The 140,232-nt window shown below is 51.4% G+C and overlaps 3 protein-coding genes across 6 annotated transcripts; 2 read left to right on the forward strand and 1 right to left on the reverse strand.

Annotated features, from left to right (window-relative positions):
- Positions 1-5,999: 5,999 nt before the first annotated feature.
- MFGE8 (milk fat globule EGF and factor V/VIII domain containing) lies at positions 6,000-17,319 on the forward strand. 2 transcript variants are annotated; one of them, XM_063346720.1, is made up of 10 exons: positions 6,000-6,156; positions 9,973-10,098; positions 10,370-10,495; positions 11,018-11,131; positions 11,582-11,763; positions 12,180-12,335; positions 13,037-13,181; positions 14,060-14,262; positions 15,612-15,767; positions 15,891-17,319. In XM_063346720.1, exons 1-10 carry the CDS (start codon positions 6,084-6,086, stop codon positions 16,032-16,034), a joined length of 1,425 nt encoding a protein of 474 aa, XP_063202790.1. In that variant the 5' UTR covers positions 6,000-6,083; the 3' UTR covers positions 16,035-17,319. The 2 variants fall into 2 exon arrangements, with proteins under 2 accessions (XP_063202790.1, XP_063202791.1); XM_063346721.1 differs by having other exon boundaries at positions 14,078-14,262.
- Positions 17,320-20,885: 3,566 nt separating this feature from the next.
- HAPLN3 (hyaluronan and proteoglycan link protein 3) lies at positions 20,886-25,232 on the forward strand. 3 transcript variants are annotated; one of them, XM_063346343.1, is made up of 5 exons: positions 20,886-20,960; positions 22,529-22,682; positions 22,956-23,327; positions 24,395-24,697; positions 24,888-25,232. In XM_063346343.1, the coding sequence occupies exons 2-5, from the start codon at positions 22,556-22,558 to the stop codon at positions 25,166-25,168; spliced, it is 1,083 nt and encodes a 360-aa protein (XP_063202413.1). In that variant the 5' UTR covers positions 20,886-20,960; positions 22,529-22,555; the 3' UTR covers positions 25,169-25,232. The 3 variants fall into 3 exon arrangements, with proteins under 3 accessions (XP_063202413.1, XP_063202414.1, XP_063202412.1); XM_063346344.1 differs by having other exon boundaries at positions 20,894-20,960; positions 22,526-22,682; XM_063346342.1 differs by lacking the exon at positions 20,886-20,960 and having other exon boundaries at positions 22,274-22,682.
- Positions 25,233-26,925: 1,693 nt separating this feature from the next.
- ACAN (aggrecan) lies at positions 26,926-77,754 on the reverse strand. Its single transcript, XM_063346118.1, has 21 exons — positions 77,682-77,754; positions 54,656-54,732; positions 53,745-54,116; positions 52,272-52,446; positions 51,592-51,719; positions 50,698-50,991; positions 48,408-48,920; positions 47,724-47,898; positions 47,199-47,326; positions 46,784-47,077; positions 46,440-46,634; positions 43,840-45,771; positions 43,338-43,779; positions 43,098-43,277; positions 42,301-43,037; positions 33,215-33,328; positions 30,337-30,495; positions 29,768-29,850; positions 29,276-29,420; positions 28,611-28,793; positions 26,926-27,137 (listed from the first exon to the last, which is right to left on the reverse strand). The coding sequence occupies exons 2-21, from the start codon at positions 54,723-54,725 to the stop codon at positions 27,049-27,051; spliced, it is 6,408 nt and encodes a 2,135-aa protein (XP_063202188.1). The 5' UTR covers positions 54,726-54,732; positions 77,682-77,754; the 3' UTR covers positions 26,926-27,048.
- Positions 77,755-140,232: the final 62,478 nt, after the last annotated feature.

Raw genomic sequence — 140,232 nt, forward strand, 5'->3', positions numbered from 1 at the left:
GTTCCTGCTAAGGAGGTCTTCACTGCTCCAAACAATGTGTATGGCAACTGTATGGAGACGTCTGTGGATGTGCAGAGCTATCAGCTGGCTTCTTGCCCAGGAGTTGTTGTCACTGCTGAGACAGGAGGTAGCATGGTCCCAGGCAGTGCGTTGGGGGAGGATGCAGCTGCCCCAGCAGTCCCGTGGTGTCCCTTGCTCCGGCCTCGTGTCCCCCTGGGTGCGTGCTGCCCCGGGGGCTGGCTACGTGCGCTCCTCCATGGCAGGGCTGGACACCCTGACCAGGCAATGGACCCGCTCGGGCTCTCACAGATGGGTTTCATTGAGGACACATGTCTGGCTTGGAGCTTGTTTTCATTTCCTTTTGAGGAAAGGAGGAGCCATGGGAGAGGAGTAACTGAGCGGCTGAGCAGGCTCTCCTGGACACGGACCGCAGTGCCAAACGAGCTCCTGCTGCGGTTTCCGCTGTGGCTCCGGAGGCTGCAGCCCAAGGGGCAGGAAGCAGCGGAGAAGGAGCTTCAACTGGTGTGCTGGTGGTGCAAGATCCATCCAGGATGGGACAGCAGCTTGTAATCACAGGGGGAGGCTCTGACAGGTCTCGAGGCAGAGGGGTGTATGGCTCTTTGCCAGCACAGGAGCTCCTGCTGCAGCTCCAGCTGAAGGCACTGGGCGCCAGGAGCTTACCTCCAGAGCAGAAGTCCTACAGGAGCCAGCGTCCTGCATCCACAGTCCCCAGCCATTCCACACAGGGGCACAACTGGCTCCAGGTGGCCTCTGAGAGCCACTTTGGGCTGCGGGAACCGAGGGAATAAGGAGCCGAGTTTGAGGTGCGATCACCCCGGATGCCCCCGCAGGGTTGCATGTCTGTGCGAGAGAGAGGGAGGTGTTCAGGGACCTGTGCTTTCCTGCTGCAACCAGCCATAGATGTAGCTACTGAAGTGTGTCTTAAAAGGCCCCAAATATGCCTCTCTTCAGGAAAAAACAAATCCCAGAGCTGTGGCAGATCCGTGGCTTTGCCTGCCAGGCTCTGGGGGATCAGAGCCAGTGGGAGGCAACGGAGAATGGGGGACGGGCAGAGTTCAAACCTTCTCATTACGCTCCAAGGTACAGAGATCAAAAGGCAACTTCACAAATTAATGAGGCCCTGGCCTGGGCAGAGCCTCTCCCCGGCACAGATGGGTGGGAGGGGAACGTGCTGTAATGAGCAAACTGCTTCTTCTTCACCAGCCGGTAAGACAGGTTCTGGGCTCCTTGCAAACCTTGTAGCCCAGCTTGTTAGAGTTCATTAGTGTTGTTACATATTCATATAGCATTAGTGCCGTCAGGCCCCCGATGTTTAATCAGGCTGCAAGCTTGCCTTGAGCCTTACAACCTTTGGAGGACCTCCCGTCAAGCGTATGACAGAAGCACACGCACCCAATCGATGGACTGAGTAAGGAGGGGTCTTGCGAGCATGATAACAGGATGAGGATCTGTCCCTTACCACAGAAACCTGGGTTATCAGAGGAACTTCGGTGACAAAGTTATCAAGTACACAATTTAGTGCTTTGTGTCAAGGCAGGAGCTTGCCAAGAGCTTCCTCAAAAAGAACAAAAGAGCCACGGCTTATCTGCCTACGGGATCTGCTCAGTGCTCGGCATGGTCAGGCCGCTCACCGCTGCTAATCCATAAATGGTTTCGATTGTGCATCACGGTGTACCACGGAGTGTCAGTTCCTCTCATCGGATGGGTGCTTTCAACCAATGGGCTGGAGAGGGGCAAGGCGAGTCTGGCATGTGGGCTCAGCTCCATCCTTCCTGGGCACTGTTTCCACTGTGGGGAACAGCCATCACCACACAGGGGCTTAGTCCTATCTGGTGCTGATCCATCGCCGGTGGAGAGACAGCTGTTTCCCAGTGCGATTCCTCCTGTAGCAGATACAAATGACCTTTGGAAATGCTGCTGTTACCACCGGCTGCTGAGGAGGTGTGTGTAAGAGGCCAAGCCCGCATGCCTACCTTTTTGATGGACAAAATAAAGGGAGACATGTCCTCTCCTGGAGCCCCTCCAGCCCTTGGTTTCCCATCTGTCAAATGAAGATGAAGGCAACACCTTTCCTGTTGGAGATATGCATGGATAAATCCTTAAACACTGCAAAGCACTTCAATTCAGAGAAGGGGGTTATATAAAGGTGCTTATATTAAGCACCTTACACACACACACACCAGCTCTAAGCTGGGTATAATCTTGTTTACTGAGGTTAGAGCAAAGGCCTTGAAGTTAAACTGGCTGGGATCTCATCGGAGCTCTGACACGATCAGCAGTGGGAATGGAGCAAAACTGGGGGACGGTGCTGCCCTTTGCCTTCTTCCTTTTAAATCACAAAGTTTTATATACCCTGAAGGGCGCTTGGTAGCCATACAGAGCTTTCCATACCCTGAGGATATTCAGTATCTAGGTTTCTTCAGATAGTCCTGAAATTCCTGGTACCTAAACATTAGCATCCCTAAATGTAAAGCCTCAGCTTAAAGAAACTGTCGCCCTTTTGATACAAAGGGCACGGAGTGTGGAAAGCTTTTTTTTTCCCTGGAAAATAAACATAGAAGTCCAGCCACATGCAAAGATTGTCCCGGCCAGTGGATGTTTTCTGCAGCCGTCGGAAACCACGCGCTGGCAGGCGCTGAAGGCTGCAGGAGGTTAGAGATGCTGGCACCGAGCGCTTGGTTATCCTGTTAGAGGGATTAGGAGCAGACTGAGACTGGGGCTTAATCCTCTGTGACGGAGCTGTGCATTGCTTCTCCTTCCCACTCGGAGTGGCTCACACGTGTAGCAGGACGGCGGTGCTGATCCCATGGGGCAGGAAACCTTCCCAGGACCCGTGCTGTGGCCTGAACCACAACTTTGGGTGCTAGGAAAGAGCTGTGCCTGCGAGGGATGGGGCTGGCTACCTCTGCCAGGGGTTTTTTTGGGCCCTCGATGCTGGGGTGAGGGAGGAAAACCATATTGCGGGGAGGGTTGTGGGAGCGTTTCGGGTGGGGAATCCCTCTGGGATGTAACAGCTGCCTTTCTTTTGAGATAAACCTAAGCTAGTGAACTTCTTTATAGAATGGATAGCTGAAACAATAGGGGCTGCTACCCAAAAAAAAGATCCATGTGAGGGCTGAGCGGGACTTTACTGGGGTTTGGGGGGGTGTCATTGCTATCTGATGGCAGGGGGAGAGGTCCCATGGGTCAGAGGTGAGTGTCTGAGAGGGAGTGGAGAGGAGGAACACGAAACTGTGGTGATACCAGAGTTCATCACCGCAAACTCATCAGCCGAGAGACGCACCCTGGCCAGTTTTATGGTGGATGGGGGCTTTATGCTTGAGCAAGGGCCAGGCTGTGTATTGTTTGTCTCTCTCTTTAACGGGAAAACACCCTTGTGTAAGCTTGGAAATAAAGAGAATTGTATCAGAGAAACATGCAGCCCCATCACCCATTTTCCTCTTTATCACCCCAAGCTACGGGAACCAGGATATTGGCTATCTGCATGGCTCAGAAAGGGTTACGGCACAGCAAAGCCTGGCAGATCTCCATGCAGAAGAAACCAAACCCAGTGGTAAATCCTGCTATAACAAGGCCTAAGTAATCCCTGCAGAAGGGAGTGAAATTATGCCTGACCTTCGGCCTACCCAACTCTTTCAAGTAGAGCCATCCCTTGTGAAAACTTGGCGGCTGTATGAACCCGGGGTGTGGTGTACGTCTGTGGGGGCTGTCTCCATTCCTCGCTGCTTCCCTGCCCTTGACAGGTTGCTCCTCTCTCTGCTCTGTCTCCCATAGCCAGAGCTTCCTTCTTCCATCTGGAACAGCATAGGCTTTTCCCAACCCTGGTTTCTTGTTGGGATCCCCTGCTCCATCTCAGGTCTCCATTCCAAGAGCCACTGGTGCCTCCGGGAAGCGCTGTCCCTATGGAGAGCATAGCTCTGCCTGGCCTCCGCCACTCGCTTTTTAATATCCCTTCCCATGCATGTTCCTCGGGACATCGGCATTCGAGCCCCAGGGGACAGGAGGAAAACATTTTGCTTCCTGTTTTTAGAGAGGCTGATGATTTTTCCACAGCTCCCTCTGGGTCTTGCATCCTCTCCGAGACCAATCCTGGCAGTTGCCCCTCCAGAGGCAGAACAAACACCCTTGTCCTAGTTGCTTGTGCACAGGCCTGGGAATCTTGCCCTGGTCTCTCCTCCTCCTGACCTTGTTTTCCTCTGAACGCCACAGCAGTAATTACCCTGAGGTTGAAGGGTTATTCGAAAGCAAGTACTGTGTCTTGTCCTCTCCCTCCTTTCCAGCCGCTGCTGCTCCCTGTGCTGGAGTTAAACCCTGCCTCGAGCTTCCTTCATGTTACTATTAATCAAAGGAAACACCACCAGTGAGGGTGGTGGGTCTGAGCGGGACTACGTAGCCGGCTCCCTATGTTCCTCATGCCCTGGTGCCCCAGCAACGCCACCAACAGCCGTGCAAATTGCTGGCACGCCGGGGCAGCTGGTCCTGCCGGTGGGTCTGTTCCTGGGGTGTCGCTCCTGGTCTGGGTGCTCTCGCGGGCACTGGTTGACCACAGTAGCTGGATGGTGGAGTGGGGATGGAAAATGAGGTGGAAAGACTGGTCAAAGTGCACGGCTGGGCTGCCCGGCTCGTTGCTGGCTGAGGTGGCCGCGTTGCCAAAGCCAGAAATGTAGCAACACTCGGGCAGAGTCAACATGTAAATATGAGCAGCTGGAGCATCTGAGATGGGTTTGTTAATGCTGAAATGGAGGGTTTTGCAAGAAGAGATAAAATCAGCTTCATGTTTAGGAGGGCTTAGGAGTGGATTCCCAGGGCAAACGATCCAGCATTCCTGTACTGTGCAGTTCCCTGTACCCTCTTCCTAAGCATTTGCTGCTGAAAATGAATTTAGAATGAATATGCTTTAGTCTGACAGTTTCTGCCATCTGAGGCCAGAGCTCCCCACATGGCAGCAGCTCCTCTCAAGCGCACGGCGGGGCTTTTCCAGGCCTTGGGGGCTGGGCATAGCTCAACGAGGAGCTTGTTTGTGGCTGAACCAACAGACCTGCGGTGCGGTGCGTTGGGCACAGAGCTGTTGTCCCCCCCCCAACTCCTTTCCTGCCCACACACGACCTGGCTGCGAGCTGTTTTCCTTGATGCTGGTGAGGAGGAGCTTGGGAAAACCCCATGTCACTGGCATGCTGGGTACCGAGGGTGGCACAGGGTGCTCATGTGTGCCCTGTCCCGGCGGAGGGGAGCCCCTCTCCTGCTTTCATCCCACACAGGGAGAGAAAAAGGGGGTTTGGGCTGTGAAACAGCTCTTCCTCCTGCCAAGTGCTAGCAGTCCCCAGTGAATCCTGGTCCTGCTCTGCACCCCTCTGCCTGCCAGCCAGGGCTGGGAGCCATGGGCAGTGCCAGGCTCAGGAAGCCCAAGAGCCAAGGTCTGGCATGGGGTGAGCTGGCTGCTCCCATGTACCCTCAGTATCATCGGTCCAGGCTGCTAATTATGCATTTTCGGCTACCAGGCTAGGCTCCCAACCTTGCCTCTCACCCTCCCACCGCCTGCTTGCATCCTTCATCCTGGGGTGGCTGGGGTACCCCCCTTGTACCCTGCATCCCGGTATGGCTGGGGCACCCCCCCCGCACCCTGCACCCACGGGTGTCTGGGGTACCCCCCCTCCTGCCTGCACACTTCATCCTGGGGTGCCTGGTGTACCCCCCCTGCTGCCTGCACCCTTCATCCCGGGGTGGCTGGCGTACTCCCCTTGTACCCCGCACCTTGGCATGGCTGGGGTACCCCCCCCCGCACCCTGCACCCACGGGTGTCTGGGGTACCCTCCCTGCACCCTGCACCCCCCCGCTGCCGACCCCCCCGCCTGCCCAGCTCCCCGGCGGGGTCTCTCAGAGGGGTGGGACCCGCGGGCCGCCCTGTGCCCGGCGCGGCGGGGCCGGTCCCCGCCCCGGGGGCGGGCGACGGAGCACGTGGGGCCGCGGCGGGCCGGGCTGAGTCACTCCCCGCCCCGAGCCCCGCGGCGGAGCGGCGCGGAGGGGAGCGGAGCGGAGCGGTCGGTGCGGGTCGGGACGCGGCAATGGAGGCGGCGAGGCCGTGGCGAGCGCTGCTCTCCCTGGGGCTGGGGCTGTCGCTGCTGCTGGTGGTGGCCGGTGAGTGCCCGGGGTGCCGGGAAGCCAGGATGCAGGGGATCCGGAGTGCAGGGGATCCAGGGTGCCGAGGAGCCCGGAGTGCTGGGGAATCCGGAGTGCGGGGGATGCGGGGTGCAGGGCTATCCGGTGTGCCGGGTATGCGGGGTGCCAGGGAGCCCGGGGTGATGGGGAGCCAGGATGCAGGGGATCGGGAGTGCAGGGGGTCTGGAGTGCAGGGGATCCAGGGTGCAGTGTTGTCTGGTGTGTGTGGGGATATGGGGTGCGGGGGAACCCGAGGTGCAGGGAAGCTGGGGATCAGGCGTGCCAGGGAGTCAGGGATGCCGGGGAACCAGGATCCAGAGTGAAGGGGGTCTGGAGTGCAGGGGGTCCGGTGTGCAGGGTTGTCCAGTGTGTAGGGGATCTGGGGTGCAGGGGAGCCCGGAGTGGCAGGGAGCTGGGGATCAGTGGTGCCAGGGAGCCTGGGGTGATGGGGGTGCAGGGGATCTGGGATTCAGGGTTGTCCGGTGTGTAGGGGATCCAGGGTGCCAGGGAGCCTGAGGTGCGGGGAAACCGGGGTGCCAGGCATCAGGGGTGCTGAGGAGCTCAGGAAGCTGGGGTGCCAGTGATCAGGGGTGCCCAGGAGCCTGGGGTGATGGGGAGCCAGGATGCAGGGGATCTGGGATACAGGGGAGCCCGAGGTGGAGGGGATCCGGGGTGCAGAGCGAGAGGATCTGGGGTGCAGGATGAGAGGGTCCAGGATGCCGTGTGTGGGGTGCAGGGGTGGCAAGTGAGAAGGGTGCACAGCCCCTGCGGACCAGGAGCAGAGGAGCTCAGGTCCACAACCCCGTCCTTGCTCCCGAGCCGGGAATAGCTCAGCCGGGCTGTCCCGTGCTTTCAGGCTTAGATAACCGTGCCTGCGATGTAAACAGCTTCCCTGGGACTGCCTGGCACAGCACGCAGGGCTGGCCTGGCCAGGGGAACCCCGGGGAGAAGCAGCTCCATCATCACCCTGTGGATCACGCCTGGGGTGGTTGACTCCGAAACGGATGGGTGAGACCAGGGAAAAGGGAAGCAAAACCCAAGTGCAGGCTGTGGGACGGGGGACAAAGGGTAGCAGGAAGGTGTGCTGTGATGAAGGCCCTGGTTGTGCTGGTTCACTCTGGGCAGAGGTGTCCATTTTGCCCTCCCGAGATAGGCTTGACCTGACCTCCCCCAGCCGTCCCAGTTTTCGGAGGATGTTATTTTTGCCTTCCAGCCAGCCTGTGGGTTCGTATAAGCAAACATTTCCAAAAGCGGTGGCTGATCTTTGTTGCCTTGGTTCCTGACTGTCCAGCCAGTGGCAGTTCTGTCCTTGACCGGAGAAAAATGTGTGTGGGGAGCATGGAGATGCTGAACTGCTCCGAAACCAGGCCTGAAACAGCCGGGAAACAGGAGCATCCAAAACTACTTGCCACAGTGGAAAATGTGACCCGTGTGCCTTGCTGCTAGGCAGGGGGCTGGCTAGCGAGACCCACCACGTAAGGGATTATTCCTGGGAGGGGATAAAAAGGAGCCCAGTCACTTGGGATAGTTAAAAGTATAAAACTGGGACCCTTCCTGTCCCGACTCTGGGAGGAGTTCTTTTGCTGCTGTGTCCCACCCCAGACACTCCTGGGTCAGAGGCACTGCGGATGCCGGGGAGCACACGTTCCTTGGCGTTCTGTTCCTGGGGAAGCAGCTGGCTCCCACTGCTGAACAGAAGCAGCTCTGTCTCCAAGGCCTTGGATGGCTGCTGGGAGAGATCCTTGGGATGGGGCGGCTGGATGCGCCCGAGACCTGCGGAGGGGCGTGGGGCAAAGGCATCCCCACATATCAGCACGAGCGCTCTCCTCCCATGCCGTAGCTCATGGCAGCGCATTGATGGAGCATGAGGTCATGCAGAACAGGCTGGGCAGCGCAGGCAGCGACTTGAATCGGTGCCCAAGTTTTTCTGCCTCCTGAGGCTGGGCTAAGGGAGCTACAGCATCTTTTCGGAAACCTTCACCTAACGCTGGCCTGTCTGCCACCAGTGTGTACCCTACAGATGTGGAGTGTCAGGAAGAGTAGGATTAACTCCGAGGAGTCCTGCTATTAAAAGACTAATGAGTAGGAGCTCGCTGAGTAGTAGCTTAGGCTAATGAGAGTTGTGCTGTGTGGTGTGGGTCTGGGCAGCGAGCCCACAGCTCATTAACTTCCACCTTCTCCGGGGCATGCAGGTAGTGGGGGGGTTATTCTTGAGTCTCCACCTGAGTTCAGCCCTTGCTCTGACTCCTGTGGCGTGGCAGAGAAGAGCCTGGCATCAAGGGATGTGCTGTCCCAGCGCTTGGTGAGGAGTTGTTCAGGCTTTCAGACAGATCTGTGGGAATCTGGTCGAGGTTTATGGAGAGTGTTGCTGTCTTGCAGCTCTTGGGGCAGAATAAATTGAGGGTGGGAGGAATTTCAGCCTGGCTCTTGCAGTCTGATTCAGCACTGCAATGGGGAGCAGAAGGTTGACGGGTGCAGTGGCTTGACCTCTCCTGGCTGCCAGGTGCCCACCCAGCCGCTCCCTCACTCCCCCTCCTCAGCAGGACACGGGGGAGAAAAGAAGATGAAAAATCTCCAGTGTGGGTCCTTCCCATGGGCTGCAGTTCTTCATGAGCTGCTCCAGTGTGGGTCCTTTCCATGGGGTACAGCTCCTCAGGAACGGACTGCTACAGCGTGGAGTCCTCCATGGACTGCGGGGGGACAACCTGCTTCACTGTGGTTTCCTCCACAAGTTGCAGGGGGACAACCTGCTTCTCCGTGGTATTCACCGTGGGCTGCAGGGGAATCCCTGCTCCAGTGCCTGGAGCACCTCCTCCCCCTCCTTTTTCTCTATCCAGGGTGTCTACAGGGCTGTTTCTCTCACATTTTTCTCACTCCTCTCTCCCACAGCTGCTGTGCAACATTTTTTACCTTACCTTACACATATTATCACAGAGGCAACACCACTGTTGGTGATGGGCTCAGCTTTGGGCAGCAGTAGGTCTCTTTTGGAGTGGTCTGGGACTGGCTGTTCCCAGCTTGGGGGCAGCTCCTGGTGTCTTCTCGTAGAAGCCACACCTGCGGCTCCCCAGCTACCACCACCTCGCCACGTAAACCCAGTACCATGGGAGGTGCTGGAGGTGGGTGGACAGATGGGGAGGACAGTGCAGCCCCACCAGCTGCCCAGGGGGACCTGCCCTTGGGCTGGGGCTGCCTGGTGGGAGCTCCTCGGAGAGTGCTTGGAGTGAATGGAGTTCTGGCAGGCATCGTGCAGGGATGGACCTTATGCTTCCTCCTCGTGTGTCTTCAGCATCTGAGACCGAGGCCTGCGGGCTCCCCCGACAATGATTTTTTTTTTTGGTCTTGCGAGTACTAACTTTCATTAGCAAAACCCAGCCATGGGACCAGCCCCATTCCCTTGAATAATCCTGTCCTGCTCACGCCCGAGCGAGCTCCCGCCTGGCCACCTTCCCAGCTGAGCAGTGGAAACATTTGATGCACCAAAGATCTGGCCTTGGTTTGACGTGCAGGCTCTGGTTTGACGTGCAGGCTCTGTTAAACCCCTTTTTTAATATGCCAGGGCAGGGCAGGTCCTGGCCGCCCTCTCATGCTCCTGGTCTCAACCATGGCTCTTGAACACCTGCAGTCCCGTGTGGGATCCGGCAGCCAGTCCCACTGTCCCCTGGCGGGTGCTCCTGTCCCCACAGCATCCGCAGGGGAGCAGCTCCTGCCGGGATGCCTCCATGTGCATCTGCGGGGCTCTGGTGGATACCCACCTTAGAGATGGCTTGCAGTGACGTGTGGCTTTGCTTCCAGGTGACTTCTGCGACGTGAACCACTGTCAGAATGGGGGCACCTGCCTGACCGGGATTAATGAGACCCCCTTCTTCTGCATCTGCCCCGAGGGCTACGTTGGGATTGACTGCAATGAGACGGAGAAAGGTGAGGTGCTGACCCCATCATGGCGGTTCTGTGAAGTCCTTGAGTCTTGCAGAGTGGCATTATGCCCTCGTCATGGCCCTGCACCATTGGCCCTGGGGTCTGGCCCTGGGGTCCAGCCCTCCTGATGAGCACATAGAGCAGAGATCCAAGCAGACACGCGGTGACCTCCATCACCTGGGGGGGACGCAATGTCTTCAGGGAGTGACAGCCCATTAGATGCTCTCATTTTACACCTGTGCCTGTATTACAGCCATTTTTCCCTCTTCCCCAGGCCCCTGCCACCCCAATCCTTGCCACAACAATGGCGAGTGCCAGCTGGTCCCTAATCGGGGAGATGTCTTCACCGACTACATCTGCAAGTGCCCCGCGGGGTATGATGGGGTGCACTGCCAGAACAGTGAGTACAGTGGGGTCTGGGGGAACTGGGGGAGGCTACTCTGCTGCTAAGGGCTTGGGGGCCCTCTGGGCAGCACTGTGGTGACACCCAGGGGGTGTTTCCAGCTGTGGCCATGTTGGGCGCTGGGCTCTATTGGGGACCACGGGCTGGTTTGGACCTTGCAGGTTTGAGGGAAGGACCATGGCGCAGGGACACGGCTGTGTCTGAGCCTTGCTCGGAGGGACATGGTGCCTCGAGTAATGAGACAAGCGGTGCCTGGAGGCTCAGTCTGCTCCACATGAGCTCCCAGCCTTGCTGTGGCTGTGTGTCCCGATGCATCCGCGTGGCTGCAGTCAGCAGGGACATGGCTTAGGAGGCTCCTTGGGTTAGAACTTCAACCCGTGCCACCATATCGGCAGGGATGCTGCCGTGGCCCTTGCTCAGGGGATGCCTCTCCCCTCTTATTGCTGCACCAAATGAGGGGTCTCCTCCCTGGGACTGGATTTGGGGTCACGTCCTGAGCTCCCCGACTCTGTCTCCTAGGCAACAATGACTGCCACTCCCAGCCTTGCAAAAACGGAGGCACCTGCCTGGACCTGGATGGCGACTATGCCTGCAAGTGTCCTTCTCCGTTCTTGGGGAAGACCTGCCATGTCCGTAAGTCCCTGGCACCGATCATACAGAATTCTCTTTCCCTCCCTGTTCCTGACTGCCCTATCCCCCATCGCTGGCACACCCAGGAGGGATCTCACCAGCTAGTTCAGGGGATCTGGAGGGCAGCCATGGGTGCCTGTGTGCCGGCTGCCCTTGGTGCCACCAAGCTTGGTCCTGATGGAGGGAGCATCCCCGGGAAGATGCCATCTCCTCTCTAGAGGTTCCCCAGAGCGTCTCTTTTTCCACCCAGAGGGGAGATGATGGACAGTGTGGTTTTGGCTGAAGGCTGAGGAAGGTGGGAACACATAAGGGACAAGCAGATCCTAGCGCTGGCCTCCATCTCCTGCCCTGTCCTCAGACAAGGGGCAAATGACCCCCTGGTTTTGCTTCCTGGTCACTATCTGTCTTTGGTGCTGATGTCCCCACTCTGCCCTCTCTTGCCCACACCCCCAGGCTGTGCAGTTCTTCTGGGCATGGAAGGAGGAGCCATCTCTGACGCCCAGCTCTCGGCATCCTCTGTCCACTACGGCTTCCTCGGCCTCCAGCGCTGGGGCCCAGAGCTCGCCCGCCTCAACAACCACGGCATCGTCAATGCCTGGACCTCCAGCAACTACGACAAGAGCCCCTGGATCCAGGTACCTGCGGCAGGTCTGGGAGCACTGGTGTAGCGGGCAGCCCTGGTAGCCCCAGCTGGTCTTGCTGGGCTGCTGTCATGGGGTTTCTCTGCTTCTGGTGGCAATGGCAGGGCTAAATTGCTGCAGCAAGGTGCCACCCAAGGGCATCTTGTGACATGCCTGGAGAAGATGAGGTCCCTGGGCGGGAAGACGGGGACCTGGGGTGGTGGTGGTGATCCCCCCTTCTCTGCCCACCCTCGGATATGAGGCTGGAGGGATGGAGGACTTTAATCTCAAGGAAGTCACAGTGCCCTGCGCGGTGCCTTTCCTGGTCCCGATGCTGAGCGTGAGCCCACCCTCCCAGTGGGGCTCGGCGGCGCTGGTGGGCACAGGAGCTGTGCACCCCATCCCTGCTCATGCTGTCTTCTCCCGCCCAGGCCAACCTGCTGCGGAAGATGCGGCTGACTGGGATCATCACGCAAGGCGCTCGCCGCGTGGGCCAGCAGGAGTATGTCCGCGCCTACAAAGTCGCTTACAGCCTGGATGGGCGGGAGTTCACCTTCTGCAAGGACGAGAAGCAGGACGCAGACAAGGTGGGCTGCGACGCTCCGCGTGGGGGCCGTGCCGGTTCCCTTCACCCAGGGGTGGTGTGGGTGCCAGCGTGGCTGTGAGCTGCATCCCAGACTGTCCCCATGTTTGGGAAAGTGCTTTTAACCAGCGTCAAAGCCACGTTGGGAACCGTCCTAGCAGCGAGATGGCACAGATGGTTCCAGCGCTGAGCAGTACACTCTGGCTCTGTTTAATTGACCATAATAAGCGCAACCAAAGAAGCAGCCCTGACTTATTTAGGTCATTCAGATAACATCTTTATCGCTGACACACTGTGGGAACCGGGCATGGTCTGGAAGTGCCAGCAAACGGCTTAGCGCGGCTCGGTGCTGTGTCTGCACCCAGCATGAGCTGACAGCGTATCACCCTCTCAAAGCAGGAATAATCACCGAGGGCAACGCTTCCCACTCTCAGTTTCTATGGCAAGCGCCTTGTGCTTGTTTTTCGAGCATCCAGGGAATGACTGGGAATATCTGCCTTGCTTTAAAAAAAAAGAAAAATTTCTCTTGTTTCTGCAGCGGTGCAAAAAATGCATGAAAACATGACCTGTCTGTATGTATTGTGTTAAAAAGAGGGAAGCACCTCTCTGCTGGTCACAATTCGGGGAACATTGCTGTAGCGAGAGGGGTTTTATGCACGAGGCTGCGGGGGGGGCTGGGGCGCTCAGCCCTGCTCGCCGTTGCAGGTTTTCCAGGGGAACATGGACTACGGCACCATGCAGACCAACATGTTCAACCCCCCCATCACTGCCCAGTTCATCCGCATCTACCCCGTGATGTGCCGCCGCGCCTGCACCCTGCGCTTTGAACTCATCGGCTGCGAGATGAACGGTAAATGTCGGTGGCTCTCCCCTCCCCAGGGACCACAGGGCAGGGGGTGACACAGGGCAGGGCATCGCCCCTTGTATTGGCTCTGATCCCCTGGGACGGGGGATTTGTCAGCGCTTCTTTTTTCTCATGCCGGCTATGTGATACCTGGAAATACCCACGGGTGTTTTTGGGGAGCACAAGCTGTTAATCCCACCATCTCAGCCAGGCTTGAGCTGCATTCTCACGCTGCTAACAACCTTCCCAAACTCTCCCAGTTCCCAGCTGAGGGGTTTTTATTGTGCCCCGCTCCCTATCCGAGCTGCAAACCGGCTGCTTTTCCTGCTGGAGAGTTTTAAAAGCACTGAGGATCAAAGTCCTCTGGGAAATGTGAGGGATGATTAGCCTGAGCCCTTTCCCCATGCCTCCTGCATTCCTGCCCTGCGGCACGTCCCCGTCAGCTGAGCGGGACCCGTGTGGGTGCAGGGCTCCGCGGGGGCTTGGGTCGCATCCTGCTGCTGCGTGGGTGCAGTGCCAGCCATGCCGTGGGCTGGGGATGCCTTTGCCTTGCTCTCTTCACCCGTAAAAGCATCCTCCTCTGCCTCCTGCCGAAACTCTCCGTCCTCCCGGGCCGGGCTGTGCCACAGGGACATCCATGCGTCCTTGCAGCAGGAGGCACTGTGAACCAGGGAATAGCTGGGAGCTAAAAATCCCAGGGAAAGGCGAGTGAGCTGCAACCCTGCGCCTCTGCCGAGCCTTTCCCTGCCCGGCTGTTCCTGCCACTCCGGGCAGTGGAAACGTGGGGACATGGGGATGGCGCATTCCGGGCCTGTGGGGTTTTGCTTGCGACGGTGCCGTGGACTCTTTCCTTTTCATCGCCTGTGTAAACCGTTGTGTTACAGTGTATTTCAACACGGCAGGTTGCTCGGAGCCTCTGGGCATGAAATCCCGCCTGATCTCCGACCAGCAGATCACAGCCTCCAGCGTCTTCAAGACCTGGGGCATCGACGCCTTTACCTGGCACCCCCATTACGCTCGCCTGGACAAGACGGGCAAAACCAACGCCTGGACGGCGCTCCACAACGGCCAGTCCGAGTGGCTGCAGGTGAGTCTCGGTTCCCCCCCTCTGCTACCTGATTTCTCCTCCCCAACTCCTCCAGATGTGCCCGAGGCCACTTCCTGTGCCTGGGGCCACCTCCTGTGCCGGGCTGGCTGGCAGCGGGACTGGCACGGTGGGAGAGACCGGGCAGAGCCGATGCGATGGTGCAGCCATGGGGCACGCAGCCCAGCGGGGCTCTCCCCGAGCTGGGATCGCAGGGGCAGGTCGGGATAGGGCTGCAGCCACCGGTTTTAACAGCGATGCTGGAGCGCTGGGCCAGAAACATCAGTGCCCATAGGGACAGGGACAGGGTGGTGACATCTCCGCAGGCCTTCTTGTGGGGTGCCCTGAGCCTGCAGCACTCCAGCTCTGCATCACCCCCACGGGAAATGCCATCCCAGCCTGGTGTCACCCTCCCACGGCTCTCCGGCTGCCCAGAACACCGCGTTTCTGTTTTGCAGGAAAAAAATCAGGTTTGCTTTTCTTTTCTCAGTCTGGAATGGGAACAAATAGTTTTGAAATTTCCTTCTCAGTTTCCTTTCCTCCCCTGTTTTTGTACTTTTCACATGATTTCATGACATAATGGGACAAAGCAGTTTAGATATTTGTCCCGCTTTTTATTTGGGAAATGATTAAAAGCAGCTGCTCCGTGGCCCTAAATAAACCAGCTTATCAAGACGTCTGCTGGTGGGGTCGGGATGACATGCTGAGTTGGGCTGTCACACCGCAGGCTGCCTGTGTACGTGTGTATAGAGTTACATGTATACTCATATATATACACATATATACGTGTATATAGTTAGTACTGCCCTCGACGAGCATAAACCAGGAACTAAATTAAGATTTTCATCTCATTTGTTGGCTTGCCCCGTAGCGTGCCAGCAGCAGCAGCGCAGTGTGGCAGAGTAAAGAGAATAGAAACCATCTCACTTACAACCCAAATGTCAGACCGCGCTGAATTGCCTGTTTTCTCAGCCAGAATCACTTTCCAGTGGAAATGCGTTTCCTCCGGGAATCCTTTAATTTTTTTTTGTATTGAGATTTTTTTGCCATCATTCCCACATTGACCTTTTGAGCAATGTTGAAGCGGCACTGATGGGGAAGGGAGCTGGGACGGCAGGGTTTGTGTCCCGCTTTGGGTTGTTTTGAGGGATGCTGCAAGTGTTAAAGGGTCAAATATTTTGCAGTATGTTTTATTAGTCACTCTGGGATCGGGGCAGGGGTCGAGTGGTGTTTTCTCCACTCTTGACCTCCAAGGGTCAGTGCATCCCGACTGCCTCCAGGGCACTCGGGATGCTCTGGGGTGGGAGCACTGCTCCTGCGAGGAGCCTCCACGAGCGTTGTCTCTGTGCCAGATCGACCTCCGGGACCAGAAGAAGGTGACGGGCATCATCACGCAAGGAGCCCGTGACTTTGGGCACATCCAATATGTGGCAGCCTACAAGGTGGCCTACAGCGACAACGGCACGTCCTGGACCCTCTACCGGGATGGCCAGACAAACAGCACCAAGGTGTGTAGGACGTGGCAAAGCGGGCAGTGACATCCCGGGGCTCGGAGATGCTGCTGTGGGGAGGGATGGAATGGTGGCAGGGAGGTCCCGGCGGTGCTGACACCCACCTTATTCCCCTCCTAGATCTTCCACGGTAACAGCGACAACTACTCACACAAGAAGAACGTGTTCGATGTGCCCTTCTATGCCCGCTTTGTCCGCATCCTGCCCGTGGCCTGGCACAACCGCATCACCCTGCGCGTGGAGCTGCTGGGCTGCGACGAGTAGGCGCCCGGGGGAGGAAGGACGGGGCTGCTCTTCCTCACCGCCCGGCCCACGCCCTGCCCGCCCCTGCCTGCTCCTGCTCCGACCTCACACTCCCCCTTCTCCCTGTCCCCAAACTCGGGCGGTAGCCAAGAGGGCTCCCCTGCCCCGCGTTGGTGCTGGGGCTGCAGCACTGCACTTTATGGGGCCCTCGCAGGTGGGATGCGGGGACGGCTTCAGCCCTTTTGTCCCGCTAGCCAGGGATGAGACCCCCTCCTGCAACCAGGGCTTGGCTGGGGGACCTTCTCCTGCAACTGGGGCTTCCTTGGAAGACCCCGTCCTGCAACCAGGGCTTGGCTGCATCCTGCCAGCTAAGCCCAGAGACAAATTTTCTCCCCCTTTTTGCTTCTGCTTCCAGCAGAGAGGCTGCAGCCAGCAGCAGTCCCCCGCCTGTGCTGGGGCTCAGGGCTCAGCAGTTTTGGGGGGCTTATGGGAGGCACCCCAGGCTCGCAGCCTCCGACATCCCTCTGGCTCTCTGCACGGCTGCAAGCAAGGGCTCTGAAAAACCTACTCGGCTGTTGTCCCATGCCAGTTTTGCCAGGCCCTGGGTCTGCTTGCCTGTGGTGTCAGCGCCACATAGTGTGAGCGGAGTGATGAGATGGCTCCTGCCAAGAGGCGCTGGGTCCCCATTGCCGGTGGCTCTACTCGCTGGGTGCTCCCAGCCGGCGCCACAGCTGGCATTTTGGCAGACACTGCCCATTCCCCTTCCTGGGATGCTGGCTCCAGCGTCCTCCAAGTCTCAGCATTCCCGCTGTCCCCACCTTACTGCAATTTGGGGTGCCTGGAGATCCCTTGTCCCCAGACCCAAGCAGTGACTGGGGGGGGCTGCAATCTGGTTAGCCAGGGAGAGATGGTTTGTAGCCACAAGGGCGCAGAGAAAAGATGAGAAAGGCGGTGGTTAAACCACCCAAATGCAGTAGGCAGAGACCTGTGCCATGACCCTTTTTGTAACCTGACTTTTTCCCTTTCCGTGGGGTGGAGGGGAGCCTCTTGCCTTGCTCAAGCCCTTGGGATTAGCAGTAGGAGAAGAGCGAGACCCGGTGCTGGGAAGCAGGAGTGCAAGCAGGGTGTCCGGCAGCGGCGCTGGCGGCGATGCTTCCCCGCCTGCTGGGGTGCGAAGTGGCCGTGGGGCTGGGCTGGCGACGGGTTTGCTTCGGCAAGTGCCGAGGGAGCCCGGGTGGGATGGTGGGAGCGGCGGTGGCCCCGCTCTCGAGTGTCTCTGACAGTATTAAAACCAGCTGAAACTTTAGGGTTGTTGGTTTGGCTGCTCTTTGCCTCCCTGAAAGCCACCTCCCAAAGCTCGGCAGGTCTGGCGAGCCCCCAGGATCCCCTCTGAGACCCCAGCCTCTTTCATCCTGGGGGCTACTGGCTGCCGTGCTGTCCCCACACCTCTCCTGCTGTCACAGACCCTCCTTAGCTCCCTTCTCTGCCCAAAAAACGGTACCAGGGCTTTGTGCATCTTCCCTGCTGCCTCCGCCCCATTGCAGCTGCCGGAGCCTGTGCTCGCAGCTGCTCAGGCGCAGCGGGATGGGACTTGGGGAGGGGAAGCCGCTATTAGCACCCCACGCCCTGCGTCTCCTCCTTTGGCTTTGATCCTGGAGCAAATCCTCCAGCTTAGAGCAAAAGCGGCTCTTTCACCCCAGTGCACACCCGGGGTGGGCAGGAGCTGTGGGTTTTGCCAGGGCTGCCTGCGGGGATGCTCCTGGCAGAATCCCCCAGGCAGGGTGAGGGCACGGATGCTGCTGGAGCAGGAACATCCTGCATTGAGGATGGGGTCCCTGGCAGGGAAGGAGCACTGGGGTGGGCAGGACAAAGGAGCTTTTCTCCTCCTCAGAGTCTTCTGCCACACTGGGAAAGGACCCCTGAGGTCGGCACGAATGGCCCAGGGCCACCTGCATCCCACCGCAGCTATCGCAGCCCTGGACAACCTCCGTGCACCTTCCCGCTGCCAGCAGTGCTGTGCTCGGCCATGGATCCTGTCCCCGGCCCCTGCCTGTGGGACCTGCCTGGTCCTGTGCGTGCCAGCCCTGGGCACCAGAGAGGCTGGGGGGGGTGCTGCCAGAAACCGGGCTGAATTCATTCTGGCTGTGGCTGCTTGGTGACAAATAGCAGCCACAGCTAGAGCTGGGGATGGGAGGGACAGTCAGCCCCATTCACCTCCAGACGTGCCACCCTTATCGCCGGGAAGCTGGGGCAGAGATAAGAGCAGCTCTGAGTCCGGCCAAGAGAGCCCCGAGCCAGGGGCATGGCAGAGGCTCCATGGGGAAGGTGATGGGAGCAGATGCTGTGTGTTGGAGCAGGGGATGCATCCTCAGTGCTCGGCCACTGCTTCCCCCTGCCCATCGCCACCCCCCCAGGCCAGACCCGCTGATGGATGCTGAGCCCCTTCCCAGCTCTGTCGTGTTTCCTTCCTCCTGCCGAGCCCCAGACTTGGGGGTTTGCGAGGGCCAGGGCACCCTCCACCCCAAGCACAGCCCTTCACGGCTTGTCCCCATCCCTCGGATGCTCTTCCCGGACGCGGCTGGGTTGCTGGGACAGCAGGAAGGCTGGGAGGGCCGTCACACTGTGGCTGTGGCACCCCGCTGCCTGCTGACTCGGCTGCCGGTGCTGCCAGCTGCCCACGAGCCAGTTCCTCAGGAAGCAGCCATCAGGGAGAGCATCCTCCTGGCTCCACCTGGAAAAGCCGGCACAGATCACCGCCTCTTCCATCCCACTAGGAATGTGGGTTTTCCTCCCCAGTTTGAGCTTTGGGCAACAGGTTCCCGCTGGAATCGTCCCGCGCAAGCGGCATTTCAGTGGGAAATCTATCCGGTGGGGCCACGGCAGAGCTGTCAGCTGCCGGCTTTGAGGCGGGGAAGACAGGGGTGACATTTTTATGGCTCCCATTCAACGAAAATCGCAGCCAGCCCTACACACGTGCCCTAAACACGTGCTCCCAGGTCAGAGCTACCCTGATTCTGCATAGCCTCGCTCACCCTAAAACCCACAAGTCCCACCCAGGGTCCCCCTCAGGGAAGAGAAAACAAATCTGGGATCATCCCTGAAAGATCCAAAAATAGGGTGAGAGGTGAGAGGGAGCAAAGGGGTGTCCTCCTTCCTCAGGGGGCTGCCGGTGGCTGGATCCTTCCCCGTGTTGCCTGCTCCTCAGGAGGAGGTGGAGGGTGTCATTGGCCACCTCCAGACAAGAGCCGTGGCCAAAAGTGAGCGATGAGCTGAAGAGAGATGCACACCGTCTCACTGGGACATGGACAACTTGGGCAAGCAACTGCCGGGGGACACTGGTGGCCAGCATACAGTTGGGATGCAGTCAGGATGTGGCTGGGATGCAGCCAGGATGCCATCCCACCACCTGCTTTGGTCAGAGGGCAGGGCTGGGGTCCCCGGGGAGCCTTGGTCGGGATGCTGGCGTGCAGCAACCCCATGCCATCATGCTGAGAGATGTAATCGCCCCTCCATTGTGGGCTGCTGAGCTGTCTGCTCCGGGCAGGCAAGCAGGCAGCGTGCCCGGCCGTCACGCTCCTGTGTCCCTGAGCAGCCCAGCCCTCCTGTGTCCCTCCTCGGGGAGGGCTGGCAGGCCCCGAAGTGTGGCTGTGCAGGGAGAAGGAGAGCAAGGAAGAGCAGTGCCACCAGACGCCAGGTCCTGCAGCCATCCCTGGTCAGGGCTTCCCATGGGGGACGGGGGCTGCTGGGCCGGCGCTGGCGGCAGATAACGCCGTTTCCGTGTCGGCTGCTCCCTATCAGCGTGGCGGCGGCGAGCAGACGAGATCGCACCCCAAGCACGCCGTACTGGGGGGGCCTTCGGGAAGGGGTCCTGGCCCCCTTCAGCCCACAGCCAGCCTCGGTGCAGTTTATTTTTACACGAGTTGTTTTCTTTCCGGCTTGATGCCGTCCTGCGCGGCGGCAAGAGCCGGACCAGGGCCCCTGTGCCTCATTTCCTTGCCATAAAACAACAAAGCGGGGGGCGAAGCGGCGCGCTGGGCTGGGGCGGCGGGTCACCGGGTCAGGGCACACGCTGCTCCCTGGTTCCTCCACGTGCTCAGCCCCACTGGCCACCCCCGGACCGGCATCCCCTGGCCGTGCTGCCCTTCCTGAGGGCTGGGTGTGGGTCTCTCGGAGCCGGGGTTGCGTGTCTGTGTGCCGGTGGGAGCTGGCATGGAGGGCATCGCCCAGGTCTAGGGATAATGCCTCCTCAGATGGGTGCAATTGGGCACCCTGAAGCTTTTTCCCTTGTTTCTGTGCCTCTGCTTTGCCCTCACGGCCTCAAGCAGACCCGGAAGATGCTGAACCCTGAGGCTCAGCTGCCTCCCCTGGACCCCAGAGCAGGCAGGCACTGCTTCCACATCCCGGGCATAGACCACCCTCCACTGCAGCCCTCCTGTCCCGAGCTGCTAGTGCCCACAGTGCTCCTGCCCACATGCGTGCTCAATGTCACCATCGCCTGGGCACCACTGCCAGTCCACCCACTGGGACTTGGGACAAGGGGTGGCTCTCCTCCCCCAGACCTGTGGCTTCACTGGGGCTTTGCATGGCGCATCATGGGGTCCCACCAGCCCTGACTGGGCACCCCGCTGCCCGCCGCTCTGCTCTCCGAGCTGGGGGCAATGCTGGCAGCTGGCACATCACAGATGAGGCACGCAGGCAGCTTGCGGGCAGCGTGCGGGCAGCGTGCGGGCGCATGGCGAGGCCATTGCCTGGGCACGGCAGGCAGGCGGGGGGCCGGGGACACCCACCCCAGCTCTGGGCTGCGAGCAGGGGGTTGGGAAAGGCGTGTGTTTCCCTTTAAGAGGCAGGACCTGGAGCTGCTTCCTCTCAGCCCTGCAAGAGCCCTAAACACAGTGCATCTGCCTGCAGCCTGCCTGCACGCCTGCCTGCAGCCTGCCCGCAACCAGCGTGAGTGGGGCTTGGCTCCGGAGCCGGGGCTGGGGAGGGCTGGCACCCCGGGGTGGTGGGCACACAGCTTGCCGGGGAGGGCAGGGAGGGATGGCATCGCCATGGAGGGTGCCGGGCATCACCCCGGAGGATGCTGGGCATCACCACGGAATGTGCCAGGCATCGCTACGGTGGGTGCTGCAGCACGATGCTGACCGCCATCGCAGTTGAGGATGCCGGGCCCCCCCAGCATGTCACTGCAACGCTGGGCTCTGGGGGGTGGCTAGGCACAGGGGGACCAGAGCTGGTGGCCCCCCAGACTGAGGTGTGAAGCTGCCGGTGCCTCGAGCCCGCCCTGCCAGGCGTGGGCAGCACGTGGCCGTGTGCCTGCCAGGCTCCGGTGCCTGCGGCACCATGCACCGCTGCCACCGGGCTACCGAGGCGGCAGTGGCCATCGAGAGGGTGCACCCCGTGCCCTCCAGCACCGACGCCACGGACCTCAGAGGGTGGCAAGTGTGGGCTGCACCCCACAGGAAGGGGAGCAGGGGCACCGACCGGGGAGGAGAGCCCGGGAATGAGCAACCCATGGTGAGAGCAGCCGGTTGCCCACCCGCGTCCCCAGAGACCACCGCTGTACACCGTGTCGGACCCTGCCGGGGGTGAGCACCCGCTCTGCCACAGCCCCCTGGCCTGGGGCACCTTTGCAGGCACTGGTAAACCTTGTCTAAGCAGGGGGCACGGATGTCAGATCCCTCCCAGGTTTGGAGGGGGGCTACCGGAGGCTTGCCGGGTTCCGGGCCCCCTCTGCCGGCTCCGGGAAAGTTCGCAAGCTGGCAAATACTGCTGCGAGCCACCCTGGGTGAGCCCCATGCAGGGCACCCTTGGTTGCTTGGGGCACCCAGAGCTCGGGACAGCGTGGGTCTCCGGTGCCGTGGGGCAGCCGGGCTTCCCTCCACCCGGAGGACCTGGTTTGGGAGTGAAACGTGTTGCACGGGATCAGCGCCAGCCACATCTGCGGTGCAAAGCGTCTGCCCCGGGTTGGAGCCAGGGGTCCTCCGGCAGGCCGGCTGGGTGCCGCCGCGCTTTGTCCGGTGCCGGGGCAGCGGAGGCAGCCCCAAGCTCTCTCCTCCCCGCCTCGGCTGGGCTACACGCTCGGCTGCCTCTGTAAACCGAGCTTGCGGCTTGCAGCGGGGCTCGGCCACTTCTCTCCCCCCCACACCCTCTACGTGATGTTTTCCCAGTGCTCCCTGTTCAAAGGATGCCCTGGGATCCTGTTTCCCCCGGCTGCCCTGTCCCAGGCTTGGTCTCAGTTTCCCTCTCCGGGCTGGCTGCTCTGTGATCCCCTTGGTGGGACCCCAGGCGGGAGGATGAGGATGGAGGGGACTGGGAGCCCCAGTTGTGGGGCAGGTCTGGGGGTACGGCTCAGGTTGTCTGCGCCCTCCCCTGCGGGCAGGCGAGCCACTCTGCCGGCTATTCCCACTGCTCTCCTTGCATGCCTGTGATGGGGTTTGCCTGCTGCCGTGTGCCAGGAGTGCTGGGGCCCTCCTGGCTATTTTGGGGTGTTACCGCAGACCTTTCCCCCTCAGCAGCTCAGGGTTCAGCCTCGCTCCCCCGCCATGCTGCTGCTCCCGCTGCTTCTGGAGGCCACCCTGCTGCGGCTGGCCAGCGGCTTCCATCGCCCTTTCTACAACGGCTTCTACTACAACCACCTCATGAACGACAAGGGCAACGGGCAGGAGGAAGGTATATCGGGGATTGGCAGGGGTGGAGGTCGGTGCAAGGGCCTGAAGTCCCCCCTTTACCTCTGGGATGTTGCTGGGACCCATCTCCTGGGGGGGATGTGGACCCCAGAGGAGCAGGGGGGGGTGCTCCAGGGATGCTCTGTGAATGCTCATGGGATGCTCAGGGAGAAGAGGTGGCTGGAGGGAGGGAGCAGAGTGTCTGCAGGGAGATATGGGGACACTGCCCAGCCCTGGACCCTGACCCACAGTTCACACCTTCCCTCCCTGTCCCCAGTGGATTACTTCAACGGGGCCAAACTGGTGGTAGAGACCTCCAAAGACCCTGTCTACAGCTCCAATGGCGCCAATGTCACCCTGCCCTGCCACTACCATTACGAACCTGACATGGAGGCCAAGCCCAAGATCCGCATCAAGTGGTCCAAGCTGCGGGATGACTACACCAAGGAGCAGGATGTGCTGGTGGCCATCGGCAAGACTTACATGGCCTTTGGGGACTTCCAGGGCCGTGCTCACCTCCGCCAGGTCAGCCGGCGGGAAGCCTCGCTGGTCATCAGCGATGTGCGCTTGCAGGATGATGGCAAATACCGCTGCGAGGTCATTGATGGGCTGGAGGACGAGAGCGACGTGGTGGACCTCCAGCTGCAAGGTGGGGACCGCCTGAACCCCTGTGCCAAGCCAGTGAGCCTGGCCTTCCCGTGGCACCCTTTCCTTGGGGCAGATCACAAGGCAGGGGCATTGGGGAGTCCAGTCGTGGGCAGAAAGGGGCTGGGGTGCTCAGTGTGATGGGGTGTTTGCTTGGGGTGGTGGCTTGGGGCCATTTGACTGTGGGGACTCAGCAATGAGTAAGCCCAGCGCAGCCTGCCCAGCCGGGATGCTGGGGATGCTACTGTGGAGTCAGAGTTGGGGGTGACCCCGTGGCCGCAGTGTTTCCTGCCTCTTCCCACTCTTCTTCCTCCCATCTGCCTCCTCCTGTCTTCCCGCTGTGCTGCACCATGTGCAGCCGCCCCCTCGCCTCCCAGGTCTGAGTGTCCCCATGAATCTTGTGATGAATCTTGGTGACTGGTCCAACCCCTCTTGCTCACTTGCCATTGAGGACCTGACTCAGTCCCAGCTCCACTGCCAAGCCCAGAGCAGGGGAAAGGTCCCCCTTGCTGGGCCCCTGCCCACCCCCTCAGCCCCTGGCCCCTCCCTCTCATGGTGGCTTGTCCCCTCTGAACCCTGTGACTGTGGTCCATGGTGTTGGTGCACATATTCCCGTGGTCCATCTATCCCCGTGACAGTGTTCCATCCATCTCCATGTTGGTGGTCCAGTGTCCTGGGATCATGGCACATACACCCCCATGATGCTGGTCCTTGTGTCCCTGTTCCTGTAGCTGGTGCATCCCCATGACAATGGTCTGTCTGTCCCCACAGGGGTGGTCCATGCCTCCCTGGGACCATGGTCTGTGTGTCCCCAGGACTGTGGTCCATATGTCCGTGTGCCCATGTGCCCCTGTGCCACCAGATGTCGCTGGCAACTTGCCGCTGGCGGCTGCGTGGGGGGAGCAGCCCTGTCCCTGCCTGCCTGAGCCTCGGGCTGTGCCACCCTGGGGTGGTCCCTGTCGCAGAGCCTGAATTTGGGATGGGTCGGGGACCCCTGTGGCTCCTGCCGGGGCTGGACTCGGGGTGGGTGGGCTGCCTGCGGAGCCGGCTGAGTGCCCCGTCTGCCCCCAGGCATCGTGTTCCCCTACCAGCCTCCCCGCGGGCAGTACAGACTCAACTTCCACGAAGCCGAGCAAGTGTGCCAGGAGCAGGGCGCCATCCTTGCCACCTTCAACCAGCTCTTCCAGGCCTGGACCGAGGGGCTGGACTGGTGCAACGCGGGCTGGCTGGCTGACGGCACCGTGCAGTACCCCATCCGCCTGCCCCGCAAGCCCTGTGGTGGGCTGCACCTCGCCCCGGGCATCCGCAGCTACGGCCCACGCCACCGGCACCTGCACCGCTTTGATGCCTTCTGCTTCTCCTCCGGACTCAGAGGTGGGTGCTGGGCCAGGGGCTGGGGGGTGGGATTCTGGGGAAGGTGCTGTGCCCGATCAGCGGCATCCCATGTCCTCCCTCCCCCTTCGGGCACAGGGCTCAGCCTGGGTGGGGATGCTCCATGCAGGGATGCTCCAGATGGGGATGCTCTGGATGATGCTCAGCACTGATGCTCTCCTCTCCCTCCTAGGAGAGGTTTTCTACCTGGACCACCTGGCCGGGATGACGCTGGAGGAGGCCAAGCAGAGCTGCCAGGATGCGGGGGCTGAGATTGCCCGGGTAGGGCAGCTCTACTCTGCCTGGAAATTCCTGGGGCTGGACCGCTGCAATGCTGGCTGGCTGGCAGATGGCAGCGTCCGCTACCCCATCACAAAGCCCCGGGCCAACTGTGGCCCCGCAGAGCCCGGTGTCCGCAGCTTCGGCTTCCCCAGCAAGGGCAGGTTTGGGGTCTTCTGCTACAAGGAGAGATAAGGAGCTGGGAGTGCTCCTTGGCCGGAGGATGTTTCCAGCCTGACGGTGCCTGGCGTCAGGTGTTTCCTAGGGCTGTTTTGGGGGTGACTGGGGGGGAGGTGGGTTGGAGGGGAGGCTTCTTTTTGTTTTATTTTGTTTCCTTCCTTTATATTTTCCACATCTTGCTGAGCAGCTGGCACACGCAGCTGCTTGGGGCAGTGTGGGACTGTCCCTGGCATGGGCTGTGCATGAGGACAATCCCCATGGGCTGCTGCCACCCCGGCTTGGTCCCTGCTACCCTGTGGGTCGTGGCCCCTTCCCACCGTGGCAGCACGTCTCCAACATCCACCTGCCCTTCCAGGCTGGTCCTGCCCCTCAGCTCGTGGGGCAGGAGTGAGGTGAGCCTGGATTTGGCCAGAGGCAGAGAGTGGGTGTCTCCGTTGCATCCTGGCCCCTCTTCCAGCCCCGTACCCGTCCTGCTGAAGGATACCATTGTGCCTGTCCCTGTGGGAGTGCCAGTGCCTTATCTCCATGCACTCCTTGCCCAGACTCCACTTGAACTCTGGTGCCTTCTTCTTCGAGCATTTGGTTGTGAAAAGATGTATTTTCCTGGACCTCTTTAATAAATCCGTGGAGAAAGCCCTGGAGCGACGTGGCTGTGTCCCCATCTCTGTCCCAGCACGAGAGAGGGGTCTGCCATGGAGAAAGGATTTGGGGATTCCTGGCTTGATACCCAGGACTGTCTCATCCTTGGCTGAGCATCAACTCATCGCTGCTGGCTCAGCACTGCTCCTGCAAGGGTCCCCATGCTCCCTCATTAATGAATGTTAATAAACTCCCTGGGTGTCACGACTGAGAGCTGCAGGGTGAAGCAGTTCCTGCTGGCGATGGGTTTGAGATGGGTTTTGGGCATGTGGGTTAACCCCCTCCCAGGGTGAGAGCTGAACAGGGCGGTGATGTCCCACCCCAGGGGCCTTCTTCGGTTGGGGCTTGGGAACCACCCCCCCAACACCTCCGTTGTCCCCAGGGCTGCACCCTTGGGTGCTGGCTGGGGCTGAGCCCCCTGTTTGGGCTTCCCTTCCTTCCCTGCTGCCTTGCCATGGGAAGAACAACCCCCCCCCGCCCACACAGACACCCCCCTTTCCCCCCAAAAAACCAACGCTGAGAAACTGCCCGTTCCGATTTCACTCTCTTTATTATTTATCATTCTTTCAAAATAGGATATGTTCAAAAATATAAATAGGTGCAGGGAACGCTGGTGCCCCGCACGGTCCCCTGGAAAGAGCACGTCGTCCCGGGATGGGCGTTGAGCCACAGGGGAGGCGGCGGGGAAGCAGAGAGGGGCCGCAGCCCCCAGCGCCCGGGTCCCGGGTCTCAGCATCCCTTCGCCTCCCTCCTCCCACAGCTCCTTCCCCCGCAGCCCCCTCGCCCTCCCCACCCGCCCCGACGTGCTGCAGCAGTAGGAGGATTCTGGAAAAAAAAAATAAAAATAAAATAAAACCCCAAAAGGTGCTGTTCACCCCGGAGATTAAATAACAGAAATAATTACATTGTTCGTGGATAAAATCAGGAAAAAATAATCATCTTTATTATTTAACTTAACCCCCTGCCCTCTGCAAACCCACCCCCCTCCCTGTCCCCGAAGGCACGAAGATAATTGGAACCGGACGGTTAGTAAAAATGCTGAGATCTAATTCACTTTGCTTTGGTGCTTGGAAAAACATTAATTTTTTTTTTTATATATATACACAAAGGTGGGTTTGTCTTTAATATAATTTTTTTTTTCCTTATATGACAAAAAAAGCAACAAGAAGAAGAAGAAGAAATCGACTCTGTTAATATAACTGTTCTGTTAAAAATCTCTCTTTCTCGCTTTCCCCCCGGGTCTCTCTGGCCCCACTCTAATGGGTGGGTCTGTGCACGGCTCTGCCGCTGGGTCTCGACCGGCTCCTGGGGCTCCTCTTGTATAGCCTGCGCTGGTAGTTGGAGGCTGCGGAAGAGGGAGGAGAAGAAAAGGCACCTTGTTAGCAGGAGCCGGGACAGAGACGCTGCTTGTCCCGCGCTGGCCGCCCTGGCCTCCAGTTCCCTGGAAAAACACGGGCAGCCGCAGGCAGCGCTGCCCGGCGGGCGGCTGTGCGTGCCCCGGCGCCAGCCTGCCTGCCCACCGACAATCCTCCCTTCTCTCGTCCCTGCAGCTGGGGTCTGCTTCACCCAGGGGTGAAGGTGCCCAGTGCCTACCAGGAGCCTGGGCAGGAGCATCCTTTCCGTGGATGCTTGTCCCATCCTTTCCCTATGCCCGGCCGGGAGGGCAGCTCTGCTAATGGGGTGGGCATGGGGTCTGCTTCCCCATCGTCCCGCTGTCCTGCCGGTCCCGCCCCCCCCAGTGCCCTGGGACAGGGAGGGAAACTTCCATCAGCAGTGGGATGGGCTCCGGGCACAGGAGGGGAAACAGCCCCGTCTGGCTGGCAGGGACAAGGTTTCTGCCTGATCTTTGCTGCCAGTCTCCCTTGAAGCTGACACCGCTCCGGTGCGATATTTCCATGAGGGTTTTGATGGAAGAGGCAAAAACTGGTCGGGAACAATCTAGGTCTCTTGACCTCTGGTGGTCCATGCCAGGAGCAGCCTGCAGCTCTCTGGATCCACGGCAGAGCCAAGGGAGTCTGTGGCGTGGTCCACACCACACAGACACCTCCTCCATCCCTCCTCCTTCCACCTCCTCCCTGGGGTGGAGGTTTGTCTCTTAAGCCCATATCGACTTTCCCTGGCCGTGGGACTGTTGCTTGAGCTGGAATTGCCCAGCTGGACCAGAACCTGGCAAGGAGGCCACTGGACAGATGTGATTTGGATGAGGCCGATGAAATTATTGGGAAGTTGCAGGCGAGCAGGGACGGGACAGGGGTGTAGGCAGGCCTGGGAGTGGGCTGGGACGCCAGTGGGAGAGGGCTGGCTGCCGCCAGCTGGAGGCCTGACAGGAGAAGGGTCAGGAGCCCAGCCCTGTCCCTTGGCTTAGCTCTGCCGCAGGGCTCCTGTCTGCTCCCCAGGCAGGGGGATGCTGGGGAAGGGCTCGGGAGGACCACAGCTCCCCCATCCTATTCTCTCTGCTGATGCAGGTCGTGCCAAAACTCACCCTTTCAGGAGGCATTTATTTTTCTTTCCTTTCGTTAAGTAGCCTGGGTCTTTGGTAAGATCTCTGTAGCCCTTTCCTGGCTCTGGACCTGCCCCTACCCCTGCCTGGGCTGCCCCTCCAGCCAGCCCCCGTGGTCCACATCTGCTCAGAAGATGCCACCTCCCACGGCCCCATCATGGGGGAGCTTTCAACAAGTCAAGGGGACCAAGATGTCCCCTTCTGTCCGTCTCGGAGCTAACCTGCACCCTGAGATGATAGCCCCCTCATTCCCAGCTGCTTTTCCCCACTGCAGGGATGCATCAGTCCTAACACGAAGGCAAAGGGGACAAGACGTACGGTTTATGCAGGATATCCGCGGCTCCTCCCACTGCCCATTGGGCTGGCACCGGATTGTGGGCACGTGGCGCTGGATGTAGCCTTGGTTGCACTGGTACCGCACCATGGAGTTTATTTCATAGCGGTCCTTCTTCCGGCCAAAGGTCCTGGCGTTCTCCACCACAGGGGGGTCCCCACAGGCCACTGCAGGAGATGGGCAGAGACATGGAGAGCTTGAGGAGTCCTGCCTGTTTGAGCGGGCAGTTCCTGCCTGCCCAGCATGGGCTGGGTATGCACAGCCTCATCACTCCTCCCGCGCATAAAACCTTGAATCCCTTTGAGATTGCCTCTGTCCACAAAATTTAGGGGCGGGAGGATACATCACACCAGCCGCTTGCGTCCATGGGAGGGCATGGACCTGGTGTGCAGGAGTGATGCTGCAGCCAGGGTATGGCTCTGCCTGCAGACGTGAAACCCCATCCTTGGTGGCTCGACCTATTTGTCTACAAGCCCTTGGCAAACTTTCTCCTAGAGCCTTGGCCAACATCTACTGTTACTTCCTTCTACCTCTTTGACCACCCTTTGCAGTGACAAAGCCCACATTCATGTGCACTGGGGGCTCCACTCCAGCCCCACAACCTCTGCCTGGGCCCCCTGTCCTTGCTGGTGCAGTGCAGGGTTCTGACCTGTTCCTTTCTTGCAGGTGAAAGGGAGGTGATAGTTGCAGGGAACGTCGTTCCATTCGCCTTGCTCGTGCCAGATCATCACAACGCAGTCCTCACCCGCCGCAAAGAAGTTATCGGGTTGGTTGGGCCGCCAGTTCTCAAATTGCTGCAGAGAGAGGAAAGCCCTTCTCCTAAGGCTGAGCCCTCCCCTCTCCTACTGTCGTCTTCATCCTTGCTGCTGCCTCACCCATGCATCTCACCATCAGAGACCATGGGTTCCCAGCACTGCTTCTACAGTGGTTATTTCTATTGCGATGGTGCCCAGGAGCTTAGTTGACCATCTTTACTAGAGGCTTGGAAAAACCATGAGCCTTATAAAGTTTAGAGCTGCCTCCACTCAATTCCCAACCCAAGCACTCAGCATGGAACTCATGGGGCTCTTCCCACCCAAGGGAACCTCTTCCTCCCGCCCCAAAAGCCAGTGCCTGCTGGTGGCATGGGCTGCAGACTCACCAAGGAGTGCCCATCGGACCAGCGAAAGTCGTTCTCCACAGCTCTGTCACTGAGGCCGATCCATTGGTAGTCTTGTGCGTGGCCTAGAAGAGTGGAGGAGGAGAGAAGTGTGGGTCGTGGTTCCCCTGCACCTTGTTAAAGTGTTTCTTTGCCATCTCAGCCATCTCTGGCCCTGGACCCTCTGGGACATTGGGCTCCTTCCCAGCCACTAGCCCCTGGTGTCCTTTTTTTCCCTGCATCGTGCTTGTCCATCTCCCTCCCCACTCAACATGGAGCCACCCGCACTGGCACGGGTCACTGCGCTTTTTGCAGCAAGTGAACATCTTGTGAACAAGCCACATCAGCAACCTGGTAAGAGCAAAGATCTGTCCTAGGCAAGAAAGGGCCCTCTTCCGTCTCATGGCCGGACAGCTCTTCCTCTCCCATGCAAGGACGAGGCCTCCTTAAGAAATATCTGAGCACTACTGGGGGAAATTGTGGTTTTTATATAGTTTTGGATACATCTGCCCATAGAGTGAGAGTCCAAAGGATGGACCCTTGCCCAGTCTCAGGCTTCCCTCAGCACTCACTGTTCACAAATTCTTGCTCCTCCGGGGTGATGATACTGCTCAGGTGGGCTTGATGCTGTCGGCATCTGGTCTCTGCATCCATCCAAGTCTCCCGCTCTTCAAAGTGCCTGTAGCAGTGGCCCTGGAACTTGATCCATCCTTCCTCACAGTTTTCCAGGTCTGAAACACACAAAGGAGGGATGAAAAGGAGTTGGTGCACGAGCCTGGAAGTCTTCCAACTCACCTCTTAGCAGCTCATGCTCTCATGGCATAAGACAACACATGTCCACTTCCACTAAAAGGCAAAACCTGACCCTGTTGCCTGTGGGAAACCCTAGGGAAAACAATCAGAAGGCATCCAAGGCACATGCAGAGAGGGCAGCCTGTCTTGAAGACCCCGTGTTTGCAGTAATGTGACCAGTGCTACTAGAAGACGAGAGATACAAACTTATTCCTGAGCAATTCGATCCCCGTGTCGTGTTCCTGGACTTTGTTTTTGAGGAACTGACCAAGCAAGAACCCCTCTCTTCCCACTTGTGCTGGCCTGCTGAGTTTTTTTGCTTTGGAAAGAAACTCCAAAACCTGAATCCAGATGTCCAGAATCAACATGTATATGTTGAAAAGGAAAGAGGGAAGGAGAGCCCAGGTTCAGGTGGTCGCATTGCTTGGTGTGGTTCTGCGGCTTTTGAGGAGAAGCAAGTCTACCAAGGCGGAGGCAGGAACTTACCATGGTGGAGAGACAAAATGAAATCTCAAGGAAAAAGCTTGGAAGCTGCTAGAGAAGTATGAAAATTTCTCAACTTTTCAGAATATCTTTTACCATCTGAGAAACACTGAAGACTTGAACTCATTAATTAAAATAAATGGAACTACAGATGGAGGAGAGCAGAGGCGAATGGAGAAGCCACCAGAAAAGACCTTCAGCAGCTCCCATGCAATGCAACACCACACGTGTGCTCTATGGGACTTAAAGAAACAGAAAAAGAAATGTTTTTAATCTCTGCCTTTCAGATGGCCGATCTACCATCCTTTCTCAGGCACTTGTTCTTGGAGTAGTGGGCTTTCATAAGTCTTCATGCCTCTCTCCCCTTCCATTAAGGGTTTCTGTACTCAGTTTCTTTCTTCTGTTGTTAAACTTGGTAGGTCAAAGCGCTTGTCACCTTCAGTCACACTAGTTCCTCCTAATCCACTGTTCTGGTGTTCTTCCAGCTGGAGATTGCAGATACTTTGTTGGGAGGGTTGGTAGTTAGTTGAGGCATTAGAAATGTTTTCCACTTTCTTCAGCAGTTCAAATGGATTATCTGTAAGTAGCTGAAGCTCTAAGGATTCTTGGTCTTTCCAGGCCGATCACAAAGCAGAGAACATGCTTTTGAGATTTAAGACTTCTGAGATTTAAGACTTCTTTCCAGAAGCTTCAACACCACCCCTTGTAATCACAGCCTGGGGATGGGACAGCACATGGCACGGAACATCAGCAGGACATTTCTTAGGAGAAAAGCCACTCTTTCTTACATAGCTGTTACTTATGGGGAAATACGACAACAATCGTTTTGGAAAAGAATGACAGAAATCTTGTTCCCCAGTAGGGACACTGTTGAGGTGGGAAGAAGGAGTGGCTGTGTGCACAGATGGCAGAGCTCAACTATGGTGTGCTGTTGTCCTTGGAGACCAACAGAAAGGGTGGTCTGCCTCATGGGAATAATGAAGATCTACATTCCCCACTGAATTCAGGCACTGGCTTCCTCCTGCATCTCCCAGGCTATAACCCCCAGGCATCATGAGCCCACAAATAAGAGAAGAGAGGAAACTAAGTCTGGCTTCGACCAAACAAAATCATAAGCAGCCGCAGGGTAGAAAGTCTCTTGTTGGTTTACAGGGATCTTCAACAACAGGTAGCAGGGATGGATAAATCCGGGGCTGATTAGGTGGCATTAGGAAAGTGACGATAAGAGAGCACAATTCCTGCCCAGACGTTCCAATGATCCTGAGCTTTCTTCTTACGGTCTATTCCGTATGTTCATATGGGAAGCAGAAAGAGAGATGCAGAGAAAGGGCAGGGGAAAACCCAATATATATTATCATTACTCATGCCGAGGTGAAGAAGACACTGCAACCTTATTTCTCTTTTGTTTGAGCACGGCAGGAAAGCTTCCCCTCAGATAAGCTGATAAAAGTTTGGACTTTGATCAGCTTTAAGAAAAAAAAACCACCTTCTTTTTCTTTCCTTGTAGAAACAAAAAGAAGTATTAGTGCAGCTCAGAGTACCTAATTTTGATGGAAAAATAGGTCACTTCATGTTTTCTCAAAGATATACGTTCCCTGCTGATTTTGCGACAGGAGACCACATTGAAGAGGTGACAAAAGTGTCATGCTGTGTCAAATCGGTGGAAATTCCTGGAGTGAACAAGGCTTCTCTCAGCTGCATCTTCACAGAGAGAAACACAATCATTTTTCATGGCTCAGTTGAAGCATCCTTCCATGAAATTCCAGTCCAGCAGAGAAAGTTTGCCTGGGGTGAAGATGTACTTAGATGTTTTCCTACTGTTACAGATGAACAGAAAGACCCTTGACCCAAAGAGACAGTGACTTCTGTGATCAACATTGTTATGATCTGTATGGAGCTTCACCAGAGAAACTTAAAAAAGAAAAAGTTGAAGAAGAGACCAGAAACTCCTGCTTAGGAATCTTAGATGACATGGTGCTGCGATGAACAAACTAGTCAAAATATATAAGCAAAAGTCTCAAAGCTTTTCCCTAGTATATTTTAAGCTGCTATTAGAGGTTAGCTTACTGAGATGAGGACTGATGGGAGCACTTGGGATCAGCTTTTTGGTGGGGTAGGGTGGGAACAAGGTAGTGCAGCAGTTAGTAAGATTAGCTGAAGCCGGGTAGGCCGTACCGATCTCACACAGGTCCCCTCCGTAGCTGGGAAGGCATAAGCATTTGAAAGAGTCGATGCCATCAACGCAGGTAGCTCCATTCAGACAGGGGCTTGAGTGGCACTCATCAGTGTCTGCAAGAAATCAAGGGCTTCCATTAGGGCTCTGGGCAGACAACTCCACCAACAGGAGAATTTGTTTCCTTGCTTTTTTAGGAGGGAATATCAGTTGTTCTAGGGGAACTTGGGAGTTGCTAGGGTCTGATTTTAAACCATACTGCCACTGCTGCTGCTGGAAGAATGAAGGCAAGAGACCCAACCCACCCTACAAGGAAGGCATTGATTTTCTGTCACTTGATGGTTGAACACCGCTCTGAAGATATCAGTACAAGCTCAGAAAGATGTATCCAATACGCAACACTCAGTGTCTTTGGCAGCTGTGGTAACTCTTCCTTGTCTGCTGTCTCTGCCTGATGCAGAGATGCAGAAACATGCAAACTTGTGTCTGTGTCTCCACCAGCGGTGGGTCTATGAGGAAGAACGTGGAATTCTCATAAGTGATGGAAACATCCTGAAATAGATCCCTATCTCCTAACCGGCCTTCCTGCTTGACGGTGCTCACTACTAGTTTCTTCCTAACCATAACTTATATGGAATCCTGGGACAAGAAATCTCTTCTCAATGAAGATGAAGAGAATGCAGAGAAGAAAAGAAGTGGTTTCAAAGGTGGTTCAGAGTGCCTCAACCTTTTTCCTTTGAGGATCTTAGGCCTAGCTTTGGGTGCGTCTTCCTTCGTGAAGAATACTGGAGTGCACTGCCATTTTCTTCAGACCTGTCCCCACTATGTGCTCTCTTGCTTGTGATGGGGCTGGAAGAAGCTGGTACGTCTTTTTCAGCTGTGGATTCTCTCTTGGTGGAGAAAGCTCCTCTCAGTTTCCCATCTAGATAGAGCAGCCCTTCAGATCCTTTTTGCTTTAATGGAGTTGAGAAGAGAACTTGGTATGTGAAGAGTTTGGCGCTCAACTTTCTAATGTTTCTCAATTTGCTAATTAGCACAAGTCTGGGTAGTATATACTACCATTTGGTAGCACTTCCATCCTCTGTCATCTTGGGGCAGAAGGAAGGAAGTATAGATGCTCCAAAGAAGGCCACAGGTAGCCAGTTTGTGTCTATATATTGTAAAATCTATCTTGTGCTGTAAGTAAAAGCTCTTCTCCCAGTATGTTTCCAGACTGAGCCTTAATCCTACTTATTGAGCTTTGGAATCAGAAGACGAGTCATTCAGAATGGAAAGATTTCAGAGATGTTCAACTCAGAAACAAGGAGGAAGACTGAGGAAGAAAGCGGGAGCACATCCATGCAGGTTAGGTTAAAAGATGACTGGTTAGATCCTCATGTGAGACGTTTCTCTCTTTCACACTCAGAAGAAATCTAAGGCTTTAAAAGTGCTGACTGACACTCCATGGTCTTCTTGTGGATGAGAGGGGTTAGTGAGGAAACATTCAAAGACAATAGACATGCTGGCTATGGAAATACCAGAACAACTCCCCAAGGTCTGTTCATCTTCTGGTTGGGGTATATTTGGTTGGATATTGTCTCCCTGCAGAACCACGGCCCAGCTGCTCAGTGTCCCCGGACATATGAGAGCAGATGCGTCTTATACTGTGTGTGACTGTCTAGTTGCTCGGTGGCCAACATTTGATCCGTCAACTAAAAGTTGACGTGTTCTGTAATACGCCTAAGTGATGGAGAAAATTCTTTCTGACCTTGGATCGTAAATCCATTTGTGCTTTGGAGCATGAAGATTGTCATTTTAGTGTAGGCCGTACCACTGTGAGCAATGCAATTATTCCTCAGGTGTCTGATGAGTCTTTTACTCCAGTTTTGCAGTTCTTCTCCGAGGATTTTTTTCCTCTGGATTGCCCTTCTAAATGCTCATGAATGCTTTCTGGATTTCTTTGTTCACAGCAACATGAAGAGAATTCCTATTCTGTGACACTTAGAGACTTTCTGAACAAAATGGGGGTCATGGGCCTGGTAGAAGAAAGGAGCTGAACTTGGCTGACTATTGCTCATTAGTCACACTTGGAGTTCCTGGGAGATAGAGAGGATAAAGGAAAATGAGATATCCTGAGGGATGATTGTAACTCTAGAGGCCCCTTGGGCTTCCCAACAGCAGTGGCAGCAGAAGTTCATGTTGATTCCCATGGGCTCCAGCTGAACAAGTAAGGCAAGGCTCTCCTTTGTCAGTTATGCTCCATGAAGTGGAAAGCATGCTGCAGAAGTGGGAACAAAGCACATATGACAGCTAAAGCAGAACATTTAGCAGGCCATAACGAGTCTTCAGCTGTCTTCAGCCACGTGGACCAAAACTTGGCATGTCCAAGATCTCTTCTGAGATGCAGGAGACCGGCTGTGAGTTGCCGTCTCTGGTCTTGGAGAAGGAGGGAGCAGGCACACACGTGCAAAGTCATTGCCACAAATTTACAGCTGGGAAATAACACCGGAACAGAATTTCCTTTTACAGCTATTGCATATAATACGATTGTACATATTATATATTCTGTAAAAACAAATCTCTGCACATAATATATATGTTATATATCTCTCCATACAGATACATATATATTTTTACGTATGACACATAGATAAAGGGTATGTACGCGTAGGTAGCGTTGGAAAAAAAATACAAGTGAGAGACAGACAGATTTCCTTCCCAGAAGCATGCTGCAAATGGCTGGAGAGAAGATGTTTTAAACACATGATGATCATAAACACCAAGCTCCCCCTTCAGCCCATTGGGCTGTTGGGGCAGGGACACCGTCTCCATCTGGATGTAGAATCCCGTCACCAAGCTGACACCAGGAAACTCAAACGTATCCGCCGGGTTGGAGGAAGCATTGCTGATTATGGTCCTCCCAGAAAACCTGGGTCTTGGAGGTCTTTGAGAAAAGTAAGTTCTAAACGGTAAAACTGGCAGCGATGTTGTCTCTGGAAACCGTGGCAAATCGGTTTGTGGGTGTTTCTAATATATCGCGACTAAGCCATTGGATTTATGGGAGGTGAGAACTCCAGTCATAAAATAAAATAAAATCCCATCCATCACGCAACGCTTGGCTGTTTTCTTCATAACCTTTTATATACCATAAATGTGTCCACTTCCACAGAGTTTAGAGCTAGGTGAGGTTAGTAAATCACTGCACACCTCTTCAGGCAGCTGAAAAGCTTGCGACACGATAGATGTGCCAGCTCTGCTCAGCCCGGAGCGACCCCCCGCTTCCACGGCACCGGCTGCCAGGTACCTTGACACCCAAGGGTCTTACGCAGACGCGAGCTATTTATTTGCTTGGGTGAGCAGTCATGCAAAAAGTCGGCTCCGCTTTGAGATGCGGCTCAAGTGCTTATCAACCGACAAGAAGACAAGACTACTGCTATTATTGCCCAGCGCTAACAAAGGACAAGCGATGCGGCATGGGATGCAGAACAGAGGCAGCCTTCGCTTTCAAGGCTTCAGCTCTGAAACAAAGGCGGGGGGGGGGGGGGAGAAAATGCCTTGTGGTGCCAAAGAATAGGAAGCCCATTTAGAACATATTATTAACTCACTTCTGGAGGATAATGCAAAATCAGCAGCTCTTTAGAAGACTTTTCCTACTGCAGTTAATATTGCCCAGAAGTTGCAAAAGATTATTCAAATCTATTGTCACAACAATTTCTATTTTTTGCTGCTAACGGGACCTACGGTCGAACTTCTAGATTTTTATTTTTTTTTTAAATAAAACAATTAAAACAAAATATCCAATGTAAACAGGGTCTTGCATCTGGAAGATGTAAACTGTTGGCTGGAGAAAGTAAAGGGGAGTTACATAGCTACAATGCAAACTTCGAATTTGTTTCACCATTTTCTTCCTAAGATTTCTTTTACATTGCCAGATACATACTATATTTAGTCGGAATTATTTTCTTTTGGTGCAACTGAACACAACATCAGTATTCTCCCAATGCCTTTGAAAACAATTTGCTGCACTAGATCATGGAAACTGGAAAGAGAAATCCTTTAGAAATGAAAGAGAAATAGATTGGTCCTGGTTTAGCTCAGAAGGCAAACGGCATGCAAAAATGAACACACAGTGTCAGTGGTGAGAAGGAAATGCTTTTAAAATCCTCCATCCCAAGCTAAGAATACAATACTAGAAACAGTCCTGACACTTTTTAAAGTAATAAATACAGTCTGTGCATTTCTCTCAATGGCAGCCTGTATGGAAGATGAGCAAGGACACCCGTTGAAAAGGTCAGCTTTGTGCTTGAAACACCTACTAAGGAGACGCAGCTTGTGACCAGAGAGGATGCCATCGCCCGAGCCCTGAAAAAACTGTGTAGTTTTCCTGAAGCTGTAAGTGACCGGTTTAGAAATATACACCAGGATTTAAACTCCTGTTTTTATTCTGCAGAGAGGAAAAGGTAAGACTGAAAGGCAAGACATTTTCTGGATGTCCAACAGTCCCTGTTGTGCCCCTCACCCTTTCTTCGTAAAAAAATGCTCCTCCTTGCTCCTCGTAAGTGCAATTATCCAAACAGGGACCCAGAGACCAGCTAGATAATTATCTTCTAGAGATTGAGGAAAAAAAAATCCAGGTACAAATTAAATTTGCTTTTCAGAGACTCCTGGGAAGTTTGAACTGCTGATCTGATAGCTCAAACAGGGAAGGAAAACATCGGAGCAATTGTGGGGTGACTCCTGCAAGAAAAGAATAGGAGTCGGGGAAAACAGTTCTCACATTTTAAGTAAAATACTAGCATTGAACTGAATCACATCAGCTGGTGACTTATGATGAGCACTGAAGTCATTAAAATAATTAACTACAATAATTAAACCAAAGCCGCCACGCAGGAGAAGCAGCAGATATTGCTACAGCCTTAAAAAGCTATATTCATCTAGAGAACAGCAAGTTTCCAGGGGAACCTGTTGATCTGCTGGGACCTTTGATTTGTCCAACGCTCTCATGGAAGGAGAGCTCAGGAAATTTGGACATCTCTGCCTCCAAAATATTATGTGTAGAACAAAACTGACATGTATATAACAGTAGTCCAGGACTGTAGGTTGCCTCTTCAGAGAAAGGTTTTAATGAAGCTAATAAACTTCTGATGCAAAATAGACAGCATATCCAGGAGACATCAAATCATCTGGTCAGCCGCAAACGGTCTGTGCTTTTGCTTGTCTCTCAGCCAGGATTGGTACCTCCATCTCCTTCTTGAGAGCAAGCATACACCTCATTCTACATTAGGTGAAAAATTATGAATCGGGTGAATTTTTCTAGACTTCTTTTCTTCTGGGTTGATCTTCTCTGGACCAACAAAACTCTATTCATTGGACTTCGAAGGCATTAGGAATGAGGAAAGCCCATCAAGACCTTTCCTTATTTGGATTCTAACCTTCAGCTGTGTTGGGGCCATAGGCAGCAAACTTCATGAACTCATTTCACCAGAGAGAAGCAAAACTTAACATAAATAGCTGCCATTTCAGCACATTTCTCTTTTTTCCCCCAGCTAAAGTGAAGTGTTTAAGTCATTGACTGGTCAGAGTGCTCCAAACCACAGCCTTTCACTGAAGCGCCAGCATGCTTTTTTCAGCTAATAATTATTTGTCTTCAAATGTTACCCGAAGCAAAAAAGACCCGCTGAGTTGGCAAAACTCTGGCTGAAGACGCCAAGCCTATGGACAATTCTTCAAGCTTGCGGGGTTCCTGTCCTCGTGGAGGAATCAAACTGCTGACTAAAGACATGTGCACGCACAGCCTTCAATTTGGTTAAATACTCAAAAATACTGGCACTCCAAGCGTTAATCGTTGGTCTTCTTGTGCTTCTGGCTCTGGCTTTTAGAGAGAAGGAGAGGCTATAGCAGAGCAGAAAAATATAATTCTTTGTAAATCATCCCACTAAAAAGACTGTTGGATCTAACTGGAACCCTTCAACAACAGGACAAGAGGGCAACAGCCACATGCCTCCCTGCTCCTCACTCTGAGCTCCTTCTGTAAGCTGAATGAGCCTCACCCGTGCTTTAACGTTCGTAAAAATTGATTGCACTTAATGGGCATCAATTACATCCTACAAACTCTGAGGCACGAGGTGCAGATATTAGAACTGATCTTTTTGTGAGAGCTAAATTTCAACACTGGAAAGCTTCAGGTAAAAAAGCAGCCACAACATGGGAAATAGCATTTTGGGTTCCAGCCTATGGTTCTTCCTTGTAGACTTTCCATGTTCACAATCCCCAGAGCACTGTAAAGAGTAACGACCCAAAAAAGGAAATCTGTGGTTATTTTTCCTTTTTATTTTTCTTCTTTTGTCATGACTTTGCTCTAACTCTCTAGAATAAGTTTGCCTTGTTGCAGAGGCATTGCATGTTCATGATCAACACACTTTCTTTCCACCTGGATGAGCTTCCTTCAGACCCTGACCAGGACTGCCTTTAACCCTATAGGGACACTGTAGTAAAGAAGCTTACCAATGGAAAGAGAAGTTTTACCCTAGAGTATCCCTGGTGGGAAAACCAGTCACGCACGTGTACTGCACGTGTACAGCCCACCTCTAGTTTATAAAGAGTCTACAATTAAACTTCATGCAGTCGTCGCTTACCTCTCCCTGTCACCTGCTAAGAAACCCCAGCTGCTACGTCGTCATCTCTGTGACTTGCAAATACACAACACGTTCCAATTTCAGAACATTTTTCAAGCTTCTTCACACATGAGCTGCCGAACACATGGTTTTCTTTCAAAATACTTCACAAGAATGTTGGCTAACAAACGCTCCGAGGAATCTGGCAATCGCCTTGTGGGTAATTTATAAAAAGAAAAAGCAGTGAAATAAAACCATACTTTGGGGCCAATATGTTTTTTTAATTTTTTTTCTTTTTTTTTTTTTTTTCTGAGCCTCACTGGCTAGTTTCCTTCCTTTCCCTCAACCCTGCCTTTGCTGGCTTGTTTTTATCTCCAGGCTTGGACGTGGCAGCGAGCATGGCCCAAAAGTAGAGCCCATTAGGTGTGGAAGGAGGTCTTTTGGGTGCGTAACCCCTGCAGCACCCTGCCCATCCACAGATGCTGTGCCAGGCTGGACCAGTGCTGCAGGAACAACCCCACCGAGTTGCCCTCACCCACTCCTGCAGCACCCGCTGTGCTCAGCAGAGACAGGCAGGACCTCAAACGTGTTACAGGTAGGACTGAACAAAGGTTTGTGATTACCTGTTTTCTCAGAGGGAGAGAATTGACGCAGAGGGAAATGCAGTGACTCATTCGAAACACTTTGGGGATGGAAATGATGTTAGAAACCAGGCTGAGCTTCACAAAGCCCTGCACTTACAGACTCCTAAGGGGTCCAGAGCTATCTATGCTGAATGGTGTAAATTAACCAAAAAGAAGCAGTTCAGGAGGTAATGTGGGAAGGGGCTGGAATTAATGTTACTTTTGCTAGAAGGAACTGAGCAAATCTCTTTGCACATACGTTTTGTACCATATATAAGCAACACGTCCTACACAAACGTGCAGCCCATTGAGAACTGACCATATGTAGGACCTTCATACAACAGCACAAGGATTGATGGTTTTGAAAAGGGGCTTGTCCCCGGAGCCTGCTCCTGATTGCAGCAAACTGAAACCAAGCTGTGGCCAGGGATGTCGTGGGACACCTTGTATTACCGGCATTGGGCTCCTCCCTTGGCCAAGAAGCAGCCACCAGCAAGCGCAACAATGTCCCATCTCATTTTCTTCTCATTGTAGTATCCTAATGCCTCCATGGCATGTGAACACTGCTCAGGGGATGCTCATCAGAAAGCTAGCGGAGTGTTTTCACCATAAATGGTTACTCAGATTTAAATATTGTGTCTGTTTATACTTGGCAGCGAGGGATCCTACCAAAGACAGAGCGCTAAAACACCAAAAAGGGACAGGATGGGAGGAAGGGCATTTATCAGCAGAGCTGACAAAAGGTAGCGATGCTCTGAGCGTCGTCTCACACATTTATCCCATTCTAGCTGCAAAGAACACCATGAGATACAGACCAGAGGGCGATCATGCTCTGTGCCAAAGGGAGTGGAGCAGTTTGCCCCATCCAAACACTGCTCTCGGCACGGGTGATGCTGGTAGGAGAGATTTTTGTCCCCAAGCTGTCTTGCTTTGCCTCTTACCCCTTGGCACTGCAAAGCTGCTGATGGCCAGCCTCCCGCTCTGGAGCAAACGCGATGGAACGCTCAGGAATACAGGCAGCAAGTCAACGCATCACGGAAAGAGAAACAAAACAGGGCAGAGACTTGCAGCCTGTCTTATCCAACTTCTCAGCTGCATTCACTAGCCAGGGTGGAAGTCTCTGGCGGGTGGAGATGTCCTTGCTCTTGTTTCCACATGAGAAGAAAATGTTTTCTCTGTGCTATAGCAATGGCTAAGAGCAATTTAAGAGGGGGCGTCAATGTTCTAGTGCCTTCCCCAGCTATATCACACCCAGGAGCCTGGTCACCGCGGCTCTCAATGACCATTCACAGAATACTCTTTTTTTGAGCCCCCACCTCCGGCAGTGCAGAGGGGTGGTCTCACCTACATCTCAGCAATCACCCACGTACCCCGGGGGGCACAAGAAGGTGATGCCCCTGTCATGTTTCTGGCAAGTGCCAGTTTCGCTGGGCTGCTCCTCAAGGCTGGGGTGCAGCCGTGTCCACCAGGAGTGGCTGATGCCGACTGCTATGGTGCAGTGGGGGAAGGCCAGATATGCATCTCCTGGTGCTTCCCTTGAACTGGTTCTCTGCTGCTCTCCACAGGGGCGTGTAATTGCTGTGGGCAGGCAGGAGGGAGGTCCAGGAGGCTTCTGGGGATGGAGTTATGCTAACCGGATAATTGCATTATCTGTCCAAACACAGACTATCATTTGTTAAGACAGAAGCTATTGAACATGACCTGTGGAAAACCCCACGTGTTTATGGTTTCCCACCATAGTAACATTTTGCTCAAACCTGCTTCTGTCTCAATGTTCTCTGCTGCAGAAGAAGTAAAATGCGACAGCTATGCCCCCTCCCTCCCTTACCCCCCATAGCAAGTTCCCTTCCATATAAGAAGAAGACACGGTACCTTCTGTAGTGGGTCCTAATGCATCTATTGCTTCTTGTGAAACTTGAGGCAGGGCAGCAGTAGTGGTGGCCAGCAGATGAGGGTTGTCTAGAACAACAGCTGTCTCCATCTCTTGTCCTGACACTGCGGGAGGGGAGGGCTCTATTTCGAGCTGAGCCTCTTCAGGGTTCCTGGGTCCCTGTGTTGGTTCAACATCTGGAGTGCTGGTACTAATTACAATGTCTGGGACAGAGGTTTCCCCTGAAACGCCTGCAGCTGAGTATGTCACAGCTCCATATGTTGCGTCAGGAATTTCCTTCTCCTCGGGAGCACCAGAGGGCTCACCACTGGCCAAAGATGTGGCAGCTGTTTCGAGGTTAGCAGCAGGCAACACGGATGCTTCTCCACTGATTTCGTGGGCTGTGGATGTTTCTATGCTGAATTCTGGAAATGCAGATGTTTCCCCACCAGTTTCATGGGCTGTGGATGTTTCTATGCTGATTTCGGGAAATGCAGATGTTTCACCCCGGGCTTCTTGACTTGTGGATGTTTCTATTCTAATTTCAGGAAACGCAGAAGTTTCCCCACTTACTTCTTGAACTGTGGATGTTTCTATGGTAATTTCGGGATAGGCAGATGTTTCACCCCTGGCTTCTTGACTTGTTGGTGTTTCTATGCTAATCCCAGGAAATGCAGAAGTTTCCCCACTTACTTCTTGAACTGTGGATGTTTCTATGGTAATTTCGGGATAGGCAGATGTTTCACCCCTGGCTTCTTGACTTGTTGGTGTTTCTATGCTAATCCCAGGAAATGCAGATGTCTCACCTCGGGCTTCTTGACTTGTGGATGTTTCTATTCTAATTTCAGGAAATGCAGATGTTTCCCCACTGATTTCGTGGACTGTTGAAGTTTCTATGCTAATTTCAGGAAAGGCAGAAGTTTCCCCACTGATTTCGTGGACCGTCGAAGTTTCTATGCTAATTTCGGGAAATGCAGATGTTTCCCCACTGGTTTCATGGACTGTGGATGTTTCTATGCTAATTTCAGGATAGCCAGATGTTTCACCCCGGGCTTCTTGATTTGTGGATGTTTCTATTCTAATTTCAGGAAATGCAGAACTTTCTCCACTTATTTCACGGACTGTTGAAGTTTCTATGCTGATTTCAGGAAAAGCAGAAGTTTCTCCACTGATTTCATGGACTGCTGAAGTTTCTATGCTAATTTCAGGAAAGGCAGATGTTTCTCCACTGGTTTCATGGACTGTGGATGTTTCTATGCTAATTTCAGGATAGCCAGATATTTCACCCCTGGCCTCTTGACTTGTGAATGTCTCTATTCTAATTTCAGGAAATGCAGACGTTTCCCCACTGATGTCTTGACTTGTGGATGTTTCTATTCTAATTTCAGGAAATGCAGATGTTTCCCCACTGCTTTCTTGTATTGTGGATGTTTCTGTGCTACTTTCAGGAAACGCAGAAGTTTCCCCACTTATTTCTTGAACTGTAGATGTTTCTATGATAATTTCAGGATAGCCAGATGTTTCACCCCTGGCTTCTTGACTTGTGGATGTTTCTGTGATAATTTCAGGAAATGCAGATGTTTCCCCACTGATTTCTTGAATTGTTGATGTTTCTATGCTAAATTCAGGAAATGCAGATGTCTCCCCACTGATTTCATGAATCGTGGATGTTTCTACACTAGTTTCAGGAAATGCAGATGTTTCACCACTGATTTCATAAGCTGTTGATGTTTCGGTACCACTTTCTGGCGATGCAGATGTTTCTCCACTTAGTTCACCAGATGCAGAGGCCTCACCACTTGTCCCAAAACCGTAGGGAAATGTGGCAGCTGTTTCCCCACCCAGTTCCTGTGATACTGTTGGTCTCGTCACAACTTCTACAAAATCAGAAGTGACTAAAGTGACTTCTGGAAGCCCTGAGGACTCCCCGCTAATATCAGTCACTGCTGAAGATTGTCCACTTAGATCTGTGGCTCCAGAAATGTCTCCACTGATGTATGGGAACCCGGATGACTCTCCGCTGAAGTCGCCTGTCCCTGAAGGAAACCCACTGGTCTCCACGGCTCCAGACCCTTCTCCAGATAGTCCTCTGTCTCCAGAAGGAAACCCACTGATTTCTATCATCCCAGATGGCCCTTCTCCCACCTCTTGTGCAACTGATGTCTGTGTTACGACTTCCACCAAAGTGGTATCCACAAGAGAGACTGTGGGAAAGCCAGAGGTAAGTCCACTTTCCTCTCCAGATGGTAGGCCACTGGTGACATCAACTCCAGAGACCTCTCCACTGCTGTCAATCACTCCGCTCGGATGTCCGCCCATCTCGAGCACTCCAGAAACACTCCCACCAAAGTCTACATGCCCAGAAGGCTCACCACTGATGTCTAAACTCCCAGATACCATGCCTGATGCATCTTCACTTCCTGAAGGCAATCCACTGATTTCCAAAATCTCTTTTGCTTCTGCTCCTGTAATTGAGGGGGTTGTTGTTACTTCCTCCAAACTGGCATCCACAAAGGTAATGCCTGAGGCCTCTCCGCTTCCATCAATACCAGAAGTAAGGCCACTTAAGTCCACCAGGCCACTGACCTCATGTGTTCCAGATGGTTCTCCATGGACATCCAGTCCTGAGGGCAACCCACTGAGCTCGGGCCCTCCAGAGGGCTCTCCGCTAAGCTCCGGCACCCCAGAAGGCTCCCCGCCGAGCTCAGACCCTCCGGAGGGCTCCCCGCTGAGCTCAGGAACCCCAGAAGGCTCCCCACTGAGCTCAGGCTCTCCAGAGGGCTCCCCGCTGAGCTCAGCTCCTGAGGGTAACCCTTGGGCTCCACCACTGGCATCCCACTCAGTGGATGGGAACCCTGAGAGATCTCCTTCACCGCTGACTCCTATGGATCCTTTTCCCTCCTCTTGCCGTTCTGGCGCTGTTGTGACAACTTCCACCAATGTAGTATCCACAAGAGAGACAGTAGGAAAGCCAGAGGTGAGTCCACTTTCTTCTCCAGATGACACGCCACTGACTAGCTCAGTGCCGGAGATATCTCCACTAAATCCAGAAGGCAGCCCACTGCTTTCCACTCCAGATGGCATCCCACTAATTTCTGGTATCCTCGAAATAGACACTGATACATCTTCCTCTGCAGAAGATAAGCCACTGATGTCAACAATGCCAGAAGGCACTCCACTCAAGTCTCCTGAGGGCAGCCCACTTTCTCCAGGTAGAAAGCCACTGGTATGCAGGTCTCCGGATGGTAATCCACTTTCTCCAATCCCTGAATGTTCTCCACTAAGTTCAAAAACTCCAGAAGTTGGTTCTCCGCTTGTGTCTGGAACTCCAGATACCCACCCGGATGCTGAAGATGCACCACTGACTTGATGTTCTCCAGATTCAGCCACCTCCCCTGACACTTCGCTGATGGAAGTGTTGGTACTTGTTTCCTCTGGTATTACAGTAGCTGGAGGAAAAGCAGATGGACTCGCTGGAAAGGAAAGAGCGAACAAAGAGAGGGAGATAGGAAAATTATTGACTAAATTGTTTTAAAGAAGCTATTATGAATCTCATGATTGACTTCACCTACAAACTGATACTTTGGGATAAAAGCACAAAGTCCTATGTGCTTGCAGAAATAATTTGGTCCCTTCAAATTTCTTAATGAACATTATATCTTAAACAATTACAAATTAAAAATCTCTGGGAAACTGTTAAAATCTTCTGTCATGGGATGATGGCAACAGCGACACCAATTCCCAGGTGCCAAAACTGAGCTACTGCTTCCTCAGAGATAACATGTGGAAGAGAAAAAGTTTGGTGCTGCTCTGATCTCACTGCAGCTCTGTCCTCCCTAGAAGGCATGGCCTGAGATCTGTTTCTAGCCTGCCTTTCCCATCCCAGATACACAACAACATATTTTGTAAGGTGCTTTAACAATGCTGTGTGTGTTGGTCTTTCAGTCATTTAGTTCAGTCCTAGGCACAAATTCAATAATATGCATGTGTGCACAGCCTCACACTTTGTTAATATGGTGATAACTGTCTAGATTTAGAAGGAATTGCCTTCATCAAGGACACAGACAATTTATTTTGGGAGTGTCCCAACACTACGACACCAGCCAAGTGCGACCCAGGAGATGGGGAATCTCTGACCCACCTGAGAGCAGCAACACGTCGGTTGGAAAGACCTCTGTCCCCCAGGCTGTCTGATTCTCAGGTTGAGTGTCAAACTCCATCTCCATGGTCACTTCCTCCCCAGAGGGTACCCCCTCCACTCCAGGGATCACTTGGGTTGCCAGCACATCTTCTTCAAAGAATGAGGTGACCCCCTCCTCCTCCGCAGGTGGCAGAGCTGAAACAAAAAGATATTGGAGGGAGTTTCCAAAACTTCACGGTCCAAGATGCCGGTGAAGTGCTTTGCCCAAACCGGCATCCCGATGTGCCCAGCCTCCCTTTCCCCAAGGAGAGAGGTCTACATGCCCTGCGAGGGTGGGAGGGTACCTCTGAAGCAGAAGGCATGATGTCGGGACAGCGGGTCGGGAAAACCTGTCTGGTTGTAGTGCTGGTAGACAGTTCTCACACCAGGAGCATCCCCCCCGCAGGCGGGACGGGGGCTCACGATGGGATAGCGGAGGCTGCCATCAGCTAACCAGCCAGCGTAGCATCTGTCCAGGCCCTGCTTCCAGGCAGCGTGGAGTTGGCCAACAGAGGCCAGCGTGGAGTTTTGGCTCTCACAGTACTGCTGAGCTTCTGGGAAGGTGAACTGCTCTGGCCGGGTTGCGAAGAACACCTCACCTGAGGGATGGGAGAGAAAACAGGCATGAGTCCCTGCATCCCACCCACGCACACGCAGATGCGGAGCTGTGAAGCATGATTTTGCTCCACAGCTGTGCCCAGAGGAAGGGGGAGAAGGTACCCTTGAGCCTGTCGATGTAGCAGTACACATCGTAGGTCTCCGAGGCTGGGCGCATGCCGTATGACCGCACACCCGGTGAGCTCTCTTTGTCTCCTACGCAGTTACTTCGGGGATTCACAATGGGATACCTATTAACAGAAGAGAGGAGGTAACCAAAGGTCAGCCTTATGTATCCTGGACTGAAGAACCTCAGTGAACCTGGGAGCAGGACAAGAGCCCTTCACCATTTAAGGTGCTCAAGTCCACTTGCAGCTCCGGGCAATGAATACAAACTTTCCTCCACTTTTCCTACATGTTAGGGGAGCTCATTGCTGCAGGATGTATACGCAGGTTAGGAAACTGGTAGGACAGGTTCAGAAGAACAGGTCTGTTGGCCACTAGATATCGTAGCTTGGAGACAACCTTAGATCAGGAAGACTTTAGATGATGATGAGCAGAGCAGCAGGACAGACCAGAGTAAAGCCCCAGTTTCACAACTGAGTAGTCATTTTGAGAGGGGTCTTCCCCAAGTCGATATAGTTTTACCTGACTGTCTGGTCCCGCAGCCAGCCGGCATCGCACTGGTCAAAGCCAGCCTCATAGGCAGCCTGGAGCTGTTCGGGAGTGGCAATAACTGCGTTGTTCTCCAGGCAGGCCTTCTGGGCTTGGACGAAGGAGAAGGCATATCTACTGGTGGCAGCGCGGTAGTGAAACACCACACCTGGGAGAAGAGAAGCCATGGTGAGAGAGCAGATACGGGACAGCCCCTCCACCCAGATGCGTGACCAGAAAGTGTCTTCCCAACAACAGTGCGAGGACCAATGCATGTCATACACATTTTGATGGAGATGTCTCATTCATTGAGCTCTGCTTCCATTGAGGGTGATGTTCTGGGGATATCTTTATCACTCCTCTAGGATCTTCCTGCCTTGACTTTCCCCTTCCCTGGAGCCAGATGCACATGGGAGTGCAGAGCGTGACCATGGCAGCCCCAAGCATCTGCCAGCTGAGCCTTTTTTGGCACAGGATGGGGTGGCCCACAGCCTTCTCCTCACCCCTCCTGTCCTGCCTCAGTGGAGGCACTCAGCCTGTCCCTGACCCCAAACAGGCCTGCACACCTCCAGGGACTTGGGTGCCCTCAGGGACGAGAGAAGCTCAGACTCTTTTCAGCTGAATGGTTACCCCTAGAAGAAACTGATTTTCAGGCCTCTTGGAGTCCTGGTGACGTACCTGTGGGGGAGATGGGCTGCTCAGGGAGGAGACCAACACCGGGGGCTGCTGTCGCTCGCTCAAGCTGATCTTCCACTGTGAACGCCGAGGCAGACTCTAGTCCTGGTGTGGCAGTCACCCCCACAACCTCTTCCACCAAGGTCACCTCTGCTGTTTCGGTGGTCATGGCAGTGCCTAAGGCTATGGTGGTGACCTCCTCAGGTACAGCCCTCACCCCTGTGACATCCCCCCTGGTCACATTCTCCTCCCCTGGGGCAGCTGTCTCCACTGTGACACCGGTGGCGAAGAGATCGGGCAGGACAGTGAAGCCCTCGTACAGCTCGGTGGCGGTGGGTGTGATCTCAATGGGCTCCAGGGTGGCGATGCTGCCACGGGCCTCCTCCTCTGTGGCATTGCGCGGCAGAGGTAGCTCCACTTCGGTCTGGGTGACGGTCTGAACAGTGAAAGCGCTGCCCAGCTCACTTCCCGTCTCATCGATGAACTGCCCTGGGACCAGAATCTCAGCATCATCCCCTACATTAGGAGACAAAGCAGCAATCAGAGAGGACATGGTCAGTCTAGCAAAGGTGTACCGCTCTGGTGCTGCCTCAGAGAAGCAGCTGGGTATTTGCTGGCTCTGAGAGGAGCAGGGAAATCACGACAGTCTGGTAAAAGAAACGATTTTTCTTCCTCCACTGTGACTCTCTGCAACACCTCAGCACGGAGGGCATGTTCATGAGTTAGAGGCAATGAGCCACCACATGCTCCACAGCTGGTAAATCAGAGAGGACTTTCCCTGCTCTCCTCCCACCTCTCTTTAGTGGGAGCACCTTGCCCATATCCAAGTCTGCACTGACCTCTAGTGCCTGCCGCAAGGAATGTAACGTGGCCGGAGGGAAGTAGGGGAGCTTGGATAACCTCCACAGCAGGTCTGGGCCATGCGAGAGAGACGGCTGTCCTCACACACAATGCCTGAAGTCTCACTAGGATCACTATCTCCTGCTGCTCTGCCCAGGCAAAGACTTAAGAGCTCATCACACATAAGCATGCTAACCCCACCACCAAGGCAGTCTCTTCCTGTACCAAATGCATTCAAACAACTTCCCACCTTCCCCCTCCCAAATGATTTTCGTTCATCTCCCCGGCTGTAGGAGAACATGCTTAACGCGCCACTGAGCAGGTCACCCTACAGCAAGGGCAGCGGTTTAAAGAGCAGCATAAAATAGAACTGGGAAGGTTAGGGAGGGATGGGACATCTCAGACGCGCAGTGAGGCAGGTCTCAGCTGGGGAGGGAGAGATAATAAGGCACTGTCAGGCTTTTCCCCTAATACTGCTTTCCCTGCTCTATTTATTTCCAATTCCATTTTCCTGCTAGTTCATTACAGCCAGTACCTCTCAGACCTCAAGGGGTTCAGAGAATTAGACAGAGACGCTCAGGCAACGACTAGCTGTGCTCAGCGATTCCAGATGCGTGCCCTGAGACAGCCAGAAGGCTGTGGCTTGGTGGACCAGTCTTTAGCTTGGCCACATAGCTGGATTATTCCAAGGGGTCTGGAATTTTACAGGGCCTCCTGACACACTGATCATGCACGCATCTGGGCACAATAGGTCTGTATCAAAGGGGGTTCAAAACATATTTCAGAATACTGCTATTAATTTATCAAGGACGGCAATCCTATTTGAATGTTAGCCTCTGGTTGTCCTGAAGAGACCGTATAACACCGTGCTTTGCCCCTTTTTGTTGCAGGGAGAAGAGTGCAGTTAGAAGAAAGGGGGAGAAGCTGGGATGCTCTCGACTTCCTAGCTGCAATTTTGCCCCATTTCTGATTGCCGGAGACTGCCGCAGTCCTCATTTTATCCCAGCCTGGAAACTCATGTCTGCACCACATCACAGCACTACACACATGTTCATGGGCAGATCTGTTCTCTTTTTCCTTCCTTTCCATCTCCAGCATTCCAAGTCTTGTGCATGAAACACCTGAGCTCTGTTCCACGTATCCAGGAGAGCTACCACAGCTGGAAGGTGTGGGAGGACTGGAGAGAAGAGGGCTGTGTTACACCCACCTCCTCAGAGCCCCTTGTACAAGCCAGGCATCCGTGCACTTTCTGGACCTGCTTCCTACCTGAACATGAAGAGGGGACTAAGTTCTTTGCCAGACCTGCTTCCCTCCATCCCCAGTTTTTGAAAAAAAAAAAACCAAAAAAACCAAAAAGAAAGGAAATAAGCAAGACGTTAGGTCTGGTCAGGGAGTTCTTGCTTGTTGAAGTGTAGAAACACATTGCTTAGTCCCACAGCCCCGGTGCACTCACCGCTATAGCAGATGGCATCGTAGCGAGAGTCGGGGTGAGGGTACCCCGTCTGGTTGACGTACAGGTACACCGTCCGCACACCCACCAGGTTTCCTCCACAGTTGGGCCGTGCTCTGGAAATGGGGTAGCGGACGCTGCGATCGGCCAGCCAGCCTGCGCTGCACATGTCCATGCCATCCTTCCAGGCCAGGTACAGCTCTCCTGTGGTGGCCAAACGGGCTCCCAAACTGCGGCATTTGTCGAAAGCTTCTTGGAAGGTGAACTTCTCGGGATCGGTGGCATAGAAGACTTTACCTGCAATCACAACATCCATTTGCACAGGAATTAACTGTAGAATTTAATCCCAATTCCCTTTCTTTCTCCTTCCCATTCCTGAGAGTTAGGAAAAGATGAAAAGTGAATTACAGCTGAACTTCAACCCCCTGTTGGTGACCGTCTATAAAGACCAGAAGAAAAGGAGTCTTACAAACCGAATACAGACTGGAGCAAAACATACCGAACTATCTAGAGCCACAGGGCAAGTAGAGGATGAAGAACAATTTCAGTTCTGATGCACTGAATATTTCAATGGATCCCTGTTGTAAGCATGGGTGAGGGACACCTCTGAATGTCACACCCTCAAATGGATGACCAGAGACACGTAGGATGGCGTGGCCTGTGGTGGAGGTTAGACGGACTCCACCCTCTGTACTGCATTAGTCATTTGACATTAAAATTGTCCAAGGTCTAACAAAGAGACTGTAGAGAACATCTGGCCTTGCCGGGGGACGTGCTTTTCCATCTAACCTGTCTTGGCTCAAGGCCCTTTGTCTCTGCATCTACTGTTCACCGGCCCAGAAATGATCAGAGCTTTGGCTGCTTCTGCATCTAGTAACAACAAAAGCATCAAATCACCTTGCATTTGCTCTGCATAGCAGTAAACATCATAGGTTTCATCTGGCTCACGGACACCATAGGTCCTCACTCCTGGAAATTCATCCTTGTCGCCGTAGCAGCGCTCCCGGGGCCAGTGGATGGGGTACCTGGGGGAGAGAAGGTGCGTAAGGGGTGGGAGCAGGACCCTGGCAGCTACAGGAAGGCTGGGAGGGAGCTGTGGAGCCCTGCACAGGGTGGTGATTCATGGCTTTTCCCGGGTTATGGGGAAGGATGATCAGCTGTCCTGCTCTCCTTCTGATGGTCCTGAGCACAGCAGATCCCTGGGAGCACCAGCCAAAGATATCAGGCCAGGGTGCCTCCTCAGTGGGGGATGCACAGCTTGGTACGGTTAAGCCACACTTGTGCATCTTGGCGTAGCATCTGTTTTGCTCAGGGGGGATGGAGGATCAGGATTAGGCCATTGTCCACTCAGCTGTCACCACCAGGTGAGGAGGGCAGTGGTCACTCTGCCTTCCTACTATAGATTCCCCCCTGGCAGGGAATGGCTTGCAATCCACCACCTCCCTCTGCACACCAGGAATTGCAACAGCAGCTATTCAGCAACCGTTTCTCAACCATTCTCACTCGGTGGCTTCGTTACAGAAGTCCTTCCCCATCGAGCCTGCTGTGGCTTTCCTTTCCCCTCCACTGCTCATTACCTGACAGTCTGATCAGCCAGCCAGCCGGCGTCGCACTGCTCGTACCCATCCTCGTAGGCAGCTTGCAACTGCTCGGGAGTAGCAATGACAGCGCTGTTCTGGATACAGGCCTGCTTTGCTTTCTCAAAGTTCAGGGTGTACCTTGTGGAGATTGCTCTGTAGTGGAATACGATGCCTGGAAAACACAACGGCCATCACTCACACGTCTGCTAGGGAGCAACCAGCCCCTTTCCTTCCAAAAAAGTTACAGATTCAAAGAACAGATACTACACGTCAACTAGAAAGAATGAATTATTTATGCTGATTGTCTGTATTTGAGCATCTCAAGCCAAGGGTGACTTGATGGGGTCCTTTCACAGGATCTTGTGGAGCACATTGGTGAGCTAGGACAGTGACTGCTCTCCCATGGTGCTGCAGCAAAGTCATGGTGTATTAAAAGCCAGTACCCAAACAGCGGTGTGACCGGTGGGAGGAAACCCGTCACCCAGAACACAGAGCTGTATCACCGTCAGAAGGACTCAGGACTTTCCTGATAGAGCTCTGTGCAGCGTTCTAAATGCACGGTGCAGAAATCAGCCAGGGACTGCGCTGCCGTGCAGGACTGAAAGCTGCCACCTCCTGAGGTCCTGCTCAGCACCAAGGGTGCAGAGTGTCAGTCACTGTACAAACACGCAGGAAACAACAGCAAGAGGCAAATACAGTTAAAGTCTCCAGATCTGCTGCAAACATATCTAAGTCGTATTTTTTTGATGAATAGGGATCTTTATAAAGGATGGCCAGCGGTACACTCTGGTCTGGCACAAGCAGGCTTTAAGTCAAGAGGAAAATTCACCAGGAGGCAATGAGGGGGCTCCACTGTCAGGTGTGTACTTCAGTGCATGTGAGCAGCAGAGGCTGCCTCGTTAACTGTCGTAGTGGAAGATGTCTCCCTGTCCTACACTGGAAGCAAAAACCACAATAAAGATAAGGATTGTAGGCAACCTCTTTTATTTTATCCACCTATCACTAGGATGGGCTTTGCAAGACGATGGGGAAAGTTTTTTCAGAACAGACCAATTCTCCGGCTGAGGGCATCCCATCTCCTAAAATGTTTGGAAAAATTAAAAGGTCTCATAGCGGCCCTGTTCCAGCTTCACCTCTCTGAGCAACAGCCCAGCGTATCCAGTACCACCTCCTGCCAAGGATGTCATCTTGCTGTCTCTGTAACTCACCTTCTGCCAGAAGACTCATTTTATTGCTGTATATTCTGCCATGAGTCATTTTACTGGTTTGTTTAGTCTGATCCTAGCCTGCTAAAATAAATGCCTGGCCCATGGCTTCTTCTCACCTACCCATCGCCTTATCCGTGACCTGTCTGAAAGGGTTTATGCCTACGGGGAGGTCAGTACCTCCTCTGCCTGTATATTCCTTCCTCCCTTCCACCCAGGCCAGTCAGCAAGATCTTGAGAGGAAAGAGCAAGGGCAGGATCTCACCTTTCACTAGGACCTCTATTGTGTCTTGTCTGTCCTCAATCCCGTACATCACTTCACAGCGATAAATCCCAGTGTGGTTGGATCTCAGCGCCTTGATTTCCAAAGTGGCATCAGTGGGGATGGCGGGGTAATTGGGCAAAGAGATGACCTCCCTGTACTCGGTGTTGAGCCGGATTTTCCCACCGGTGGCCACTAGCAAGACAACTTCGGTACCGTTTGAGAGTTTGCTCCATTTGATCCGTGGGGTCAGCAGAGCACTGGTGTCCTGTTCCTCGGGGATGTTGAAGTAACAGGGGATGTTCAGGGAGCTTCCCAGGACAACACGCAGGGGAGACTGCTCAGGTATCTTCACTTCCAGGCCATCACTACTGTCTGCCAGTTCCCAAACAAAGCAATGGTTACATCAATAACATATTTAATCCAAAACACCCAGTGCTTCCACGTGCTCCAATGCCTATATCTGCTCAAACCTATACCTACATATTCAGACATGCCCTTTTTGGTCTAGTCTGCTGAAAATAACTTACAGAAAGGGCAGTTACAGCCATGCCTCTCATGCCACGGTTGCTTTTGGAATTTGGACCAGTGCTGGATGTGGGAATGAAGGGAATGAAGGTCTCTACTGCAATGAAGCTGCCTCCCACGCTACGAGATCACACTGATAGGCTTTAAAAAGCGGAATGCTGAAAACCCCTCATTTTCCCCATAAATCTGCCTTTGCCTGGAGCTATCTCCATGGCTCCCCAAGCACAAGGACAGTGAGAAGCTATGGCATAGCAGCCATCCAAATAGAGGAGCCCTGCGTGTACACAGAGCAGATCTTGGGTACACTTGGCGGCTGCCGTGCTTGGGGATGGGACCAGAGCGCAGCACACTGCTCAGCCCCGCGTTCCCGCACCCTGGGCACATACCTGAGAGCTCCACAGAGACGGCTGCTGTGATGACTCGCAAACACACAAACACTAATAGTAAAGTGGTCATAGTTTACCTGCAAGAAACAACAGAGGGAGAAAGGATTTATGACGGCTGTACGTTCCCCGGGAGTCGAGGGGCGAGGATGCTGCTGTGGGGCAGCGTGGTACTTTCAGCCGCCCCTTAAGCCTTTTATATGTGTCTGGCAGTGAAAGCTGGTCCCTGGGGAAGGATGCTGTCTCAAAGTGCCTCTTGCTTCAGGAAATGAGTCTGTGAGACAAATAAATAAGATGCTCTGCTATGTACAACAGACTGAAGTGTTATTATAGATCACTTATTATATTGCTCTCCCATTCTCTCTCTTGCGATTCAATCTTTCCCGTGGAGCAGAAAGACAATTTTCCATCGGATCTTCACGCTTATTATGTATTTACTCAAGATGGACCATCACATCCACTAAGCCTTCACCTCAACACAGGAGCTGCTCCTCACCAGCATCCTCCATCCCAGCCCGCGCTGACTCTCAGGCCAGATGATTGGATGCATTCTGTTATACCTTAAAATGCTCTGAAGGGAAATCTGCCGTCTATATGGTGGAAAAGCCAAAGGTTATAATGCTTTGGCAATACTCTTGCGTTGACAGCATACGTAGCCTTAACTGCGAATGGATCCTGAACTGATAGAAGAAATCCACCAGATACAATTCTGGACATCTCAACTCCACTCTAAAAATATCCTCTTGGGATCCCTCAATTAGTCAGAGCAACCTGCTACTGCTGCAAGGTTTAGGGAAGGAGCATCCTCCTGACATTGAATGGCAGAAGCAATATAGGGAGGCCGACTAAATTAATCCTAACTGGATTTTCATCCAGTATAAAATCATGGGATTTTAAATAGCCACAAACGCTCAAGTCGGTTTTAATATTTCAAATAAAAACCATGTCCTCCAGCAACACAGCATCATTTGGCATCACATTTCAGCACTGACTCAGAAGGAAAGGCCACACCTACTGAATCACTGCTGTTTCTTTGAGGTCACCTGTCCAAATATTGGCTGTTTGACTCCAGTGATGGAGAAGGATCCCAGCTGACTTCAGCTGACAGGGAACATCCTGAGTATACGCCTATCGACCTTGCAGAAAGGTCTATTAAATATCCTCACTGGCACAAGAAAAGGCCAAAAATAAACCTCCTCCTGAACAGTTCAGCATTAGCCCTTCACTTATGAAAAAATTGACCTCCATGCACTCATTCATTTCAACTTGACACCACAAAATCTTATATTTGTGAAATCTTTAGTTAATAGAGACAGCTATGCTGGCAGAAAATAGAGGAGAACAGGGCTGGAACACATTGACAGAGAAGCGTGGAGGCTTGAGTTTGCAGCTGTAGGGCTGAACAAGATCAGGTGGACATATCAATTTCTGCTGGGCCTGGGAATGAAATATCAGGTAAGTACCAACCTCAGGGAGAAACCGTGGAGTTGTGCGTCTGTTTGGGTGTCTCTCCCATTAGGAATGACATCTGCATAAGCAATTTATTATGAACTTCTTCTGCAGCATGACGGTTAACTTCACCATTTCCCTCTACTGATGGCCAGGACCAAGTCAACTGCCATGCTTCAGAAGAGGTCAAAGCGTTTGGCAGGCAGCTGCTGGACAATGGCAGGGGGACATGCGCACAGGATGGGCTGCGGAGGGCAATGAAGTGCCTTCCGCTCATCGGTAAGCGAGGAGAATTGGAAACACCATCTGCTACGGATAAACAGTCTGAAATCAGCTTGGCTAAACAGCCGTACCCAAGAGTCCTTAAAGAGCTGGCTGAGTAAATTGCTGGCCCACTGATGTTCATTTATAATCTGCGCTGGAGCACTGGGGCAGGTCCCGAATACTGAAGCGCTGTGCCAACAGTCAGCCAAGATATACAACGATGAGCCTCATAAATACACACTGGTTTGATTGACATAAATTCCAGGCAAAATAATGGAAAATCTGATACAGACTTCAACTCATTAAGCGCTGAAGAATAAGTGTAATATTAATCTTAGTCGAGGCACTTGTATATAAAACAAGTGCTTCCAAACTTGATTTTATTAGTTGGCATGATTCTAAGTTTGTCTGATAAAGCTGCCTGCATGGTTGTAACATAATAATGTAATTAGATTTTGATAAGGTTTGACTTTCATAGGGTTCGTTCCGTGCTATGGGGATATGTAATGTCAGTAGTGCACACATTGAGGTGGCTCAGCAGAAGCCTAGCTGGCAGGTCTCTAAAAGGAGCCGTCTGAGGGACACTGATATTGAAGGAGGTATTTCTGATGGGCGTCTACAGGGGTCAGTATTAGATCCGATGTGTTTCCAAATAGACTGTATTTTAACAGATTCAAATACAAAATTATACAAGGGACGCAGAACACGCCTGACAATGAGATATTGCGTCCTAGAAAGAGTCACTCAGGAGAGCTGCTGCCATCCATAAAACCAGAGAGGAATACCTCTCTGTGCATCAGTGGTAAGCGACGGGAGTACTGTGTGCACCTCTGGGTTGGCACAAGGATACCAGAAAAAGATGGCACAGAATGTATCCGCCACCAAGGATGTGAGGGCTGGAGGAAATGCCTTATGGGGGGAGGCTAGGAAGTCTGAATCTAATTATTCTAACACCACCACACAAAAAAAGACGGAGAAGTTGACAGCAGTGCACAAGTGTGGTTTCAAGCAGAAGCTGCTGTTGCTAAAGGGCTGACAGAAAGTCACCACCAGAACTAAGAGCTGTGAGCCCGATGCCAAGCAAACTCAAATGGGAAACAAACCCCACATTTTAAACAGGGGGTGGTGGAACCGGTACCGAGGGAAGCAATGGAGTTTCCATCCCTTGGTAGCTTCAAATCCAGACTTGAAGGCTTCTCTGGAAGACATGGCTTAGGCAAACACATGTTAGTAGGCTCAATAGAGCCGTAGGTGGGCGAAGTTTAAGGAGCCTACATACATGGGAGATCGGCCCAGAAAGGTTCCTTCTGACGCTAAAATTCATGAATATGAACATATCACTGTTTCCATCTCTGCTCTTGCATTATTCACCTCGCCTGCCTCTAGGCAGTACAAAGGATCGTGTTTATGAATACCCCATATATTTTTTACCTGCCTTGTAGGATCTAAGGCAAAAAAGACATCTTGTAAAATTAATCCCCTTCCCTGCTTAATCTAAGCCATCCATACCCTAAGTCCGCACAGGCGAGGCATCCCCTGGCTCCATGTCAGGCAGGAAGAAAGGGATTTGGGGGAAAGCTGCCAGGGAAGAAGGATTACAGATCAGTCACTGCTATCACATGAGGCACTGCAGAAAACTTGAAGCAGACACAGCTTCTGCATTTTGACGTATCTTTGAGTTTTGTGGGAAACTGAAGTCCATTCTCTGAAGCATATTCTTGTTTAGTTAGAGGAATGCTTCCTACAAGAACAAATAACTGTGGGACTGTGCATCCAGACCCCTCCTAGAGTAGGTCACTACTTTCAGTATGGACCAGCCCCACATCAGCTGAGGACTGTCTCCCTAGAATTAACTGAGCTTGTGGGGTGGACTCAGATTATTTCTACTTGCACCATCCCAAACCTGCCATTCCAGTGGATAGCTTACATTCTCAATCTCTGGATAAAAGGAGAAATTGGAAGGCAAAGATCATGTGAGTCCTGGGAGCAGGGATGGATCCTCCAGGGCAGAAGGCACTTGGAGGGGATTCAGGCAGAGGACACTCTCCTAGCCATTAGTAACTAAGTCTTCAGTCATGATACCTGCTCGAGCACTAAATAAAAGCTCTTGCTTCTCTAGGCTCCTTAAATCGGGTACCTTTCAGCAGGCTCTGCATTTTGCCAGAATCCAAGCTGAACAGTCCTGAGTGTCATGCGACAAACTCAGCCAAGAGAGGCAGGCAACTTTAGACCCGGATTACCTACTAAATAATAGAAACATCCTAGAGCAGGGAAACAGAGGTGTTTAAATATAACGGGAGCTGACTGGCTGAAAAGATTTTTAGGGTCCATGCCTACAGCAAACCGGTATTGTTCTGAGGCCCACACAGTTGTTATTTCCGTGTACATTGGCAATGGGTAGGAGGAGAACAAGTTCATCTGTGCATCAGTTAGACATGACAGAACAAAATGCCCTAACTAGAGGAAATTCATTTTGTCCCAAAAGCTAAGACAAGCTCATGTACTCCGAGTCTTATTCAAGATCTACGCTCATCTTTCACAAGGAAAAATACCCTCATATGATAATAACTGGGACCAGGGTATCTTTGCAGTTTGGTTTAGCTGTGGAGAAAAAAACCCAGACTCCTTTTATCCCACAGAAGCCCAGAGGCAATGTATTTTCCTTGTGAGCAGTGGTTAAACAAATCACAATAATAACGTTTTGGGTGTATTCTGCGAAAGTGTTGACTCCCTGCCAGTAAGAAACCCAACCTACTCCTCAGGGTGCTGTTTGCAATGTTGATCTCCATTTTTCATTCCCCTTAAGCATGCCAAAGAGATCCAACCCTGAGTCTGCACACAGCTCTGGTCGGGATTCACTATGCTGGGAATGCCTTTGATTAACGTCCCGTTGTTACAGCAGTGGTTGCATGCTGCAATACTTCTACGCCGTGTTGTCTCTAGTGGGATGTCCACGCACATGGTAATGAGCAAACAGTTGCTTGAAGGAGCAGTTCTGGAAGTAAATAAGTACAGACAGAGGTCTGTCTGAGCAGACATGGGTAGCACAGATGATGGAGACATAGTCTGTCTGGCCAAGGGAACTGGGGAGGTTGTTCCTCTCATTCTGAAGCAACACCTAAACCAGATTATGTAGAGCATACCTCAAAACTGCTGATCCCTCTCCACTGGCTGTCAGAGCAGAGAGGGTGATTAGCTCAAGTGTGGATGTTGTCTTTACAGCGGTGTGAGTTCAGATTAGATGAGCTGTGCCCAAGGAGCACGAAGGTACAGTTCAGCGCATGGGAGAACCAACCTGGAGCAGTTTCCGAGCTCACCGACCAGGATCTGGCACAGAGGAAAAGTTTTCAAGGATAAGGAAGTGCCTGAGCTGCACGACTGAGTAAAGCAGAGTAAAGGTTGGAGCAGGCCGAGCAGTGGCAGGAATATCCCCTGCTCAGCATCTTACTAATTAGGGCCCCCAATTTTAGCTGAATGGCCAAGGAGAGAGGTGGATTTGAGCAACATATTAGGGATACAGTCAATGACCCTACCATATATATAATAAATATTTATATGTCATAAATATTTATGACATATATGGTAGGGGCATTGACTGGAAGTAACTTCATTTGACTACTGTTTTGAAGATCATCAAGGTAGCCTGGCTACTAGAAAACGTTGAGCTACTTCATGAACTACGGAACCCATAGGAGATACCAGGTCACTGCTGACAAACTTCAATTTGGTTGCAGCGTCCTTATCTTCCAGTAGAAAAAGTCACCTTCAAGAGTGCTGCAGATACTTTGGTGGAGCTCTTCCTAGGGTGACTACTAAGACAGGATTGTCCAGTGTCTAGTGGGGAGCCCTGGAAGGGACTAATTCTTGCAGCACAGAGCCCTACACACAAGCAGCAGTGATCACGCTATGCTTTCTGCAAGGTCCATGCTACAAAAACACCTTCCAGCCCTGCAGATGACTTTCTTTCAAAACTCCATTTGTGCTTGCTAGGAGAACAGCTGGAGCAGGCAGCTTTTGTGGCAAGAAGAGAGAAGGAGGTAGGACAAGTTACGCAAGGTCATGGCTATGCCTCTGCATCAGAATAACTGTCCCTGTGCAGAGCACCAAGCAGTCTGGAGGAACAAGAATCCAACCAAACTGCCACAAAAATCCCGGCTATCCTACCTTCTCTAACCAGTGACCGAAACAGAAACAAGGCCCTCTCCAATTCAGCCTGGGCCAGGAAGAATTCAGGAAAAGCTCTGCCTTTCCAAAAAAGATGGAGTCGGGAAATGCTGGTAGGCTCAGGAGCTCTCCACCCCAGAGAACAACTGTCCCTTTCACTGAAGTTTATTGCCACTTTATTTTATGCCTAAGGCCGTGCTTCTGTATCAGGTTGTGTGCAGACTGTCCTAAATTGGCTGCATATAAATATGTTTATTTGAGAATCTAAGTGTGTGTGGAGGGAAGTGTGTACATATGTGCAGACAGGTTTAATCCCTCGCTCTTCCAACCCTGTCCCCAGGTTTTCAAAAAGCTGAAGGACCTGGAGGAAGCAAGAAAAGGGAAAGTCGCTACAGTGAAAGTCCAACAATGTGCCTACACAGTAAGACTGTACAGTGGAAAATAGCCAGATGGCCCATTTGCAGCACAGTCTAACTTGTTTGCTTGCTGGAAAGCATTTTCTGTTCTAGTCTATTTTAATTGAGTCCCATCTGCAGTTTCTCCTGTGGCCTTTGCTTGTTCCAGACCATGTTAATCACCCTTGTTGCAATTAAATTTATTTTCATCACCCTTAATCCTGCTGTTGTCCTTTTTTTTTTTTTTCTTTTTTGGTTGGGGGCGGATGGGCCATTTTAAGCTTCCTTGTCTCTCAGTTTTGAAAGACCTTTAATACACTTACGTATTGTTTCTGGCAGCTAATAAAATGACACTCACTACCTAGAAGATACGCCTGGACATAAAGATATTTCCAAAGACAATATTTCCTTTAAAATTGTGGATATAAAGAGGTTTCTGAACGAGAGTCAAAACCAGCACTACTCATTTAGCCTTGGATTCTCTCTCTTCAACTGGTTTTCCATACCCAGTTTATTCCCCATCAGGGAACGGATCTTAGTTTCTCTAGGACACATGGTCACCTCCATCCAGCCTTATTTCAGCACTATTATTTTCAGGCACCAGCACCGGGGATCAAGGCTTTGATGAGGTCTGAGGAGACACCATCACCCAGCAGGGACATCAGGACATCTCCTGTATGTTTAGACAGCATGTCCCAGGGCCTTGTTGGCTTCGGTGTCAAACGGTGGTTTCCCCTCTCCCCTGTGAAACTACAGACCGTTCCTCTATGATGTCTATGAACAAACACTTTATTGTCCCTCTGCATGTTCCCAGCCTCTGTGCAGGACTGAGAGATTTTCTGTTAAAAACCTCAGCCTGGTCCAGGAAATGGGAGGGATGGAAAGGGGGGGAAAAAAGTGAGGGGGGTGGGCAAAACCAGTTTTATTTCTTCTTCTTTTTTTAAATAAGGCAAACTTTGGAACTGAAATATGGCAATAAATGCACTCCTGTGATTTTTCATGTTTTTTCAGCTGTAAAGAAAATAGGAGAAATATTCCATTCTGTCTGGCTTCCAAACCATTCTGAGAGTAAGGTCTTTATGTACAGAGCAGTTTGGATGCTGCTCCCGCCTGCTCTGCTTCTGAAACCATCCCTGGAACAATAAAGTCCTTTTTTTCCCGAATCAGAAAGACACACGGCAGTAACTGCTCAGATATTTTGTCATCAAGGGAGGCAGTCCTCCACACAATGACAGTCCTGCCTGGATTGTTACAGGAGATGGCAGACTGATGGCACTGAGGCGTTCTTAGTGCATAAGGCACAAAACAGAGAACATTTATTGCAGAGTAGGAATAACGCCAGGTTTCACCTCAAGCCTCGTCTGGCTCCTGTCCTCAAGCACCCCTTGCTACTGCAGGCGTGAACACGGTCAGACACAGCTCTGTCACTACACCCTGGTGATGGTATCGGCATGTCCCTCAGCCATAACGTGTGGTCCAGAGCTCCTCTCTGTCCTCCTCCGTGAAGAACCAAAGTTGACCGGACCTGTAATTTTGGTTCTTTGCTATTACATTTTCAGTGTCTTTATGGTTTTTCCTTCAGTAAAAGACTTTCAGTCTGTTATAATTTGACTGTTTCTCTCATAATATTGTGCATACACTACAGGGAAGGACAAAATATCCAAGGATGTGTGGACATGCTTCAATAAGCAAGATGCCGCAGGAAATCTTAGCAAAACCTAAGCAGTCATATGCTAGGTTCAGTTTATGATCCAAGCTCAGACGTATGATCTGGAACAAACATCCTACTGAGCATAAAAAGCTTTATAAGCATTTATCTCTTTTCTGGTATCTACCACAGAATGGCTCTCATGTTCCCCTGATTTACATTGGTTTTACACTACATCTCTATTAACTTCAGCAGCATTTCTTCTTTGTTGTTTTTCCTTCTTTTTTTCCTCTCTCTCTTTTTTTTTTTTTTTTTTTCCCCCTGAGAGATCAGAAGCAGTAAACACGTAGGAGCAAAGAGCAAACCCATACCACTGGCCACCCCAAAACTAGCTCTCCTGCAGGAAAACCAGAACTGTCTGTCACTGGCTGCAGACACCCCAGCAATTTTCCTACCCTTCAAGGACAGAGAAGTTGCAAAATGTCCATTATGGTAAAGAGATGACAGCTGGAGCCTTTCATGCAAGGTGTGGGATCAGCACCAAGTCCTGAGCTGCCATGGCTCTGAGTGTCTGCTCAATACGGAAAGCAAGAGCCACATGCAAACAGCCCCCAGCGCCTCTAAATTCAAGGGAACAATGAGCCTTTGAGACCAGCTGAAGCTCGCAGTCAGAATCCTCTCTGCTCCAAGGGGAGAAAAAGAACCTTCTAAAGAGCAATTCACCTCCTTATGAAATAGATGTGTCGGTTGAGAACGTTTGAAGAGGGTTTCAGCCATTTCTCTGTCGGCTAGTAAGGGAGCCTGGAGCACTGTTAGACATCTAACTGTCAGAGATGGGAGGGTGGTTGTGCACTTCATAAAGCCTCCTTATACCCTATTCTTTATGCACAACAGTTGATGTAGTTGGGATCTATTCTTTCGCATGGGATAGAAGGAAGAATTTAATCTACAGAGAAGTAATGGAACTTGGAAATCTCTTTCCTCCGGGGTGTGCTCTCTCTGGGAATGACAATCACCCATCACCCTCCTTTGGTAGCAAGAGGCGGGTAAACAGTTATATCCCAGGGAAAGAAAGTAACAATCTACGCTTGTTTTATGGAGCTACTGTCAGCCTTCAGCGAAGGTCCCCCAGACACAGACAGGAAACCCACGAAAACTCAAGAGAAACCAGATCCTCCCTGGATATCAGGTGTGAAGATGGCACCTTGGGCCACAATCCAAGGAAGTCAAGAACGAGCCCTTCAAGTGACATCTTTTCCCATTCAAATGCACTGGCTCACCGTAAAACCCTCTGAAAAATACGAAAGCTGTTGTTTCTGTTCACCTACGCTCTGAGCTACCTAAGCCCGGTTCAGAGCAGGAGAAAGAAAAGACTGAGGGACCTGGACAACCCTCCTTCTGTTACCTTGGTAAGGCCTCTCTAAATCACCACATAACTACCTGCTCTGAGCAGGCATCAGCTAAACAGGCAGGTAGGTACTCCGTAGATGCCGAGGATCCTACAGATCCTCACGGACGGTTAAAGCTCATCCGACTGACAGCGGCTGCTTGTCCCCACTGGGGGGTGTCCCATTACTCTGCTGGAGCGTGACAATGGTGCGCAGGCTGCGCTGGGGGTTTTCACTTGTGAAGCATTTGGCTTTCCACTTGTTTCATGAGTAGGCTGAAACCTCATCTGTGCAAAGAAGCAGCCTTAAAAACGAGAAGATGTCCCCCTCTGGCTACAGAACAAGATGCCAACGTGACTGCAGAGAAGCAAATCTCTGCAGTGCTGCTACGCTGGCAGAAGATTCGTGGCCATCTTCTGCCTTGCTTCCCTTCTGCTCTGACTGAGCTCAGCCCTTCAGAAAGCTGGCTTTCCAGAAATCCATAATGCCTTTGAAACCATGTTTTAATACAGAATTCATAGGCACGGAGACCTAATTCTTCACTGACTTTGCTAGTTACTGCCCAAATCTGATATCTGTAAATACTTTTGGATGCAACAATTTCTCCTAAGAAATGTGATGTGAAAGTTCACCTAACAAGGCACTTGGCAGGACTGGAAGTGACATCATGAAGCTGGTTCCTCTCAGCTTCACGGTGGTAAAGATTTTTCCTCTTGGTGTGCTCCAGATGGACAGAAAACATCACCCTGGCTTGGAACGCCAACAAACTTAGGACATTCAAGGTGAAAGCCACAAGACATAGCTGTAGGACGTCTGTAATAACTACACATTTGGGTCATGGTAATGACATGCTAATGCTAATGACAGTGTGACCCCATTTCTGGTTAGTATCAGTCATGTGTAATGTTGTGCGTAGCCTCCACTTGCATTAATGTCCCTTCATGTGAATTAGGCACCTCTTTTAAGATACAAAGGCTGCAGCAACCTCTTGCTAAGGACACCTTCTACTGATGTGCTATGTGCATCATGCTGCACCCCAATCTTTGGTGATCCCGTCCGTGCTGGGAAAACACACAGCTGGTGATACTAAACACCCTCCCACTCTCACAGCTTGGACACAAAAGAGATAGGTGAGCAATCACACCCTATCTGTCCTTTGCGTTACCAAGTATAGCATGCTGCTGGTGCTTAACAGCAGTAAAAGCAACCTTCCAACCAACCTGGAGGAAGAGCTTCCAGCTTCCTCACAGTCTCAGTATCTGTCTCTTTTTGCGCCCCATTTTCTCTTTCCAAAGTTGGCACCTGAAAGTTTTCTCTGCATTAATTCCAGACGTTGTGTAAACACTGTGCTTAGATTTACTTAAATGAGGCCGTTTCAGCCCCAGCTTTCCTCCCAAGTAGATTTCCTGTCTCATAAATCCAAGACATGCACAGTTTAGTTTTGCAAGGAAGGTGGAATCTCGACTCGATCCTCCCTTTGGGATGACCTGGAAGACGAATGGGCAAATGGCATGGGAGAGGGCCTGGGGCTTTCTGCTGACTGGCTGGAAAGTGGGGAGACATCCTGCGACGTGCTGTTCAGGAGGCAGTGCCAGTGGTCCAAACGAGTGTTACTACGTGCCATAAATAAACTGCAAGATTTGAAATCTGCCAATCTCTTGGCATTTTTTTTTCTTCATAACCCCAGAAGATGGAGAACCATCTTTTCCTACTGAGCAGATCACTGGCATTTCAGTGGAGAAGAAAGGGATTGCTATTTTCTTCTGTTTGCAGATGCTCAAGCCGTTTGTGACTCCCTAGAAAGGCACATGCATATCAAATGTTCTCACGCACTCCTTGTGCCGGCAAGCGGAGAGACCCTCCTGGGAGCAAAAGAGCTTTTCCTCTCAAGCCTCTAATCACAAGGACTTCAGATACTTTTTCTGGCAGCGGTGGGAACCCCCAACCATAATGCAAGTGTGAGCTTTGCTACTGCTGACGAAGGATCTCATGCACTCCACTGTCTGGAGAAGGGTCTTTATCAAAATGTTGGAGTAGGTTTTCACCAAAGCTGTCTGCTGTCTGGGGCTGATATGATGAACCTCAGTTCTGGAGGCACTGGGCTGGCTTCGCCTTCCAGTTTATGGAGAGGGCACACAGCATAAGCAGAGACCACAGACTTCACATTCAGACTATAATGAGGTTTTTTCTGCCTTGGCTGTGTTGAAGAAGACTTTCCTACTTCTCGGTTTCCTCTGCCAGCAAACCTCTGAAAACTAGACTGAGCACAAAACAGCCATGCCAGCTTGTACTAGGAGACTGAATAGTACAGGAAGGATTAAGAAAGAGAAGCAGCTTTTCACTCCCATCTCTGGTTCTAGGAAATCTTAATCAATGGCTGGGCATTGCACCCCCTGAAACTGCCTCATGCATGACAGCAGGAGAATGGTTCGCTGTCTCCTCTCATTTCCTCCTAGACCAGCTCCCCTGGCCCACTTTGTCCCCCTCTTGACAGTTTTAGCAGTGGTGGAGGATTACGTGGACCATGGACAATGTGCTCCCCCTTCTCCTCCCTTCCTGGGACCGAGTCCCGCAGCAGGCGGGTGCTGAGCTGGGGCAGCGTCTGTGGCTGCTGTCTGGTGGTGCAAACCAGGGGCTTTGCTGTAAGTGCGTGGAGGGTTTAAGGGCCTGTTAAAATCTCACCAGGCTATCTCTTAGCTCAGATTTTTCCTTTATGTTCATCCCCAGTCACTCCCCCAGCCAGTGCCATCTCATGGCACCTGGTAGCCCTGCATCCCTGTACAATTCCTTCCTTTTTTTGTGTGCTCAAACCGTTCGTGTACCAGGAGACTGTTCTGGCATGCAGTGTCCTCTTCCCTCTTAGCCAAGACACACAGTGTGTATTTAACTCAATTTAACTGGCTCAGTCAATAACTTCCCTGTTTAGTTTGATATTGCTCCATTCCTTTTGGGGGACGGGGAGCCTCAAAGTACAGTCAACTGCCCTGTCCTGCACCAGTCATTCCAAGGGGATTTCACCATGTTGGGAACACTGAGGGATGCTCAGGTCTCTTTGCTAGGGGTGGTCCCATTGGGCACGGACACTCATCCACTGCTCCTATTCACCTGTCAAGTCACTTTATCCGAACAGTAATTCCTGCCTTTGGTTCAGCCTGTTCCCTTCTTCTTGGGAAGAAACCGATGGGGACTCCAGGCAGAAAATAAATCTTCCTCTTGTTTTTTTACACTATAGCGACGCTTCTGAACCAAGCCAAATTGTACAGCGGGAAACAAAACACGACAAGAAAGACAACAACAAAATAGTTCACAGCCAAGCAAGCTTGTTTTGGGTTTGCCCCAGAGAAAGACCATCCATCAGAGACCTCAAGATCATTAAGTCCTACTTTATGAGACTGACAGGGAGCTGGAAGGGAAGGAGCAAGGTGATGGAAAAGATGCCTAGAAATTGTCCTCTTTTAGCCACTGGCCCCTCCATGAACATGGATGTCAGTCTCTGCGTGATGAATTCATCCACCCATCAGAAAAGATAACGGGACACCTCAGCATAGGAGAGGGAATAATTGGCAGAAGGGTTTCAGTCTCCTGGCTGAGATTTCCATTTTGGGTCAGTCCAAAACTTACCCAAGAAAACCCTTGAAAGAAACACTTTCTAAACCAAGCAACAAATGTAAAAGGATAAATTTTTAATCCTATGACACCCACTGTTCAATCCAAAACTCATTCACAGCCTTTTGCTTTTTTCCAAAGGAGATCTCAGTGTCTTCACAAAACTCTGCCCACACTGACAGGTCTGTTCCCTTCAAACACGCGGTGAAACTGGCCTGAAGAATAGAAACGCTGCACTTTAAAAGCAGGCAAACTCTTTGACCTGAATGTGTGTTATGTAAATATAGAGCTTTGTCTCTACATATACATGAATTTATAAATGGGCTTAGGTATGGTATTACTTAGGAAGCAACTGTGATGATGTGACACTGAAAGAGAGAGCAAGAAGGAGACAATTAGCCTCTCCAAAATTAGTTTCAGTCTAGGGTCAATGAATGCATATCAATAATCTTTTCATTACAGCTCAGACCTCAGGGCTCCACTGAATTACCCCAGCACAGGCAGGCAACCGTCCCTGCCTTAAAGACCTTGCAATCTAGAAGGAATGCTTCTGACCAAGCCTAGAGAGCATAAACGTGAATTTGGGGAGACCATGGGAATCCTGAATAAAAGCAAGGCTCTTACATGAAATATAAAATCACTCTGTGAGGTGTAGACTGCGAAGGGAAAGAAATTTAACCATTTAACTTTAGCATAAGCCACAGACGTTTGGAGAGACGCTGCTACTAAGCCCAAATCTACAGTTTGCTAAGCAAAATCCGTATGTCATACGTTCAATAAGAGAAACATAGGTATGGAGGAAACCAAAACAGCAACTAGATGGGAATGCAAAATTTTCTGAGAGGCAAATAAATTCCTATGTATGAGATGTGGTTGAGGGAGAGCGCCAAAACACTGCCCAGTGTTTGGTGAAGCATTCTGTAAGGGCAACAGAAAATGTTGTTTTTCCAGAGGTACGTGGAACAGCTTAAAACCAACAGTACCCTACATTTTGGGGAACACAAAGACACCAACACAGATCTCCTTGTAGGCAGAATAACTGCCTAGCAAAGTGTTTCAAACCAGCAAATACGGTCCAGCATTAATGGAGGAGATGTGGTCTTTAAAATGGATCCTGGAGCATGCTACACTGGTATTTTAGCTCAGACACAAAACACTAGCAAAAGAAACTGTATAAAAGTAAAAATTGTTTTATACTATTGGCATAAAAGACCAATTCAAAGGCAAGTTATAATTATGATCTATTTTAACCAGATCCTTCCAATAGGATGGGCAGGTAAATTATCTGGTGGCCAGATCCAGTTACCACTGGAATCAGTAGAAAAGATGTCATTTAACTATGAGGTTGGGAACATTAAGCCCGAGTTCTGGTATTAAAACCTAGTCTAGACAAATAACTGCTTGCAAGTCCCAAACAGACAGCAGGGAGAGCTCTCAAAAGGAAGTCTAAATCCCCAAAAGTTTGTACACAGCACTCTGCTTTCAGACAGAAGAAGAATTAATTCCATAAGACAATATAGCAAGGAAAATCCTGTTTGGCTTTTACGCACAGTATGAGAACTGGATCTAATCATACGTAACATTTGGGCACCGTCACGGAGCAGTCTGCAGATCGTGGTAATTCCATCACTGCAACTGAAAAACCATCACAGCACTAATGCACATTGATCCACACCGCTTAAATAAACCACACAACGGGAGCGATGTTCAGGAAAACTGGTTGACAGCTAGATGTTCAAAACAAAAATATTCTCTAACATTTTGCATGAGCATTCCTGCAAACATGGTTCAATTAGTCATACTTTACAATTAGTCATTCTTTACAATGAGGGTGGTGAAACACTGGCCCAGGTTGCCCAGAGAGGTGGAGGAGGCCCCATCCCTGGAGACATTCAAGGCCAGGCCCGATGAGGCTCTGAGCAACCTGAGCTAGTTGAAGATGTCCCTTCTCACTGCAGGAGGGTTGGACTAGATGACCTTTAAAGGTCCCTTCCAACCCAACACATTCTATGATACTTTAAGTTAATGATTTTGAATGGAAGCATACTGGGAAGGTGAGGGACTAGAGCAGGTACTTGTTCTCGCCCTCAAAGATTGGTCCATGTAGACCCCAGGCTTGTTCAGCCAATGTCTGGGACCTCTCGAGCCCTCTGTGCGGCACTGAGGATGTTCAAAAGCTATGTTGGACATCCTCTCCCCTTAGGCTGTGCGCTCTGTGCTTGCTCTCTGAAAGACTCAGTGCAACCTCCTCCCCACCATAAGGATGCTGCAAAAGAGAATGAAAAGTATAAGCAAGTATTTAGGAGAGCAAGAGAAACAAGCCCCACTGGTCATTGACAAAATCAGCAGGCTTCTAAACTGCACTCTAAAGATCCTGGATACAAGTTTTGATACAGCAGCAAAAGAACAGTGCACTCTCATGAGATGCCTTGAGATTTCTGGGAGCGTCAAAACTGTTTAGTAAAACTCTGATAGCCTGCCAAAACGTCCACCGTATTTCAGAATTTAAAGATGCAAATGGATAGGCGAGGCACCTAATGGAATTTGCAGAAGTGCTCTCTGTGTCTTGGGGCGCTCTGCTGCTTCTGCAAAACGTGGCCTTCGGTCCCTAAAGCAACTTCTGGAAAATGACATAATTTTATAAGTGAGATAAATCCAATCAGCTATCTGAGCGTCTAATGACCCCGATATCCAATCAATTTCTAAATATTACTGTTTAATTATACCAACAGCACAGATGAGAGGTAACTCTCTAACGGATGAGGTACTGCAGATCTACAAGAAAAACAGTCAGCTACATTTGCAGTTGCAGAACAGAGAGAGAAATCTAGTGGAGAACAGAAGAAATTTGAAATAAACTGTGCCAGGATTGGGGAGAAGGTGCCAACCAACGTGTTTGAGGGACTTCACTTTCACCAATACACATAATGGAGGCAAAAGTAAAGCTTCAACATTACCCTGAGACTACAGTATAAGAGAGAGATTTCCATTTTAAGCATGAGCAAACCCAACCTTCTTGTCTTTGATGCTAGACTGATTCTGAAGATGCCAAAGCACCCTCTCTCCAAGAACACGTCAACATCTGAGTTGCCATGGAGGATATAGGGGAGCAGGGGGCCTTAGCACCAAGGAAAAAAGGGGCTGAGCTTAATATTCACAGAATACAGGGGTTTATGTTGGTTCGATGTGCTTATTCAAAGTAGGAGGCCAGTTTTAAGTCAACTGACAGTGACAATTATATGAAACTGGCCAAAACCAGAGCAGAAGCGAGGTGGCTGGTCTGGATTGAAAATCTGGAAAAGGGACTTGTGTTAGACAAAGAATATTTATTTTCCAGTGTTCTCAGCTGCCCTTGGAGATAGCATCTCTGCCCATAAACCTTACCTTGACTACAGGAGAACACCCCGTGGGGCTAGCAGAAGGAAGGACAGAAGCTTATTATCTCTTTGAAATGGGGTCTCTAGGGAAAAATACATGGTTTCCCTAATGGAGAATGGAGATGAAGACTGAGGGGCACTTGTCCTAGTTTCTTCCAGGGGAACCTCACTAGGTATTGCAGACAAGACTGAGCTGGCTGCCAGCCGCCTAAGCGCCATGCCATGGCGGTGTGGTGTCCAGCAGCGGACAACTAACCCGAGAACTTATCTCGCTTCTCGGGTAGGTTTTGTAGCCCACACTGAACTCAGTGCTGTCTTGGTTGGAGTGGTGATGGTGCCTGGGCTAGCTAATTCAAAGTCTCTTTGGGTAGGTTAGCGAGAGCTGGAAGCACAGCACTGAAGATGAACTGAAATGAAGATCGCATTTGCCTCCCAGTCTCTGAGATTTTCATGCCCGTAACCCACAGGTCTACCTGGCTACCACAAGAGAGTAGTCCAAACCAGAATGCGCATACTTCAAAATGGTATAAAGGAGGTATGCGTGCAACATCGGTGTGCTGATATGGGAATAATTGCGCAGATGAAATGGGTACAACACTGCACAGAGCTGTAGTCTCAGGGGAACACCGGGGATGGCCCGGGGCATTTCAAAACACTGGACAGATTCAGAGCTGAGCAATCAGAGTCATGAAGATCCTTCTGTCCTGTGCTAAACATGACTCCTTAGGTTTTTCTCAACATTATTGGCGGCGCTGAATCATTTCACACCGTCATATAACAGGCAGGAAACCGTGCATTGAGACTGGAAGGTGACCCCTGCCCTTAGCATCAATTTTTTTTTTTTTTTTTTTTTAAGGAGGCAAACTGCGGGGAATCTGGGAACTGTGAAGGCATAGGGGTTTTGCTCTGTCTCTGGCAAAGTGATCCTGAAGGACTCTAGGAAGGGTGAAGATCCCGTGGGCTAGGTGGCCAAGCAAAAGGGTGACCTCTTTTCCCTGCTGACACGCAGTGACGGCTGCAGGGGAGCTCCAGCTCTGTGGCTGCTGAGCACCCTGGTTTTTGAGAGAAGACCCAGGTAACAGTGACGAAGGGCTGAGCTGGTATCCCAGTGTCCCCCACCACACAGCCCCGCTGTGTCATCTAATGCCCATGTAGTAGGCGGCATTAGCAGACTAAGTACCCCGCAGCCTGGTGGTATCACTTACATATCAATTACTAAAAGGCAGCAGGGTATTATTTATACAATAAGTGCTATATAAAACAGCAGGGTAATATTTAGAGGGCAAATGCTACGGGGAGGAAGGCTGCAATTTGTTCTGCAGCAGCAGGAAGTTCTGTGCACTCCAAAGTACGGACCAGGATTAGGGTGACACTTACATGCCAACTGCTGTATGAGGACAGGGTATTATTTAAACCCCAGATACAATGGTAGGGAAAGAGTATTATTTACTAACCAGACTGAATGCAATAGCAGCAGTGGCAGTAACCGTACGGTATAATTTACAACAGGGGAAAAGACATCATTTGCAGACCGGTTATTACAGAATGTTAGGGTATTCGTTATGGTACGGCACTGAAGCATTACTTTGAAGCCGAGCGCTATAGAGGTACAGGGTATTATTTATACACCAAACACCATAGAAACTATTTTTCTGGGGTAAGTAATAGTGACAGTTAATCATTTATATGAAAGCCATCCTGTAATTTCCAATATGTGAACTACGTGATTATTTCAACCTTGAAACTGTGGTACAGATGATGTAATGTTAATTACACTTAGATCTACGGCTGCTGTACCACAGTACTGCTAAGCCAGAGTAATTTTCTGAAGTCAATAGATTTGTGCCAGCAAAACTACCGAATCTGCCCCAGACCTGTGCAAAGCCTGAGGTGCCCAGGGATTTCCAGGGTTGTGGCTGGGTATTTATCCCTGATCCCATGCAGGATCCCAGCAGGAGCAGCAGGTTTTGCAGTGGATTACAGGTTATTCAATCGCCGGCACAGCAGCGGCTCTCCCTGCGGAGGTGTGAATGATGGATGGGAGCTCCAGCTGGAAGGGATCAGCACCATCATTTTCACCTGTTTATCAGCTGCTGACCTCTGCATTTTCCTTACATGCCCTCTTCCTCCAGTCTGTCATCTAACCTCAGTCAGGAGATGTTCCTTGGTTATTTCTTGTTAGTTTTCCCTATGGATTTTTTTTTTTCCTGTCAAATTATTCCTATTTAAATTTCTCACCTATTAAGTCAAATCTCCTGCAGCCATCACAGAAGATTCCTTCTGTCCTTCAGCGGTTTTCTATACTACTGCTAATAAAGTGTCCAAGTCCTCTGCCCAGGGCTAACCAAAGGCATTGGAGATGCCAAAGGCACATGGAAATTGCCAGACCAGATGAAGCCGATGGTGTGTCCAGGCCAGTATCCTATCTTGGACAAGACCTATATCACCAGCTTCAGAGCAAAGTTCTCATCATCGAAAAATAGGGAATAAATTGCTGAGGAGGAAGTTTCTTTTTAACACTAGGCATTTAGTGGTCACCTTATGCCTTGAAGCATGAGTATTTACATTCCATATTCTCCCACTAATGTAAGCTACATTTATTGGGCATGGCTTAATAGACAGTTTTGCTCCTCTTGGGCCTAACCCATGAGCACTACCCTGCCAGAAGAAATTTCCTGTCCTGATCACTTTGTCCCTACGATACGATGTGGTTGCTCTTGCAGATGCCCTTTTGTCTCGCTTGCCTGATGTGGCCTCCGTTGAAGCGAGTGCCTTTCCTCTGGGACCTGCCCTACCCTTGGCTGGGCATGGAGCAAGGCTGGATTCATCTCCTTCCACCCCTCTGCAGCACCAAGGTGTATCAGAAGATCCCTGTCTCCCATGCAGTTCCCTGGTAACATGGCGGAAACCAGGGCTATCCCCACGTTCAAGGTTCACGTGGTGCCTCACTGACTGTAATAATGAGTACAGCTGCCAGGTCAAATACGTCCCTTTCCTGGGACATGCCACCACTCAAGTTCTTCACAGCAATTACTGCTCCTTTCCATCATAAGCCTGGACACTCTCAGGACACGGTGACAACCTGGGGGGAACAAGGCAGCAAGGCAGGACTCCTCACCTGGGTTAATTTTGGGTCTCTCCTAAAGTTCTCCCTACTTCAGCTGGCCCAGGTGTCCTCTGGCTGGCATTGGGATTTGGAAAAGAGCCATGAATTGCCATGCCTTGGCTGACATAAAGAGCAACGACAAAGGTGAAAACCCCAGACCATTATGCTTGTCAGAGGTATCCCGTTCCCCTGCTTTCATCTCTTGCTTCCTTCTCTCAGCAGAGCCCTTTCCGTGTCCTCTGCTCTGTCCTTCCCTCCATTTCCCAAGTCCAGCATGGTTTCCTCCTCAGCCAGCCTCAGGGAAAGGCAGAGCCATGGAAACCCGCAGGCAAAGCCTGCTCTCAGGCTGCTTCCATGCAGCTTATACAGCAGGAACGGAGACCTGGTGGCTTCTGGACTTTGCTGCGTGGCCAGCGTGCCCGAGTCACATCATCTCCCTCATCCTCACTTGGTCACAGGAGCAGTGACATGGCTCCAACCCATTGACAGAGGTGGCTGGAACCATCGGGAGCGTTAGATCAGTAAAGCTGATTGCACAGTGGTTGGGCTTGTAAAGCAGGGGAAGGAAATCGAAGCAAGGCGGTCCATGGGGCTGCTACTTAACACCTCGGGGCATTTCAACAGCTAAAGCACATGGAGGCTCATTCCACCCAAGTCGAATGATTCTGGTATTTCTCATCGTTCCCCCCACCCTTCTTCTCTCTGCTCTGTACGGAGCAATCACCGGGGAGGGGGAATATCATGCAAGGGAGAAATGGAAATTTTTATTAAAAAGGGAAAGCCCAATGAAAAGCACACAGAGGGAAAAAAAAATATCTCGGTGTGAAGTGTCTCAAAAAAGGCTGCGCGGGTAGCGCGACAAAACCCCCCGCCTATTCATCAGGCCAACAAAAAGCTTCTTTAGATTTATACTGTGAGTCCATTGAGCGGGAGGGGAGGCAGCGCTCACACACCCATCCTTGTGCACACAGGCAGAGCCCGCAGACCTGCTCCCCGCACACAGGCTGAGCTGTTCTGCCCTCTCACAAGGAAGCACTGAGTTTTTAAAAAGTAAACTGTAAGGTTTCCGTTGTTGCACTGGGCTCAAGTATTTTTTTTTAATTTTTTCTTTTTTTTTTTTTTTTTTTTTTTTTTTTTTTTTAATATATAACAGCTCCCTCTCTTTTGCCGTCTCACTCTCTCTCTTTCACTCTTTAAACAGCCCCGGCTGCTCTGGGCTGCTCGGCAGCCGTCGCGCGCTGGCTCCGTATGTGGTCCAGACCCGCTATGAACACGGCTTTTGTTGCCGCTGCTGGGAAGCTGCCTGAGAGAGGCACACACAGCCCGGCTTGTTTCACATGTGGAGGCTGCAGTGGGTTCGGGGGGGGGGGGGAAGAAAAGGAGGAGGAGGAAGAAGAGAGCAGCTCAGGGAAGGTTGTCTTGTGGTAGAGCAGCCGTCCCACCACTGGTGAGGGAAAGGGGGAAGCGAGGAGACGGAGGAAGGTGGCGGTGGAAAAGTTGTCTCAGGCAGCTAAGAAAGGTCCTGTTGATTTTTAAAATGGGACCAGTTGGCCCTCCACCAGCCCACGTTCCCGTCAGCATGGGAAGGCAGTGAAGTCACTGGATCTGTGCAGCTTATGTTTGCAGAGGATCTGCCCCAGAGAGAGAAAAGGAGAGGAAAGACCAACAGTGGAGTGGATTTTGGAGTCCCCAGGGTTTCTGGCTGTTATGCACGTCCCTGGGTGATACCAGAGCACTGAACAACAATCTGGTCTCTCTTTTCATTTACGCATTCATTCATTCATTTCTGTCTTTTAAGTAATACCGTCCATCCTCTTCTCCTCTAAACCCCTCAATGTTTCTCACTAATTAGGTAGTGTTTTACGGTGATGAGCTGCTGTTTGCTCTGACAGTGCTAAGTCTGCTGAACATCTTTTCCTTAGGAAGTTTTTCCCTCCCCCAGTTTCCTATCATCTCATCTGCTCTCTTCACCCATCCATCCTCCAGCCCCCGTGCTGCTGTCAAACCCTGCTACTGTACACGGAGGTGATTATAGGAAACATTAACCGGCAAGTTCAAGTGGAACAGATGAAGTTTTCCCCCAAAGACCGTTCAGGCTGCTGAGAGCACTCAGCCAGGGACATCTCCAACCCTCACCCTCTGCCCCGTCTGGCGATGGTGGGAGGGGATGCCTCCCTTTTCACACTCTGACAGCAACTCGAAACATCTCGGAGAGGAGCAACGTCTCCCCTTCGACCTGTCAGGCGGATGCAATCTCTTGAAGCCAGCAGGAAAATATAACATCAAACATCCAAACCAAAGAAACAAATAGCTTGGCTTCCAACAGCACGCAGGGTTGCCCTCCTTCGCGGGATCTGAAAACCCACCAAACTCAGTCCCCGAACCCCCGGCCCCTCTGCCCAGCCAACATCCTTTACTGGGAACTTATAGACGAAAAACCACAGTAGTAAGGAATGCTAAAAAATTCCACTTTCCCAACTATTTCATTGTGGGATGTTCCCCTCCTTTCCACATCTGGCAAAGTTATTTTAGAAAGCTAGGAAAGCTCTTCAAACTGAAGTTTTTTGGCTACACAACTCAAAAGGGAAAGGTTAAAGCGCACGCTTTCTGCTACTTGCGGAGGGTTACTTAGCACAAGGTTTAAATGAAAAGTCTTAAAAAGTAGTAAATGAATGAGAAGAAGACATTTCTGATAGACAGATTCTGAAAAATAAAACTTCTGCGGAAGAACTCATCTCCCTGCAAACTATTGCTAAAAATATGCTTCATCAGTGAATGGCTTCAGAAAGAGGGCAGGTACCGAGTAACGCCCGGAGCAGCTAACTGGAAATAACCCAGGAGACGCCGCCAGCCGCCAGCCCCTGCCATCCACATGCAAGGGGACGGCGCTGTCAAACCCTCCGGCATCCAGGCTCTTTTCATTCTCTTTCTAAACTTGCCAGCCCTTAGAAAGCTTAACACCCCTCTAGCTCAGAGATCACCCTTTGCCTTCCCCGTAGCAAAGCAACGACACTGATCAAAGCAATAGCCACGAGAAACCCCTGCACAGCCATTTAGGACGCTTGCAAAAAAAACCAACCCAGCACGACGGCAGCCTCCTTCCCCCGTGCTCAGAAGCAGGATCAGACGCATCACCAGGGCTTGAGCAGTAGCTGAAATCCATCACAGAGAAACACCGGTGGGTTGGAAGGTCTTTTGGGGAGGGAGAAGGGGGATAACCCTGTCTCTGCTCTCCCGCCTCGTGGTTTTGGCTATAGGGTCTCTGAAGCCAGTGGCTTGCGTTCCCTCCCTTCCCCAAGCTGACTAACAAACTCAACACATAGGTGTTGCCCCTGGCTATAGGTTTGCTCCCCGTAACGGGTGGGTTGTTGGTGAGGACCATTGCGCCCAGAGGCACCGCAGGCGCAGGCTCCCCGCTCACGGCAGCGCAGCTTCCAGAAGGGAAACTCCGTGGAGAGGCTGGGGCTCAATCAGTTTACAACTTTTCCTCCCATTTCTCTGCTGGCTGCTCACCAGGGAAACAGCCAATCCACTGATGGAGAGCCTGCATCTTTAGAGCGCTGAGGAAACAAATAGGAAAGTTAAGGAAAAGATACCAAAGAGAAAGGAGGGAGGAAAGCGCAATACATTACCTTTAACAGTTCAGTGCAGTGCTTCCAGAATCTAAGTCCCATACACCTGGCAGAGAAATGAGGTGTTTTTCGGCGTTCAAGAAGGAAAGAGCTTGCCACTTCTTGCTATTACTGTAGGTCTTCTTCACAATCTCCAGATGAGTTTTCCTGCCCTTTTTTTTTTTTTTTTTTTTTTTTTTCTCTCTTCCCTGGTTCCCCAGAAGAAATCAAAATTCCCTGTGTGGTGTTTCAGGTCCTTTCAGGCAGTGGCAGCAGCAGCAGGCTTGAAGAGTAAGTACTGTGTGTGAATGGCAAAAAAGAGAGAGAGGGTTTCAGACCACATTAGCTGCCACTGGCTGCAAGAGAGACCATCAAACTCCTGTCAGCCTCCTTAGATACCTCTTGAAGAGCTGGCAAACTAAGTGCATTGGATCCTCCTCTGGATTTTAGAGTAAAGGTAGGCAGGCATCCAGGGGGCAGGGGGAAATAGGAGGGCTTAAGGACAGAAAGGGAAGCCCAGCCTCTTGGAAAGAAGGAAAAAAAAAAAAACACAGAAAAGAAAAGAAAGGGGGAAAAAAAGCACGACCAAAAAAAAAAAATACTGTAAATGGAGAAAGCTGAATGGAGAGTGGGGGATTAAATTTAGCCCTCTGGTTTGGAAGCAAACTGGATGGAGCACCACAAGTGGTTGAGAGACAAGAAATAGTTTATGTAATAAAAAGAGAACGTGGTTTATGCAAACTAAAATAAGATGAAGCTAATTAAGGAACCTGAGCAAAGTCCGCGTGTCTGCAATGCAGTCAATATCACTGCAGTCTGAGTGGAAATGAGCAGATTTAGTGGGGAGCTGAAAGAGAGTAGCAAATAGGAAAGTTTAGGGAAGCCTCTGGCATGGCTGTGCTAGCTCCTGCAGAGGAGGAGGAGGCAGGTGATGGCAGTGAAGCTCAGTGGGGAGGGAGGGAGGGAGCAAAGGGATGCTCCGTGCTCCTGAAGAAAGCACCTGGAGCATTAGTAACTGATAAGTGATATAAAGGCAGAGAAAGGAGGATGTTGGGGTGAGTTTGTCTAAAAGCTGAGAAATACAGAGCCTGTAAGCACCTGGGAATGGTGGAGAGCGGAGCAACCACCCCAAAACTTTCAGGAGGATCCCATAACTGAATCCTTGGCAGTTCTGGTACTGTCAGAAAGTGCTGAAGAGGTTGTAACGTGTTTTGATTTTTTTCTTTTTTTTTTTTTTTTTCTTTTTTCCTGTGGGGGATGCTGGTAACTTTGAGTGGGAGAAAAAGCTGTGCTTGGGAAGGAGGGAACGGGTCTGTTGCTGCAGGCCCACACTTTGGCTTGTGAAGGGGCCAGATGGCAGCTGGGAGGAGGTGGGAAACCGCTGAGATTTTCACAGTTGAGAAAAGATCTTCTGGTTGAAAAACCTGTTGTACATCAGCAGAGAAACCTGAGGTCTTACGTTTGAAGTTCCTCAGGCTTGTAAGAAGGCCCCAGCTCAGGCTGAGGTTGTCCTTGCCGTGGGTCAGTCTTTTTACCTCCCTGTTCATCGCCATTTTGGCTGCTAAGAGATCTCCAAGAGATCAGAGTAGGGTGATCCTGAGTACAGAAATGCAACTGTATGATGCTATCTGGGTAGTAACCACTCCTCTTGGCTCATAGGTGAAGGTCCCTCCACCACAGGAGAGTATTTCCAGCCCAAGGGAAAGTCATTGTGCAGGCCGTGACATGGGTTACCAGAGAAGAGCAGGAGACAGAGATCCTGATATCTGCACTTGCCCCTCTCTTCCCAAAACCCTCCTTTGCTTTCTGGGTTATGATATAATAGTTTTTCCTCCCTCCATGAATTATTTTGATCCCATGCCTCGTTTCAAAACTTGCTTCCTTGACTGTCTCGCTCCTAGGCCTGAGGCTCGTAACCCTTTCACAGTGTTTGTGCCCTCTCGTGAGAGCTGTGCATCCATCATCCTGACACGTAATGCTCCCAGATCACAGAGCGTGGAGACACGCTTCTTCCCACGAGTACCTTATTCCATCTTGAAGATTCACGACCAGATTTTGGGTGTGAACGTCTCCCTTGGATCATCCCCCCTTTTTTTCAGTAGTGAAGTGCTAGGTGTTGAAAGCTTTCCAGGTGCCTTTATGCTAAAAGTTCAAAGGGCAGCAGGGGAAAACTCCACAACCATTAGAAAGGACAGTACATTTACAGCCTCATCTGAAACTCTCGGACTTTATTTCCTTGACCTCACATGCCTTTCGGTGTATAAGAGTGCTGCCTGTCCACAAAAAACTTAATCCTTCATCTGTGGAGTTCAAGCGGGGACCTTCCCACCAACTTACAGGGCAAAGGATCCATTGCGGGGCTGCCACCAGCTCCAGCTGCTGGGTGGGCTGGGGCAGATGGAGCCGCACAGGCTGTGCTGGAGCATCGCCTGCCTCCTCGCCTCGCTGGCTGGGCTGTCTCTACACGGGGCAGCAAGGTGTAGCTGTAGCAATGAGAGCGGACAGGCAAAACACACTTCACACAGGGCTTGACAGCTCACGCTTTAGGCAGGACTCGTTTTTTCCAGCTGGGGATAAGAAGCACGTAGACAGGAGCTATAAAATATGACCTGACCGATTTTGTTCTGGCTCGTGTACGTGAGAGACTCTGAAACATCTCATGCCCGTCTGCAGCCCTTTCTCCCCGTAGCATAAAGACCTTTTGGGAAATGTATATGTTTAGTTGTTTTGCTGTGGAATAACTGTGAGCCCTGTGTACCCTCTGCTGCCACTGTGGTTTGGCGAAGAAAACCCCCATCTAAACTTTTGATGAGCTTAAGCCAGGGAACAGAGAAAATTCCACTTTGGAGCTGACCAGTTAGGAAAATGTGATGCTCCACACAAAGCAGTTTCTTAGCAACTTCAGGAAAGGGGTAGGAACTGCTCAGTACCTGCTGGCTCTTCCAGTTTTTTGTCTGCATCGGGAATGATTGGAAAAACAGCTAAATATGTTTCAGAGAAATTGTGATTCATAAACTGCTCTTGTGTGTGTTTGTTTTTTAAGCTAAGGAGAGGCCAGGTCAAAAAAAGTCACATAGATGGCTTTTGATTTTTGTTTAAAGCAGGGAAGCAACAACTCAGAGCTCTTTGAAACACAGGTAACACATTGCAAAAGTGCTTACAGTTAGGTAAGATTTTTACATGTCATTATAAATTCCAAAGGAGGCTTATGTCTATTCCCAGTGAAGTTCAGCCTTCAGGGAGAGCAAATGTTTGAACAGAGAACAAACCCTGTGGCCATGGAGGAGTGAATAATAGCTTTGCCGTGAAAACTATAGAATATCCAGAATTTGTATGGTGGAAGCAGCCACTGAATGAAAATGGGTAGGAAAGGAAAAAATACCACACAGAAAAAGGTTTTGTCACTTCAGTTGATAGTTGCTTGCAGCTTTCCAAAAGCGATGAAGGGAGACTTGGGTGGCTTTCCAGCCGAGAGAGAGAGCAAGGAAACAAGAAAGAAATAGAAAAAATAGTAGAATAAAACCTTCAAACTCCTTTTAAAAATTGTGCAAGCGAAATCACCCACTGTTGTGGACTACTGCTCCTTCCCTGCAACTACAAGGGGAGCCATCTCATGGCTCTCAACTCAAACCCTGTCTTGCTCTTGAGGTGAAAAGGGAGGTTTTGTGCCCCTAGAACGCTTACCTTTTCTAGAATGATTGTGTCCTATTAAAAGATAATTGGGCACTAAAGAAAACCTACAGGGACGTGAGGAAGGGGTATGGGATCCCAGCTATTCTGTGCACAAGTAGCTGCGTGGGGTGGTGAAGAGTTTGTCTGCGACCCGTCTTCAGCAAAAGGCACTGGAGATCTAAGGGCAACCCAGGAGCTCTGAGCTTGAGCCTATAAAGTACTGTTCATGCTTTTACAGTCAGCGTCTGAGGAGTTCAAAACACATTACAACAGACGTTTCTTGATCAGCCGTCACAGGTTCCTTTAGATAACAGTATTTGAGTCCTTGCTGCCTTGTGGTGCTGCTGAAGCCCTGGCACCGTGTGGAGCTGAGGCACGCAGAGATGACTCGCTCAAGACTATGGGTGAAGCCAGTGTCAGAGCCAGAACATCTCCGTTCCCAGCTCCGTTCCCTCTTTTAAAGCTAACAAAGGCCTTGATCCACTGCAGCAGCTCAGGAGCGGGTTTGCCTGCACTGCGAGGTTGTCTTTTCTGAAGCAGGGATGCTCTGCGAGGGGGAGGCTGCCACTTAGAAACCTCTGCTGGGCTTTGTTCCAGGTGGGAAAAACACAAAAGCCAGGTGCCACCTACCTGCTGGTCCAGAGCTCGCCTCTCAGCTGTGGCGGCTGGGAGATAGGGAGCGGAGGCAGCAGGCTGACAGCCCCCACGCCTCCCGCAGCGGGGAGAGACGAGCACCGGCAAAGCGAGCCCACTCTGTGCTCTGACTGACGAGGGAAACAAGCCTCTAATTGGGAGGGTGGGGAGAGGGCTGAGATGGCCCGTTTTCTGTGTTTTTGCCCAGGTGCTTGACACTTCCCGTCCTTTCTGGCTTTCAGCTTGAGCGTGCATGGGAAAGAAGTGCCAGGGTTTGGGTACTGACACTTGCACTCACACACGTACGGGCTCACACGCATCCATTTGGGCTGCTTGGTCCTGCTGACAGCCCAGAACATGCACGCAGCCCGGCAGGGACAGCCTTGGGTGTCCTGGAGGTGAAAGTCCTACACCAGGAGGAAACCCCTCCGGAGCTGATGCTGAGGTACCACCCTGTGCATCAGCAAGGATTGCCTCCCAGATGTCATGGGCAAAGCCTGAATAGCTGTTGCCCCAGCGCTGCTCTTAGGGTGCCTCAACATCAGCTTTGACCCTCGTGGTCAAGAAGGTCCTGCCCTTCTCCAGGCCAAGATCCCATGATGGGAAAGGCATGGTGTGATGTAGAAGTGTCATTGTCTCTGCACAGCCCATGTCACTGGGTCCTGGAAGGGATTGTATGGCCTTACTTTGGGGTCCCACTGGAGGGATGGGAAGGGATGCTGCCAAAACCTCTCTAGCCAATAATTAGGAAGGGTCTAAACACTCCCAGGAGAGACTTTACCCACTGAGACGTTACCCTGGGAGCATGGGACGGGACTGAAAAGAGATGAGTCAACATCTGGGGGTAAAAAGGGCACGGAGGAGCCTTCTCTCTGTCTCAAAGATAGCACCTGTGCCCCTTCATTCCAGAGTGAATATCAGCCTTGTTGGTGCGGCTGAAAAACTCACCCCATATTTAAAAAGCAAACCCCATAGACACACACACACAGCTTCTCCCAGCCCTGTTTGCATCCTGGATTGGAAACGGTGCCCTTCCTGAACCTCCCGGGCCGGACAATGTACCTATTCAACCTGCAGCGACCGGGACGCTCCGGCTCCTGCTGAATGAGCTGCCTTCTGCTTGCAGCGGCCGTCCCCGTGCTGGCAGACATAAACAGCGGGGCTCGCCCCCACCCCGGTATTGTGGCTTGTTCATCACCCGATAAAAATAGAAGCCCCGGCCAGCGGGTGGGATGGCGCGCACAGACTGGTGTTTGTTTGGCAGCGGATTTTTTTCAAAAATGTTTTCTTCTTTTTGCCCCTCTCCTGTCCTCGCGGTGTCTTTCTGAATTGCTCGATGGGCCTGTGCGGAGGGAGGGGGGAACGGACACCTCCGGTCACAGATTCGGCGCCAGGCATCACAGGCTCGCCAAGATGGGGCCTCTTGTGCTTGTCCTGGCTGCGCAGCACCCTGTCTCCATCCTCGGATGGCTGCCGGTGGCGTGTGGAGGGTTCCACTAGCTTAAACACATCTGGTGTCAGGGCTTGCACTGCCGTTTGGGCTGGGGCTGGGCGCACAGAGGGGAAGGCCGGCGCCCTGGGGCTGCGCACCCCTCCGCACTCATGGAGGGCACTCCGGGAAAACTTCCTCCTGCCTTTGGCTGTGGTTTTTAGGGTATAGAAAAGGGCTGGCACCCCCTTGGTGAGGGGAGTGGGCACCAGTGAGGCTGCAGCGGGGGGTGGCAGGGCTGCGCGGTGCTGTTGATCAGCTGAGACGTGACCGCACGGCCCATCCAGCTCCATCCACGGTGCCCCACCGCACAAGGGACATGCTGTCCCTCCCGCTGCGCAGCTCCGTGCTCAGAGTGTGCAGTACATGTCCGGCCCTCCGGACCATCCCCAGGTGATGGTGAAACGGCTTTTGTCCAGGAGGCACAGTGTGGACCGCTCCCTTGGCCAGGGCGATGCTGTGCGCACCTCCTTGCCCATGCGTGCTCCTCTTGTGCGCTGCTTGCCTTCGGAACGCAACCCTCGCTTCTCCCTTTCTCCTTTTTTTTTTTCCTCCCTTTTGCACACATGCATGCCCTCACCTCACCTTGTTAATCAGCTGCTTGGACTGAACCTAACTTCGCCCCCCTCCCAGCCTCCCTGATGGAGACCTGCAGGCTCAGCGAGGAAATGTGGGGGTGGGCACCACGCGGAATATTTATACAATGAATGAATGAAAACAGTGCTAATTTTATGTTCCTCCCAGCCTGGGACGGAGCAACACGGGAATACAGCACCTTTTGTATGGGCATAGGACATCTCCTCTGTTTGCTTTTCTCCCAGAATGCCTCTTCTCGCCCCGCGCCGTATAAACAGGTTGCTGTTGACCTTGGAAGCTGGCAGAGAGATTACGTCAAGTCCAGCAGGTTTGCCGGGCTGGATATTTACGGTCTCGCACCCTTTTGCTTTGGCTGCAGAGGTGACGTACGGGGCGTGCGTTCAGCCCTGTGCTGGGCTCCAAAGTGGGGTCGGCTGCCTCTCCCCACGGGGGAAGCCCGGAGATATTCCTGACCCCCAGAAAACTGGCTGCTCAGGGGAAATTCTGCAGAGAGTTCCTCCTTTTGCTTTGTTTCCCTGTTTGGTTTTTTTTGGTGTTGAACAAGGCATTTGTTTTGCTCCAATGAAAGGTGTTTGATTGAGCTCGGTGAGGAAGAGGCAGGAAGGGGATGCGGGCTGCAAAGAGCAGGCAGCAAATAGGGTCCGACAGCAGATATAGCTCCGTCTGCCTTCTTCAAAAAGCTTCTTGACCTTGGTGGCCTGTGTCAGGCCCTTTGGCCACTTTGGAGGTGGGAGAGGTCACTGGAGAGGCTTTGGACATGATCATACCAATGGCCCTCCACAAAGAAATATTTCAGCTGATTTGTTGGCGGTGAAAAGGAAACTCAACAGAAAGAGGAGCAGCTTGCCACCGTTGAAGGGGCTGCTTGGCAGCTCTGGGTACGGCTTGTCCTGTGGCCAGTCTTGCTGAGAAACAGGAGGAATGAACCCTCGCATCTCAGTGATGAGAGGTGAACGAGGTGCTCCTCACCCGCTTATTTCTGGAGGGGGAAAGGCTTCCTGCTAGGAGCTAGAAGGAATGTCTTCTGTACCGAGAAGGTCATGGCCATTGTGCTGGCAGCTTTAAAGTCCCTGCAGAAGACGAGGCCAAGGCCCTCGGTTGCAAAGAGCTTTCTGCTTTCCAGGAATCCTCCAGGCGGAGCAGCTTCAGCTGATAAATAAGGGGATCTCAGACAGACTTGGCTCTGTTGGCATGCAACAGCCCGGAGGTCATTTTTTAAGCAGAAAGTCCAAGAACACTCACAGCAGGCAGTGGGCTTTTCTTACTGTGGTTAAATGGGTTTTCAGTCCTTCAGCAAGAGGTGCACGCTCATCTTTTGGAGGTCAGCCTTTTCTGCCATCCCATTAACACAAGAATCCCCTTGAGCCTTTTAACCCTCTCAGCCCTGCCCTGGAGTATTCTTTTTCCCTTTCCCATTTATACCTCAGTTCCTAATTTCCAAGTGAAACAGGTTTCACGCTGGTGCACAAGAAAATGTTGTAAAAAAGTCAATCTCGAAACCAAAATCATACTAAAACCTCCACAATTCATCAGTAATAGCTACACAGACCCGCATATAACAGATGTGGATTTAAGTTCACTGCTGGGTGTTGCTATCTTCCACCAGCCCTTTTCCCACTCGTGTGCTCAGAGCTCAGTATCAGACTTGCAGGGAAGAAGAAGAGTGTAGGGGGCTTCTCCAGGCATGACACATGGAGATGCTAATAAATTATCCAACCCCAAGGTTGCCAGTGAGTTGGCAGCTTATTCCTTCCACTTCTCCTACATTTATTATTAGTCTTTCTCTTTCTTGGTTTATTTACCTATGAAACCTCATCCTCTGGTTTTAGCGCTTCACTCCTTGCTTTTCAGTCTTCAGCAAATGCATCTTTTTGTTTGCTGCGGGAGAGAGGACATTTCTCTGTCTGGATTGTAGGGTGGGTAGGTGGAGCTGGAGTTTTAATTCAGGAGACCCAGGAATATCCCCAGGGTTACTCCTAATAGCGCACCTCATCTTTTTCTGCCAGTGGAAGATATAACCTGCCTCACCTTTTAGCTATGAGTACTCAGGGGACCAGATCAAACCTATCATTAAAAACCCATGGTTGGAGAGCAGGTTGTGACCCTCCCATCCTTCCCCCATCACTGGAGCGGTTCTCTGAGGAGCATCCAGAGTTAGAAAGATACTCGTATGGTTCTCCATCACCAAACACGACTCCAGACAGCCTCCTCCTTTTCCTCAGCTCCTTGTAGCTGAGCCTTCGCCACATGTTGATGTCTCTCTGTGCCCTCTGCTGAGTTTCTAGGCTGATGAGACGAACAATAGACGTTTGAGCCTTGGTTGAGGCATATGTGGTGTGGCTGGTAAGAAAAACTTGCCTTGGCTTGTGCTTATGTTAGGAGAGAACATCTTAAACTGCCCTAGGTTTTTGCATCCGTGTTGAGATTAGATCCACACTCACAAATACTGGACCAAGTAAGGATGCAGGGGAGAAGTCCTCAGGATACCTTCCCAGCAGTCTGTATGCTTCTACTTTACCAATTGCAGTTGCTTTCTTAAAAACCCATCTGGGACTGTGCTCAGAGCTCTTAACAGGTCTCTCTTTGATAACTGCTGCTTCCTGGCATCTGTACTTTATTGTGAAACATCCCTCATTGGCCTGCAAAGTGGTGGCTGCACCTCCAGGAGGTGTTTCTGTGGGCTCTCCAGAGGTTCCTGATGCCCGAAGCTGGCTCAGGGTTGGAGAGGTCCACCTGAGGCGTTTCTACGGTAGAGAGGAAAGCAAAGGACTAAAATTCAACCCCCCCCCCCATTAAACGGCAAAGCTCTGCAGATCAAGGGCTCCCTGAAAATGTTATTCCTCGGCTGGGATGCAGAGATCTCAGTGTCAATATTTGTGAAGTAGGAAGGGCCCTGCCAGCTGCAGCATTTCCAGAAACAAGCCTCTGTGTGCAGGGCTGGGGCAGCCGCCGCGGGCTCAGCCTGGGACACCGGGGGTTGGGGATGCTTCAGGAGCCCCCGGCCGGACCTACCCTGTGAGGCTGGGGGAGGCGAAGGTGGGGCGGCTCTACTCACAACCCTGACCTGCCCCTTTGAGGTTTGGGTGAGATTTATACCGGTCTTCACAGAAGCACACAGCAAATGTTGCTTTGATGCTGTGGTCCTTCTGCTTCGGCAAAGTGCATGAGTGAACTGGCTTTGATACGGGGCGGGGGGGGGGGGGGCACAGTTGCCTGAGGGCACGGTGGGGAAGAGCTCTGATGTCTGCAAAGGAATAATGCTGCTCCGGTGTGATCATCGTGTTAAAGTACCGCTTCCTCGAAGGGGCGAGTTAACAGTGATGTGAATCTCACAGCCCTACGAGTGAGAGAGGGCAAGAAGCTGAGCCTGGATGCAACGATGCTGATGGCAGGCTGCGAGAGTAATGTCACTGTCCACAAGGAGGGGAACAGACACCTCAGAAAGAATGGGTTAGGGGCCTGAACCTGCCAGGAGCCTTCAGCTGACCGAGAGGCAGACTTGGTGCAGTTACAAGATCGAGACTAGTTGTTCCCATGACATATAAGCTTTACCTCCTTCCCTTCTTTGTTTCTTCTTTGTGGTGTTTCAAATAAGTCCTAAATATGGGGATAATGTTTCCTTAAGTGGTAAGTGCTCGGTATTGGTTTTGGAAAAAAAGATGTCGGAATATTCCCTGTATGGAAGGAATGACAGCCATGCTGAGTTCTGAAGGTCATTCACTTTCTGGACTCTCTTCTCCCAAGTATTACTAGAAAAGGCAAGTAACATGGTCCTGATGGCAAAAGCAAAAACAAGAGAAAATGGAACTGAGCAGCGGCTGAGGGCTGCAAAGAGGGCAAGCGATAAACCAGAGCAAAATTAACCAGATCAAGGAAATCCCCGCTGTGTGGCCTCGGGCATGCTGGCGATGTGGCCCTGAGGAGAGCCGGGCTGGACCAGGGCTGTTGCGGGGCAGGACGGAGGTGCCAGCAGAGACCCTCCTGCTGTGGCGGAGGAGGACTGGGAAGGGCACAGGGGCAGTAGGTTATGACCCAGGTGTTGTCAGGGCTGTGTGGACACCTGGGTGCTTGCCAGGGATGGAGCAGCAAGGCATGGAGACGCACTGGTGTGGGGAGGAGATTAAACAGTCCCTCGCCTTCAGAAAAAAAACCAAAATCCCTTTCTCTTCCTGGGTGCTGTGAATGCATCTTGTCCTTTGTGAGAATAAACTGACTGACCCATCCTTGCCTTTAAAGGATCCCCGATTGCTGCTACCCTATCCCAAATCTCTCCCAAATCAGAAACACCCCTGGCATGGAGCACATACATTCTGCCCTTCAGCAGACAGCCTGTCCTTTGGCTTGGGACTGTTCAGGTGGGAAAATAGCCTTTCAGGTCTTTGTGATTTGTTTTACCCTTTCCTTTGTTGGGTCCTTTTACAGGAACCCAAAAGTAGTTGTGAAAAGACAGCAGAGACTGTGTGGACCTTGGGTAACATTTTTGAAGACTGTGAGACCTGCCAAACAGCCCGAGAGAAAGGATCTTACTGTGTTGATTTGTTTTCTTTGGTTTATGGGGGGAAAAAATATTTCACACATAATTAGAGCAGCCACAGAGAGATTGTATTAAGGGCGCTTTACTGGAAATTTCAAGGGACAGAACAAGGGAAACCTGTGTTAACACTAGCAACCAGGAGAAGGACCTTGCCTGCAAAATGGTAGGGAAGGACAATGTGGAGTGTTCAAGCTGCAAGAAAGAAACTGTTCAGGAGGGCAGCATGTGCATCAGGGTCTGGGATTAAACTAAGCTACTGCGGGCGTGATGCTCCCTGCCTCCCTCCCCCAGACCCCGCGAGGGCTGCAGACTGCCAACCTGGGTGGTCAGGTGTGGAGCTGAGGGGTAAGATACCTACAAGCGAGGAGAGCAAGGACCAAGAGCCCCACTTACTCCTCTGGTATCAAGAATCTTGGTATCTTGGTGTCTCCTTCAGCTAAATGCACCCAATTTCTGCCTTGTATCAGTGAGTTAAACCAGCCAGTCCTCCTGTTTTGAAGACCTCTCCAACATTCTCTAAGAGCTCTTGCCTGCTTCTTCCATCTACTGATCCCACTCCACAGAGAACAGCAGTTTTTTTAATGCAAAATCTCCCCAGACAGATTCAAGTTGCTCAACCTTGCCCACGCTGTAGTGACAAGTCCACCATAGACCTCTTTCTTTCTGGCTGTTCCCATGAAACCCATCAGTGTAGGCTCTGTATCCTCTAGAGTTCTGAGTTCCCTGGTGGACCTTGCTGTATCTGTGAGTGTGTGTTTCTCTCCAAAGAGAGAGTTATATGAGTGAGGTATGACCTTATTTAGGTGGGGTTTTTCACTGCTGTTGGGATTTTTTGATCCCTTGGGCTCAGTGAGATCCCTGAAAATGAAGACCCCAAGTCTCTGTTTTAATCTAGTTTGAGGGAAACTGATACGAGGAGTAGAGGACTGATGTGTCCATGAGACTCATGTTGCTACCTTATTGCATGGCACCTATTGTTGATCTCTCCGAGCTCTCCACCACACCTTGTGACATGCAGAAGTATAGAATCATAGAACCATAGAATCATAGGATGTGTTGGGTTGGAAGGGACCTTTAAAGGTCACCTAGTCCAACCCCCCTGCAGTGAGCAGGGACATCTTCAACTAGATCAGGTTGCTCAGAGCCTCATCAAGACTGACCTTGAATGTCTCCAGGGATGGGGCCTCCGCCACCTCTCTGGGCAACCTGGGCCAGTGTCTCACCACCCTCATTGTAAAGAACTTCATCCTAATGTCTAATCTAAACCTGCTCTGCTCTACTTTAAAGCCATTGCCCCTCGTCCTATCGCTACATGCCCTTGCAAACAGCCCCTTCCCAGCTTTCCTGTAGGCTCCCTTCAGGTACTGGAAGGCCATTATAAGGTCTCCCTGGAGCCTTCTCTTCTCCAGGCTTAACAACCCCAACTCTCTCAGCCTGTCTTCATAGGAGAGGTGCTCCAGCCCTCGGATCATCTTCGTGGCCCTCCTCTGGACCTGCTCCAACAGGTCCATGTCCTTCTTGTGTTGAGGGCTCCAGAGCTGGACACAGTACTCCAGGTGGGGTCTCACAAGAACAGAGTAGAGGGGTAGAATCACCTCTCTGGATCTGCTGTACTATTATTCCTGCTTTAAAAATAGAGAAGTGAAGAGTGAAGGTCTCACCGCTCTGGTGAGACCAATTCTATAAGACCACAGCCTTACTCAGGGCCATGTTAAAAATCTCTGTTTTACACATATCTAGCCGCCTACAACTAGCCCTACAGTGGCCCTGTATACCCTGAATGCTTGTTCCCAGGCAGGGGAAGCAGCACTTAGACTCTCCTGCTTGCAAACCCTGCTCTTCCCTATGAAAACGAAGTGCTTGCTGCCAGCTGGTTTGTCTTCCTTATTGTTGCTGCTCGCTTCATTTTTAAAGCTTACGTCACTCTGTGGCCAGAGATATCTTGGGTGTCTTACAAGATCCACTCTTTCCCAGGTTACCTGAGGGCAACACCAGAACTGAACAGCAGCTCTACAGAAGGCACGAATATACTGTGGCCGTTTATTTCCTACTGTGCTTAGGAGATGAGTGAAGCATATTTGTGGTGGTTGCTATTAGACATTAGGGAGGAGCATTGCCTGGTGGTTAGCGTAGGGACGGGCTGTCAGGACTCCTGAGTTATATTCACAGCAATGCCACTGACTTTGAAGGCAAAGTGACATGACCTGGTCTCCTCATCCTTGACAGGGGCACCAGTATATTTAACTACTCCCCAAGTGGGCTGGCAGCACCCGGGTAATTCAGTAATTCAACAGCTGCTCAATTCTTTATGTGTTGCCTCAGCTGCCATACTGTGTTGCTCTGACTGTATGGTGGTGCTTGGCTAGAAGACACATAAAGTCAGAGGTGTTGAGCATCTACAGTCTGTGGAGGACTACGGAATCATGGAATCACAGAATCACAGAATTTCAAAGTTGGAAGGGACCTCTAGAGATCATCTAGTCCAACTCCCCTGCTAAAGCAGGATTGCCCAGAGCACATTACTCAGGACTGCATCTGGGTGGGTCTTGAAAGTCTCCAGAGAAGGGGACTCCACAACGTCCCTGGGCAGCCTGTTCCAGTGCTCTGTCACCCTCACCGTAAAGAAGTTTTTCCTCATATTTGATCGGAAATGGAGGAGGTGGATGGAGGTGAAGCAAAGCACAGCAGTCACTTGACACTACATTCAAGTTGTGCCCATCCCTTTTTCTTGGGAGCTCTTCTCCTTTCTTCTCTTCTTGGACTTTGTACATTTCCCTGCCCAATATTTGCTTCTGGAATATCCCTCTGGCTCTCCTGAAGGTTCTGTCTTACCTCCATGTCAGAAGGCCATTTCTCTGTGCGCGTCCCCGACTCCCAACCCGTGTCCTCTCTGTCTTTACATGTGCCATGTGGCAAGAGGCTGCCAAATGTCCTCCCTCAGTGCCGGGTGCTGCTTGTACGGAGGAGCTGAGGAGGCTGGGTTTGGAGGCTGTGTTTGAATCAGCTGCTGGAGACATGGAGGTCAAGGGGAAGGGAATAAGGCAGAGGAGCAAAATCCAGACAAAATCCAGATTATGGCAAGGAGGAAAGTGAGTGGAAAGATACTCGGGCTTAGGCAGGCAGGACCTGTCTGTCACAGATGAAAGAGTGACGACTGGTACTGCTGGGTCTGAGAAGGGAACTGGGGAGCTCGTCACGCTTCTAGCCTCTGCTGGCCAGGGAGCACCTGGGTGTTGGGAATTAGATTAGGTAGATGAGTATTTCTGCCCATTACTAAGCTATTGCCTGAAACTCAGGATGCGGATTAATTGGGAAGCAGTACCAGGAGGCAGGGAAGGCTTTGGGGCAGTGTTTACAGCACTCCTCCTTCGTGCAGGGGGAGGGTGGCCAAGAATAACCCTCTGTTTGCCATTAGCAAGGTGAGCTGGTTGGATTTTTCCATTTGCCCTGTGTGTGGCTCTCATCTTTGTCCCCTGACGCATGCCAGCCCTGGAAAAGCCACTGCCCCGGTTGTCCCCAAACAGGCTTCTCTATTCAACACCGCTCAGCTAGTCGGGAGGAGGCTGGGGCGCGAGGAGGGACAGCACGCATCCCCGGCAGCCCCCGAGACACTCGGGCGACGTTGGTCTCTTCGTTGCCGCTCTTCCCTCATTTAAAGCCACACTGTTTACCTTCCAGTCTGGATGCAGAGGTGGAGGGCTGGCAGGCACGCTCTGGCTCATGGTACCCTCAGGGTAGGAGACAAAAGACGGAGGAGGGAAGTGGGGCTGATGGCAGAGCCAGCCAGGCTGGCAGGGATTTTCCTTTGATGTGTGCCTCTGGGCAGCGCTTTTCCATGCTCCCGCAGCTGCTGCAATTATGCCGCTCTTTCCCCTGCCAATTTTCCGTGTCCGTTAGTGCTGAGGTTGGTTTGTGACATTAATTCTTTCTCTGCTGAGGTGGGCGAATAAGCTACCAGGCATGTCTCCGGTTTAAGAAAGCCAGTGGTCCAGCGCCTTTGCCACAGCCACGCAGTGTGCGGTAGACCGCAGGCAGAAGAGAGTGCACAGCAGAGCAAAACAGGGCGGCGCAAGTGGTGGGAAAGGGAGATCTAGAAACAAAGTGGCCCAAAGCATGCTCCCTTCCCACCGCCTGGGCTTGGTGTTGCTCCGCACCCCGGGGATCCTCCCCACAGACCCCACAAACCACAGTGCTGGTCTCAGGTGGCATCCCCGCCTCCACGAATACCTGGGCCAGGTACGTGATTACTGCACCAGCAAAAGGCTGGTAGTCCCTAGCCACAAATACGCTCAGAGCACCACTCCATCACATTCCCTGCCATTTATTCAAGCGTATGCTGAGACCATCACCTCTCCGCTGCTGTCCCTGCAGAGCTTTCTCACTCTTGTCCTCTCCGACAGTCTCAAAACAAACTAAGGCACCGTGGTTTTATCTTGCCTGCGTAACTTGAACCAGAAAGGCAGCTTAAGCACAGGAGGAAAACTATCCCATTGCTACGTGACGAGGAGTTACCCAAGGACCCCTTCAGAAACCCAGCTTTGAGCAGGAAGCTCATTTGCAAAACCCTTAGCGAGTGAATATTAGCATACAATGTCAAATAACAAATTGATTATTTGAAGTTCCCTCAAAGCAGCAAGCCTAGAGAGAGTTGATGGGAAACATCTGCCCCAAGATCGATGTCAGGATTAGAATCCATCTGAGAGAGATCGGGTAGATTGAGAATAAATGGTCACTTTTCAACATGGCGAAAGAGAGGTGGCATGAGAGATTTATGAGGCTGGATGAAGAAGGGACTGCTCTGGTATGACAGCTTCTGGCTCTCCGGACAGCAATACATTTGCCTTGTGCAGCTGCATCCGACTTCCCAGCAGAGTCTTGGTCTGTGCTGCAGTGAGCTCCTGCTGAGGGAACTTCAGGATGTAAAGATGGAGAAAGAGGTTTCCTTTCCGGGCATGACCATGAGCTGCAGGCAAACGAAGGAACTGGTTAATGGTAGCTGAGACCTGAATAGGACACTTGACACAGCTCAGAGCTGACTGACCTCAAACACACGCAGACATAATTTTCTGTGCCAGGGTGAGTGCTAGCTCTGCCTTTTGAGAAGCTGCCAACCTGCTACCATTGGAGACTCACAGATCCTAACTGCAGGGCCTACAGGCACCTCTGTATTTCATTTCACATGCCAGAGACCCCCGCATAAGCAACTGTCCAGTGGGACCAAAAAACACCAGCAGAGAGAGAGCAGGAGTGAGAAAAAAAGAGATTTTAAGATTGGATCATTTCTCCTCTGTATTGGCCGGAGGAACCCCTGCCTGGCCAGGTCTATGTCTGGGGTGAGGGACTGGAGGCGCATTAGGCAGCAGAGTTTGGGCATGTCTGTATTTCTGCACTCACGCATTAAATTAATTGTCCCTTATCTTATCGGAGAGCACAGAGCAGGGCGAAAACCCAGACTGCAGAGACGCAAGTCTGTGAGACGAGTGGCGTGGTGGGACATCTCTCCTGGTGACACCCTGGTGCCCTGGGAGCCTCCTGCTCCCTCTTGCCCCAGCTCATTGGGGTGAGCCCGGTGTCCGGTGGTGGGAGGAGCGGGCTGAATCTGTTTTCCATCCACAGAACCACGGACATTGAGGGCTGTGTTCCTTCCAGCACTTGTGCTAACTCATTTAAAGCTACCTGGGATAATTGCGCTTTGCTGCTGGCACGGCAGACATGCCCAGGAGCAGCCCCTTTGTGGAAACTCATGAAAAACTGACTCAACGGCTTTAAAGGACAGGACCAAAGCTGCAGACGGCCTCTGGGCTGAAAAGCAGGAATCTTGTTCACTAATCAAGCCACTTCAGGTTATTGAAATGCCCCTCTTTGTGGCCAAGGATCTCATAAGTGTCTCAGTAGAAAAGCCTGCTGAGCTCTAATCATGTGTAGAGTGGGATTTTATGGAGGATGTCTTTTCCTTGTTCCAGCAACTGGTGGTGAATCTTCCTAAAATCATCGGTGGGCCTAGGTATCTTGAGCTGTTCTGGCTGGAGAAGGGGTAAACACCCTGTATTCAGAAAAGTCAGGACCAGAAATTAAAGCGATAGGGTACACTTCAAGGCTCCTGCATGAAAATGGCCCAAGCTTCTGATGCTCTTAACCAGGGGTCTTCTGATGGTCTTAGCCAGAGGTCTTAGGGCAGTTTCCTTAAACAGTGCCTGTGTGGACAAGGCAGTGGAGATATTACGGGACTGCAAGAACTGGTCCTAACACAGCACTCATGCTTAGGCTTTGAAGGTACCAAAGAGGACACAAACCCAGGGCGCCTGCCGATGACAACAGGAGGAAGTCCTTTTGGGAGAAGGTTAAGATTCAACAGCAAAATGGCATGGAGGTGCTGGGAGCTGGGTTTCTGGGTGCTAAACATAAACGCTGAGGGCTTTCTGGGCCTGGGGTACAAGCAGGATTAGTGAGAATGCTCTGCTTGTTGGCCATGGTTTTCTTTCAGGCCATGGATAAAGAGGGCAGGAATTTAACGTACACTCTTGGTCTTAGTGGCAGCACGGATGGCACTGCAAAAAGAAGCCTGTGTCTAATTTAAAGCAGTTTGTTAAGCCAGTGAGCAATTTGCATAACTCTGTGATTTGAGGAGAGACGAGGCAGCTCTGGTCATCTTGTCCTGGCTGCCAGTGCCCTGGAGTTGATGACCACAGGCATCTGGCAGGGAGCAGCGACTCAAGACCTGGACTTCTGGAAGAACTGGAAGTCCTGCAGCTCTCCACGCACAGAGTGCCCTTGTTTAGCAAGGCTCAGAGAGCACCCTGCACTTTGCTGCACGCTCCCCAGCTTGGTCGATCGCTGTTTTCTCCCTGTCACCCTCCCTAAATCAATGGGCTCCTGTGCCTGCTGCTTTTGTATTTTTCCCCGTAGGACTCAACAGATATCTGTTGCTAAAACCTTTAACTGAATTAAGCAGGAGCTACGCTGTTTTCTGGAGTTAAACTGTTATCTGTGTGGTCTGAGCGCAGCCTTGCACTTGGCCAGTGCAGCAAATTGGGCTACAGCCACCCACCGCATCCCACGAAGATGCCGGCTGGTCCTCCTCAGTGAGCAAAGCTGAAACCTTTGGGAGGTGGTCGGAGATGTGAGGACTTCTGTGAAGACTGGAGCACTCAGACAGTCTGATGGTGGTAGCCACAGGCGCGATGAATGAAACACTGACTACCTACTGCCTAGTAAAGCTGAAAGGGGAATCGGTATAATAATCTGTCACTTATTCAGCGATGCGACACGTTACCTTTCCCCTCCCCTTTCCTGGACAGAGGGGGGACACTTTGCACAGTGTCTTCCTGCATCGGAGAGGCCTTCCTGCATCCCTGCACAGTCTCCAGCACTGCTGAGGCAAGGAAGGGATGGTTATGACATTAACTCATAGGAAAATCATGAAGCTAAATGTTCTGGATGATGCTGGTTTTAATAGAGGACAGTGGCGCTTCCAGAAACCCCTTTGGAATTCAGTGATCTCTCATCCGACTCACCAAAGAACTTGACAGACCTGTTTCAGGCTGGGAGAAATGGCCATAAATAATGAGCCGAGAGAGCTGATCCAGATCCAGAACATTAAAACTCTGAAGACCCCCTCTAAGGATGTTAAAAGGCAAGGAGCTAGTGCGGCTGCATTCACTACTGTGATTACCTGCAAATGAAGGCAGCAGCTCTGACTCATGTGCTTATGGAGGAGAATTATAAAGAGATCTGTATTCCCAATTACTCTCCGGGCTGGAGGGCAGGAGCTGGGAGATAATGGGCAAATCAGATTCAGAGGCGGAGGAAAGCTGTTCCTCTTCCTCTGCCTGGCTGCGCGGAGCCCACAAACACAGGATTTGAATTTTCTTATCTCTTACACAGCATCAGCTTAAGAAAGTATGGGCATGCCTCCACTGCTGATATTCATGCACATGTGCTGTCTTGGCATGCTTTTTGACACGAGGATGAGACTTAACTCGGGTACGGATCGATGCCACGCTGCAAACAGGGCTTAAGGCTGCTGCTGGCTCGGGGGACACGCTCTGAGCCCCGATCCCGACAACCATCCTGAAGCTGCTCGGCTGCTGAGCTGGGGAAACGTTTTATGAATCGAGGCAAATGAAATTTGGTTTCACATAATTTCCTCCAGCCTCAACTCTGCCCGTTGACAGAGAGGAAATGCTTTTCACATGCCAGCTGGTGACACTGCTTCATTATAAATTGCTCACCTCCCGTTTTTAAGACATGGCTGCAAAATACATAGACAGCTCTCGGATCAGCCAGTCTGCCATCTCTGGGGCATCTGCTGGTGCTTGGCCTCGGGGGTTGGTAAGAGTCACCTAAAAATTTAACTGCTTTGCCTGGAGACAGGCTTGGAAATCCTGGGACTGTCCAAGCAACTCCCTCATCATCCTCCTTGGGTACCAGATCAGCTATGGGAGTAGGGTCAGATGGACACCCCTTTCTAATGCCACCTCTGAAAGGTCACTTGGTCTCGTCTTCCCTGCACTCTCTCTGCTCCCACCACAGAGTCTGTGACCCCTCGAGGCCCATGCCCTCGGAAAGCATCTCACTCCCCGCAGCCCGGTGTTAAATACCGCATCCCAGGAGCGTGTGTGCGGGGTGTCTGCAAAGCTCTCCCCAGGAGGAGGGCTGGGAGCGAGCACTCACTGGTACTTTTCCATCCTCCTCCTCGCAGGCTGCTGGCAGCCTCGGTGAGAGCTGTTTGTAGGGCTGAAGCCAAGAAGTGTCCCGTGACGTGGCCAACCCTCCTTTGCCAGGAACCACCTTTGCGGCGGCAGCAGCAGTGTCTTCTCCAGCCTTATAGTCATCTTTATTTTCATTTCTCTCTCCCAGCTAGGCAGGGGAGGGAAGGCAGCCAGCAAGCCTGTAGGGGTGGAGATGTCAACTGCATGGGGAGAGGCAGGAATTTAGCAGCCCCTGGGCAAACCCAGCACTTCTGAGGGGCTGGCTGCCGTTTACACACCTTTGTGGATTCCAGCCCCTCCACCGGAGTTTAACTCCTCCGGTGCCAGGCTACCACAGCCACAGGTTAATTGTGGTCTTCTCCCTCTCAAAAGACATCCCCTTTCTTCATGCTTGTGACACAAGATTTAGAAAGGTGGTGAGTGAAGAAGAAGGTTGGGAAGTTCCCCAAGAGCAGGGACAAGCTCTGCTTCTCATTTCTGAGCCTTTCCTGAGTGATCTAGATGGTTCTTGGTCTGTGTTTGGGCAGCATCCGCAAGCAATATGTGTCTTTGGTCGGTAGTGATTTATTTTGTAATTGGACTCTTCAGTGCTGTAAAAATGATAGAGGTAAATTACAAATTATCTGCCAAAACAGAATTGAAATGAGATCCTCAGAAACCACTTTAGCCACAGGACTGGAAGATTTTTAGCCAAGTCCTAAGGCCATTGGTGACATTACAGGTGGGGGTACCGATGTTTATGAAGATCAGTATAAGATCCTGCGTGACAAAGTTGGCAGCATCACGTAGTAGGCATTTTACAAGGCAATAAGCACCTCGAGAAGGAAGAGGGAGGGTGTTATGTAGCTCTCCAGCTAACTTCAATATACTTGTTAACTGCAATTGAGTCATGAGGCTTCGCACATCCCAGCTATAGTGCAGAGCATGCGTGTGGATTGATGGCCACCACTTCAAGGCTTTACTCCTTTGAGGTCCCCTCATTGGCTTGAATGGCTTGAGATAGTTTCTTGTCCTTGAGTGAGGATAGAGACTACCTGAGACAAAGAGCTGGACTCTGTGCCCAGCTTCACCCCGATCCTCCGTATTGTCTTGGGCACATCCCTTATGCCAATTTTTGCAATGGCTTTTAGCCCAGATGCCATCACAACCTTTGCATTTACATGATGAGGAGGGAGAGAAAGCCAGGACCAGGCTGCCACAAGCAAGCCACATTTCCTGGAGGAGAGCAAACAAACCAAACCACCAATGTCTCATTTCACCAGAGCATGCCGACACCAGCTTACGCACACACCGCAAGTGGCAATAAACAACAGTGACTTTTTTTCCTTACAGGAAAAAAACAGTCAAAACCAGTCCGGGATAAGAAACCCCACCATGAACAACATGACATTTTGTATTCTGGCTGGCAGTTGTGATTTGGTGGGGTTTCTAAAAAACACGATGTTCCTTCGAGTGGACAACAGAAAGCCGTCTGAGAAAAGCAGAGCTCAGCTCAGCTCCACAGTCCCCTTGGGCCAGCGTCCCTGTGAACCCTCCACTCGCCATATCCTGTGTCTACCTGCGTCTGTAAGTCACTTCTTCTCCATCTCCATTTTCCCCCTCTTTGAGGCTCCAAACACTGCGTGGTCTATGGCTCCAGCTGGGGAACAAGTGAGGACCTGTGTCTGCTCTGACCGGAGCCAATTGCTGTGTGTAAAGTGATTGAATACAAAAATTAGAAATGAAAAGGAGGTTGGGGTGAGGCGGCCAAAGCAAACACACGTAGCAAACACAGGAGGAGAAGAAAGGCTTGCAAGAACCCTAAATTGGGTAGCTCTTAGAGTGTTGTGACAGACGTCAGGGAGAGAAACACGGTCTGGTTTTGCTCCTGGGGGGCTGTTCTGCCAAGCTCACCAGGACAAGGTCTGGTTACAGCACGGTGGGTAGCAGGGCTCTTTGCTCCTGAGATGTTTTGGAGGCTGAAGCTGGGCTGGGATTTGCCAGAGGAGCAGTCCTCAAGGGATGGTTTAGCTCTGGGTGGTGCTGTGGGAGCAAAGAGCATTGTGCCCTTCCCACAGGCTGGTTTATTGCAGGTCCTCTCCCCAACTTGCCATTACTCCCTGTCTCCCAGACAAGACCTTGCACATCCCCAGTGCAGCCCCCGGCTTCTCCCAGCTCCTTTGCCTCTTGGGACGGAGTTGATGGGGGCACCTGGTCAGCACCCTGCCAACCCCACCACAAACCCTGGCACGGGAGCAGGTCCCCAGCGTGTTCTCCTACATGTTTTTAAGGAGCTTTTGAGTCATCCCAGCCGGCCCGTGGGTTATTTGTGTGCCGTGTCCTCCATTTGCTTGGCATCTACATTCGATGATTGGCCACCAGAGTCCGGCCCCCCGATTGTACGAGGCATGTTTTCAAAAACAGGACAATAATAATAATGTGCTTCTCTTTAGACATTTCCGTCACAGGTAGATCTTTGTGCTACCGTGTATACCGTCATCGGAGTCACAAATATTTTTGCAAGCACCCAATGGCTGGAGGAGTGTTTGTGTACAACAAATATGACCCCAGATCAGAGCAAGTAGACCTTGGTGCCTTTTTGGGGGTGGGGGCGGGGAATAGTTGTCTACTGCACTGCCAGCATAAGTACTTGAGAGAAGAAAACAGCTTTTCTCTAGAGCTGTGGTCCCTCTCTGCTTTCACACCGCCTATGTCCAAAAGCCATTACAATTTGATAGTATTTTTGGTTGGATGAGTTGGAGAATCCCAGTTTTGACCCCAGTGACAGCGTGCTTAAAAAGCCAGCAGCCACAGGGTTTGTCATTCTTTGGCTTGGTCATTCGACAAAAGGATCACAGGCTGCTGACAGGCTGAGAGAGCTGGGGTTGTTCAGCCTGGAGAAGAGAAGGCTCCAGGGAGACCTTATAACGGCCTTCCAGTCCCTGAAGGGAGCCTACAGGAAAGCTGGGGAGGGGCTGTTTGCAAGGGCATGTAGCGATAGGATGAGGGGCAATGGCTTTAAACTAGAGCAGGGCAGGTTTATATTAGACATTAGGAAGAAGTTCTTTACACTGAGGGTGGTGAGACACTGGCCCAGGTTGCCCAGAGAGGTGGCGGAGGCCCCATCCCTGGAGACATTCAAGGCCAGGCTGGATGAGGCTCTGAGCAACCTGATCTAGTTGAAGATGTCCCTGCTCACTGCAGAGGGGTTGGACTAGGTGACCTTTAAAGGTCCCTTCCAACCCAACACATCCTATGATTCTATGATTCTATGACTCTATGATCAAGGTCGCCCTACATGCTCCAGAGTTTTCCCTGTGCTTCTGCCAGCAGGTTCAGCTTACCTTTGAGCACATTGATCAATGAGAGGTTTCTGTCCCACTTCTGCCCAGGCTGTACCTGCACTGATCAGCAGAGGCCATCTAATCCACCTTTATCAACCCAACTCTTCCTCTGGAGCTAAGAGTGTCTGCAGTGACTTGATATACAGTGAGGAGGTTTTAAATTTCCTCTGAAAATCAGCTTCATAGCAATTATAGAGACTCTGCGAGTGTGTTCATACATGCCTATAGGTAACTGGAAGTGAGCTGCGAAACAGTTGGGAAATGCAGATCAGCCACACTCTCGTGACTAAATGGAGCCACACTGGTTTCTCCCAGCTGCAGATCTGATTGCAAGGACACTTGCAATATATTATAGAAAGCAAGAAATTCAGCTTCCAACAAGAAAAAAAAAACAACCCAAAGAATTTGCATGCCCAAATCTGCGGTTGTTCTGCATGCACGAGTTCAGGAAAATGGCTTGGACCTATTTTAAGAAGAAGGTGGTGTCTCTGTTAAGCTGTAATGAGAAACGTGAACCCCTCCGTGTAAATACCCATCAGGTAAAATAATGTGGACTCCAGTGTCACTTGGGAAGAATTGAAATTATCAGAATAAAAGATCAGCATGGGATTCAAGCCTCTCCTCAAAAGGAAACACGCTGGCTCCCTGGGGGATTTCTTTAGCAGATGGAAATCCTTATCCTTAAAGGTAAAGATTGTGTCTCCAAAAGAGGGTAAAATACTTTGTTTGTTTGTTTTTAGCTTTCAACCTTATTACTCTTAGTAAAACTGAAGATACTAATTCTTTACTTGTGGCTCTCTCTTTCTCCCTTACTGTACTCCTGGCGCAGTTTGTCCTATTATCTACATAGACAGAGGGAATATATCTAATCAGGAAAGGACAGTGATGAGATTAAGCAGAAAGGATGTTATTTTTGGTTAAGATTTGATAGGCATAACAATAAAATCTGGGATGGCAGTGGGCATGATTCCTAGTGAGCTTTCTGCAGGCTCTGAGGGGAAGCTGCCTGCTCCTCCCAGCCCTGGCTGCTGTCGTGGGGCTGTCGGGTATTTAATCATAGAATCACAGAATGGTTCGGGTTGGAAGGGACCTTAAAGATCATCTAGTTCCAACCCCCCTGCCCTGGGCAGGGACACCTCCCACTGGACCAGGCTGCTCAAAGCCCCATCCAGCTGGAAACACCCTGGGACTTTGGAAATCATCAGCCCAGAAAAAGGCTATTTGGATTTCAATTTCATGATTTAGGAAAAAAAAATTAAAAAATAAAAAAGACAATTTCACTGTTGACATATTGTCCTTCCACTTCACTTTCATGTGTTTCGTCACGCGGTGAGAGATTTAAATGTTTACAGGTCCAGCCAGCAGCAGGCAAGGAGCGTTTTGCTGATGGCCACAGATTCTGCCATTAAAAACTGCCGGTGAATACACAATTTCCTATCTCATCCTGAAGAAAGCAAAGACCTGTTTGACCCACTATAGGGAATCGTGCTTATTTTCCATTTTGCACTTGTTGACAGCGAACCAGGTGCAAATGTGTTTCAGGAGCAGAAACCAAGGGCCGGCTATGTCAGTTCAATGATTTCTCAGAAGCGGGATCATGGGAAGAAGGCGCTGCTTCCCCAGGCTTATGTGACTATATAGAATTCAGCTGGAGCTTACATGGGCTGCAGCTCTGCTGCCTGCTTGCTGCTATGGTCTCTACTGCAACAATCTTACTCCCCCTCTGCTCTGCCTTGGTGAGGCTGCATCTGGACCACTGTGTCCAGTCCTGGGCTCCCCGGTTCAAGAAGGACAGGGAACTGCTGGAGAGGGTACAGCAAAGGGCTACCGAGATGGTTAGGGGACGGGAACACCTCTCGTATGAAGAAAGGCGGAGGGATTTGGGTCTTTTCAGTCTGGAAAAAAGACGACTGAGGGGGGACCTTATCAACACTTATAAATACTTAAAGGGCGGGTGTCAGGAGGATGGGGCCAGGCTCTTTTCAGTGGTGCCCGGGGACAGGACAAGAGGTAACAGGCACGAACTTGACCGTAGGAAGTTCCACCTAAACATGAGGAGGAACTTCTTTCCTTTGAGGGTGTCAGAGCCCTGGCACAGGCTGCCCAGAGAGGTGGTGGAGTCTCCATCTCTGGAGACATTCAGAACCCCCCTGGACGTGTTCCTGTGTGACCTGCTCTGGGTGACCCTGCTCTGGCAGGGGGTTGGACTAGATGATCTCCAGAGGTCCCTTCCAACCCCTGCCATGCTGTGATTCTGTGTGATTCTGTGTAATTAGCATGAAAAGAGGACAGGAGAATAAAGCAAAGCCCAGGGGAACATCGTCTAAGCGTTAAGAAGTGAAAACGTTAACGCAGGTCAAGGAAGATTTTTCTCCTGATGAAAATCTATGGTGCTCTCTTCAGAGCAGGGAGCTGGCAGAGGGGCTGGAGTCGCGTCCCCATCATCGAGCCACCCTGAATGGCCCTTTTCAGCCTGCAGTTTGTGAAGAAAAGTGGGAAGGAGCCAAAACCAGGGCGGAGGAACATATAAATACTATGTGTAAGCAATGATGTTTTTTATTTGGAAGCAGACCCATAGAGTTGAGACTCACCTTGGATAACTCACAGCAGGGGTGGGAGAGCTCCTCCCATCTCCACTCACTACCAAAAAGTGAGTTTTAGGAGGTTTTGGCTATTTGCTGGGCTTGGGGAACTGCCTGTGCAGTGCAGAGGTATGACTCAGAAACACTGCCAGCAGCTCCCAGTGCTCCCAGGTGCTGGGGTGGGTTTTGTCATCTCTGGATGTGACAAACACCTCCTGCACTCCCGACTTCCCACGGGTGAAGCTTCCAGGGAGCATTAATGAAGTATATGATGTGGGACTCAACGGGCAGGGCAGCAAGAGCATCCAGCCAGGGAGCTAACACGCTGTCACAGAAATAATGTCCTGCCAAGTGTGGCTTTGCTGCGGGTCCCTGTTGGGGGCCTGCTCTAATCTTGCAATGGGAACAGTTTAATCTGATGTCGCACGCAGAGAACATGACTTGGGTGGACAGAAAGAAAAAAGGATGGACCTTCAGCTTCCACTGCACCGCCAGCTATTCTCAAGCCATTTCTTCCCAGAAAAAATGAGGACCAGAGTGCTTAATTAGAAAAGATACTGATTTATGTATTTATACAGGATTTTCTTATTCAGGCTAATTGTTCCATAAAAAGTTACAGGGAAGTGTGCAGAAACATGGCAAACATGGTAAGTGTTCTGTGCGTAGCTGTAGCCACCTCATAACAGTGGTGTTGAGTGGTGGAGGAGCTGTGAAAGTGAGTTGAGATGTTTCCTTGCTGCCTCTCAGCCCCAAAATCCCATAGACCTTTGCTGGGTCTGGTGTGGGGCTGCTCTGTACGCAACCACGTGGCTGTGCCACACAGCAGAGTAGGATGGGAAAGGAATGAGAATAGCCAGCAGAGCTGGCATATTCACAAGAATTAGGGTTTTTTTTTTTAACTTTCCCCCGTGGAAAGATCCATTCTTAATTCATTTGGGATGACAGGTATAATTTAAAAAAAACCCACAACTTGGAAGGTCAAGAATAAAAGAGATGTATTTCACGTGAAGTCAATATTTTGAGCTCGTCTTCCTGTGACAAATATCTGAGGCTGGTGAAGGCAAATGAAGGATTTTGTTTGTTTCTAAATTTTCACATTTGGACCAAGGGCTGCGTCTCCGCGTGGACACCTGCAGTGGAGCGGTGCGGGTGGCCTCCCTCGGCTCAATGGAGACCGGCGCCTTCAGCAAGGTGAAAGGGGGAAAAGAAGGGGAAAACCGGCAGAGTGGGCTCATGTTATGCACTAGCAGATGGAAGAAAGGGAATAAACAGAAGTTGTTTGCTTCCCCTCGCTAGGAGAGAGTAGCTGGGCAGGCAGGAAGGAGGGGACGGGAGGGACAGGCAGGAAGGCTGGCAGACGGTCAGTCTTGTGGAGGGGAGCAGGAGGCTCGTGCAAAGGTGGCTGGAGGGGCTGTGTCAGGCACAGGATGGAGTTCCCGGTTTGCTCAGGAAGTCTGCGGTGTGTGTCCTCTTCCCGCGCTTAAGTGACACGTCCTGTTCGTGATGCCAGCAGCAGCTACAGGATTTCACCCATCCTCCTGAAGCTGCTCCTCGCCTCAGTGGGGGACAGAGTTCCTGAGAGGGGCAGGCAGAGGACTGGCTTTTCTTGCTACAGAAGAGGGAGAAAGAGCTTCTGGTCACCCAGAAGCAGTGCTGGGTCCTGCTGAAGCACAACGTGAGTTGCTGTCTCACTCACACACCGATCCAAGTCCAAACTCTGACCTCAACTACCCCATGAAAGAAATCCCTTCCTCCCTCCAAAAGCACCATGTAGTTTTACGGAGACCGTGTTGCTCCTCTCCTGCTTTTCCGTCTGCTGTGGGCCATGGATCTTCCAGGATGTGAGAACTTGCTGTGTCTCTCCATCTGCTGCTTTGAGAAGATCCTCACCCTCCCTCAGTGCTCAGTCCCACCCCTCGCTGACCCAGCAGCTTTGAGAGCTGTACTTGGCATAAAACCATTCACCCGCATCTTCTTCTGCCCCTCTCGTGTGATCACGAGATCCTGGTTAACAGGACTCTCCCCACCCAGGGCAGCAGGAGAGAGCCAGCAGGCAGTGGGAGGCTCAGTCGTTTTCCTTTGGGTTTTCTCAGTGGATGTTAACACCATGCGAGAGGGTGTAAAGCTGCTTTGCCCAACGGAGCTGGCGGGTTTGGATCTTCCTGCCATTAACACCTATGCAAAAAGCATTAGTGTGTCACAGAGGGAAACACTGACTGCTGGAGCCAAGTGGATGGAACGAGGATAAAAGCTATAGAAACATCTGTACTGGCGTGGAGTCTTACTAGTAAAAACACTTTAATCCAGTAGTACCCACATTTCCCTCAGGCCTTTCAGAAGGACAAGGACCGTTGCATACTGGGATCTGTAGTTCCTTTGAGCTGCAAATGTCCAAACTACAGGGAGAGGAACCTGCGGAGTTTCATCTGGAGAGATGGCTCCCCATTAAATATGAGATAGGATGGCAAATATGAGATAGGATCACATTTAATTCACTGTATTTGAATGGTTGCATCATTTTTTCACCTTGAAAATGGAAGGAAAATCCTGGGTTTTCCTTGCTGTCTCCTTCCCCCTTGTCTTTGCCTTGGGAAGATGCTGTGCTACCCTACATCATCACCTGGGAACATCCCAGTGCAGGAGCATCCAGGTTCCTTCTGTGTGTCCTATGCTCCCAGCTGGGGAGGGTGCATCATGGAGCCCTCCGGTGCACTGGAAGTGTCAAGGTAGATCCCACAGCTGGATGCAAGTGGGAGCAGCCCAGACGCAGCAGCAGACTCATACTAACCCCCAGGAACAGCTGGAACATGCAACAGCAATGAAGAGCATCATACTCAGCTGGGTTACGCGGGCAGGTCCAGGGCTGTTGCCCACTTACGTATTTCATGTCAGGCTGGTCAGATCACCTCAGTGTGAAAATTATTCAGGGGGTTTTATAGCATTTTTCAAATAAACATGCAGCGCAGACTATTTCCATGACTTTCCCAGCCTCCTGTAAAATTTGTCAACAGAGTGCTTGGGCAGTAAATTAACCCTGTGTGTCTGTGGGTGGAGAGCTCTGCAACAAGAGAAGGTCTTCTGCCCCTCACCGCCAGCAGAGCAGCGGGATGTATGGAGTCCCCCTGCCCCTTTGCCAAAGCAGGAGCCAAGAGAAGGAATTGGCTTTGAGTATTAACAGCCTCCATGAGCTCCCAGCGAGTCGCCTATGTTAAAATATATCAATATCAGCGAGGCTAAGAGGGCTAGATGCCTCCATGGGTGATGGGAATCAGACAACCCTTCCCATGGGGAACTCCCCTGGGAAGGAGGTGAAACTGTCCCAGGAAGAAACTTCAGTCCTGTCACCTCCTCCCGGCCTTCAAAGAGAGCATTTCATCTCGGTGTGTGTCCTGCCGAGCGTGCGGTTGAGCAGCCCGGTTTATGGAGGGTGAAATCATTAACACGCCGGCAGCATGAATGCCCCGCTTCTACGGGAGCAGCCGGGCAGGCTCGGTGGGGCCGAGGTGCGAGCGAGCCAGCTGAGACCTGAAAGGGCTCAAACATCCCCCTGCACATCAGGCCAGCTCTTCTTCAAATGAAACTTTTAAAAACATTTTACATAATGTTGAAAACCACCCATTAATTAGCAACGCCCCTTTGTCTTTGTCCCTTAGGTGACAGAGACGAAGTCTCAGGCGCTTCCCTTTCCTTTCTCCCCATTTCCTCTCCCAAGAACCCTTTCCTTTTTGATGTGTTTTCATTGTTGCCAAAACCACCAACAGTGTTTCTCTATGGGGGCTAAATGTGGGAATAAAAGCTTGTGTAGTGGCTGCCATCCTTGGCATGTCGGGAGATGCTACAGAAGCCTGCTTGATGCACTGGGACCTGTGCTAATCTCACTGGCTGCTTTTGCAGCCAGCCAGAAAAATAGTCCCTGACTGCTCCACTGCTTACCTCCCAGGATCTGCAGCTCTAAGGCAGTGATGGCAACGGCAGAGGAATCTGCTTCCCTGGATCCTCACTGCATCCTTTTTCACACCAGCCAGCAGAATCGCCCCAGAGCCATAGACCTTCCGGCTCTCCTTTAGCTGGAAAGTTTTATTTTGTGTTTGGGTCAAACCAAACCACTTTTCTAACAATGTGAGTCCTCAGCAAGAGCCTCAGAAGACCTCTAGCAGGAACAAGGCAGACTGAAAGGAGAATGGCTCTCAAAAGCTCTTCTGTCGCACATATGCTTTCCTTCGCGGCTCTGAGTCAGCATTTGGCCTTACGCTTTTGCTTCTCCCTGCCCAGCTAGGAGGGTGGAAGAACTGGAGTTCCCAAGTATTTAGTAACTAATGTGACTAAAGAATAAAAACAGTGATTCATGCGTTTATTTGTGAGCTTGAGCCCTCTGTTTGAATTGCTGCTATTTATGGGTGGCACAACGTTGTTTCTAGGTGAAAATATTTGCAAACCTCCATATTCTTTAAACCTTACTGATCATCTGTTCACATGTACTTGCCATACAGGTACTATTTTTTGTCATTGCTTTTTTGAACTGATTTCCTGTTCTCCATCCAGAAAGGAAAAAAAAAACACCAGCCCAAACCAACGCCCTCCAGATCAAAACCAAACCAAACCCAAAATAAAAACTTGGTGCAATTCAGCTCCTGAATCCCCAGAGTAAGGAGCAAACTGGAAATAGCCATCAGATACTTCTTATCCTAAAAATCACTGAAGAGAGGTTCATCGGCAGGCGCTTTGGAGTAGCAAATGTTCTCAAAGAAGTTGGGGTCACTCCACCAGCAAAGTGAAGAAAAGGCCTGACAAATAATGACTCCAGTAGGAGATAGCTGCTTCTGTGGGAATGCCCAGAAAATCAGTCTCCAATCTTTTCTGATAGTGAGATGCTCCAATAACCCAACCTGGTGTTTTTCCCATGACTGATGTCTTTTCCTTCTCCATGGGCACCTAACCCCCGCCTCTGGTGTAACCCTTAATCCCCACCTTCGATGTAACCCAGTCATTGCATTTTTTGGGTTACCCAGGTTAAAAAAAAAAGAAATCTTGAACTGTGGCAACTTCCAATGTTTTTTCCATTAAAGCTGCTTGGCACAGTGATTTCCCTTCTGTCTTACCCTTTGGAGCGCTGCCTCACGCTTTATCCACATTTAGGTTCGGGACGTCAAGATGTCTGAGCCCAAGTGGTTTGGGAGTAAACAGGGCTAATAGAAATACCTCTGGACAATGCCTCTATATTTAAAAAAGTAACTATATATACACTGTGTGTACAGACTATTAATGGGGTCTTTGGCCACACAAATGAATTCAGTCACCGAGCTTGAGAGCACATTCAGTTATTAGTCATCTCCTTGACATCTCTGAGACGAATCCTGCTAGGAAGGGCTGTATGGGAGCTACAGCTTGAGTCAAAGAGGGCACAGACCTCAGCCAGATTAACCACAAACCCACTGGGATGGGTGGCTTAGACACAGGGCTGCTGAGGAAGAGCAGATTTGTTCCGACTTCTTCCAACGTCACGAAATTATTATTGTCACCAGTTGACATGGCTGCTACGGTCTGGGTGGGAAAAAAAAATATCAGATTTATTGAATCCTTTTGTCTCCTCCGATTTTACAGTTGTGCTTTTGTTCCTGTCTCTCTCATTGGTATTTCCTTGGCAGCTCACGAGGGATTGCTTTTTTTGAATGATCGAGCTCGTTTTGCGCCAAAAGAGAAAGGAGAGACAACCATTCTCCAAAGCTCAGGAAATGTGACATCACCCAAAATGCAGACCCAGCTTTTTGGCGGCCAGGTGGTAAAATGAAATATTCTCAGCCGCCTCAGCATCTCCACTGCAAGGAAATTAGAAGCAGAGACTTGGGATGACAGCCCTTGGCAGCTCTATTCAACTTCGGTTTGGGACGCTAAAAATGCCAGCTTGGTAAGGCTGTTATAGAGAATAATAAAAAGGCCTAAATTTTGCCAGAATTGTGGATTTCTGCTTCACCACTGAGCAGAAGCTGTGAGCGGTGACTCACATGTCGTTTGACACAGTCTGGCACTTCTGGTAGATCATCGGCCCGGGAAATCACAGAGCTGCCGTTATTCCGGCCAACCCGCCGCCGCATCTCGGCAGCTCTGGCACGGGAACGGCGGCACTCGCACACAGAGGGGCTGGGGAAGCTGGCAGAAAATGGGCATTTTACTCCACATCCAGACAGGCTGCAGGGCATGGGAGCTAACACGCATCTAACAGCAAGGGCCACGGTTAGGCTAAATTTTGGAAGAGCATGTTTCCGTTTCAGCGACGGGCACAAGCACTGGGTTTTTGACAAAGCTTAATGCTTTGGGAAAGCAAAATGTGGCCAGAAGTCTTGCAGCGGGACAGCTGGCTGATAGGGTTCTGGAAGGCAGAGCTTTGTCCCCAAAAGGCACATCTCTCCTCAGCCCCTGGCACTGATAGGAAGAACAATTTCTGCCACTGGGTGTACGCAGGGAGGTCTGGTGGAAAAGCCACCGGTTCTGGCCTTAAAACCTCAGCCTCTCTGCATTTCTCATGTCTGCATGCTTTGATCAGCTTGACACAAGCTCGTTATCTCAGGAATGGATTTGACAGTTTTATGCTGCTGTTTGGCACCTGCCACGTGCAGAACAAGCAGGCAGCTTCCCAAGCTGACGTGTGACAGCACAGAGTCCTGCACTCGGAAATCTGTTCCAGATGATAGGTGACAAAGGCTGCTTGAGTAACACCCCATACCTGGTCCTTCACAACAGGGACAGCACAGAAGGCCAAACAAGGTGATCATTCATCCCATATACGTGGTATAATTCTGTCATAACCTCTGGGTATTATAAACCCATCTCCTGGGAGCCATTCCCAGAGGAGATTTCAGCTGCGGTGTTGGAAAGAGCCTTCGTTACCTCTTAGCAGAGATATTAATATATCCCCTCCCAGCACAACAAGGGTAACCTTCAGCTGGGAACCCAAACCACCACAGAAATAAGAAATGAACCATATATGCCTTAAGTGAAGTCACTCAGCCTGTTCTCAAGGCTGCATGCCACCTGGGAAAGGGCAGTCTAGGGGAGGGAGGGATGGACTCAAGCAGCCCTGACTGCAGCACCAAAACCAGCCCCAACCACCACAGCAAATGTGCCACAGATCTCCGATAACATCCCACTTGTACGGCGGAGTAAATGCTCTTTGCCACAGCAGCACCACAGGACAAATGGAGAATATCAAAAACCAGGTGTGTGGCCAGAGGAGAGCAGCTAAGTTAGCCACTAATGCTAAAGACTCCTCTCCACCCATGGTTGGATGGAAGTGGAGAATCATAGAATCATAGAATGGTTTGGGTTGGAAGGGACCTTAAAGATCATCTAGTTCCAACCCCCCTGCCCTGGGCAGGGACACCTCCCACTAGACCAGGCTGCTCAAAGCCCCATCCAGCCTGGCCTTGAACACCTCCAGGGATGGGGCAGCCACAGCTTCCCTGTCTCAAAGCCATTGGGAGCTCGCTGGGTACTAGACTCTGTGGCAGCCTGTGGTCCTGCATGCTAGTGGACCTGCTGCAGGACTAAGCCACAGTGCAAACGGCTCACCACGAGCTCCATGGCTGCTTTTAGACACAGAGTTGCTTGGGTATTGCTACACTGCACCCTGTTGGGCTGTTTTGCTTCATCCCTGCCTGCACATGGGATTACAGGGAAGATGGAAGGAACAGCCCCTGGTCCTCAATGGTGAGCTTTGCTCCATGGTTATCCTATAGTCACAACTACTCCGTCCTGCTGCTGCTGCAATGGCTGTTTGGTAGAGACACCAGAGATGTTAGACGTGGGGAGCAGACATCTTCTCTGTCCTGCCCAGGCACGGTCCCCTCAGCTGTTTTAGTCTTTTTTGGTTATTTTTACTTGACCTGCAGCAGTGGTTGCATTTCTACTTTTTTTTTTTGCCAGGTGTATATGTGATGGCTTTCTTTAGAACAAACCTGGGGCTTACTGTTTCTGTTTATTTTTAGAGGAGAGACTATATGGAAGTGTTCTTCTCCTCCTCCACCCCGGGGCCGGGTTCAGCGGTGGAGAAAAGTATTGAGAAAACCAAAGAGAGGGAGAAAATAAAAAGCCTGGCTCTTAGCTCCCACACATGCGAGGAGACCCGAGAACCAGGTAGAGCCTTCTCGTGTTGAGTCCTTAAAAGCTTCATTGTGATGTCCTTGCAAGAACATATTTATTTTGTTTCCTGAGCCGTATGAGCAGGGCATTGTATCTGCTGGATTAAGGCAGCTCTGTGCTGCTCGGAGAACTATGAAATCCCTCCTCTGTCAGGCTGATGTGAAAGGATCCCATTCATCTGGGCACTCCCGCCCAGTGGGGTCTGCTTAGCATTCATCCCAAAGTGCGACAGAGCTCCTACCACTGTCTCTGGCTCACGCCGCTCCTTCCCTCCTCTCCCACCTCCCCGCTGCCCCACGTTGTGCCGGCAGCCAAGAAAAGAGAATAGGGAACCTTTGCCCCGCGGCTGCTCACGGGCTGCTTTCCACTCATTGGTATGCAGCGGGCATTTGCCCCAGTACCCTACTTCAGGCCAGTAAATGCTCCTGGCCCCGCTATGTGCCAGCGACGTGCGGCGCAGCAGATCCAAGGGATGGGGGGCAGCGTGGGAGGGCAGCCGCCGGTGACGACATGTGAATCAGCAGCATCCATGCCATGGCAGCCGGGGCACCGAGCGGCGCGGGCTGGCGGAGGAGGGGACACGGGAGGAAAGGGTGCGTGTGAGTGCGAGTGTGCGCGAGTGTGCCTGTGCACGCGTGGAGGACAGCGTGTGGAGGGGGACGTGATGCACGGGAGCTGGGAGAGGCAGGGGGGGATGTAAATCAGCGAAGCAGCTTGGTGTTGCAGATGTGTGGGAGAGATCAAGGGCTTGACCAGTTTCCGCTTTCTTCTCCGATGTTTGCTTTAATGGTGACCAGCCGTTGGGTTTTGTTCATAGTTCGGATTCCTGATACGAAGCCAGATACTATTTATTTGCTCTAATTTTTCTTTTCTAACATCTGTTTAGGGTCTGACCTTTTTTCTTTTTTTTTTTTGGCAACTGCTAGTTAGAGACAGTGTTGGGGGAAAATTGTGAGGACAGCTCTTGAGAATTAAGCATTGTCCAAGCCAGGCGCCGAGCAATGTTTCCTTCCTTGCTCAGACCTTGTCCAGATGAGACTGGACCTGAGCCTGAGCATCTGTGCTCAACAAACCTCCCAAATCACTTGTACCTGAGAGATAAGGATGGCTCTAAATCAGCCCAGGCCATGCAGGATGTGGGACTGAAAGAGCAGCCGTTGCCCAGAGCTGTTTCTCCTCCTGAGGATGGTCATTTCTGCGTGCACATAAATTTGCAGCCTTGTCAATTGAAATTTAGTATTGAGAAATAGGTTGGTCAGCTTGGACTGGAGCTTGAGGCTTGAGGCAGGCTCTGTTCTTGCAGGTCAGCAGTGACAGAAGGAGTTGGAGGCACGGATTATAGTAAGGGGCCATTGTCTCATCCTCCTGGGCACCTCTTCACCTCCCGGGTCCTGGATGCGACTGGATGGTGTATAGAGGGTCCTCCGATGGGTTGCTCTGTCATTATGTGTGGCCCTCGCAGCAGAAGGAAGTATCCAAAGTCTCCTTGGGAAACGAAGAGCGTAGCAACAGCAGAGGAAGCCAGCCAAACCTCACAGTGTGTGGCCACATTGGACCTCAGCTTTGCCCATCAATAACACCATTTATTGTTTTTAGAGGGAAAAATATACGTTTGTGAAAACAAGATTTCCCAAGCTGACTGCTTCTCTGGTGAGGGGGAGAAAGGGGTCTCTGGCGTGTGGCTGGAAGGCACCGCTTTGCTGCCTTCAGGGCCCCTCCGGAGGCATCACATTTCACTCAAGTTGTCATTTCTGGTTACACTTCCAACCCTTTCTATTAACGGTAGGCAAGAAACAAGCGCCCCTTTCTTCCCACCACGGGACTTGCTTGGGCATGCGGGGGGAAGCCGGTCCCTGAAGAAAGGACTACTGAGGTGGGACAATCCCATTGCACCCTCCTGGTGATGGCTTGGCCACATCCTGCACGGGCAAGAGCGCGCCTGCAAGCCCGGCAGCAATTGAAACTCCATCTCGATAGCTGAGCGCTGACCTCACTGGAGACATGACGTAATCACAGAGCTCGTGAGAGAAAGCCCTGGGGACAGGCGGCTTAAAACACTGCTGCCTTATGCCTGGAACAACACTTCCAGTCTTCGAGCCTTAAGAAGCTCTGGTCTGTTGGCAGGATGCTGCTCAGGGCTCACCGGAGGCTGCGGGACTTGGGGAAGCTGAACGCTGGCTCCAGTGGGAGCCCCAGGCTCCACCGATGCCTCCGGGGACCTCTCCCGAGTGTCTCTCTGAAAGAGCAAGTAGGCAGCGCTCTCTGCTAAGCGGCCCTTGCTGTCAAGATCTTTGCTGGTTTTGGTGGTGTGTTTTACAGGACCATCTGTTGAAGGCAGCAGAAGCAAAGCAATATCTGCCACTTCCACATGGCAGATGGCAACTGGGACATTGCGTCCCTCTTCCAAGGGTCTGCTTTGCTCCCCTTTCCATCGCAGCTCCCCCTGCGGTCAATGGAGTCACATCCAAGTAACCACGAGCAAGTAACCAGTGGTGCCCAGTGACAGGACAAGAGGTAACGGGCACAAACTCGAACATAGGAAGTTCCACCTAAACATGGAACGGGCTGCCCAGAGAGGTGGTGGAGTCTCCGTCTCTGGAGACATTCAGAACCCCCCTGGACGTGTTCCTGTGCAACCTGCTCTGGGTGACCCTGCTCTGGCAGAGGGTTGGATGAGATGATCTCCAGAGGTCCCTTCCAACCCCTGCCATTCTGTGACTCTGTGATTCTGTGAAGAGCAACCCGTGGGTGTTTGAGCACATGCATTATACACTAACAAGTGACTCCGGCATCCCAGCGCTGGCGTGACGACTGAGCACAGTGCCACCAGCTCCCTTGCACCTGTTCACTTAGACCTTCATCACACTGTTTTTTGGGTGACGCTCCCTGTGTTCATACTAGAGGGACTAGACTCACTGGCAGGCATGTCCAGCCCTCTGGGAAAGAACAGAGCTGCAGATAGAAAGACAGTGAAATTATTTTTGGAGGGGGGGAGCAGATAAAATCTTCTCCATCCGAGAAGACTCCTTGAAGCGAGAAAAGGTCTTCATCACGCCATAGGAGACAGCAGTCTCATGACAGCTTGTTTCATGTGGCGTTTGCTAAATAGAAGCCAGCTCTCTCTAAGAATGGGTTTTCCTGAGAAATTCTTACACTAATGTATGCAATCTGCCTGTGGAAAGGGTGTTACGCATCCTCTTGGGGCCTCATCCAGCAGCGGTGTGAATCTGTGACAGTTCCCTGGGGCTCAACCAGGCTCATCAGCTCCAGAAGGAAAGGTTCAGACTTCTGCACGCTCTGCGCATCAGCCAGGACGTGCTGGCCAAGCCTTCACTCACGTATGGCGGGGAGCTAAGCATGCAAACCACACTAGCTATATTTCCTGAGTGTAATTTGTGCCTAAAAAGCCAGCAACCCTGCTTCTAACCATTGCCAGGCTCCTGCTCCTCCGGCCGCACACGTGTGATCCAGCTAGAAAAGGGGATTTAACGGTACCAGGAGCAGAAGTTGTGCTGAGTCCAGCAGGACCAGATCAGAGCTGAAGGTCCTGATGCGGTCCTAGTTTTCATGTTTGGATCTTCGGGCTGCAGGCTGAGAGGATCAAAGAGAGTTTCTAGAACCTGCTAGCCAGCTCCAAGTCTATTGAAGGATCAACTGCTTTAGCTGGCAGGGGTGAGCACCAGCAGGGAACACCATGCCCGTGACTGACCACCCAGCCAGGATCAGGTGCGATGCAAAAGCTGACTGGCATTCAGAAGAGCAGACTCCAGTGGAGTTTCTTTAGTCATTATATGATTCACACGTTGGCAAGTGTGAATCCATCCTGTCTTATGTGATCTGAGGCGGTCTGTTGTCCCTTGTCATCACAACAAGGCTGGGCTGGGAGACAGACCAGCTCAGAAGGGGACTTAGAGACAGAAAGTCTTTGATGAAAAAAAGAAGCATCCAAATGACTCTTTTCTCAGTAATTTTTGCTAATTATAAAGCCATTGACTGTTATTCCCAAAGCCTCCCAGCGTGAGGGAGCTTAATCACCGATGACAATTTTTTGGCATTTTCAGAGTTCTCACTGACAAGAACACACACCAGACACCTCCACCCAACAGCAACATCCGCCTTGACAAAATGAAACCTCCACGTTATTCTCAGCTCCATCACTCGCTCTGCCAAATTCTCTATGTTTGCCCCACTAGCCACACCATGATGTTGGTTTAAGGTAGCTATGGATGTCTCAATGGTTTACAGAGCGTCCTTCTAACAAACACTACAAACATCATCTCCTTTCAAAAGCCGCTTTGTGGGCTGCAGCATCCAAGAGAGGAACAGACAAGAATCCGTTTGTGGGCTGTGTTAGACTGATTGGAGATTCGGATTTATAAACTAAGTTTTGTTAGTGAAGCCTCCCGAACACCTTTGACACTACTGGTTTGGATGTGGACATTTTGCAGACAACTTTCATCTCCAAGATAAGACCGGGCAAGAAACAGTATTGTCAACAGGGAAAAAGAAGGAACCGCTTGCCCAGGGGCTGGGCCACTGGAATCTGGGGGGAAGCTGTGCTTCATCTAGCCAGGCCTCGGCCCAGTTTAAAGCTTCACCGAAGCGTCACAACCAGCCAGCCCTTCCAGCCAGACATGAGAGCGGTCTCAGCCATGAGCCAAGACTCCTGCGCTGAACATCCAAAGGCGCTGGCTAAGCCCCTTCCCTCTCCAGACATAATCCTAATTGCCGATGCTTGGCAGCCACTCCATCATGAGCAATAAGGGAAATTCATATTTTGTGTTTTAAATGTGTTTATTAGCCAAGAAGTTATCACCTGAAAGTGGACGCTAGGGCATGTCCAGAAACCTCTTTCCCTAAGGTTCCCACCAACAATGTAGGCACTGTAACGTCTCATGGCAGCTTGGTACCAGCTTCACGGCTGCTAAAGCTGTGCAGGAGTCTAATGAAAGCCAAGGGTCTTTTTTAATGTCACAGAGTAACTTTTTGAATGACTAACTCAGAAGTAAAGTTTTCTGAGACGCTTTACGGTCACTGGAGGAAATTTGCGAGTTGCAATGTGTGGCTATTTGACGATGGAGAGCACGTAAAACGATCTCTTGGGACGAAGTTGGCACACCCCCTCTCTTTATGCTTGTGACCTGGTGCAAATTCACGCTCTGGTCTTGTAGTGTGAATATCCCACTCATCTGACTTCTCCACACCCCCAGTTAATTACAACTCTGCATTTCCTTAAAGAACCCCAGGTGCAAACATACAGATTAGAGGCGGTTACAGGAATAGGTTAGTTGGCTTGCAGAGCTAAAAGGTTATTGTTGTTTCCACAGAGGTTTTATACAGTGTGCGTGTGTGTGTGCATACATATATTTATATTTCAATTATATTTATGTTATTATTTCAATTACAACCATCCATCTCTTCATAATGCCTGATTTCATTCTGCACCGGATTAAGCCCTGGTTGAATGCCAGCTCTGAAATGGCATGAATGAGTCCTCACAGCGTGGGGAACCTTTCATCATGAAGGTCTTGAAATAAATGTCACCACCGCTCTCATCTCTTTCTCTGAAACCCTCTTTTGCCCCATCCCTCCTTCCTGCTCACTGAGGACACTATGGCAGTGTATTGACTTGTGAAGAAAGAGACTCTTCTTAGGTATCATACGTGCCCTTCAGTTGGAGGGAAATTGGGAGCCATGGACAGTTCGTGTTTGACTGTCCCTTGAGGTGCTGTGACAAGGGTCTTGTCTTCACTGCCCAAATAAAAGTAACTGAAACCCATTATGCTCTTCGGCTCAGATGCAGAAGTGAAGAAGAGGCATTATGGTTTTATTGCAAAACAAATTTACCTGAGTCAACCCTTGGCCCCATTCAGATGTCCTCCTTGCCCTGGGATAAACACATGCCTTTGTTGTTAGAAAAGGCAAGATCAGTGACTGCCAGGATCATCCCTGGCCTGTCACACTGTGCAACCAGACTGAAGACTCAATAAAATAACTATTTAATTTAAAAACGCAGACAAGCTTCAGCTTAGCCAACTGCAACCTGTTGAGGAGCGTATGGAGAAAGGTGAGGAGGAGGGGTCTGGAGGTGACAGAGGGAGATAAGGGTCGGAGAGTTTGTTTCATGTTCTTGTCCCAGCTGAGCTGTCCCCTCTTTTCAAAACGTCCAGCTTGTACATCTACGGTCCTGCCATATCGGAATGCAGGAGTCTGTATGCAACCCTCCCACCTCCGATGCTGTATATGTAAATAATGCGATATCTAGGAGCCATAAACACCTCCGCAGCCCTTTGGGAGGCTTTTAGCTGACACAAGAGGATCTTGTGAGGGGCAGGGGGTGAGGCTGTCACAGCCTAATGCTTTGCCATCTCATCTTGGGGCATTTTGTATTCTAGGCTGATACTCAGGAGCAGGGGACGCATCATTGCTTGAATGCCAGGATGCCCAAAATGAGGAGGGTGTGAATCATCATGTGGAAAGCCACATCTGAACAATAGTCAAATTCCTGAGGATTCATATCTTCGGAGCTTTCAGCTGCACCCGTGCCAGGGGGAGGAGGTATAGTTCAAAACGAGACAGTTTGAAGTCTGTTTTCTAAGGGTCTAGAAACTATTTTACAGCTTCAGTCATTCTCACATGTTGCAATTATTGCCCTTAGTAAATATATCAACACGGAAGCATAAACTCCTTTAAAGCTAAGGAAATACTCAAAACACCAACAAATGGATGAGCTGCTGCGAGCCATGGTGGAATAAATTTCCAGGCTCCTGTGGGCTCAGATGATTCAGGCTTTGCATTCTCATGGTTTATGATTCCACCAGATTTCCTTGATGCAATTATTTTCTTGCGACTCTGCAGTCTACAAATTCTAAATATAACCTTGCACATAAAATAATACCCTCATTCCTGAAACAGTCACTTGCCTAAAATCCTGCCAAACAGACGCTTTTTATATTACATTAGTCATGAGCTGTGGCTGACAACAAGTTCCTCTTTGCAGACCCCTCCCAGAAATCTTGTGGAAAAGTCCTTCCTTTTTTTTTTTTTTTTTTTTTTTTTAAATAATTCCAGGCTAGCTGAGCATATCAGGCAGGAAAACGTTAACATTTTCCAGAAGTGGCAGATGTCTCATGCACCCGTTAACAGTTGCTGCTGGTCCTTTAACAGATGTGTGGGAGGGATGCAAGTGGTGGAGCTGGGAAGTGGTGTCATTGCTCAGCACCGATAAAGACACCGGGCCAGGCTTTGAAAATAGCTTTTATAGTCTAGAAAGGATCAGTAAGTGAACCTAGAGACCCCCTATGCCAGTTAGTGACAAGGTGCCCTGCTGACTCTGAGGTTCAGATGTCCACCATCTTGTCCTTTATGCTTTCACGGCTCAGGAGCTGAGTGAGGTGAAGGCTGTAAAATGCTCTCAAGATCACAAGATCAAGAGAGTCCTTCAGGCCCCCTCCATCCAGGCTTGGAAGAGTGTTTTCAGTGCTGGAAGGTGGAAGAGCAGGCCTTCTCCCATGGTCAGAGCTGTGGGTATTTGTTTAGGTCAATGTCAGAGAAGCCTTCATCTTCACCACCTGGCTTCACCCATTCCTGCTCATCGGAACAAGGTGGGAGTCAGACCTCCAGCTATCCCTGCACTAGCCAAAGGAAACAGGCTTAGATGTTTAGAATAGAATAGTATAGAATAGAATAGAATAGAATAGAATAGAATAGAATAGAATAGAATAGAATAGAATAATTCATTTTATTTCAGTTGGAAGGGACAATAGAATAGAATCTTTCAGTTGATTTCTGTTGGAAGGGACATAGAATGATCATCTAGTCCAACTTCCTTCCTTCCATGGGGAAAAGCCAGCCGCTGGCCCTTTTCTGCTCCCTGAAAGGGTCAATAGCAGTGCCCCTTAGGATGCTGTTCTTCATCAGCTTGTGCGCTATGTGGATACCAGGACCTCTCTGCCTCCCTGCTGTTTAACACCGACCTAATGCCTTCCAGCGTCTCAAAGTCGAGGTAGTGGGATTTGCGATCAAGCAGAGAGCAACACCGTGCAATAGGGCGTCCATTGCAAAGCAGGCTGGGATTTGGTCTCGTGTTCAAGCACTTTCAGGAGGAGGAGAAGGAAGAGGAGATGCAGGGTGTGGTGCCACTGCAATTTTCCTAGTGGCAAAGCCAGTTTAAGTTCGCATCTTGCCAGCCTCCGGCTACTCATACCTCTCTGCTGTGAGGCAGCTGGCCACCCCACTCCATTGCGCCAACTCATGTCTAACTGGGTCAGGGATCTGTGTTTAAAAAAAGCCCTTGAGAATAAACCTCAGCTTTCGTTTGAACCTCGATCATTTCGCTGATTTTAAACACAAAAGAGGTGCTCAGCAACAGGAGCCTGGGTGAGGGAAGGGAAAAAAGGAGGGAGAAGAACCACCCCTGTCTGGTTTTCCACCAAAAAAACCATACCTGTTTTCCAGCGAGACGCTGATGCAAGCCCAGCGCATGTGAGAGTCAGCACGGGCTCTGGAGGGAGCACTCGCACCGTCTCCGGCAGGCAGCTGACCTGAGTAACAGGTAACCTGCCCTTCCTCGGCAGACACACAGGGATCGCCAAATCTCAACTCTGCTCCTCCAGCTTGTACCTCAACCGCCTACCAGGGGTGGTGTGGGTTGTCAAATGAGCGTTCAGAGCAATCACTGCATCCCTCCATTGGCACGCCGCGAGGCCAGCTGGAAGGGATGCAGCTCTTGTGTGAGATAATATTCTGCACAGGCAACGGAGAGCCGATGGGGCGCGTAGCCAGCAACATGGGGCTAGAGTTGCCGTCACTGCGGTTGCTCTCCAGGGACCTAAGAAGTGTATTCCTCGTTCTTGAACTCAAAAGCGTGACTATTTTAACCCCGCTCTCCATGGCAACAGAATCTCTGCTTCGTGTACCCCCTCGTTGTTTTCGTGAAGGGCTTGCTCAGATCCGACCACCTGAACCAGTGGCTCTTAGCTAAGCTAAGCCTTTCCCACTCTCTACATCTCCAGGATGAAATTCTTTCAAGAACAGCTTGTTCCTTTTTGGCCTCGGTATTAGGATTATTAAATAAAACTTGGATCCAGCTCTCAAGACCTTCCCCCAAGATGCCTTTTCATTAAAGCAGTGGAAAGAAAAGACCAGTCTAAATGTTGTAACATTTTTAATTAGCAAAACCTTTATTTTATTTGCTAAAAAACAAGATTACCTCTAAGTCCATTAAAATGAGTCCTTCGTTGAAAGGCTTTGCGGTGTGTGTGAAAGGGAGATTTAAAGGATATTAATGAGGGCTTAAACATCTTAAACATGCCAAAATAATTGAAGAATGATATTTTTTAATGGAAGAACTTAAATAACCTTTTATTCCCACCACGCTGAGTGGGTATGTTTGTGGGCTGATGCCTTTGAAGTTCACTTGAACATAAACGTGCATGGGCACACACCTGCCTTCATCCAGACCCACCCATTCATCCATAGCTACTGCCACAGGGAACTGTAGTCCTTCCCCAATAATTCCTGAATAAAGATGTGTCTCTGAGACAGTAAATACATGCTCGATTCGTAAACACTTCAGCTGCAAGTCCTCGTATTTATGCTCCTATGACTTACTGCAATGGAGGACTCCGTCTCCTTTGGCTTTAGGGGTTTTTAGGAAAGGGATTTTATCATCTCCTATAAAAATTACTTAACTTTTTCAGAATCAGGTATATTTTACAAGTATCACTCAGAGATATAAAAGTATCCAGGTCAATTTCTAAAAGGCCAGGATGGTGGCAAAAGTTGTTCCTACTTGGACAAACCCTTGAGGATTGTGTGCTAACAGGGCTCACTGGTCCTGACTTAGCAGAGCACAGCCTACTCGTATGCTTTCTTCTCTGGGAATGCACCCCATGCTTTAATGAATGATGTCCAGAGGCTCTTCATAACCTTCTGGCTGAGGAACCTGCTCGGAGAAGGTGGTGCTTGTGTTCACAAAGATGTAGCAAAGCTAAATTGCTCTACCTGCCTCTCCACATGGGTCTCTAGGAAACACCTAATTACTACCATAGCTCTGCCATTGAGCAGAGACATATAGTTGTTAGCTAACCACACGGGCACAGGCCACCTGGATGTTCTATCTGCAATCATCCGGTTTTGTTTTTTTCCTTTTGCAGGCATTCTTGTATGGCCTCTTGTTAGTGCAAATGGAAGAGCCTTGAAGAGACCCATGTGTTGTCTGTACCTTGTAGCTAAGCAGACTAACAGAAAGCTAAAAGTGGCTCAGACAGCCAGAGCAGGTTATTCGTGGCAGGAAGGTCAAACGATCAAGAGGAGAGGATGCTGCTGGAAGTACTGAGACCTTTGACATTGTGGAAACTTGCCTGTCCTTGGTCATAACAGATGGCCTGATTTTAGGACTCTTGGCCACTTAACTCCATTGCCTGCCTTCTCTCAGAGACCACATCCATGGTCACCTTCTGTAGGAGGTTCTTTCGTCTTCAGGCCATGTTCAAGCCAAAGCACCCTCCTGCTTTCCAAGGCCAGCGGCATAAAACAAACCAAGCCAGGGTTAATCCATCCAGCCGACAGCTCCACTGGATAAAGGGAATTTCAGTGGAGGGATCCTGAGGCACCTCTCTCAGCATGATACAGCTCTTTCCCTGCAGTCCTCAAGCGAAAAAATAACCCTTCCCCCCAGCCCTTCAAAAGACCTATTCCTTAGGATAGTAAAAAAATACTGATTACTATTAAAAACCCAAACCCTGCAGGAAAGCAGGGAGGGGGAGTTTATGGTCATTGACCTTTTAACTCAGGTTGGTTTATAAAGAGCTGTCTTTCTGTTGCACCACTGGGATTGTACAAGTTTCTTGGCCATGAATGGGAGCTTTGTAGGATTCTACTGTGTGGTCATTCACAGGCAATCTGTTGGTCTTTTTTAGAGACATTTAATAAAAAAGAAAACCTATCTGAAATACAGGAGGAGGGGGGTGAGCTGAGTATCAGCTAGCGGCCCAATCAATGAGTGAATGTGTTTGGGTCTCCTCCCGGAAGAGAAAGCTTGTTTTAGGAATTTAGCCTGGCACTCGTGGGGTTCTGTTTGTATAGCCCTTTCATTTAAAAAAATACATGCAGGCAATTAAGAAGAGATGGCTTGGAGCAGGCACAGGGAGAAGAGACAGGGAGGAAAGGAAAAGGGGAACCAAGAAAAAAAGGGCAACTGTTAGAATTGAGAAGAGGGCAACAGTAAGGATGAAGACAGAACCAATGGTATCTTCTCATTCTCATTCTGTCGGCACCATACAACTCACTGACTGATGGAAGGGTGCTCACCGGGACAGGGTAGTGTCCTCTGAGGTTAGGGGAGCCCTGGTCCATGCGTGATGGTGGTTGCTCCTTCCCCTGCCTCTCCCCTCCTCTTCCAGCTGGCTGTGCTGGATGTTGCTTCTCATCTGATCGTTTGCTAGAAGACCTTCTACTGGCCCACAAGCTGTCATGGAAATCCAGTGTGGGTCCCCCTGATGGTGTGCCAGCGTGAAAGCAGCTTAGACTGAACCTCCCGGCACCAAAACTCCATCAACCAAGATGCTTCATCAGGAATGGCTCAATTTGGAACAAAATCTGGTTTTTGCTGATTGTTTAAGAACCAAGCACTGGGTCACTGGGCAGGACTGGGATGACTGGACTCCACTACACTGTAGATACATGGGATAAACACCTTTCAGGCTTGCAGATAGATCCATAAGGCACTTCCAGAGAACTCAAGCATGACCTGGTTGAAACTGATTTGTGAGATGTTTGTCCACAAGGCAAGAACTTTCTTGGTCTCCCAGAGCCTGTGGAGGTCACACTGGAAGGGAAGCCAGGCTGCTTCCTGCCTGTCCAAGCACTGGGCTGCCCACCATGTCAACAGGCAGGCTAGTCCAAGAAGCATCTGCTGGGATGGACAGCTGCTGTCAATCTCTCTTGCAAGTTCAGTAAGAAGCTGTCAGCACAAACAAGCTCTTATGGAAAGACCAGCCACACCATGAAAGGCTGCCTTTGGGCTGACAGGGAAGACGAGGTCTCTGGCAGCCTGTGGTCACCAAAGAGTCCCCCTGGCACCCGATGGAAGAAATGCATTAACTCCGCTGCACTAGCCAGCCTCCAATAAACCTGCCTGCCCAAGCTAGCCAGCAGCTTCACTTGGGCACTGTGCTTTCTCTTTCTAGTTGTTGCTATGAAACATTAAAACAACCACCCCCATTTTTCAATGGTGAGGGAAAAGTGCTCTCATACGGCTTTATAAACCATGCTGAGCTCCTTATATGACGAAGGCGATGTAAGTGCCAGGCACAACCACTAGCTAAGCTCATTTTCTCCATGTGTGTGTATTTCTATATGCATTTTTATACATGCAAAATATGTATGTATAAATCTTTACATAATTCATCAAAATGCTGGTCTGTGTAGTTTTCACCTTGCAACACGCGGCTTGTTAAATTCTCTGCATCACACTCTAGTGATCAAAAAAGGATCTCAGCTGTGCTCTCCTGTCTCTGCTGATAGCCCTTGCTATCTACAATCTATCTTGGCCTTCACTCCTGAAGAAAATTAGAGACTTAATCTGTGAATAGTTACTAAGAACATTTAAGGATAAAATAAGTATGTAGCCTGGGGATAAGAAATGTTCACTGTTCTTCACTGGGGCTTTCAAAGAGCTTAAAGAAAATACCTCCCACCAGCTGGTCTACAAAATGTGTGACTTGTACATTTGTAAACCTGAAAAGTCAACAACCATATATGATGTTAAGATTTGCCAGCCAGAACCCGCAAGTCATATACAGAGACCTTTGCTCTGTCCTTGCTAAGTTGAGGACTGGATTTTCGTTGCGACTGGCCGGAGGAAAAAAAAAAAGCCTTGTGGAGGAAAACTTTCCATTAGCATAAATCCAAAAGCATCAGCCTGTGAACCAGCTGGATGTGCCTTTAGCCCAGGGCATGCCAGGGGCAAGAAGGAGGGGACATGGGGGTGTCCCACAACACATGCAGAAAGTCCCTAAATTGAACCAGCCCCTGAGCTGCCCAATGAGTGGTGGAGGGCATTGTCTGGAGATAAATAGCTGTGAGGTCTCTGCACCCACAGCGTGGAGAAAGCAAGGTCTGCTTCAGGAAAGCCCTTGTGCTACGCTTCTAGGGAGAGCCGAGGAGGAGCAGGGAGTGGATGGAGTCAAAGCCTCACGTGGGTCCCACTGCACCTCTCAGGCAGGGCCAGGGCCGTGTAGCCTCCCTGAAATGAAATCCCTTTATTCCTAGATATACATCGGGGAAATGCCAGTGTCTACTTTTCAGTGTTTCTGAGGAGCTGAACTGGAAGCCAAAGCAAACCAGGGATCGCTATCAATGGCTCCATTGAGGGCTGGGGCGGGCCCAGCGCAGAGCTGCAGGGCACAGACACTGAAATGGGGGAGGGGGGGTGGGCTGGTCAATCTGTGGGTTTGTAGGATAATGAGGTACTGGGAAAAGTGGGGGGAAGGATGGAGAGATTGCCGCCGAAAGTGTGGAAATTGCACAGATTCGGAGTTTCCACTCAGAAGTTCTTATAAGGTGCGAATTTTGGCAGAGCTTCGCGGCTCCCATGGTAACCTGCGGAGGATGGAGCCAGGATGTCTGGGGAGAAAGATGGCAGCGGTAAGTTTTAGAGTCCCGGTAGCTGTCCCCTCGCCTATGTGAACTAGAAGCCTCTGGCGTGACGCAGTACATGGGGAGACACCACAGACCCTGCCAAGATCTCCTGCCCCCGGGGCACGGGAGGCCGGAGTGTGCGAGGCTCTGCCCTGGGTGCTACGCTGCCTTCAGCATCACCTTTTACCCCTGCTTACAGAGTTCACCGGCAAAAACACACACCTCTGTGACCAGCCGACAGCTGCTGACTGCCGCAGGCACACACGGAGGTCAGCACTTCGCCCTTCTCCTGGCTGCCTGGGGTGGGACAGATGGGCAGAGAAGCAGCAGGTGGAAAAGCAGAGGTACGTGCTTTAGGATATCAAAACTCAGCTCCTCTCCTGCTCAGTTAAGGGCTCTGAAACATTTATCCACCAAATACTTCCTTAAATACCCCACCCCCAGACCTCCACCTCTCTCTTTTAGGAGACACGTGATGGTGCAGAGGTCTCGCTGCCACTGCCGGCAGCTGCCTTCCCTGATCTCCCAGGCAAGAGCTCTGCACCAGGGGAGGGGAAGGTAAAGGGATGCACAACCAAGGGGGGAACAAAGCACTGCCAGGATAACGTTCCTTGCTGCAAGGCACCAGGAATCTCTGGAGGAAGGGAGCCCAGCGAGGTCGTCCCTTCTGCAGGCACCAGGCTGGCACATCTCTGCCATGTGAACTCAACACACTCTTCTGAAGTCTGTCTTGGAGACCTGCTTTCCCTCTGCTTCCTCAAAAAGCCAGGGAGAGGGCAAACTGTACTTGATCTTGGGCAGGAAGAACAGCCTGTCCAGGACACAAGCACATTTCCTGCATTACTCTCCATCACACAGTGACTGATGGACTTGTCTGGTGTCTCTAGGCAGAGGTGCTGCTCAGGAGAACATCAGCACGTACTGTGGTGCTAAAGGAAGCTCAGGTTCCTCATCTCCAACAATGTCTGGGTTTTATCTGTTTGTAAAGCATGGTCAGACACAGCTTGTTTGTGAACCGCCAGAGCTCTGGGACGGTGGTTGTTGCCACAGACAGCATGAACAGGTGAGGTGTGGGCTTGAGGGACTGTGCCCAGGGAAAGTCATAGATAACCCTGCTTGCCCCGGCCCTGACATGATGGGACAGATCTGGAAACAGCAGCATCCTCTCCGTGTGTACCGAGGCTTGGAAAAGAAGCACGCTACTTGCAGAGCAATCCTTCAGGGCTACGCTCCTAATGATGGTCAACACCACTCAGGTTTCAGACCCACTCGTTGTCCTGCAGCTGGGTAAGTGGTGAGAGGAGGCTGTGGTGTGCACACAAGATCGGGCTGACCTCACGGAAGGCAACAGAGGGGCTTGCATTGCTGGGACGCACACAGCATGCTTTGGTACAGCATACAGCCCGGGCTATGGCTCATCCCAGAGCTCAACCAGCCCAGCGAAAGCCGGAAAGAGTCCTGGGATGACAGAAGGAGCTCTCAACTCTTCATCTGACTACAGCTTTTGTGAGTCAGGTCGTGTTTGCATAAACTGGACCTGGTTGCTAGCTGCAGGTTTTCCTGCCCGTAACCACCGTGCTTTTTAAGGCTTTTAGCAGCGCCATAATAGTAATTATTACTGGCGACTCTAGCTTTGCCTTACTGTGGGCACATCCTGGATGGAGCAGCCAGTGTGTGATAACACTAGGGAATAAGATTATTTGGGCAATTTTTCTTCTTTTGACAGCACTTGAACTACAAGAGATTCCAGTAAGAGAAATTACTGGCAGAACGGACGTGGAAAGAGTGATTTTTTAAGCAAATATTGGAGAGGGTGTTTGGAGTGAGAGACTGAGAAAGAAATTTGACCTGTGTCCCATCAGAGCAAGCAATGCAGCTTTGACACCACAGATGTCCTACAGTCCGACACCTAGGGAGGGAAGGAGTTCAAGAACTCATTTCAAATAAACACAGACTTTGCAGAAAGCTGTGGGTTTTTTTTCAAGCAGTGGACAAGGGAAAAAAGCAAAAGTCTTCAATAACCCATTGGCTGACAGGTTTCTCCCCATTTCTATTGAGCGAAGGGAAGATATTCGCCAACATGGCTTATCCAAATGGTGGGTGTGCCAGGTGATTCTGAAGTGCTGCCCTTGTTCATAGCCTGAATCTTCCCCCAAGAGCTTGTTGAGTGCTGGAAGGAAAGTGTCCCCTCTGTAACCTCCATGGCAGAGACAGGGGTCTACAGGAGCCTTTGGGTAAACCCATGGCATGGACCTTATGGAAGAGTTCTTGTTCTTCGAAGCCTGCAGCTGTCTTGAAACAGAAGGCCTTGTTTCACCCTGCCTTACTCACGTCTTTGCTTTTCCCATACAGTGGGGATCAGAACACGTCGTGTGTTCCCATCGCCTGGGGGCTGCAAGACTTGCTTTAGGGTGACACGTTGACATTGCCGTGCCACAGCACCAGCGCGTCTGGGCTGCTTTTGTCCCAAAGCATCACCTTCCAGCTGTCAAGAGAGGGGGCAGCTATATTTTGGCAATGTGGTGGTTTGCAGCAGCACGTGCATATGTTCTGTTCAGGTTTTCAAAGCCTATTGATTTTCTGATGCAGCTTAAATTCACCTGCCAGACCTTCCCTGAGGTAAACGGCTGTGTCTCCGGAGCCTGGCATCTCACCTGCTTACAGTAGGGAAGCGCAACTGCCAGAGGACTGAGTGCTGGGAAAGGCGGGACTGTCTCGGGGAAAAAAAAGACAAGCTGGACATTTATGCCTGTTGGAAAAGAAATGTCAGAACAACAAAAGAAAATCCAGATGTGCTGCATTCACATGGTAACAGGCTAATTGGAGACAGCCCCACCTGATTTCTAGCAGCTTAGTGTTTCTCTTGCTCTTTATTGACTGAGGATTTTCTCATTATTGGCGCATCTTTAGGAGAAAATACTATTCTTACTTGGCATTTGATTTTCTTTCAAAAATACTGTTTTTATTACTGTACCTTCAGCAAGATTTCCTAATAAGAAACTGGAGACCTTTTAGCTCAGCTGGAGTTTTGCCGTGGACTTCTGCAAGGACACGATCTTGGCTTAACCCGAAGGGCTGAGAATAGGTCTGGAAGGCGGCAGCAGCAGATGCTCTCCTACGCCGCAGAAGCTGCAATTATTGCTGTGCAGTTATATCAGTGCATTTGTACCTCTCACAAGGGGGCTGGAGGGGCACTGGACACAGAGCAACATCTCGAAGTCAGGCACGGGGTGCAGGAATAATCCAAACCCCTCCTGGTAAAGGGCAGCAAGTAGAGGGAAGCCTCTCTGGGATGGGGAGCTCACCAACCAGGCAGATACACCTTTCCCTGCTCGTGCATCTCTTGAGAGAAAGCTTTTGGTTCCCAGTTTGTTTTAATGAGGCAGAGAGCTTTCAATCAAGTATTTAAAAACCAGCACATTTCGCAGCTGTCTGCTCCAGCGGGGAATCTATCCCCTTTCCAGTTAAACTCAGACACCTGCAGCGGGAGACTCACCTGGTGCTAAGCTGTGACTACTGCTTTGTGGACCAAAGTAGTCCCGCCTGTGCTCCTGCTGCCTCTAGGGCTGTTACACCAAGGGAGATCTTGGCCCTATGTAGCCAGCAGACTTGCTCCTGACCTGAGCCAGAGGAATGCATGTGCATGCAAAGCGCCATGGTACATCCCACTCCCCACAGCCTGCTTTTTCCCCTTAAGAAGAAAACCGACCCCGCTGCGTGGCCGGCCCCTGTGCAATGCGGAGGAAAGCTCATTTCCAGTAGGACAAACCCAGAGCGAAGTGGGTTTCAGCTTCCCCAGCGCAAACCCAGGAAGCTGAATTAATTCATGACGTTTCTGGAATTTCAACTGTTTGAAAGCAAGCAGCTGTGCCCTGCCACAGGCTCTCAGTCGCCAAGGGCTGGCGAGAAGCAAGCTGATAGCCCAGCACGGGAAGAAACAGAGGAGGAGAGGCCAAGGCCAGGCTGGTCCCATCCCGGTGGCCAGCTGCACCCTCACGCCCATCTTATTGCCACCCTGCCAGCACCTCAGAGCTTCTGCCAGGTCCCTCCAAAACACCGAAGGGGAACAAGTAGCAAGAGACAGTCTTTGTCCCTGGCTGATAACGCATCCTTTCTCGGAGCCCTCCCCACTGCCAAGCTTTAAATCTTGCTCTTGGGGCCACCCGATCCTGGCTGAGCAAACCCACTGGCAGGTTGTCCTGGGGCCGGAGCCGCCTGTGCGTGACAGCAGGCACGTAAGCTTGGTGGCTCGTCAGAGGAGACATTTCTCTGAGGGGTGGAACAGGCAAAAAAAAAAAAAAAAAAGAGATCAGTCCCCTTCAAGGTTTTCAGTGGTGTAATAAAAGTCCCTGTGTCCTGGATGCCAGGGAGGTCTGGGGGAGGGGGAAGAGAGGGTGAAAGTGAATTAAATGGGCCTTTCAGGAGCAGAGAGAGCACTTAATCTTCTGTAGCCCATTTAGCACCCGATGTTGTTGAAGCCTCCCTGCCATGGTGGCCAGCAGGGCTCGGCCCACATTGTCTTTTGCAGGCACCGTGCAGCCCCAGGGGAGGGCTGGGCTGGCAGAGAGGAGCAGGGCAGGAGGGGAAGGACGTGCGCTGGCTTGAGAAATAGCAATCACCTTCGACACGCAGGATGAACCTGGGAGCACGGTGCGTCTGGGAGCACAGGGACAGTGTGCACCTCACCTCGGGATGAAGCACAGTGTTTATCTCAGCACCTTAATGCTTCCATGCCAGGTTCACCCACCCGTGGGTAAGATCAGCAACAAGGTGGGGTGGGCTGGTGGAGAAGCATACGGTGAGAATTGAAAGCCTTTATATCTGAAAGTCACCTTTGCATGTGGTCACCAATGACGCCAGAAGGGACCAAAGCCTGGAAGGCTGGGTCAGGGTACAGCCTCAAACCAAGCAGAGGGAAGAAACAGGCAGACACGCTTGTGTTACGTGGCCCAGGCACAGGCAGTGCTCTGGGCAATGCCACTAGGGACAAGGGGTGGGCTACAGGTGCTGGCAGATCTTCAGCTGTGCCTCTGTCCCACGGGGACAGCGGAACCTCCTGCTCCCCACTGCTGTCCTTCCTGACTGCCTCTCTACAGCACCCTCCGCTTAGGACACTTGCCTCTCCCTACAAATATTTAGGATGCTCTGTCACCCATCGATGCAGAGACATAAGAGCAGGAGGCAGAGCCCAGGGGCACAGGCTGGCACACTGCAAACCTCAGCCATGACTACAGCCCTGTCAATCCTTGCTATTCCCTTGATCCCTGGTTATCCTGCTCACAGCAGCAGTGCCCCACATGTGCCTCTGAGCATCTGTAGCTCTCAGTATTGGTGTTGTACCCTTATTATCACCAGTACTTCCATAGCACAGCTCTCTCCCATGACCATACCCCAGCAGCTCAAGAGCATCTCTAGGGTTGGGTTTTTTTTTCCCTACAGCTGTCCTTCTGGCTTTACCAGTGAAGGACACCTTGCTCCTTTGACCAGCCCTAGAAGACAGACAGACCCAAACCCTGCTGCTGCAGTCAGTACGTGATGAAAAAAAAGCCCTAAGTAGCTGCAGGACCTGCTGATACCCCAGCCCAGGGTGTTTGTTTGCACAGGGTGCAACCTGAGAGCCACCTCTGAAGGAGAGAGAAACTCCGTGGGAGCTACAGCCCAGCACATCCCTTAGAAAACACCTTCCCAGCTCAAATACTCACTCCTTTTCTAGAGGAAAATATAGATCCCCAAGTGCTCCTTCTCTCATAAGACTACACAAGAGCAAATAGCTAAAACTAACTCAGAGTGAGCAAGCCTGACCAACAAGCTCAGATGAGGGGAAAAACAAGCCATTCCCTCCTCCAGGCACCCTGGGCTCCCACACGTTCACTTAAAACAGCACCAGAGGCAGCTCCGGCTTTATATAGGACAGGGGGATCCAGGTGGGCCAGTTCACACCAGCAGAGCTGGTCTGTATACAACTGGGTTCATGAGGGACCTCTTCTTTTTGTGTAAGGATTTAGGTGATGGGGGAGGCAAGAGAAATAATTTTTGTTGGGCTGCTGGTGAACGGCCAGCGGTACCCGTAGAGTCAGGGAGAGCTGCACTGAAGTGCTGCGGAGATGAGGTGTCCTAGAAATACCTAAAAATAAAAGACTTGGGATTATAAAGACTTAAAAGAAAGCTATTCCTTCGGCAGTTGGTAGCTGCAACCTCTGGTCAGCAATGCCTTCTACCTGAGGCTGTGTGAACTAAGAACGTTAATTGAGCCTCCTGGGTATGTAAGCCTCTTATCTACTTATACACAGCGCTTTATCTGGGCTGGAAAAAAAATGAGATTATTAGCCACTTTTAATGAACAGCAGTAGGATGTGCATGCTCCCCTACTCTTTGCTGAGAGATGCTTCCTTCTCTCTACGTTTCTCTTTAAAACTGTGAGCTTTTTAGGATATAAGCCAGGATTTCAAAAGGGATGTAGGTGTCAGAGGAAGGGAGAGGCCTCCTACTCATCGTTTAGGGGCTGAGGGTGCTCTCAAAGCTTCTGCTCGGCTCCTTAATCCTACAGGTGCTTCTCAATTTCTCAGATCTGACATCTCAAAGCTCTCGGGTGGGGTTCTCCCTGCCTTCTTGTCTTGCTCAAGTGACTCCCTGTTTAGCGAGGCAGCCTTTGAAACCCCTCTCCTCGGCACCTCGCTGTGCCCACGCTCTGTGTCTGGGGCGCACATCAGAAGGGGAAGGTGGATGGGCCACAGCTCCTGGTGGGCACAGAGACCTTGAAGATGGATGTGATGGGGTGGAGGTGATGGTTTGGGTAATTTAAATGCCGCTTGCAGGCTACGAAAAAACCTCTGTTAAGACCCAAGTTCCTACGTTGGAGGGCAGGGGACACTGGTCTGGGTTGTGCTCACAGCTTGGGGATGGGGGGGCTTGGCTGCAGGGGGCGGGCTGGGAGCTCCCTGTGGTTTTGCTCCATGCTTTTTAGGGAAGATAGGAAGCGGAGCAGTGTGAAATCAGCACCACATTGATGCCTGCCCCGAGCTGCCCTCTTCCTCTTCCCACCAACAGAGTGGGGGGACGTGCTGGCTCACCAGCCCCGAGGGCCTCGTGCCTGGAGGAGGAAGCTGATAAGGAAAAGCCTATCTGCAGGAGAAGATTAAACCCCCCTGGCCAGCAGTTTCCCAAGGCAGTCCGTCGCCAGCAAAGGGCTCGCGGGAGCCCCATCTTCCCTCTCGCTGCCAGCCCTGCCTGTCCCCCCGCTGCTGGCGTCCCTCCCGATGTGATCCCCCTCTGGATGCCCTTGTGATCCGAGGGTGACTTCCACCGGCTGTTGCCTTTTCTTTAACAGCTGAGAGGGCTGTGTTTGCTTTTCAGATTCCCTTTCCTGATTGTTTTGAAAGGCAGATGCCCTCTGCCCCTGCTCTCTTTAAAAGCCACGGCTTTTCTTGCTGCTGGTGGGCTGTAAACATCTTTCCTGTTACAAATGTGCCCTTTCAGTTGCTTTCTGTCTCTAAGTGGTGTTGCTTTTTTGTTTCTCTTTGGAAGTTGATTCTCATTTATCGCTGCCTTCTCCGTCAGCTGCTAGTGCTGGCTGGGAGAGAGAGGGTAATTTCCCTTCTCCTAAGCGTTACTTCCTAACGAAATTACACCTGGATCCACCGCTAACCTTAAAGATGCCGTACTTGAGAGAGGATTCAGGCTGGGGTGGGGGTTTGAGAGTGTTGCAGGGCTTTCTCCTTGCCCTCCCGTTGCGTTTGGACCTGGAGGCTAATTGGGAACCTCAGCCACGGGGAAGCAGCAGAGCTCTGCAGCCCAGCCAAAATGGTTTCTAAGCAAGGGCAGGGTGAGACACAGGACCAGCGCAGGTCCCAAAACAGGGTTTTATCATCCTCTCTGCCCACACCTAGGTTCAACCCAAGGCTTTGGTCGGTCCCTCTCCCTGCAGGGACCAAGCACACCATAAAGTTGGCCAGCGATGGAGCTAGAGGCAAGGACAGGCACCTAGTGGCTCTGGTTCCTGGCCCTGATCCTGCTCTAAGAGGCTGATTCTTCCCAAAATCCTTGAATAATTCTTTTTTTTAGCTCCATTCTCAGCTCGGTTTTTCAAAGCTGCCTCTCCCGCTGTGTCTGAGGGCTGATCTAACATCCCTTTTGCACGTCTCACTTCTTGTCCCTGCTTAGCTGCTTTTGCCCATAGGAAACAGAGCCGAGGGGAACAAAAAACCCTGTAACTGAGGATCTCAGAGCGGTTTGCAAACCTCTCTTCTCCCCGCTGCGATGCTGCTTGTTCTGGTGGTGGGAAAATTGAGCCAGGGAGCAGCCATGGGGTCATGTGCGCTTCTATCATCAAATGCCTGGCAGTGCCGGAGCAGAACCGGTTTGCAGGATCCCTAGTGCCTTTCCACCCATCCGCTTTACCCAGCTAACCAGCCCCTGCAACACAAAACAGGCTGTGGTTGGCAGCCGTTGCTTTGCACCGGGGCTTAATAGTGCCAACCCCTGGGATGGTGACGATCATTCAGGCGGGGGGTGGGGGGGACGACACAAAGCAGGGAGGGAGCTCTTAAAACACTGGGGGGTTGGCAGAAAGCAAAGAAATGCAGTAGCGAGAAGGCTCTCTTCCAAACTTATGTATATGATTTAAAAAAAAAAAAAAAACAAACGAAAAAAACCACCCAAAAGCTGGAGCTAAAAAGGCAGCTCGAAGCTGCTGGAGTTTTCCGAGAAGGCTCCCAAGATGCACAATGGGAACATCTGTACCTCGGCCGGCACCTTGGAAGGGTCTCAGGCCGCAGAGCGGGGCTGGCGTCAGCCAGCTGCAGCCCAGCCTGGATGCCGCCCTCTCCCCCGAAACCCCTGCCTCGGCACGGCTCCTCCCGCCGTAAATCCCCCTTCCCACCTCTCCTCCTTTGCCGCTGGCTCCGCGGGTTTCGAGCAGCCGAGCATCCCCGTGGCAGGAGCCGGGGAGAGGGAGGTTTGGCCCCGGGAACAACCGTCCTCTGTGCTGCCCGTGAAAGGCGGTTTCATAAGGATCTTGCTCAAAATGGCCCGTTATCGCGATCCGCCGAGCGGGTCAGCCCCGCTCCCGGGGATGCAGAGACAGGCCAAATAGGTGCACACACACGTAGTGTCTTGGTCCTGGCACGGGCGTTTTCCAGCCTCGGGGGATGCAAGGCAGCCAGGATTGATCCTGATCCTGTCTGAGAAGGCAACTGGGGGGCTGGGGCACGGCTGCCTGCCCCCCTGCCTTCATACCTGGAGCCCGCTCCTGGAGAGGGGGTAAATATGTGCCCAAAACCCTGTGGTGGAACCCGGCAAAACCCTGTGGGTTCCCACGGCAGCAATTCCCAGCCATGCAGCTGTCGGGAGGTGAAATGAGTTCCTTGGGGGAGGCAGTGGTGGCCTGGGATGGGGGATGCGTTTAGAGGCAAGTCCAAGGGAAAACTCCCTGCCCTTCAACCCGTTCCCCATCAGCTGCTTTGTAAGGGGCTATTATGAGCTCACACAAAGGTAAATTATAGAAGTGACAAGGGTGTGTAGCTTTACTCCAGTGTTTTTCCCCAACACTGGACTTAGGTGCTAAACGTGGGGTTTTGTTCGCAGGGTTGCAGGCAGTGGATTGTCAGGTCCCTGGGGCACGAGGGGGCAGGTCTGTCTCCTGCCCAGAGGTGAGGGTTTGTGAGGGTGGGAGTCAGTGGGGTGGAAGGTGCCATTCCCAGAGATGGGATGAACCCGTGTCCAAGGCAGGAGCATTGTTGGATTGTTGAAGAGCAGCTCCCAGGGAGGTTCCTGGGATTGAATTCCCTATTTAATAGGTTGGTTTGGCCAAGGTTTCCTACAACAAGGGAAACCTGGAAGATCAAAAGCAGGCTCTGTAGGCAGTTGTTCTGTTCATGTGCTCATTCTCCATGTTTGTCCCCAAAATGAGAGATGCTGTGGAGGCCTCTGAGAGCCATTTTGCCCTCTTTTACATCTTTTTATTGGAGCCAATGATGCCAGAGGCCAAGAGGATCATTCCTGCCTCCTGCTGACGTTAGCTCCTCAAGGTTCATCGGTGAGGTGTCTCCCTCCGGGATATTTGAGCTGCTGATGCTGAAGGCAAACATAATTTCTCCCATGTTATTTCCAGCTTGATCTGCCTAGTATAAAAAAAAAAAAATTTAAAAAAGTGAAAATATACAAATAACAATAAAATTTAGTAGCAGCACCTGGCCTTTGTGGCTCAGACCCTGACATCTGGGCAGCTCTGGAGGACCTGGAGCACTGTGGGTTCCCGCGCACGGGCAGGACTCAGGATTTGCCTGGGGCAGGGCAGAGATGAGCAGCAAGAAGAAACCATTTTTTGAGCAACTTTTTCACCCAGAGCCGCATATTAATGCCATCTTAAAATGACAACAAATGCTGCTCTGTGTAGCTCTGGCTTTGATCTTTTCCGTCATTCTGCTATTTTGAGAGACCAGAAGATTAAGTGGGATGCTGGCACGTCCATCCTATGCTGCCACCACAGAGTGGCCTTGTGTGACTTGACCCCTGTAAGTTGCCACTCGCATCTGGGTTCGCCATCTTATGAAGGCAGGAGTGGTTTCTAATAAAAGGGAAAGTGTCTCCATCCTCGCCAGGTGAAGGCCAAATGCAAACAGTGACCTCCTGGGATGGCAAACAGACCCCATTGCTGACCTGAAGCAGCCCTGGCTGTTCCTGCCCTGGGTCCGTGGGCAGCCCTGCGGATGCCCTGCATCCCTGTCCCTTCGCATCCTCCTGCTCCATGGCAGGGCTCCTCCCTAGTGGAGACAGCTAATGCTGCTTAATGGGCATAGATTTACATTTCTAAATGAATAAATACCTTCTTAGTAAAGCTAATGCGTGTTAGCGTGTCTTCCTCCTCTTCCCACCCTGCACCCTGCACCGGAGCTGCAGCGCTACGGCTGTACGCATTTTTTTGGTGGTGGTTATGGATGGTTATTTGCTATTTTACCCACACACATTCACCATGAAATTACCTCTTTGGCCATCACATCTTCTCTTCCTGTCTTGGGGATGTAAAGCACCTTCACGGTGGTAGAGACATAAAATACTGAGGGATTCAGATAAACCCGGGGTACGGGAGGGAGGCCAGCGCTTGCAGTTCATTACCGGACCCAGACCCCGAAGCACCCAAAACGTGCGGGGACTTAATTGCGGGATTCAAGTGGCTTTCACGCTCCTTTTGTGCTTGTGACCTGCCTAAAATACGGCCTGGGAGCCCGGGGCAGAGCCGGGCCCCGTCCTGTCCCCAGCCTGCGAGGGGACAACTCAGAAACCAGCAGCCCGAGGGCACCATCTAGTGAACGGCCGGGACTGCACAAACCCGGAACGGGCAGAAATGGAGTGAAAAACACGAGGGGGGGGTTCCCCAGGGGGTCAGCCCAGAGGAGTGGAGAGTCACGTCTTGTGCTTTCCCCCGCCTCCAGTTATTTTTTCATTTTCTCCATCAGGTTCCCCCAGAGAAGAGCCTTCGCCACGCTCCATCCGTCGTGGCAGAGATGTTGGCCTGGGGCACACCACGCTTGCTGCTCTGCCCCGGTCAGGTGGCGTTGGTAAGATGACGATATTTTGTTTTCTTGTCTGGGATAAAAAAAAAAAAAATAAAAAAAAATATAGAGTTATTTCTAATGCTTTGTGAGGGGCCCCCAGGTGTGCGGGAGCAGAGCGGTGCAGGCTGGTCTGTTGTGGGGCAGGTTTGAGCTGGAGGCGTGGGCTGTGCTTTCGGATGAGCCGAAACCTCCCTTTTGAATGAGAAAATTTAAAAACCACCATAGGCGCTCCCCATCTCCCCGTCATCCCCGGGGTGAGCCAGGATGGGGAAAAGCGGGCTGAAAGACCGCAAGTTTGGCGCAGAGCTTAAAGCTCCCTGGGATGATGCGGCGCTTGGGGATGGAGGAAACTGCTGCTGCTGCTCCCAGTGCCAGGTGGGCTGAGCTGGGTCCTCTCCCCCGCATTGCCTTACTGGGAATTGCACACATGGATGGGAGAGAGCTGACCTGCATCTCACTGTTCCCCAAGGAAGAAGTGTTTCTGCAGCCCAAAAGTGATGCTGTGCCTTGATACCCTCTGCCGTTGTCCCCCAGCTCCCAGCCTGCCTCCTGACAGGTGTCCCTGTGCCCACTGACCCCACGGCCAGCCCCTGGTGCCCTCAGCTGTGAGCTCAGCAGGTCTTCTGTGAGCTGGCTAGCAGGGAGGCCATCACTAAGGCATGGGCTTATGCTCATGCGTCGGACCCCACTGTCCTCAGACCCCTTTCCCCGGGCAGGGGAGGGGACAGGGACATGGGAAGGTGACGTCTCCAAGCAAGACCACAGCAGTGACCAGCCCCTTGGCCTATCCTGTACCCGGCAGTAGTGGGGAGCACCCCACATGCTCCTGGCACTGCACCACTTGAACCCTTCATGCCGTAAAGGTGACATTTTCAGCAGCTCACAGCGCCCACGGCCACTTGGCATCCAGCCCTCCACATGCCCCATAGGTGCAGGGCTGTGGGGTGCCTGCGGCGGGGGTCCCCTTGCCGTGCTGAGGGTGAGCCCAGCACAGGGGGATGGAGCCACGGCTGAACGGGATGTGGTTTCTTCTGTGGGGGCTTCCTTGTGTTGTGCCTGGAGCAAACCCTTCCCATGCACCCAACTCGCCCATGGCACAGGCACCGAGGGGCACTCGGGTTGGGAGAATCCCAGCCCACCCAGCGCAGCCTTTGTAGCCCCCTTTTGGGGTTGTGTCCCCTGGGGGGGATGGAGCGTGCCGGAAATTGTGCCTTTTCCTCTCGTCTGCAGACAGTCACGATGCTTAAGTGGCTTGTTTTTCATTAGGGAAAGGCTGTTGCTAGGCCACCCTGGTCCCCAGCATTGGTCGGGAAGGGGTTTTGCAGCCAATCCGGGAGGCTGTGCCGGCGGCTCGCACACGCACACACACGCACACACACGCGCACACACGCACACCCCTCCCGCAGCCGGAGCGCTAAGCGGCTGCCAGATGTGCCTATTCATTTCCACATCACACCTAGTCGCTTCTTCTGGCCAAGCGGGTTATTAAGGCGCCCGAGATTTTAATTTATAGCCGGCTGCGAGTTTTCTGCCTTCTAATTTACGCTGGGGGCGTAGAGGAGAGGAGCGATGGTGGGTGGGGGTACCGCTGGGGAGGGGTGCGGGAAGGCCGGTTCCTCCTTCCTCTGTGACCGGTTTGGTCTCTGGCCAGTTGGCCCAGTGAAGACTCTGCTCTCTGCCTGCAAATGGGGCAAATAGTCCCCCAGCATCCCCACAGTGAGGGGACTGACAGCCCCAGGTTAGCGACTGGCTCCGGGCTGTTATGAGGTACCACCATTGCTCCACCCCAAGGCATTTGGGGCTTACGTGGCACTTCAACCACATGTACCGTGATAACCAGAGCCGGCATCAAAGCAAAGCAGGTGTTTGATGAGGAGATGCTGCTCCCAGCCATGGTCCCCACGCAAACAGCCCCCGGCAGCCGGGAGAGGCGCTGGACCATGGCCAGGCGCTGGCGATGTGGGGCAGGAGGGTCAGAGGCACCCCTGGTGTGGGGTCTCTTTGAACAGCTGCTGGTCTGCCATGCTGCTATTTCACCATATGGGTGTCCAACACCCACCCAGCAGAAGCGGAGCCCCCGGGTACACGGGCACGGCGGTGCGAGCAGAGCCTGGGGTATGAGCAGGATGCGGGCACGCATCCGCATCTACCGCTGCAAAGCTCTCGCCATGCGGGGTAGGATTGGACACCAAAAACTTGCAGAAAGCCGTAGATAATCCACGCAAAACTCAGTTTCTGAGTGTCCCCCATGAAAATCCCTGTGTAACAGGAGGGCAGGAAGGCGGGGAGCTGAATAAGAGCAAGGGAAAGCATTGAATCACTGTCTCTGTTGCTCAAGGAGAAGCTGTTGCTAGACAGAAGTAAAAGCCGTCGCCATCGGCTCCCATTGGCTCAGCCCCACTCCAATGACGGGCTTATCAGTTACCTGCTCTCGCAGCTGGCTGGAAAAAAAAACCTCATTTGGCAATGTTTTCCCTCTGATAAAAAACCCCGTTGCTGGATTCGTGGGTTTGCGTTAATCATTATTCAGGGTCGTTGAGACAATGGCGGAGTTTTCTGCAGATTCTTCAATTGTCACAAAATTTAGCCTGAATGGTGAGCCAGCCCAGCTCTCCTTCGCCTGCCTGAAGATGCTCAGCGGGCTGCTCAGGTGACGAGCCGAAGCGAAGGCTGGTGACTCTCAGCCATAGCAGCTCCCTGGCGTGTAGGTGAATATTCACAAACACCTGTGAAAATCCTGTTTAGCTCTCGAAGGGTTCGCTGGGTGCAAACGTGACAGAAGTTGCCATTCAGATTGCTCAGAGCGAACACCGCTTCGTCAGCAGGGAGTGGGTCACCACCACCCCTCATCATCCGCGGTGGGGTTTGCTCCTCAGCAACCTTGCCTTGGGGGGGCTGGGGGCTGCAGAGCACAACAGCAGGGGTTTTCCAGCCCTTCAATCTGATGTATATGGGCACTGACACCCCCCCTCCCCCCCCGATTTGTTTCTCAGCTTTCCCAAGAGCGGGAGATCACGGCGTAGAAGCAAAGCTTGCAAGGACGTATAAACACCAAAGGGCAGCCAGCCTTTGGTTGCCTTGCTGCCTTCAGATTTGCCCCCAAAGCAGGGGGGGTATTTCAGCAGGGGGGTTAAATCAGTGTGGTGGTGACGGGGACAAGCTCTCAGAGGCAACCTGGGACTTTCCCAGTGCCTCCTGCCGCTGTGCAAGCCCCAGGCTGTGCAGGCAGGCCGGGAAGCTCTGCCATGGGCAGGCGGGGAAAAAGCTGCCCTGGATCACAGGGGATGAGCGCTTGGAGAAATCTATCCCTTTGCTGGAGCCCACCCCAGGCTCACTTTTGGAAGTGGGTCTCACTAAAGTGTTTGGATGGCCAAGACTTCCGAATTTTATTTTTTTCCCCTTAATTACGCCTTCCCCCCCTGCTGCTGGCTGACAGGGAGGTAGGCTGAGTCACAGGCTGATAAAGCCTCGTGGCCTTCTACCGCCTTTTGCAGCTTTCTCCAGCCTCACCCCAACACCACCGTGTCTCACATCGAGCCATCATGTGGCTTAGGGCAAGTTGGTGCTATGGGGTAGCGGGACATGGCGGGCTGGGGCGGGACAACAAGGGCTGGTGGACAAACAAGCCAGGAACCGTTGGGTGCCCCATGCAGGTCCCCATGAACCCCCCGCGGGGATGCAGTGATATGGGCTGTGTTA

This window comes from Chroicocephalus ridibundus, chromosome 9 (assembly GCF_963924245.1).
Source record: "Chroicocephalus ridibundus chromosome 9, bChrRid1.1, whole genome shotgun sequence".
Classification (NCBI taxonomy): domain Eukaryota; kingdom Metazoa; phylum Chordata; class Aves; order Charadriiformes; family Laridae; genus Chroicocephalus; species Chroicocephalus ridibundus.

What these genes read in the sequence shown, in the direction of transcription:
- MFGE8 (XM_063346720.1), top strand. Translation starts at nt 6,084, where the DNA reads ATGGAGGCGGCGAGGCCGTGGCGAGCGCTGCTCTCCCTGGGGCTGGGG. An exon ending in CTGCAATGAGACGGAGAAAG is followed by an intron (nt 10,099 to 10,369) that starts GTGAGGTGCTGA and finishes CCTCTTCCCCAG; the next exon opens with GCCCCTGCCACCCCAATCCT. An exon ending in ACAAGAGCCCCTGGATCCAG is followed by an intron (nt 11,764 to 12,179) that starts GTACCTGCGGCA and finishes TCTCCCGCCCAG; the next exon opens with GCCAACCTGCTGCGGAAGAT.
- HAPLN3 (XM_063346343.1), top strand. Translation starts at nt 22,556, where the DNA reads ATGCTGCTGCTCCCGCTGCTTCTGGAGGCCACCCTGCTGCGGCTGGCC. An exon ending in GGGCAACGGGCAGGAGGAAG is followed by an intron (nt 22,683 to 22,955) that starts GTATATCGGGGA and finishes CCCTGTCCCCAG; the next exon opens with TGGATTACTTCAACGGGGCC. An exon ending in GGTGGACCTCCAGCTGCAAG is followed by an intron (nt 23,328 to 24,394) that starts GTGGGGACCGCC and finishes GTCTGCCCCCAG; the next exon opens with GCATCGTGTTCCCCTACCAG.
- ACAN (XM_063346118.1), bottom strand. Translation starts at nt 54,725, where the DNA reads ATGACCACTTTACTATTAGTGTTTGTGTGTTTGCGAGTCATCACAGCA. An exon ending in CTATGCAGAGCAAATGCAAG is followed by an intron (nt 50,992 to 51,591) that starts GTGATTTGATGC and finishes TTGTGATTGCAG; the next exon opens with GTAAAGTCTTCTATGCCACC. An exon ending in CGATGCCATCTGCTATAGCG is followed by an intron (nt 48,921 to 50,697) that starts GTGAGTGCACCG and finishes CTCCTAATGTAG; the next exon opens with GGGATGATGCTGAGATTCTG.